The 128,112-nt window shown below is 43.6% G+C and overlaps 3 protein-coding genes across 5 annotated transcripts; all 3 read left to right on the plus strand.

Moving 5' to 3' along the window:
* Positions 1–5,732: 5,732 nt before the first annotated feature.
* Positions 5,733–81,960, plus strand: LOC137437373 (uncharacterized). 3 transcript variants are annotated; one of them, XM_078769111.1, is made up of 9 exons: positions 5,733–5,802; positions 7,229–7,293; positions 34,412–34,523; positions 34,725–34,779; positions 40,479–40,548; positions 69,026–69,137; positions 75,147–75,216; positions 76,643–76,707; positions 81,915–81,960. In XM_078769111.1, exons 2-9 carry the CDS (start codon positions 7,268–7,270, stop codon positions 81,930–81,932), a joined length of 528 nt encoding a protein of 175 aa, XP_078625237.1. In that variant the 5' UTR covers positions 5,733–5,802; positions 7,229–7,267; the 3' UTR covers positions 81,933–81,960. The 3 variants fall into 3 exon arrangements, with proteins under 3 accessions (XP_078625237.1, XP_078625235.1, XP_078625236.1); XM_078769109.1 differs by lacking the exons at positions 34,725–34,779; positions 69,026–69,137; positions 75,147–75,216; positions 76,643–76,707; positions 81,915–81,960 and adding exons at positions 41,887–41,951; positions 47,339–47,599; positions 51,382–53,493; XM_078769110.1 differs by lacking the exons at positions 7,229–7,293; positions 34,725–34,779; positions 69,026–69,137; ... (1 more) ...; positions 76,643–76,707; positions 81,915–81,960 and adding exons at positions 41,887–41,951; positions 47,339–47,599; positions 51,382–53,493 and having other exon boundaries at positions 5,739–5,802.
* On the plus strand, positions 12,777–18,778 carry LOC144889158 (uncharacterized). The gene is made up of 2 exons (XM_078769112.1): positions 12,777–13,050; positions 16,832–18,778. The coding sequence occupies exons 1-2, from the start codon at positions 12,901–12,903 to the stop codon at positions 17,708–17,710; spliced, it is 1,029 nt and encodes a 342-aa protein (XP_078625238.1). The 5' UTR covers positions 12,777–12,900; the 3' UTR covers positions 17,711–18,778.
* A 65-nt stretch (positions 81,961–82,025) lies between the features above and the next one.
* Positions 82,026–86,834, plus strand: LOC144889157 (uncharacterized). Its single transcript, XM_078769108.1, has 2 exons — positions 82,026–82,175; positions 85,956–86,834. Exons 1-2 carry the CDS (start codon positions 82,026–82,028, stop codon positions 86,832–86,834), a joined length of 1,029 nt encoding a protein of 342 aa, XP_078625234.1.
* The last annotated feature ends 41,278 nt before the right edge of the window (positions 86,835–128,112 follow it).

Genomic DNA, 128,112 nt, shown 5'->3' on the forward strand with positions numbered 1-128,112 from the left:
GAGGCTCGTGAAAGAGCGAACATTAATCACACAGAAAGACAAACCGACACATAAAACATATAACATAGGGAGCGGTAGACAAGATGGGGAGAGAGGGGGAAGGACACAAACACAACATTTGAGAGCAGGGACCGAGAGACATGGAGACATCGAGAGATCTGAGAGAGGGCGAGGGCTTTGGGGGGGGGGGGGCGTGGGAAGGGGGCAGTGGGAGAGGTATAAAACATATGGACACTGCCAGGACTTCCAGGAAAGAAGTTGGAATTTCAAACAAGGTGGATCTGGGGTGAATTAGCGGGGGTAGAAAAGATCAAGGTTTTGGATGGGGGAAGATAAGAGATGGTGGTGAACAGCTGTTTTAAAGACCTGGAGGGAGGAGTGGGATTGAAGGGAGTGAGGGAGTTTGTTCCAGAGGCGGGAGAAAAGAGGAATGAAAGAGTGAAGGTGAGCGGAGAGCCGAGATTTCGGCAGTTTAACCATCAGAGGGTTGCTGGCAGATCTTGTGCGACCTGTAGGAATATTTGGGGGACAGAGCACAGAGAGAGCTGGGGGTGCAAGGCCGGAGAGGAGTCGGTAGAAGACAGAAAGACCACCTACCTGCCTGCGGTGAGTGAGTGAAAGGCCCTCAGAGATAGCTTCATCGCGGGAGATTCCAATAATTCTGAAAGCTTTGGTTTCAACAGCGTGAAGCCGAGCTAGGTGTGAGGCAGGAGCACCGGCCCATAGGGGAGAACAGTATTCCATTGAGCTGCGGATGAAAGCCTTGTATGTGGTGAGGAGCTCAGGTGTGCCGAGGAAGGACTTCGCACGACGGAGGATGCCCAGTCGGCGACTGGCTTTGGAGGCCAGCTTGGAAATGTGGTTTTCCCAAGAAAGATCATGGCAGATAGTGAGACCCAAAATCTTGAGCGACAGAACTTCTTGGAGAGGATTGTTGAGAAAGTAGATGGGAGGGTTGTCCAGTCGATCTTTTCGGAGAGACATAGTAAGAGTGTGAGATTTGTCAGGATTGAAAGACATGTTCCACTTGTTTGACCAGTCTGTGATTTTGTCCAGGTCTTCAGAGAGTGAGGAGGCAGCAGACTGCCGATCTGAGGGAAGAGGAATGGAGCGGCAGAGAGTGGAGTCATCAGCAAAGAGATAGAGAGGATTTTCGAGAGAGTCAGAGAGATCATTGATGAAGACCAGAAAAAGCACGGGGCCCAGAACACTGCCTTGGGGAACTCCAGCCTGAACAGGAAGAGGAGATGAGAGAAACCCATTCAGGGCCACACGTTGACGACGACTAGAGAGGAAGTCCGCCAGCCATGCGTGGAGATTTCCATGGATACCAAAGGAGGAGAGTTTGGTGAGCAGAGCGGGGTGCCAGACCGTGTCGAAGGCACGTGATATGTCGAGGGAGACAGCTCTAATTTCCTGTTTGGCATTGAGGACCTCCATCCATTGTTGAGACAGCAGAAGCAGCATGTCCAGAGTAGAGTGACCTGGTCTGAAACCAAATTGATGATCAGAGATCAAGCCATTGGAGAAGAGGAAAGATTTCATATCAGAAGCAATGATGGATTCCATGACTTTGCTGATAATTGGGAGAAGGCTGATTGGTCTGTAGTTGCTAGGATCTGTTTTTGCACCTTTTTTGTGCAAAGCGGTGATGTTGGCTGATTTCCAAGCAGATGGCAGTTGACCTTGAGCAAAAGAGAGGGTGAAGAGAACAGAGAGAGGGTGAGATAGAGCAGCAGAGCAGGATTTTAGGACCCGTGGGCTGATGCCGTCGGGTCCAGTTGCAGAATCAGAGTCGAGGGTTGACAGAAACTTTTCCACCTTGTCAGGAGGAAAGGACACGGAGTCCAGGAGCAGCAGGGTACGACTGGGTATGGTGGGTACAGAGAGGGATGGGTTTGGGACACAAGATTTAGAGGCAAACACAGAGTTGAGGCATTCAGCTTTTTCACGTGCGGAGTCAGCTGTGTAGCCGTTTGAGGTAAGGGAGGGGATGGAGGGGGAACAAACACCAGAAACGGATTTGACCAGACGCCACCAGGATTTGGAAGAGGGAGACAGATAAGAGAGTTCGGTCTTGAGAACGGAGAGATATTGTTTCCTGGCTCTCCTGAGGGTGGACACACACTTGTTTCGGGCTTTGTGAAAGGAAATGAGATTTCCTTCCGTTGGATTTGCTTTCCAGGAAACGAAGGCAAGTTGTTTCTGGGCAACAGCCTCACCACAAGATTCCGTGTACCATGGACGGGAGGAAGGGTATGACAACTGAAGACGAGATGGGATAAATCTGTGCATGAGAGAGAGCAATTTACTTTGGAAGAATTCCCAGGATGAGTTGATGTCAGAGGTGGTAGAGATGGGAGACCAGTCCAGATGATTGATGGCTGCTTGAAGACCGTGCCAGTTGGCCTGAGTGAAATGCCAGACTCGTCGACGCTGAGCAGGCTCCCTGAGGATGGTCAGAGAGATGTCCACTTTAACAAGGACATGATCAGATGTTCCGATCGGAGCAGAAGAAGAGCAGCAGACATTTTCAGGGAAGTTAGTCATAACCAAGTCCAGAAGAGAAGATGTTCCGTTGACTGAGATCCGGGTCGGGAAATTGACAGATTGTGTCAGTCCCAGTGAGTCGCAGAAGTCCTTTGCTGAGGAGCCATGGCTGGTGAGAGAGGTACCCACACCCAGCCAACTGGCATGATGACAGTTGAAATCACCACATATGAGGAAGAGAGAGTTGGGATGAGTAGATAGAAGTTGGTCCATATCATCAGACAGCGAGATGTAGATGGAGTCATCACTGTTTGGTGGACGGTACAACACACATATGAACAAGAGGTGGGAGCGAAGGGGAAGCCGTAGCCAGAGGTATTCCTGGGGGTGAGGTGGAGAGAGTGCAGTGCAGGGCGAGTGAGGAAGAGAGTTTTTGATAAAGATAGCAACCCCGCCTCCAGGACGAGGCTCAGGTCTATCATACCGGAGGAGGGAGTAGCCCGGGAGAGATACTATGGAATCAGAGACATCATAAAGGAGGAAAGTTTCTGTTAAGCAGATCACGTCTGGTTTGACAGAAGCAACCTGTATGGAGAGATCGGTTAAGTTTGAACGAAGGCCCCGGATGTTTGAGGTCCATACCGTTAATGAAGAGGAAGGGGGAGCATCAGATACAGAACAGGGGGGAGGAGGGGTAGGGTAAGATGTGGAAGAGGTGGAAGAGGTAGGGAGAGCTGTTGAAGGTGTGTCAGAGATTTCAGAATAGCTCGGAGAAAGGGAAGGATGGGGCGGACAAAAGGTTTGATGGTGATTGGGTGAGCCACAATGAGGTGTTATTTGAGGAGGGGGAAGAGCGAGGCAGAAGGTTGGGGGAGATGGAGGTGAGAGTTTGAAGGGGGAAGAAGCGGGGAGGACGCTTTGAGGAGGGGGAGTGAGCGGGGGGAAATTGAGAAGCAATGAGGGTGGGGAGATTTGAAGGGGAGGGGTGAGGGGGGAGTTTGGGAGGGAAGGGACAAGGGGAGGGATTTGAAAGGGATGGGATATGGGGGAGATTTGGAGGGGAGGGGTGAGGCAGGAGTCTAGGAGGGGAGGGGCGAGGGGGCGTCTTGGCGGGGAGGGGTGAGGGGGTAGTTTAGGAGGGAGGGGGCAAGGGGGGAGATTTGAAAGGGATGGGTGATGGGGAAGATTTGGAGGGGAGGGGAGATGGGGAAGATTTGGAGGGGAGGGGTTATGGGGAAGATTTGGAGGGGAGGGGTGAGATTGGATTTTTGAAAGTGTACGATTTATGGGAAACGAACATTTATTGCAAAATGAGTTTCTTGTGACCTTCGAGTTAAAAATACGTTTAAGGACGCTGGATGGAGGATGGAGTGCAGGAGAGTTTAGGGAATGTAGAACAAAGGCACTATAGGAGATGGATATTTTTTTTGGGATGAATTGATTTGGTGAGCAAGTCGAAAGCAGCCTTTTAAAGAAGAAGAAGAAAAAGGTGTTATAAAATATGACGGAATACATAACTTGAGGGGAAAGTGTAAACATTGAAGGTTAATGAGTGAAAACTATCTGGGGAAATGGGGGAGAAACACGTGGTCGAAGAACGAACGAACGAATAAGAATGAATAAACGAATGAGAACAGAGAAGGAAATGTTTTTTTTTTTTTTTTTTTTTGAGTTGAGATATACACAAGGAAGTAGGCTATGGGTGAAAAGACTGGGAATACAGAGAACGAAAGTTATTGGATCACAAACGACGGACCACTGAGAGAAAAACAAAGCCTCAAGGTTATACAGTGCACACTGTACAAGGCCTTGCTCGCGACACGGCAAACAGACGATCAATTTATGAAAGATAAACACCGAGAAACAACCAAAGTTGCACACAATAACTTCACACACCGAAAGATAAATACAGTTTCGACAAAATACAATTGTGAACAGACTTAACTTCGAAAAACGTGGAGACCGTGTGGAGCTTCGAAAATCCCTGCCGCCGTCTCCAAGATCTCGCGAGATAACCCAAACGTGCATCGTGCATCCACCTTTTAAAACGTGCATCCACCTTTTGGTATAATCCTGGGTTAAATGTGCATCCACCTTTTGGTATAATCCTGGGTTAAATGTGCATCCACCTTTTGGTATAATCCTGGGTTAAATGTGCATCCACCTTTTGGTGTAATCCTGGGTTAAATGTGCATCCACCTTTTGGTATAATCCTGCGGTAAATGTGCTTCCACCTTTTGGTGGAAACCTGGGTTAAATGTGCATCCATCTTTTGGTATAAGCCTGGGTTAAACGTGCATCCACCTTTTGGTGGAAACCTGGGTTAGACGTGCATCCACATTTTTGTCCAAATCTGGGTTAAATGTGCATCCACCTTTTGGTATAATCCTGGGTTAAATTTGCATCCACCTTTTGGTATAAACCTGGGTTTAAACGTGCATCCACCTTATGGTGGAAACCTGGGTTAAATGTGCATCCACCTTTTGGTATAAACCTGGGTTTAAACGTGCATCCACCTTATGGTGGAAACCTGGGTTAGACGTGCATCTACCTTTTGGTGGAAACCTGGGTTAGACGTGCATCTACCTTTTGGTGGAAACCTGGGTTAAACATGCATCCACCTTTTGGTATAATCCTGGTTTAAATGTGCATCCACCTTTTGGTATAATCCTGGATTAAACGTGCATCCACCTTTTGGTATAATACTGGTTTAAATGTGCATCCACCTGTTGGTATAATCCTGGGTGAAACGTGCATCCACCTTTTGGTATAATCCTGGGTTAAACGTGCATCCACCTTTTGGTATAAACCTGGGTTAAACGTACATCTACCTTTTGGTGGAAACCTGGGTTAGACGTGCATCCACTTTTTGGTCCAAACTACCCAATGGGAAAAGGCAGGACTGGCAAGCAGGCCACCCAACAGGTCTATGGCAATAATTGCAGATGGAGACACCAAACTTTCACAGGGCTTTGTAGAAAACCAGTTGGTATTTCCACTTGTAAAACAAACTTCCTGTCCTTTGATCCCACCTTGGTCATGCCCTGCCAGCTCATCAATATCTGACTCCTTCCCATTTATGGGTCCACTTAAGGCAGATCCCACACTCCGTAGCCCTATTTATATGGACTACATAATGTAGAAGAAAGAATACTTCAAAACAAATCATTACATTGGAATCGTATAGCACTTTGTCTGCTTAAGAAACCACATTCATTTGTGTTCTTGCATCATGTTTGCAGAAATATCGACAATACTTGGCAGGAATCCTGGCTCCTCCATATGGAGCGATGGAGATGATACCGAACAGGAGTAAGGAGACCCTTTTTAATCTTTCACGTTCAATTCCTACAGCTCTACATGATAATTTGTTGTAATATATTTCGGAACTTATAAAAGACGTTTGTCGTGATGCTTCTCTTCTATGAGCTAATGATTATGTACACTCTAGAATTTTTTTTCTTCAAGTATTCCCACAACACAACAACAACAACATGCATTTTAAGGCCATGTTCCCTGCTAGAGCGGAAGTATTCCCACAAGGCGATGTAATATACACAACATGTCGTCGCACACCACTCCTGTCCTAACACTTCCTTTTTTGAGTTTTTAGCTGCGACGAGCATCTCTATGAGAGGACCGCGTTGTTGTTCTTGTTGTTGGGGTGCCTTTTTGAAAAGCGCATGCGCATACACTCGGACTTCCCCTACCGACCAAGCCCGTTTCAAATTATCCCTCTGCCACCCAGAATTAACATTAATAAATAACATTAATGAATTAAGATTAACATTAACAGAAATAACATTCACGTCCATACATTATATGTAATCAGTTGATGAAGCATGATGCGTCGCAAAACAAAGGACAAGACCAGAACTGAAAGACAAAAAGACGCTGGTGCATGCGTATAATTTAATGACTGGTCGAATTTGGTAGCGCATATTGCAACGGATATCCTCATGATTCTACACGTCGCAGCTGGTGATCACACTGTGGTCATTTTTCTCTTGTTTTTTAAAAGTATTTCCGCAAGGTGATGTAATGCACACACAGTGTCACTGCACACCACACCACTCATGCACTAACACTTTCTTTTTTGAGATTTTTTTTTTTGGTATTCCCGCAAGGTGATGTAATATATACACCATGTTGTCGCACACCATTCATGCACTAACACTTCGTTTTTGAGTTTTTTTTTTAGTATTCTCTCAAGGTGATGTAATATATACACCATGTCGTCGCACACCACTCATGCACTAAAACATCCTTTTTTGAGTTTGTTTTTTTCATATTCCTGCAAAGTGATGTAATATACACACCATGTCGTCACACACCACTCATGCACTAACACCTCCTTTTTTTCATAGCAACATAGCACAAGCAATATGTTATCAAGTGATTTCTCCATTCAAATTCCCTTGTTTGTGATTATCTCATGGCAACGTCCTTTGTAAAAACAAACTTAAATCCGTTTCTTTCACAATTTGCTAGCTACATTTTAATTTGCATTCATTATTATTACATTAAGGAGTCCCTCTTTCTTGACCTTCTGACAATAAGAATCATCCTTTGTGCCAGTGACTGTTGTACACACCTGTCTTGTTGCACCATTCAGGGAGCTGCTGGTCTTCAAACAAAACTTTGAGCTCGTTGTAACGTTTGCTCGAGCTCAAAAAAGGAAAAAGGCTGATTGAATGTTCCAATATTAATTGATCGTTCATGTTTAATTCCTTTGTAGGACTTGTTGATAAAGACCAAATGAAAAGCAACGATCTACATGCATTACCCACACACTCTGGCAAGGTATGTTAGGTGTAAAGGCTGATTTATGCTTCTGCAAACATGCACGGGTGTCGCCCGCAGACGTCCGCATGGGTGTTTGCCAACTTACTTGCATGTAACGTTAACGCGTGCAGTACGGGGCAGTGTCACATTTACTAAAACTAAAGAATGTACAGAAAATGGAGAAGCACCCAGAAATGGAAACCCGTTTCCACCTCCAGTAAAAGTGTAAACATTCTGTTTGAATGTTTTGGTTCTTTGTTTTAGTTCCGGATTTGGGTCTGGGCCCAACCCTCAATGCTACCAGATATACTTCCCTGCTCAACCAATCAGCGTTTGTTTGACGCACATGACCACAGCTACGTGCGACGCATTGTTGAGATTTTGGAGGGGTGCGCATCGACCCCTCGGCGAGCCTATGCGGGCTACGGTTACCCATAAACCCCTTCTCTGCATAGCTATGCAGAGACGCTTACGTGCATCTTCGTAGAAGCATAACTCCGGCTTATGTGATCATTGTCTCAATAAACCAACAAAAAAAAGATAATTCATTCAGAAATACGGATTGATTAATTCCTTCGGAATTAAAGATCGATTAATTTTCTCAGAAATACAGATTGATCAATTCGCTCAGAAATAGAGAGAGATTCATTACCCCAGAATTAGAGATAGATTAATTACCCCAGAATTAGAGATAGATTAATTACCCCAGAATTAGAGATAGATTCATTACCCCAGAATTAGAGATAGATTAAATCCCACATAATTGGAGAAAGATTAATTACTGTACCCCAGAATTGGAGATAGATTAAATCCCCCATAATTAGAGATGGATTAATTCCCCCACAATTAGAGATAGATTAAATCCCCCATAATTAGAGATAGATTAAATCCCCCAGAATTAGAGATAGATTAAATCCCCCAGAATTAGAGATAGATTAAATCCCCCAGAATTAGAGATAGATTAAATCCCCCAGAATTAGAGAAAGATTAAATCCCACATAATTAGAGAAAGATTAATTACCCCAGAATTAGAGATAGATTAAATCCCCCAGAATTAGAGATAGATTAAATCCCCCAGAATTAGAGATAGATTTAATCTCCCAGAATTAGAGATAGATTAAATCCCCCAGAATTAGAAATTGATTCATTCCCCTGTAATTAGAGATAGATTAAATCCCCCAGAATTAGAGATCGATTAAATCCCCCAGAATTAGAGATAGATTAAATCTCCCAGAATTAGAGATAGATTAAATCCCCCAGAATTAGAGAAAGATTAAATCCCACATAATTAGAGAAAGATGAATTACCCCAGAATTAGAGATAGATGAAATCCCCCAGAATTAGAGATAGATTAAATCCCCCAGAATTAGAGAGATTAAATCCCACATAATTAGAGAAAGATGAATTTCCCCAGAATTAGAGATAGATTAAATCTCCCAGAATTAGAGATAGATTAAATCCCACATAATTAGAGAAAGATTAAATCTCCCAGAATTAGAGATAGATTAAATCCCTCATAATTAGAGAAAGATGAATTACCCCAGAATTAGAGAAAGATTAATTACCCCAGAATTAGAGATAGATTAAATCTCCCAGAATTAGAGATAGATTAAATCCCCCAGAATTAAATCCCCCAGATTAAATCCCCCAGAATTAGAGATAGATTAAGTGCCCCAGAATAAATCCCCCAGAATTAATTCCCCCACAATTAGAGATAGATTAAATCCCCCAGAATTAAAGAAAGATTAAATACCCCAGAATTAGAGAAAGACTAAATCCCCCAGAATTAGAGAAAGATTCAATCCCCCCAGAATTAGAGAAAGATTAAATTCCCCAGAAGGAGAGATAGATTAAATCACCCAGAATTAGAGAAAGATTAAATCCCCCAGAATTAGAGATAGATTAAATCCCCCAGAATTAAATCCCCCAGATTAAATCCCCCAGAATTAGACAGAGATTAAATCTCCCAGAATTAGAGTTAGATTAAATCCCCCAGAATTAGAGAAAGATTAAATCCCACATAATTAGAGAAAGATTAATTACCCCAGAATTAGAGATAGATTAAATCTCCCAGAATTAGAGATATATTAAATCCCCCAGAATTAAATCCCCCAGATTAAATCCCCCAGAATTAGAGATAGATTAAATCCCCCAGAATTAAATCCCCCAGAATTAAAGAAAGATTAAATCCCCCAGAATTAGAGAAAGACTAAAGCCCCCAGAATTAGAGAAAGATTCAATCCCCCCAGAATTAGAGAAAGATTAAATTCCCCAGAAGTAGAGATAGATTAAATCCCCTAGAATTACAGATAGATGAATTCCCCCACAATTAGAGATAGATTAAATCCCCCAGAATTAGAGATAGATTCATTCCCCCGCAACTAGAGATAGATTAAATCCCCCAGAATTACAGATAGATTAAATCCCCCAGAATTAGAGACAGATTAAATCTCCCAGAATTAGAGATAGATTAAATCCCCCAGAATTAGAGAAAGATTAAATCCCACATAATTAGAGAAAGATTAATTACCCCATAATTAGAGATAGATTAAATCCCCCAGAATTAGAGATAGATTAAATCCCCCAGAATTAGAGATAGATTAAATCCCCCAGAATTAGAGATAGATTAAATCCCCCAGAATTAGAGAAAGATTAAATCCCACATAATTAGAGAAAGATTAATTACCCCAGAATTAGAGATAGATTAAATCCCCCAGAATTAGAGATAGATTAAATCCCCCAGAATTAGAGATAGATTTAATCTCCCAGAATTAGAGATAGATTAAATCGCCCAGAATTAGAAATTGATTCATTCCCCTGTAATTAGAGATAGATTAAATCCCCCAGAATTAGAGATCGATTAAATCCCCCAGAATTAGAGATAGATTAAATCTCCCAGAATTAGAGATAGATTAAATCCCCCAGAATTAGAGAAAGATTAAATCCCACATAATTAGAGAAAGATGAATTACCCCAGAATTAGAGATAGATGAAATCCCCCAGAATTAGAGATAGATTAAATCCCCCAGAATTAGAGAGATTAAATCCCACATAATTAGAGAAAGATGAATTACCCCAGAATTAGAGATAGATTAATTACCCCAGAATTAGAGATAGATTAAATCCCACATAATTGGAGAAAGATGAATTTCCCCAGAATTAGAGATAGATTAAATCTCCCAGAATTAGAGATAGATTAAATCCCACATAATTAGAGAAAGATTAAATCTCCCAGAATTAGAGATAGATTAAATCCCTCATAATTAGAGAAAGATGAATTACCCCAGAATTAGAGAAAGATTAATTACCCCAGAATTAGAGATAGATTAAATCTCCCAGAATTAGAGATAGATTAAATCCCCCAGAATTAAATCCCCCAGATTAAATCCCCCAGAATTAGAGATAGATTAAGTGCCCCAGAATTAGAGATAGATTAAATCTCCCAGAATTAGAGATAGATTAAATCCCCCAGAATTAAATCCCCCAGATTAAATCCCCCAGAATTAGAGATAGATTAAGTGCCCCAGAATAAATCCCCCAGAATTAATTCCCCCACAATTAGAGATAGATTAAATCCCCCAGAATTAAAGAAAGATTAAATACCCCAGAATTAGAGAAAGACTAAATCCCCCAGAATTAGAGAAAGATTCAATCCCCCCAGAATTAGAGAAAGATTAAATTCCCCAGAAGGAGAGATAGATTAAATCACCCAGAATTAGAGAAAGATTAAATCCCCCAGAATTAGAGATAGATTAAATCCCCCAGAATTAAATCCCCCAGATTAAATCCCCCAGAATTAGACATAGATTAAATCTCCCAGAATTAGAGTTAGATTAAATCCCCCAGAATTAGAGAAAGATTAAATCCCACATAATTAGAGAAAGATTAATTACCCCAGAATTAGAGATAGATTAAATCTCCCAGAATTAGAGATATATTAAATCCCCCAGAATTAAATCCCCCAGATTAAATCCCCCAGAATTAGAGATAGATTAAATCCCCCAGAATTAATTCCCCCACAATTATAGATATATTAAATCCCCCAGAATTAAAGAAAGATTAAATCCCCCAGAATTAGAGAAAGACTAAAGCCCCCAGAATTAGAGAAAGATTCAATCCCCCCAGAATTAGAGAAAGATTAAATTCCCCAGAAGTAGAGATAGATGAAATCCCCCAGAATTAGAGAGACGAAATCCCCCAGAATTAGAGAAATATTAAATCCTCCAGAATTAGAGACAGATTAAATCCCCAGAATTAGTGAAAGATTAATTCCCCCACAATTAGACATAGATTAAATGCCCCCGAATTAGAGATAGATTCATTCCCCCACAATTAGAGATAGATTAAATCCCCCAAAATTAGAGATAGATTAAATCCCCCAAAATTAGAGATAGATTAAATCCTCCAGAATTAAATCCCCCAGATTAAATCCCCCAGAATTAGAGATAGATTAAATCCCCCAGAATTAATTCCCCCAAAATTAGAGATAGATTAATTCCCTCAGAATTAGAGACAGATTAAATCCCCTAGAATTAGAGAAAGATGAATTCCCCCACAATTAGAGATAGATTACATCCCCCAGAATTAGAGATAGATTCATTCCCCCGCAACTAGAGATAGATTAAATCCCCCAGAATTACAGATAGATTAAATCCCCCAGAATTAGAGACAGATTAAATCCCCCAGAATTAGAGATAGATTAAATCCCCCAGAATTAGAGAAAGATTAAATCCCACATAATTAGAGAAAGATTAAATCCCCCAGAATTAGAGATCGATTAAATCCCCCAGAATTAGAGATAGATTAAATTCCCCAGAATTAGAGATAGATTAAATCCCCCAGAATTAGAGATAGATTAAATCCCTCAGAATTAGAGATAGATTAAATCTCCCAGAATTAGAGATAGATTAAATCCCCCAGAATTAGAAATAGATTCATTCCCCTGCAATTAGAGAAAGATTAATTACCCCAGAATTAGAGATAGATTAAATCCTCCAGAATTAGAGATAGATTAAATCCCCCAGAATTGCAGATAGATTAAATCCCCCAGAATTAGAGAAAGATTAAATCCCACATAATTAGAGGTAGATTAAATACCCCAGAATTAGAGATCGATTAAATCCCCCAGAATTAGAGATAGATTAAATCTCCCAGAATTAGAGATATTTAGATCGGACGAACCGATCGAACCCATCTATGAGACTATGGACTCTCCCGACGCTCCCATCGCCGAAAGTCTACCGACCCTCCCCTCACCGAGTCTACCAGGGCCCGACGACTTGGCGTTACACCCTTCGTCACCCGACCCTGGTTGACACCGCTAGGGGCGCGACTATAAGACCCGCTGCTGCGGACGGTGCTCCGAGACTTCTCCTGTGACACGTTACATCTGGTAGACTCGCTAACGGTACGCCAGCATAGAATATTCAGCTTGCTTACATTGCTTACATTGAATGTTATGAATGGTCCCATGTGATGCCATATCTTATGCTTATTGCATTTCCTGCATTACAGGATGATGTCATGATCTAAATGGAATTAAACCAGAAGTTGGACTAAAGTTGTGTGGACCTGATTGGTTTTCCACAACACTCAGGTGGATCGACGACAACCGTTGACTACCTGATGGTGCGTAGGCGAGATATGGGGCACCTCCGGGACACAAAGGTGATCCCGGGGGAGGAGGCTGTTTCACAGCACCACTTGGTTGTCTGCGACATGAGGGTGAAAGGTGCGAGGAGAGCTCGGCGGGTGAAGTACCAACCGAGAATGAAGGTGTGGAGGTTGAAAGAGGTGCCAGTAAGGGAGGCATTAAAAGAGAGGCTGAGTAGGGTAGAGGCTGATGTGGTTGAGCTTGAAAGTGATTGGATGTCAATGAAAGATAGTCTGTTGGGAGCCGGTGGTGAGGTATGTGGATGGACAAAAGGACCACCGAGGCACTTGGGAACATGGTGGTGGGATGATGAAGTTGGAAAGAGGATTGACGAGAAGAGGAAGAAGTTCAAGGAGTGGCAGAAGGCGAAGGGTACGGGAGCAGAAAAAGCAGAGCATGAAAGTTATAAGGCAGTCAAGAAGGCTGCAAAGAAAGAGGTAGCAAAGGCTATAAGGCAGCCAAGAAGGCTGCAAAGAAAGAGGTAGCAAAGGCACAGGAGGCATGCAGGAAAATGTTCGGAGAACGCTTGGATTCGGAAGAGGGTCAGAGAGCGGTATTCAGGATTGCAAAGCAGATAGCGAAAGAGAGGTGTGATGTGATGGGGGTGAGTTGCTTGGGACAAATCGTTGTGGACCCAGATGGAATTAAAGGAAGACGGAAGAGATGTATGGAAATGCTGTTGAATGCAGAGAATGAATGGCATGGCAACATAGAGAGTAACCCAGTTTTAGGACCGGCAGAGAAGATAACTGAGAAGGAAGTTGAGGAAGCGATAAAAGCAATGAAGAGTAGAAAAGCAGGAGGGCTGACGGGAGTTGTGGGAGATGTGTTGAAGGCAGCAGGAAGTTGGGGTGTGAAGAGAATGACAGAGATCTGTAATCTGGTGGTGAAAGAAGGCCGCATTCCAGTGGATTGGGAACTGAGTACCCTCGTCCCTCTATACAAGGGGAAAGGTGACCCTCTGGAGTGTGGCTCGTACCGAGCGATAAAGTTATTGGAGCATGGAATGAAGGTATTGGAAAGGGTGTTGGAGAGGAGGATAAGGAAGAAAGTGCAGATCGACGAAATGCAGTTTTGGATTTATGCCAGGAAGAGGAACGACAGACGCGCTTTTTATTGTGAGGCAGTTGCAGGAGAAGTACATGGAGAAGAGGAAGAAGCTGTTTCTTGGGTTTGTTGATCTGGAGGAAGCATTCGATAGGGTTCCACACGAAGTATTGACACGGGCATTGAGGAAGTTAGGAGTGGAGGAATGGTTGATCAGAGTAGTGATGGCAATGTACAAAAGAGCGCGTACAGCTGTAAGGATGAAGGATGGGAACAGTGGTGAGTTTGAGGTGAAGGTGGGAGCGCATCAGGGGTCGGTACTAAGGTCACTACTATTTGTAGCTGTGATGGAGGTGCTGGCTCAGAACGTAAAGGAGGGTTTTTTTTGGGGGGGGTGGGGGTTTGTTTTTTTGTTTACAGAATCGAGGCTTGTGAAAGAGCTAACATTTATTTCACAAACAAATCTAACAAACAAAATATATAAAAAGAGGGAGCAGTAGACAAGATGGGGAGAGAAGGGGAAGCACACAAACACAACATTTGAGAGCAGGGACATCGGGAGATGTGTGGGAGGGAGAGGGCTTGGGGGGAGGAGGCGTGGGAAGGGGGGGGGGGGTGGGAGAAGTATAAAACACAAGTACACCAAGGACTTCCAGCACAGAAGTTGGTATTTCAAAAAAGTGGATTTGGGGTGAAATTAGCAGGGGTAGAAAAGATCAAGGTTTTGGATGGGGGAAGATAAGAGATGGTGGTGAACAGCTGTTTTAAAGACCTGGAGGGAGGAGTGGGATTGAAGAGAGTGAGGGAGTTTGTTCCAGAGGCAGGAGAAAAGAGGAATGAAGGAGTGAAGGTGAGCAGAGTCTTGATTTTGGCAGTTTAACCATAAGAGGGTTGCAGGCAGATCTTGTGCGACCTGCAGGAATATTTGGGGGACAGAGCCCAGAGACAGCTGGGAGGGCAAGGCCGGAGAGGAGTCGGTAGAAGACGGAAAGACCACCAACCTGCCGGCGGTGAGTGAGTGAATGGCCCTTGGAGTTAGCTTCATCGCGGGAGATTCCAATGATTCTGAACGCTTTGGTTTCAACCGCGTGAAGACGAGCTAGGTGTGAGGCAGGAGCACCAGCCCAGAGGGGAGTGTAGTATTCCATTGAGCTGCAGATGAAAGCCTTGTATGTGGTGAGGAGCTCAGGTGTGCCAAGGAAGGACTTCGCACGACGGAGGATGCCCAGTCGGCGGCTGGCTTTGGAGGCCAGATTTGAAATGTGGTTTTCCCAGGAAAGATCATGGCAGATAGTGAGACCCAAAAGCTTGAGTGACATAACGTCGTGGAGAAGTTTGTTGACAAAGTACATGGGAGGGTTGTCCGGACGGTCTTTTCGAAGAGACATAGTGATAGTGTGAGATTTTTCAGGATTGAAATGTTCCACTTGTTTGCCCAGTCTGTGATTTTGTCGAGGTCTGCAGAGAGTGAGGAGGCTGCTGCCTGCCTATCTGAAGGAATAGGTATGGAGTGGCAGAGAGTAGAGTCATCAGCAAAGAGATAGAGAGGATTTTCCAAGAGAGTCAGAGAGATCATTGATGAAGACCAGAAAACGCACAGGGCCCAGAACACTGCCTTGGGGAACTCCAGCCTGAACAGGAAGAGGAGATGAGATAAACCCATTCAGGGCCACACGTTGACTACGACTAGAGAGGAAGTCCGCCAGCCATGCGTGGAGATTTCCATGGATACCAAAGGAGGAGAGTTTGGTGAGCAGAGGGTGGTGCCAGACCGTGAGTCCCAGTGAGTCGCAGAAGTCCTTTGCTGAGGAGCCATGGCTTGTGATAGAGGTACCCACACCCAGCCAACTGGCATGGTGACAATTGAAATCACCACATATGAGGAAGAGAGAGTTGGGATGGGTAGATAGAAGTTGGTCCATATTATCAGACAGCGAGATGTATATGGAGTCATCACTGTTTGGTGGACGGCACAACACACATATGAACAAAAGGTGGGAGCGAAGGGGAAGCCGTAGCCAAAGGTATTCCTGGGGGTGAGGTGGAGAGAGGGCAGTGCAGGGCGAGTGAGGAAGAGTTTTTTTTATAAAGATAGCAACCCCACCTCCAGGACATGGCTCAGGTCTAACCTTCCTGGAGGTGCGAATAACCTGGGATAGATACCAAGGAATCAGAGACACCATGAGGTAGGAAAGTTTCTGTTAAGCAGATCACGTCTGGTTTGTCAGAAGCAACCTGTATGGAGAGATCAGTCAAGTTTGAGCGAAGGCCCCGGATGTTTGAGGTCCATACCGTTAATGAAGAGGAAGGGGGAGTGAAAACATTTTGCTACCTCGGAGACATGTTGAATGTAGAAGGTGGATCAGACTCAGCAACGGTTGCTAGAGTGAGATGTGCATGGAAGAAGTTTCGGGAACTGAGTGGCGTGCTGATGAGGAGGGTAGTGTCGTTGAAGCTGAAGGGAAAGGTGTATGCTGCATGTGTGATAAGTGTTATGATTTATGGGAGCGAGACATAGGTAATGAACGTAGAGCAGCAACGAAGGCTGGAAAGGGTGTAAATGGGAATGGTTCGGTGGATGTGCAGAGTATCGTTGAGAGAGAGGAAGACAAATGATGAATTGCGAAAGATGATGGGAATAGAGCCTGTGATTGATGCTGTGAAGAGAAACAGGTTGAGATGGTTTGGTCATGTGTTGAGGAAGGATGAAAGTGACTGGTTGAGAAGAGTGATGGAAATAAATGTAGAAGGAAGTAGAGGACTATTAATGGTCAGTGCCATGAAACTTTCCAAAGTGCATGTGTGAGACGCTTGGTCTCCTTCAAAATGATGGAGAATGGCATTTTGCATTGACAGATGCAGATTGCAGAAGCAATACAAATGTGCCCACAAATCAGGGAGCTCTTTGTGACCCTCCTACTCTACTCTTTTGAAACCCTGCTGACCCAGTTATGGTCTTCGACCATCACCATATGCACTGGTGGGATGACTTTCTTCCTCGGGTTCCTCAATAAGCAAGCTGATCATCAACTCCTGCGTGCAATGGTATCGCTGGACGTTGAGCATCGCCTTCAACACCACGACAGACAACTTTCTGAGTTTCATCTGCCAAATGTCACAAATGATTTGCGTGCAACAGTGCAAGCAATCAATGGAAATATTGCACAACCACAACTGCCAATGATTATTCAGGAGGAATTTGAACTTGCTTATGATTTTAAAACTTTGAGAAACATTGTAAACCAACGCTTGCATGGCCCAAATGCACTTCTACCCTCTCAACGTGAGGTATATGTATATGACACTGTTATAGTTGCTTTACAGAAAAAGGAACCATTGGCTATCTTCCTGGATGCAAGAGGTGGGACAGGTAAAACCTATACACTGAACACTCTGCTAGCTGCTGCACACACCCTGCACAGTGACAAAATGAATGTTTCTCTAGCTGTTGCCTCAAGTGGTATTGCGGCTACACTTCTGCTGGGTGGACGTACATTTCATTCCAGGTTCAAAGCCCCCATCATGGTCACTGACTCAACAACATTATCAATATCGATATCTCACCAAAGTGTTCTTGCTGACCTAATTCGTAGAGCAAACCTTATTGTATGGGACGAGGCTCCAATGAGTCACAGGCACCTACTTGAGGCACTTGACCACCGTACATTACGAGACATCACCAACCAAGACATACCTTTTGGGGGAAAAGTAATAGTTCTCTGCTGGACACTTTAGACAGGTGCTTCCTGTTATTAAACATGGATCACGTGCCCAGATTGTCAATGCCTCTCTGAAATATTCTCTGTGTTGTGGCAACATTTCAAGATATTCCACCTTACCGAGAATATGCGTGTGCTTATGAATGGACATTGGACATTATAAAAAATCGAGGGAGTTTGATCGTTGGCTACTACAACTTGGCAACGGACAGCTACCCTACAACAATGAGGCATGCATTGAAATACCAGAGGAAATGTGCATGCAAATTGACAGCACCTCACGTGAAACAATCAAGTAGATCCATGAGTGAAGTCATTGACTGGGTCTTTCCTGACTTTCACCGACACCACACAGATCATAAGTGGATGGCAGATCGTGCAATATTAGCACCAAATAACACATTGGTGGATACCATCAACGAGGTCATGTCAGATACATTTCCTGGAACACCAACACTTTGTCAAAGTGCAGACAAGACGGTAAATGATGATGATGATGACGATGCCACACGTTTGCCAACTGAATATCTCAATTCCCTTAACATTGCCGGAATGCCACCTCATCAACTCTCACTCAAGGATGGCATGCCGTTAATCTTGCTCCGCAACCTCAACGCGAAGCCAGGACTCTGCAATTAAATGGGACACGGTTAATCGTGAAAGAAGTTATCTGTGGCCGCCTCCTAAAGGCTATTATTGCTAATGGTGACAATGCAGGTCGCAGTGTGTTTATCCCTCGCATCACTCTTCAACCTACAGATGGGATTTTCCCATTCCATTGGCAACGACGTCAGTTCCCAGTGAGAATTGCCTTTGCCATGACCATAAACAAGAGTCAGGGGCAGAGTTTGTCTAGGGTGTGCTTGTGGCTAGAACAACCGGTCTTCACATATGGTCAACTGTATGTAGGATCATGACGCGTTGGCCACCCTGACAATATTCGTTTCGCTATCAAGCAGTTGCCTCACCTTCCAAGAACTGCGACATGTTGTTGTATTGTTTACAGTGAAGTGTTATCACTATCCTGAACTTAAATTGCTTATAAAGATGTAACATCACTGATATTACAAATAAATTTGAGCAGAAGAAATGTTTGCATTATCATTGGCTTAAATCATGACGACACAACAACTCATAGTCATTATCCTAAGTTCAAACAAACTTGTGCCTCTGCAGCGATGTATAGTGAGGCAAGCACAGCATCCCGATCCACGCTATTCGATTTATGTCAACATATTTTATCTATCTTTTATATATATATATATATATATATATATATATATTGTTGTGGATATGAGAATGTTTTTTTTTATTTATTGTTGTGGTAAAATGTTGTTGTAAAAGGTTGTTGTAAAATATCACCCCTCCTCCCTCCGTTTGTGGTTGTATAAAGGTCAAAGGGCGTTCCCGTAGTTAGTCCATAAAACATACATGCAGGACACGATATATCTTTTTTGACAGTTATATCCTTATTATGTGTATTAGTGTAAGGCTGTGTCTTCCATTAATTGAAATACTCCATTGCACCAGTGAAAGAGAATAGATCCCCTTTCCTTCCCATCCCCAAAATCTCCCTTTCCTTGCCATCCCCAAAACCTCCATTTCCATATTACATCCCCTCTCGTCACTGCTGAGCCCTCGATTCCCAATCACCTCCCCTCCAATAACCGCCATTGACCATGTGCTTTGAGTCGGAGAAGAAAGGCGTGTCTCCACCTCGTCAGAGGGGAGGAGGGGCGCGCCCGCCCGTCGTCATCCAGGGCGGAGCCCGAGGGTCGCGCGACCAACCAGGGCCGAGGTGAGCACCCCGATGGGCGTGTCCAAAACGCCGGCGGCGTAATCGCTGGAGGCGCTATAAAAGGCGCAAACGGAAGTGGTCACAGTGAGTTGGTCGGAGATGCACTTTGAGTTGGTCACAAGGAGTTGGTCTGAGTCGGTTGCCAGAGGAGGGTCAGTGGTTGCGTTGGTTGCGGTGGTAAGGAGTCGGTGGTCAGTTGGTTGCGGTGAGGAGTCGGTGGTGAGGAGTGAGAGAAACAAGAAAGAGTTGAGGGTTTGGACCAGACGAGTGGGACAAGGCCTGGCAAAGCACGCGACGTAAACAGCAGCCAAAACAGCAGCGTGGGGCCTGGCCTGAACGGCGGCTGCTAAACGCGCCGGTTGTGCTGCGGGACCCCCTTGGACCTCCCTCTCCCTCCAGCCATCCACATCCTGCCATTACTGCAATTCCCCGCTTGAGTCAGTGTCTTTTGTTTGTTCTGTCCTGGGTTAATTAAGCTGTATAAGTTAATAATTGCACTGTGTCTCTAATCCTTCTGTATATTATTTTATTATCTTTCCTTCTCCTTGGTTACTTTGAGCATGTAAATAGTAGGAATAAATTTAGTGGTATTTCCAACCTTTTTGTCTTCTGCTCTTCTTCACATCCGTGTCGCCTTTGTCTTTTCCCTATTGACTAGCTGTGGTGCCATCCGGCCAAAGTCCTGGGTGAATCGGGTGAGTCAGGGATCCTGTTAGGTCGCGGCAATACCAAACTGCTCGGTAACTAACATCTTAAACCGCGATCAGTAACAATATATATATATATATATATATATATATATATATATATATACATACATACAGGGGGCTGCAAAAGTAGGTATACAGTTATGAAGAAAAAAAACGTGCGCACAAAACGTATTTTATTGATTATACAAGCATATCAATAATAACATATCAATAATAAACATATCAATAATAAACATATTAATCCCTCAAATGTCCCTCAAAACTATTTCCCTCAAAATCCCTCAAAACTATTATAATACTGGTAATACTGGTATAATCCTTACTGTATACCTACTTTTGCAGCCCCCTGTATATATATATATATATATATATATATATATATATATATATATATATATATATACACACACAGCATATCTATAAATATATCTGTGCAGTGTCTTGTCACTTGTCTTGTCTTGTCACTGAATTACTACCTCAAACTTTTGTAAAATCGTACGAAACTTCGGGTATGAACCTATCTCTCCTGTGTGTGTCTTCAAGGGTCTTTGTTTTGAAATTTTTTGAAAAAACAACTTTTGTTGAAAAACAAAAATTGAAAAAGATGTATTTTTTCAACTTAAGTATTCAACTTCAATTGTTTATGAAATGTAATATCACGTATATGACAAAAACATTTATGCAAAATAATTGTTTGTTATGATTGGTGTCCACCATGACAAAACAGCAACTCAGGCACACTTGGTCATCGATTTATATATCTACATATCTGGGCAGTATCTGTGTTGTCACTGAACTACTCCCTGAAACTTTTGTTTCCGTGGTTGTGAAGTGTTTTTAATAACGTGGTGGTGGTTTTGAATCATGTGGTGGTGAGGTGTTTTGAATTACGTGGTGGTGAGGTGTTTTGAATTATGTGGTGGTGAGGTGTTTTGAATTACGTGGTGGTGACTGGTGAGGTGTTTTTAATTACTTGGTGGTGAGGTGTTTTGAATTAAGTGGTGGTGACTGGTGAGGTGTTTTTAATTACTTGGTGGTGAGGTGTGTTTAATTACGTGGTGGTGAGGTGTTTTGAATTAGTTGGTGGTGAGGTGTTTTAAATTAGGTGGTGGTGGTGAGGTGTTTTGAATGACTTGGTATTGAGGTGTTTTTAATTATGTGGTGGTGAGGTCTTTTGAATTACGTGGTCGTGAGAGGTTTTGAATTACGTGGTGGTGAGGTGTTTTGAATTAGTTGGTGGTGAGGTGTTTTAAATTAGGTGGTGGTGAGGTGTTTTGAATGACTTGGTATTGAGGTGTTTTTAATTATGTGGTGGTGAGGTCTTTTGAATTACGTGGTCGTGAGGGGTTTTGAATTACGTGGTGGTGAGGTGTTTTGAATTAGTTGGTGGTGAGGTGTTTTGAATTAGTTGGTGGTGAGGTGTTTTAAATTAGGTGGTGGTGAGGTGTTTTGAATGACTTGCTATTGAGGTGTTTTTAATTATGTGATGGTGAGGTCTTCTAAATTACGTGGTCGTGAGGGGTTTTGAATAACGTGGTGGTGAGGTGTTTTGAATTAGGTGGGGGTGAGGTGTTTTGAATTAGGTGGGGGTGAGGTGTTTTGAATTAGGTGGGGGTGAGGTGTTTTGAATTAGGTGGGGGTGAGATGTTTTAAATTACGTGGGGGTGAGGTGTTTTGAATTACGTGGTGATGAGGTGTTTTGAATTACATGTGGATGAGGTGTTTTTAATGATGTGGTGGTGAGGTGTTTTGAATTACGTGGTCGTGAGGGGTTTTGAATTACGTGATGTGTTTTGAATTACATGTGGATGAGGTGTTTTTAATTATGTGGTGGTGAGGTGTTTTGAATTACGTGGTCGTGAGGGCTTTTGAATTACGTGGTGGTGAGGTGTTTTGAATGACGTGGGGGTGAGGTGTTTTGAATTACATGGTGGTGAGGTGTTTTGAATGATGTGGTGGTGAGGTTTTTTGAATTACGTGGTGGTGACGTGTTTTAAATTACTTGGTGATGAGGTGTTTAAATTAGGTGGGAGTGAGGTGTTTCAAATTATGTGGTGGTGAGGTGTTTTAAATTATGTGGTGGTGAGGTGTTTTAAATGACGTGGTGGTGAGGTGTAATCGTCCCAAACTTCCAGTCTGCAACTACCCCTCCCCGATGTATGTGCTGAGGGGTTATTTCTTGAAAAAAAACATTCAACCGAAATTGCCTATAAAAATGTAATATCACAAACACAACAAATACATTTGTGCAAAATAATTGTTTGTATTATGATTGGTGTAAATCATGACAACACAGCAACTCAGGTGCAGTCATTATCCTCAGCTAAAATAAGAGCCTGTTCCTCAGTAACGACACTCGGCGAGCCGAGCCAAGCTAGTATATATATACTAGTGGGGTCACCCGTGGGAATCCCACGGGCATGGACGTGTGTGACATTTCGACATATTGAGTTGGATGCTGCACCTGTTTCACAATAACACACACACACACACACACACACACACACACACCTCGTTTTTTCATTTCTGTATCTCACAATTCGGTCTCTCTCTTATTAACACACACACACACACACACACACACACACACACACACACACACACACACACACACACACACACACACACCGACACACATATACACATACACATACACACACATATATATACACACATACACATACACACACACACACACATGCACGCACACGTACACACACATGTACACCGACACATGCATATACACATACACACATATACACATACACATATGGATACACACACATACACATATACACACACAGACACATACACATATACACATACACACACACAGACACACACACACACACATGCATACACATACACACACACATGCATACACATATACATACATACACACACACGTACACACACATGTACACCCACACACATATATATATATATATATATATATATATATATATATATATATATATATATATATATATATACACACACATACAGACACACACATATATACACATAGACACATATATACACACACATACACATGTGTACACACACATGTACACCGACACACATGCACACACATACACATATACACATACACACATGTACACCCCCACACACACATACACACACACACACACACACACACACACACGCGCGCACACGCACACACACACACGTCCCACATGTATATATCCCACATCCCACATGTATATACATGTTTAAAGTGTACGTGCCCTTCCCCCTTCCCCCGGCCGGCAACGCTGAGTACTTCTGCTAGTAACTAATGAAATAAAAACGAAGAAATATCTCTGGGTAATTTCCTGAAACTCGGTGAAATTCGCTGAAATTCGCTGAAATTCGCTCGGTGTATCGGTGAAATATTTTATTTGGGCGGTGTAGAATTGCTTCGAACGAAATATCTCTTAGCAATTTCCCGTCTGTGTTTCATGTCCATGCACACGTGAAATGGAGTTTGTTTTTGCACACGTGAAATGAACATGTGAACCTTTACTTCCGGATAATAATGTTGAATGAAATAAAAACGAAGAAATATAGTGGGGTCACCCGTGGGACATTTCGACATATTGAGTTAGATGCTGCACATTCAAAATGGTTACTGGCAATTCATCAGATCCAGAAATGGTGCAATGAACACAATTTATTTCTTTCACATAATATGTGGCCCCTCACTCCTCTCCACCTGACACTCTCCTCTCTCCACCTGACACTCTCCTCTCTCCACCTGACACTCTCCTCTCTCCACCTGACACTCTCCTCTCTCCACCTAGCACTCCTCTCCTCTCCAATCCCTCACATTCCTCTCCTCTCCAATCCCTCACCTCTCCAATCCCTCACACACCTCTCCTCTCCAAACCCTCACTCTCCTCTCCAATCGCTCCTCACTCGCCTCTCCAATCGCTCCTCACTCGCCTCTCCAATCGCTCCTCACTCGCCTCTCCAATCGCTCCTCACTCGCCTCTCCAATCGCTCCTCACTCGCCTCTCCCATCGCTCCTCACTCGCCTCTCCCATCGCTCCTCACTCGCCTCTCCAATCGGCTTTCCCCGTCTCGTTTCTCTCGTTTTTCTCCCGTCTCGTTCTTTTTCTTGCTCCAAATCGGCCCGTCTCGCCCGTCGGCCCGTCTCGCCCGTCGGAATCGGAAATCGGGCCGTCTTGCTTTCTTGCTTGCGCGTAAATAAATTGTGTTCATTACACCATTTCTGGATCTGATGACTTGCCAGTAACCATTTTGTAAAAATGAATGTGCAGCATCTAACTCAATATGTCGAAATGTCACACACATCCATGCCCGTGGGATTCCCACGGGTGACCCCGCAAGTTTGCATTGACGTTCGTCGACGCACTCGTTCGCCCGTCTCATTCGCTTTCTTGCTACATCCTGTTCAAGTGTGCATTCTTCATCGATCGTCTCATTCATTTTGGAAATAGAAGTTTCCACGCAGCGCATGAATTGTCACTATCCTCAAGAGGAAGTGTCTCGTAATCATCAAATGATAAATGGCAAGTAAATTATATTGTGGAAAATTAAAGATTTCAAATAAACCTATTTAAAGTGTATGCGCACATAACTAATAAAAAAAACGAAGAAATATCTCTCGGTAATTTCCTGAAACATATTTTACTTCCGGCTAATGTTGAATGAAATAAAAACGAAGAAATATATGTCGGCATCATTGTTGACGTTTTTGTGACGACTGTCATCAAACGAAAAAGTAATATATCTTATAGTGTAGCAGCATAGCAAACCTGTTGTGCATTTTGTGATACAAGCACCAAATTTGGTACACTAGTAGACTATCATATTGTTGCAGATATGGGACTTGGCCTCAATATCCGCTTGTAAATACTCCCCTATTTCCCCAATACTCCCCAACTATCCCCAATCCCCCATTCCCTAGTCCCATTGCCTGTAAATAACACTCTGTAGAACCGACCTTCCCCTTTTTCCCCCATTAAATGTCGTGCCCAGGTTCACCGCATCTCACGTAGACAACTATAGGACATCTTGCTAGTTATTCTTAGTCTATGTCAGTTAAGGACTCGTTTCCATTAATTCTGACTCTTCGTTGCACGAAATTGTGATCGTATGGCACCAGTAGTGAGTTTAGGACCTCCCCTTACCTCCTCCCATCTTCCCCATGAAACAACAACAACAACTACAACAACTACAACAACAACTACAACAACAACAACTACAACTACAACTACAACAACAGTGGAGATGGGGGCGGCGCGGCGCGGGGGAGTGTGCGTCCTCACACCGGCTCGGTTAGCCGCCATGACCATGCGCTCCGACGGGGTTACCACGAAGGGGCTCCCTGTCAGCCCCTCGTCAAGGGCGGAGCCGGTAACCCCCCCGCACGCACCCAATGAGAAGCAACGGGCCGATTCCATCTGGGGCGGAGCTAACGAGCCGAGGGCGTGTCACTCCCCGCCGGATATACGCAGCCACTTACCGGACGTGACGTGAGATGCGCCCCCGACTGAAGAAGACAAGTCACGACCTTCGAGCGCTGAGTGAGGCCTCCCGCATCTCTGGACCGGAGCGGGTCGATTCTGTCCTTGAGCCAAGAGTGCACCTTGAGCCATCGACTACCCGCTTTCCTTGCCATCAATCCCCGTGTGAGTCAGTTTTGTCCCGTTTATCTGTCGTCTGTCGGGGCTAATATAAGAGTGTGTCTAAGTGCCTGTCTTTCTATGCTGTCCCTCTCATTCCTGTAATCTGACCTTCCGCAATATTATAACCTCTTCCGGAGGTCTTGAGAACTGAACCCTTGGTGTCGTGTCATTTTAATCCCAGCCGTTGTGTCCTTTTCCATCATTGATTTAGCATAGCGCGACTTAGTCAACGTTCGAGTATAATCGGGTAAACGTGCAGGCGCGGTCATACCAAACCGCTCGGTAGACCAACATCCACAACCGCGTCTGTAACAATTGGTGTCAGGAGTGTCGGATTCGAACCTGGGACTAAATTTATTAGGCCCAAATTTTGGAACACCAATTGTACCACTAGGGTAACAATTGGTGTTGGGAGGTAGAATTCGATCCGGAGCGCGTTTCCCGCGCTCGAAATTATAACGACGAAATTTGATTTGTTTTACGGAAATAAAAACCCGAATTTTGAAAGTCGCGCTATGGCGGATCAAGACAGCTGGGGTCCGGTAGGGGAGAGTGAGGCAGGGTCGGTCCAGGACCAAATTGAGGGACGCGAGGAGTGCGAAGCAGCGAGGGTAGCAGACGCACAAAATAGCGTCGTTGCGCCCGACGTTGCGGGGGCGCAAAATGGCGCCTCGCTGGTCACCGCGCCCGCGACCGTGGCAGCGCCCCTGGTGGATTCGAACCTTTTCCTCCTGCAAATGAGGGCCCTTATGGAACAAATGGGTGAGCAATTGGGAGACCAAATTAGAGGTTTGAAAAGCAGTATGGGACAAATGGGGAACCGGATGGAGGCTCAGAATGAGCAATTGGGGGTAATGGGGAACCGGATGGATGCTCAGGGTGAGCGATTGGAGGGCAAAATAGGGGTAATGAGGGACGAAGCGAGGGGTACCGGAGAGGGGTTAGACAATAATTTTAAGGAGTTAGACAAGAAATTTGGGAAGTTAGACAATAATTTTGAGGGGTTAGACAACGGGATAAAAGAGGTGAGAAATGGGTTAATAGGGTTAGAAAACAGTATGGAAGGCAAATTGAGGGACATGAGGGACCAAGCGGAAAGGGAAGAAATGGAGCAGCAGATAGAGGGGGTCAGAATGGGGGTAGAAACTAAACTGGATGCTCACAGGGAGGAAATGGAGCAGATGAGGGTGGCATCTGGGCAGGAGATGCAAGTGATGGGAGAGGAGATCAGAAGAGGAGTGAGTGAGGAGGTCGGAGGAGTGCGCGAGGAGGTGAGGCACTGTAAGGAGCACATGGAGAAGGAGGTGAGAAAGGGGACTGTAAAGTTACAAGGGGGCATAGAGGACCTGACGCAGGAGGTGGAACAGCTGACGGAGGGACAAAAAGGACTAACGGAGCAGGTTCAAAGGAACACTGCGGTATTAGGAGGTTTAAAAGCGACACAAAACGACATAAAAAACGACTTAATAGCGACAAAGAGGGAATGTCAGATGGTACGTGAGGGACTGACAGCGAGGTTGGACGAGGTGGTAGAGGTAATGGAGACGAAGGACCGGCAGGTGAGGACGCACCTGGAAACGGTCAAGGTAGCCTTAGAGGACGAGCTTGAGGAGACGTACCGGGGAATAAAAGAGGTGAAGCAGAAATTAGAAGAAGTGGAAGAAGGGGTGAGCGAAATTAAGAAGCGACGGAGAGAGGATAAGAAGGAGATAAAAGAGGAGATAAAAGAATTGGTCCAAAGTCTGTGTTTGGATCGTGATGATGTGCTCATTAACCGGATGAGGGATTCGCAGGTGATGGAGGAGAAGCGAAAAGGAAGAGGACCCGGTGTAAGTGGTGACCAATATGGTCGTGCGTATGATGCGCCAGGGGATTTAAGAAGCTTGGGGGTCGAGATAGACCCGGGTGTTCGTGAGAGGCCGTTGGTGAAGTGTGCGACAGGTCTGGTGTGCGAAAAAGGAGGTGTGCGAGAAAGTCCGACTCTGGGGTGTGTGAGGAAAAAGTGCGTGCCAAGGAGTGAGTGTGCTGGCGAGAATGAGTCGGTCGTAGCGCGTGTGCGAGGGAGCACATGGAAGCGCGGTGTGGTGAGTGTTACAGAGGGTGTAACGGGAGAGTGTGCGCGAGAAAGGTGTGTGACGGACAGGTGCATGAGGAAAGAGTGCGCTGTCAAGAGTAAGGGTGAGTGCGCTGTCAAGAATGGAGGTGAGAGTAGTGAGAGTGACAAGGAGAGTGAGTTGGTTGTGACAGGTGAGCGAGGATGTACACCTGGGATGGAAGGATGCACATCTGGAATGGTAGAGCGTGAGTGGGAATGCACGCTGGAATTGGTAGTGAGGCACGTGGTTGGGTGTGCGAATGAGAGCACACCTGTGATTGTCACAGAGGAGGGGGCGCGAAGAGGTGTGTTGGTGAGGTGTGCGACCAACGAATGTGTGCCAAAGTGTTCGGTGGTCAGGTGTGTGACCAAGGCTGTGAGTGGAATGGGTGTACCGAGGTGTGTAAGGAAAGGTACGAGGAGCATGGAAACGGCTGGATGTGTGAGCAAGGAACGGGCCGCGGGGTGTAAGCGTCCAGGTGAAGCATCGACGTTAGACGGGGTAGAGTTTAGGTCGACTTTTAGCCGAATCGGGCCCTCGGTGCGTGCTGGGCCTCGCTTTGAACGGCCGCGTCCGTGCTCCACTAGGCGGAGCGGGCAGCCCGATAGAAAGGGTCGTCATGGCGACCACTTTTTGTTGAGGCATTCCGGCAGATCGAGATCGGGACATTGGATGGCTCCACGCCGAGATGGTGCGTGGGATCTCGGCCCGGGTAAGCCCCCGTCCCTGCCCCGAATGCCGGACGCATCCAGCCGCTGGCGCAGAACAACCCGCATTCATGGCTTGGCTTTACGAAGCCGGGCTTTGGACAGGAATTGGCGCATCGAGAGGCATTAGTGAGTAGACTGGGTGATGAGGTTAGTGTTTTGGACCCAAAATTAGAGAAAAACAAAATTTGATGATTGGCAAGGGATTGGCAGTAGTGATTGGCAGATGATGGGTAGTGATTGGCAAATTTTTAATTTGTTGAAATTTGATGTGCGAAATTGGTAGTGAGCGATGGGCCCGGTGGGTAAGGCTGGCATCCCTGCCACCCTTCCCATAGGTGGGGGCAAATGCGCAATAGCTTATGGGGTTGATGGCAGTGAAAACTAGCCCGGGTGGGTTAGGTTATATTGTAGGGATCTAGCGAAGATGACATTAGGTGACGTTAAGTTTAGTTAGTGACTGATACCTGTAGTGGGGACGCAGGTAGATTAGTGTGGATGATAATGACGTGGGAGCGCAATAGTTTAAAGGGACGACTGGGAAGCGCAAGTTTCAGAGGGGAGTAGTTAGGTGAGATGATGCTGTGTGAGAATTGAACAGGTGTGATTGCACAGGTGTGCAACTGGACAGGTGTGTGGAGCAGTGTGTGAGTAGTGAGTGTTGTGGATCAGCGCGAATGCGCTTGGGGAGAGAAGGGTGCAGGTGGCACCAGGTGTGAGAGCACAGGTGTGCAAGTAAAGGTGTGTGGAGAGAGTTGGAGTAATTGGTACGGAGTGGTGTGCATGGTGCGAAGGTGTGGATGGGGGAAGAGTGGACCCCTTTCACGAGTACCCGGGGCGGGTAGTGTAAGTGTTAGGTAGAGGGTATAGGTAAATTGTGGTTGGATATTGGCATCTGTGGTGCGGGTGACAGAATGGTATTTGGATGGGTGCATTAGTGTTGTGGAAATGGCTGGGCGTGTAGCCTGTTAGTGTGTGTAGTTGGTTGGGCACTCCACCACTGTGAGGATGTCGGCCAGGTGAGGCCGCAGGTGGGCTCTGGGAGCCGATAGTTGTGAGTGGGTGCCTGAGGATCCCGGGTGTGGATCGGGCAGCCCAGTGCCAGAGAGGGCACCGAGTGGGGAGAGCGCCAGAGGGCCTTCCCCAGGTAGTTAGGTTAGGGTAAGGAGCAGGTAAGCTCGGAGGCAACTGCAGTGGTGGAGGTGTGCAGGTGGGTAGACCCACTGGGAGAGGTACACGCCACAGCCCAGAAATTGTGCGAGGGCACCGGGAGATGAATCGGGGGAGTGAGACCCCAAATTGAAAAGCACCACAGTTTGGCCAATGGGAATTGGTTTTTAGAACCCATAGTGTAAGAGGGCCAATGGTTTGGCCGGAGAAAGACCCCGGGTAGTGTAAAGTTGTTAAAGTCATTTAGGAAATAGTTAGGATTGATGAACCTGTCGCACCATACGCAGCCACTTACCTGTGGTGATGATGATGACTCCACACCTGTGTTTTCTTTGTTCTGTGTGCAGGAAATGAGAATTGCTGTGTGGATTGGTGAGACGCATCACGACGTGGATGAGACATTGGGGTGATTCCATCTCTCCCTCCCTAGGAGGGACTGATGATGAATTGGTAATGGCAAATTTTGATGAGTTGAAAATGGCAAATTTGATTGGTTAAGAGGGAGAGAAGACGAATTTGGTATATGGGAGGAACGGGGAAGACAGTAGGGACGTTTGTTGATTTGTAAAGTAGATGTTTATGGGTAGTGTTGTGTTTTGTGGATACAGTAAGGGGTAAGGGAGGGGCCATGTAGGTTACCTGGTGGGGGGGGGGGGGCGTACGGTAGGAACGTACCTGTCTCACCTGGTTCCCATGTGCCCCCAGTGTGCATTACCTTACATTGCGTGCACTTTTGCGCCCTTACCACCTTACTCACTTGTCTGCTTCTTTTGTCTCCCACCTCTGAGGATCTGGCTTTGGGGTAGAGAGAGAGGAGAGAGAGGTGCTGGCTACGCAGTTGTGGGCCTGCACTTTCGCTGCTTGCTGCCTGGATCGATACACCATATGGACCGCAATGTTGGTGGCCACCCACAATGGACCGCAGTTCTTTTGCGGCCAAGCACCACCCGTGGATGGACCTATGGGTCAACGTGGCACCTATGCCATACAAGGTGAACCACTTATAGTTGGCCCCCTGACGGCCACAATACAGAAATGGACGCGGTTGGCGCCTTTCTTTATTTTTTTGAAAGAGGCAAGAACACCAAGTGCACCACACGAAGGCAAGACCAGCGGCAGAACATCGGCCGGCTGCGACACCACCGGTGATTTATAAACACTTTATTGGTGCACCGGATGGTGCTGACTGTGTTATGGGGTGGTGCTTTTGATGCTTGGAAGGGGTGCTCTGCACATTATTAAAGGCCATAAGGCCACAGAGCACTCGTGGGTTGGTGTATCGATGCTGGCATGCGTGCTCTCTCTATGCATAACATCTGCATGTGTTCCTCCAAAAACAGGTCCTGGATCGTAGTGTAAATATCAGCGTAGTCTTGTGTAAATAATGCTCCCTACCGGCTGTATGTTTAGTTTGCGAATTCTTTCCGGATTCGGTTATCCTGTGGGTGTGTTTCTGTGAGGAGAAGGGTGCAACGTCGCAGGGGGACATATTTACTCATTTGTGAATATCTGTAAAACTGTCGCACTCAGGGTAGAGTTAATAGTAGAGGGAACTACATCTGAGTGCCACACTAAAATAGGTAAAAATTTATCGGGTCGGGACGCCCCGAGGGTAGAGAAGGGTGCAATGTTGCGGATATGGGACTTGGCCTCAATATCCGCTTGTAAATACTCCCCTATTTCCCCAATACTCCCCAACTATCCCCAATCCCCCATTCCCTAGTCCCATTGCCTGTAAATAACACTCTGTAGAACCGACCTTCCCCTTTTTCCCCCATTAAATGTCGTGCCCAGGTTCACCGCATCTCACGTAGACAACTATGGGACATCTTGCTAGTTATTCTTAGTCTATGTCAGTTAAGGACTCGTTTCCATTAATTCTGACTCTTCGTTGCACCAGAATGTGATCGTATGGCACCAGTAGTGAGTTTAGGACCTCCCCTTACCTCCTCCCATCTTCCCCATGAAACAACAACAACAACTACAACAACTACAACAACAACAACAACAACAACTACAACAACAACAACAACAACTACAACAACAACTACAACTACAACAACAGAGGAGATGGGGGCGGCGCGGCGCGGGGGAGTGTGCGTCCTCACACCGGCTCGGTTAGCCGCCATGACCATGCGCTCCGACGGGGTTACCACGAAGGGGCTCCCTGTCAGCCCCTCGTCAAGGGCAGAGCCGGTAACCCCCCCGCACGCACCCAATGAGAAGCAACGGGCCGATTCCATCTGGGGCGGAGCTAACGAGCCGAGGGCGTGTCACTCCCCGCCGGATATACGCAGCCACTTACCGGACGTGACGTGAGATGCGCCCCCGACTGAAGAAGACAAGTCACGACCTTCGAGCGCTGAGTGAGGCCTCCCGCATCTCTGGACCGGAGCGGGTCGATTCTGTCCTTGAGCCAAGAGTGCACCTTGAGCCATCGACTACCCGCTTTCCTTGCCATCAATCCCCGTGTGAGTCAGTTTTGTCCCGTTTATCTGTCGTCTGTCGGGGCTAATATAAGAGTGTGTCTAAGTGCCTGTCTTTCTATGCTGTCCCTCTCATTCCTGTAATCTGACCTTCCGCAATATTATAACCTCCTCCGGAGGTCTTGAGAACTGAACCCTTGGTGTCGTGTCATTTTAATCCCAGCCGTTGTGTCCTTTTCCATCATTGATTTAGCATAGCGCGACTTAGTCAACGTTCGAGTATAATCGGGTAAACGTGCAGGCGCGGTCATACCAAACCGCTCGGTAGACCAACATCCACAACCGCGTCTGTAACAATATTATGAAAAGATCTGGATATTGGGCCATCTCAGATTCAGAGATTTGATTTTTGCAAGATTTCAATTCGATTGGGATCGAAGAGAACACCTTCTTCGTCTTCTGTACAGTGAAGTTGCCAGCCCTGAATTCTCTGGCTACATCTGGGTGCTTCATTGGGAGTGCAACCGTGTCCCTCAGGTGAACAGGGACACACCTGGCATAGTGTGTGTGGTCTAAGGCATGGAACCATGGGACCAGTTCCGTCAGGGCATCAAGGTACGTCGTGAATGAAGCCTGCCGCAGAGAACGCACGTAGACCAGTACCAACATCTCTAGTTCCAGCACAGTTGCCCAGTACTGAAAGTTGGGAATGTCTTCTCCTCTCTGGTGACACCAGTCTTCGAACTCAGGCAGGTCTTCTGCATCATCAGCATATGTCATACAGTGGCGTTCATACGCACGGTGTTGCAGGATGTGCAGTGCCGCTGCAGTGATTTGATGAGCTCTTCTTGTGCGGGTGACGTGGGCAGCTCGTAGGAAGGAGTCGGCCGTCCCTGGCGTTGCAATCTCAGCTTGCAAAATCTGCAAATCTTGCAAAAATCAAATCTCTGAATCTGAGATGGCCCAATATCCAGATCTTTTCATAATATGATAGTCTACTAGTGTGCCAAATTTGGTGCTTGTATCACAAAATGCACAATTCTTTTGAATATTTGGGCTAAGCCGCCCCACTAAAACGATATCTATAGGTGTGCAAAGTGTCAAGTTAATCCATCCTTCGATGCCTGAGCCTTAGGCGAACAAACTTTTCAAGTCCTTGCATTATAGTATGATTTTCCTTGGTGGCCATATTGGATTTTGGACGTCATCTCGAAAATAAGTGACATATGAAATGTACCTTTCCCTGAATCAGTTTCACTGACCTCAAAAACCCCTGATTTGATACCTCATTTGTCTATCTGTGACTTCTACAGCCAGAGATATATGATATTTCAGTTTTGCTGGTGGCATTTTGAATTTTGGCCAACATCTTGGAAAATCTGAAACGGTCAGGATGGCTCCTAGGCTAAAATCAATTGATAGGTCCAAACGAAGCTCCATACCAAATTTGGGACTTTTGTCCGGCTTGTAACATTACGCCTAAAAATTGTTGCTAAGCCACCTGACTATCACATGCAGTGTTATTTGTAAAAGTTTGGTCCATAAGCACGAAAATAAAAATGGTAGTTTTGTAAAGTCGTTCCCCCAGAAATTATTGCTAAGCTGCCTAACTAGATCAATCACATGGGGGTTAAATGCATGTTCCAAGTGAACTCCAATCGGTGGAGGCGTCGTGGTGCACCGGGCTAAGGCGGGCCACGATGACGTATCAACGATGCGTACTCGAGAGCTGTAAACGGCAAAGGTTCGAATCCTCGACCCTGGGCCCCCGCAGGTGTTGCGCCGCGGAAAATGAGCCTCACGCTAAAGACGTCCGGGCGGACGCCCCGGGCACCCGGGCCTCCACCCTTTTGAATCCAAACCAATTAATCAATAATTAATCACTGAAAAGCGAATTTATGCATTTGAAATCGTCCACCGTTCCTTGTCGTGACGTCACATTCAACGGCCATAAAATGAAATGTTGTTTTTTTGAAGGATATTTAAATAATCTCGTTGACCCTTAAGGACTTATATATATATATATATATATATATATATATATATATATATATATATATATAAAACCCTTCGGTTTATAATTATATATAAAATCGATGGACCATCCACAGGGTAAAGGAAAGAATAAAAGAAAAAAATATCACTTCCCGTTCCAGATCCAGGAAGTTGACCCCAAGAGGAAGAAGAAGAAGAAGAACCACCCTTCGGCTAGTCACTCGTCACTCGTCACGTCAGTCGTCAGTCGTAGTCCTCGGGCACACTGAAACTGTAAGTGTCATGTGCGGCTGTCATACGGGTTGAAGGCACGAACAGTGCACCAAAATCGAGCGTCATTATATATCATAAATTAATAATGCACTATATCCTGCCTCCAAAGGTGCGGGCGACAGTCCCTGACCGAGCTTTGTTGGTTTATTGGTTTATTCCCAAAGATGGATGTTCCATTCACCGTCAGGAGCATTCCCAAAGATGGATGTTCAATTCATGGTGAGGAGCATTCCCAAAGATGGATGTTCCATTCACGGTGAGGAGCATTCCCAAAATTAGTCACGTGAAAAAGTAAGTACCCGTGTACAAGTAAGTACACGTGAAAAAGCTCCGTCTCCCTGTGCCGCCCCGTCTCCCTGTCCCGCTCCGTCTCCCTGTCCCGCTCCGGCTCCCTGTCCCGCTCCGTCTCCCTGTCCCGCTCAGTCTCCCTGTCCCGCTCAGTCTCCCTGTCCCGCTCAGTCTCTCTGTCCCGCTCAGTCTCCCTGTCCCGCTCAGTCTCCCTGTCCCGCTCAGTCTCCCTGTCCCGCTCAGTCTCCCTGTCCCGCTCAGTCTCCCTGTCTGCGGGCGACAGCTCAGTCTCTCTGTATGGAGTGGGAGGGAGAGAGCAGTGGGATTGGTAGAATATGGAGTGGGAGGGAGAGAGCAGTGGGATTGGTAGAATATGGAGTGGGAGGGAGAGAGCAGTGGGATTGGTCGAGTGAAGTATGGAGTGGAAGGGAGAGAGCAGTGGGATTGGTAGAATATGGAGTGGGAGGGAGAGAGCAGTGGGATTGGTCGAATATGGAGCGGGAGGGAGAGAGCAGTGGGATTGGTCGAATATGGAGCGGGAGGGAGAGAGCAGTGGGATTGGTCGAGTGTGGAGTGGAATGGAGAGAGCAGTGGGATTGGTCGAATATGGAGTGGGAGGGAGAGAGCAGTGGGATTGGTCGAGTGACGTATGGAGTGGAAGGGAGAGAGCAGTGGGATTGATCGAATATGGAGTGGGAGGGAGAGAGCAGTGGGATTGGTCGAGTAAAGTATGGAGTGGAAGGGAGAGAGCAGTGGGATTGGTAGAATATGGAGTGGGAGGGAGAGAGCAGTGGGATTGGTCGAGTGAAGTATGGAGTGGAAGGGAGAGAGCAGTGGGATTGGTCGAATATGGAGTGGGAGGGAGAGAGCAGTGGGATTGGTCGAGTGAAATATGGAGTGGAAGGGAGAGAGCAGTGGGATTGGTAGAATATGGAGTGGGAGGGAGAGAGCAGTTGGATTGGTAGAATATGGAGTGGGAGGGAGAGAGCAGTGGGATTGGTCGAGTGAAGTATGGAGTGGGAGGGAGAGAGCAGTGGGATTGGTAGAATATGGAGTGGGAGGGAGAGAGCAGTGGGATTGGTAGAATATGGAGTGGGAGGGAGAGAGCAGTGGGATTGGTAGAATATGGAGTGGGAGGGAGAGAGCAGTGGGATTGGTAGAATATGGAGTGGGAGGGAGAGAGCAGTGGGATTGGTAGAATATGGAGTGGGAGGGAGAGAGCAGTGGGATTGGTAGAATATGGAGTGGGAGGGAGAGAGCAGTGGGATTGGTCGAGTGAAGTATGGAGTGGAAGGGAGAGAGCAGTGGGATTGGTAGAATATGGAGTGGGAGGGAGAGAGCAGTTGGATTGGTAGAATATGGAGTGGTCTTTTGGTATAATCCTGGGTTAAATGTGCATCCACCTTTTGGTATAATCCTGGGGTAAATGTGCATCCACCTTTTGGTATAATCCTGGGTTAAACGTGCATCCACCTTTTGGTATAATCCTGGGTTAAATGTGCATCCACCTTTTGGTATAATCCTGGGGTAAATGTGCATCCATCTTTTGGTATAATCCTGGGTTAAATGTGCATCCATCTTTTGGTATAATCCTGGGTTAAATGTGTATCCACATTTTGGTATAATCCTGGGTTAAATGTGCACCACCTTTTGGTATAATCCTGGGGTAAATGTGCATCCATCTTTTGGTATAATCCTGGGTTAAATGTGTATCCACATTTTGGTATAATCCTGGGATAAATGTGCATCCACCTATTGGTATAATCCTGGGGTAAATGTGCATCCACCTTTTGGTATAATCCTGGGGTAAATGTGCATCCACCTTTTGGTATAATCCTGGTTTAAATGCGCATCCTCCTTTTGGTATAATCCTGGGTTAAATGTGCATCCACCTTTTGGTATAATCCTGGGTTAAATGTGCATCCACCTTTTGGTATAATCCTGGGGTAAATGTGCATCCATCTTTTGGTATAATCCTGGGTTAAATGTGCATCCACATTTTGGTCCAAACCTGGGTTAAATGTGCATCCACATTTTGGTATAATCCTGGGTTAAATGTGCATCCACCTTTTGGTATAATCCTGGGGTAAATGTGCATCCACCTTTTGGTATAATCCTGGTTTAAATGCGCATCCTCCTTTTGGTATAATCCTGGGTTAAATGCGCATCCTCCTTTTGGTGGAAACCTGGGTTAAATGTGCATCCACCTTATGGTATAATCCTGGGTTAAATGTGCATCCTCCTTTTGGTATAATCCTGGGTTAAATGCGCATCCTCCTTTTGGTGGAAACCTTGGTTAAATGTGCATCCACCTTATTGTATCATCCTGGGTTAAATGTGCATCCATCTTTTGGTATAATCCTGGGATAAATGTTCATCCACCTTTTGGTATAATCCTGGGTTAAATGTGCATCTACCTTTTGGTAAAATCCTGGGTTAAATGTGCATCCACCTTTTGGTATAATCCTGGGTTAAATGTGCATCCACCTTTTGGTATAATCCTGGGTTAAATGTGCATCCACCTTTTGGTATAATCCTGGGTTAAATGTGCATCCACCTTTTGGTATAATCCTGGGGTAAATGTGCATCCATCTTTTGGTATAATCCTGGGTTAAATGTGCATCCACATTTTGGTCCAAACCTGGGTTAAATGTGCATCCACATTTTGGTATAATCCTGGGTTAAATGTGCATCCACCTATTGGTATAATCCTGGGGTAAATGTGCATCCACCTTTTGGTATAATCCTGGGGGTAAATGTGCATCCACATTTTGGTATAATCCTGGGTTAAATGTGCATCCACCTTTTGGTATAATCCTGGGTTAAATGTGCATCCACCTTTTGGTATAATCCTGGGTTAAACGTGCATCCACCTTTTGGTATAATCCTGGGTTAAATGTGCATCCACCTTTTGGTATAATCCTGGGTTAAATGTGCATCCACCTTTTGGTATAATCCTGGGTTAAATGTGCATCCACCTTTTGGTATAATCCTGGGTTAAATGTGCATCCACCTTTTGGTATAATCCTGGGTTAAATGTGCATCCACCTTTTGGTATAATCCTGGGGTAAATGTGCATCCACTTTTTGGTATAATCCTGGGTTAAACGTGCATCCACCTTTTGGTATAATCCTGGGTTAAATGCGCATCCTCCTTTTTGTGGAAACCTGGGTTAAATGTGCATCCACGTTTTGGTATAATCCTGGGTTAAATGTGCATCCACCTTTTGGTATAATCCTGGGTTAAATGTGCATCCACCTTATGGTATAATCCTGGGTTAAATGCGCATCCTCCTTTTGGTGGAAACCTGGGTTAAATGTGCATCCACCTTTTGGTATAATCCTGGGTTAAATGTTCATCCACCTTTTGGTATAATCCTGGGTTAAACGTGCATCCACCTTTTGGTATAATCCTGGGTTAAACGTGCATCCACCTTTTGGTATAATCCTGGGTTAAATGTGCATCCACCTTTTGGTATAATCCTGGGTTAAATGTGCATCCACCTTTTGGTATAATCCTGGGTTAAATGTGCATCCACCTTTTGGTGTAATCCTGGGTTAAATGTGCATCCACCTTTTGGTATAATCCTGGGTTAAATGCGCATCCTCCTTTTGTTGGAAACCTTGGTTAAATGTGCATCCACCTTTTGGTATAATCCTGGGTTAAATGTTCATCCACCTTTTGGTATAATCCTGGGTTAAACGTGCATCCACCTTTTGGTATAATCCTGGGTTAAACGTGCATCCACCTTTTGGTATAATCCTGGGTTAAATGTGCATCCACCTTTTGGTATAATCCTGGGTTAAATGTGCATCCACCTTTTGGTATAATCCTGGGTTAAATGTGCATCCACCTTTTGGTGTAATCCTGGGTTAAATGTGCATCCACCTTTTGGTATAATCCTGCGGTAAATGTGCTTCCACCTTTTGGTGGAAACCTGGGTTAAATGTGCATCCATCTTTTGGTATAAGCCTGGGTTAAACGTGCATCCACCTTTTGGTGGAAACCTGGGTTAGACGTGCATCCACATTTTTGTCCAAATCTGGGTTAAATGTGCATCCACCTTTTGGTATAATCCTGGGGGTAAATGTGCATCCACTTTTTGGTATAATCCTGGGTTAAACGTGCATCCACCTTTTGGTATAATCCTGGGTTAAATGCGCATCCTCCTTTTTGTGGAAACCTGGGTTAAATGTGCATCCACGTTTTGGTATAATCCTGGGTTAAATGTGCATCCACCTTTTGGTATAATCCTGGGTTAAATGTGCATCCACCTTATGGTATAATCCTGGGTTAAATGCGCATCCTCCTTTTGGTGGAAACCTGGGTTAAATGTGCATCCACCTTTTGGTATAATCCTGGGTTAAATGTGCATCCACCTTTTGGTATAATCCTGGGTTAAATGTTCATCCACCTTTTGGTATAATCCTGGGTTAAACGTGCATCCACCTTTTGGTATAATCCTGGGTTAAACGTGCATCCACCTTTTGGTATAATCCTGGGTTAAATGTGCATCCACCTTTTGGTATAATCCTGGGTTAAATGTGCATCCACCTTTTGGTATAATCCTGGGTTAAATGTGCATCCACCTTTTGGTGTAATCCTGGGTTAAATGTGCATCCACCTTTTGGTATAATCCTGCGGTAAATGTGCTTCCACCTTTTGGTGGAAACCTGGGTTAAATGTGCATCCATCTTTTGGTATAAGCCTGGGTTAAACGTGCATCCACCTTTTGGTGGAAACCTGGGTTAGACGTGCATCCACATTTTTGTCCAAATCTGGGTTAAATGTGCATCCACCTTTTGGTATAATCCTGGGTTAAATTTGCATCCACCTTTTGGTATAAACCTGGGTTTAAACGTGCATCCACCTTATGGTGGAAACCTGGGTTAAATGTGCATCCACCTTTTGGTATAAACCTGGGTTTAAACGTGCATCCACCTTATGGTGGAAACCTGGGTTAGACGTGCATCTACCTTTTGGTGGAAACCTGGGTTAGACGTGCATCTACCTTTTGGTGGAAACCTGGGTTAAACGTGCATCCACCTTTTGGTATAATCCTGGTTTAAATGTGCATCCACCTTTTGGTATAATCCTGGATTAAACGTGCATCCACCTTTTGGTATAATACTGGTTTAAATGTGCATCCACCTGTTGGTATAATCCTGGGTGAAACGTGCATCCACCTTTTGGTATAATCCTGGGTTAAACGTGCATCCACCTTTTGGTATAAACCTGGGTTAAACGTACATCTACCTTTTGGTGGAAACCTGGGTTAGACGTGCATCCACTTTTTGGTCCAAACTACCCAATGGGAAAAGGCAGGACTGGCAAGCAGGCCACCCAACAGGTCTATGGCAATAATTGCAGATGGAGACACCAAACTTTCACAGGGCTTTGTAGAAAACCAGTTGGTATTTCCACTTGTAAAACAAACTTCCTGTCCTTTGATCCCACCTTGGTCATGCCCTGCCAGCTCATCAATATCTGACTCCTTCCCATTTATGGGTCCACTTAAGGCAGATCCCACACTCCGTAGCCCTATTTATATGGACTACATAATGTAGAAGAAAGAATACTTCAAAACAAATCATTACATTGGAATCGTATAGCACTTTGTCTGCTTAAGAAACCACATTCATTTGTGTTCTTGCATCATGTTTGCAGAAATATCGACAATACTTGGCAGGAATCCTGGCTCCTCCATATGGAGCGATGGAGATGATACCGAACAGGAGTAAGGAGACCCTTTTTAATCTTTCACGTTCAATTCCTACAGCTCTACATGATAATTTGTTGTAATATATTTCGGAACTTATAAAAGACGTTTGTCGTGATGCTTCTCTTCTATGAGCTAATGATTATGTACACTCTAGAATTTTTTTTCTTCAAGTATTCCCACAACACAACAACAACAACATGCATTTTAAGGCCATGTTCCCTGCTAGAGCGGAAGTATTCCCACAAGGCGATGTAATATACACAACATGTCGTCGCACACCACTCCTGTCCTAACACTTCCTTTTTTGAGTTTTTAGCTGCGACGAGCATCTCTATGAGAGGACCGCGTTGTTGTTCTTGTTGTTGGGGTGCCTTTTTGAAAAGCGCATGCGCATACACTCGGACTTCCCCTACCGACCAAGCCCGTTTCAAATTATCCCTCTGCCACCCAGAATTAACATTAATAAATAACATTAATGAATTAAGATTAACATTAACAGAAATAACATTCACGTCCATACATTATATGTAATCAGTTGATGAAGCATGATGCGTCGCAAAACAAAGGACAAGACCAGAACTGAAAGACAAAAAGACGCTGGTGCATGCGTATAATTTAATGACTGGTCGAATTTGGTAGCGCATATTGCAACGGATATCCTCATGATTCTACACGTCGCAGCTGGTGATCACACTGTGGTCATTTTTCTCTTGTTTTTTAAAAGTATTTCCGCAAGGTGATGTAATGCACACACAGTGTCACTGCACACCACACCACTCATGCACTAACACTTTCTTTTTTGAGATTTTTTTTTTTGGTATTCCCGCAAGGTGATGTAATATATACACCATGTTGTCGCACACCATTCATGCACTAACACTTCGTTTTTGAGTTTTTTTTTTAGTATTCTCTCAAGGTGATGTAATATATACACCATGTCGTCGCACACCACTCATGCACTAACACCTCCTTTTTTTCATAGCAACATAGCACAAGCAATATGTTATCAAGTGATTTCTCCATTCAAATTCCCTTGTTTGTGATTATCTCATGGCAACGTCCTTTGTAAAAACAAACTTAAATCCGTTTCTTTCACAATTTGCTAGCTACATTTTAATTTGCATTCATTATTATTACATTAAGGAGTCCCTCTTTCTTGACCTTCTGACAATAAGAATCATCCTTTGTGCCAGTGACTGTTGTACACACCTGTCTTGTTGCACCATTCAGGGAGCTGCTGGTCTTCAAACAAAACTTTGAGCTCGTTGTAACGTTTGCTCGAGCTCAAAAAAGGAAAAAGGCTGATTGAATGTTCCAATATTAATTGATCGTTCATGTTTAATTCCTTTGTAGGACTTGTTGATAAAGACCAAATGAAAAGCAACGATCTACATGCATTACCCACACACTCTGGCAAGGTATGTTAGGTGTAAAGGCTGATTTATGCTTCTGCAAACATGCACGGGTGTCGCCCGCAGACGTCCGCATGGGTGTTTGCCAACTTACTTGCATGTAACGTTAACGCGTGCAGTACGGGGCAGTGTCACATTTACTAAAACTAAAGAATGTACAGAAAATGGAGAAGCACCCAGAAATGGAAACCCGTTTCCACCTCCAGTAAAAGTGTAAACATTCTGTTTGAATGTTTTGGTTCTTTGTTTTAGTTCCGGATTTGGGTCTGGGCCCAACCCTCAATGCTACCAGATATACTTCCCTGCTCAACCAATCAGCGTTTGTTTGACGCACATGACCACAGCTACGTGCGACGCATTGTTGAGATTTTGGAGGGGTGCGCATCGACCCCTCGGCGAGCCTATGCGGGCTACGGTTACCCATAAACCCCTTCTCTGCATAGCTATGCAGAGACGCTTACGTGCATCTTCGTAGAAGCATAACTCCGGCTTATGTGATCATTGTCTCAATAAACCAACAAAAAAAAGATAATTCATTCAGAAATACGGATTGATTAATTCCTTCGGAATTAAAGATCGATTAATTTTCTCAGAAATACAGATTGATCAATTCGCTCAGAAATAGAGAGAGATTCATTACCCCAGAATTAGAGATAGATTAATTACCCCAGAATTAGAGATAGATTAATTACCCCAGAATTAGAGATAGATTCATTACCCCAGAATTAGAGATAGATTAAATCCCACATAATTGGAGAAAGATTAATTACTGTACCCCAGAATTGGAGATAGATTAAATCCCCCATAATTAGAGATGGATTAATTCCCCCACAATTAGAGATAGATTAAATCCCCCATAATTAGAGATAGATTAAATCCCCCAGAATTAGAGATAGATTAAATCCCCCAGAATTAGAGATAGATTAAATCCCCCAGAATTAGAGATAGATTAAATCCCCCAGAATTAGAGAAAGATTAAATCCCACATAATTAGAGAAAGATTAATTACCCCAGAATTAGAGATAGATTAAATCCCCCAGAATTAGAGATAGATTAAATCCCCCAGAATTAGAGATAGATTTAATCTCCCAGAATTAGAGATAGATTAAATCCCCCAGAATTAGAAATTGATTCATTCCCCTGTAATTAGAGATAGATTAAATCCCCCAGAATTAGAGATCGATTAAATCCCCCAGAATTAGAGATAGATTAAATCTCCCAGAATTAGAGATAGATTAAATCCCCCAGAATTAGAGAAAGATTAAATCCCACATAATTAGAGAAAGATGAATTACCCCAGAATTAGAGATAGATGAAATCCCCCAGAATTAGAGATAGATTAAATCCCCCAGAATTAGAGAGATTAAATCCCACATAATTAGAGAAAGATGAATTACCCCAGAATTAGAGATAGATTAATTACCCCAGAATTAGAGATAGATTAAATCCCACATAATTGGAGAAAGATGAATTTCCCCAGAATTAGAGATAGATTAAATCTCCCAGAATTAGAGATAGATTAAATCCCACATAATTAGAGAAAGATTAAATCTCCCAGAATTAGAGATAGATTAAATCCCTCATAATTAGAGAAAGATGAATTACCCCAGAATTAGAGAAAGATTAATTACCCCAGAATTAGAGATAGATTAAATCTCCCAGAATTAGAGATAGATTAAATCCCCCAGAATTAAATCCCCCAGATTAAATCCCCCAGAATTAGAGATAGATTAAGTGCCCCAGAATAAATCCCCCAGAATTAATTCCCCCACAATTAGAGATAGATTAAATCCCCCAGAATTAAAGAAAGATTAAATACCCCAGAATTAGAGAAAGACTAAATCCCCCAGAATTAGAGAAAGATTCAATCCCCCCAGAATTAGAGAAAGATTAAATTCCCCAGAAGGAGAGATAGATTAAATCACCCAGAATTAGAGAAAGATTAAATCCCCCAGAATTAGAGATAGATTAAATCCCCCAGAATTAAATCCCCCAGATTAAATCCCCCAGAATTAGACATAGATTAAATCTCCCAGAATTAGAGTTAGATTAAATCCCCCAGAATTAGAGAAAGATTAAATCCCACATAATTAGAGAAAGATTAATTACCCCAGAATTAGAGATAGATTAAATCTCCCAGAATTAGAGATATATTAAATCCCCCAGAATTAAATCCCCCAGAATTAGAGATAGATTAAATCCCCCAGAATTAAATCCCCCAGAATTAAAGAAAGATTAAATCCCCCAGAATTAGAGAAAGACTAAAGCCCCCAGAATTAGAGAAAGATTCAATCCCCCCAGAATTAGAGAAAGATTAAATTCCCCAGAAGTAGAGATAGATTAAATCCCCTAGAATTACAGATAGATGAATTCCCCCACAATTAGAGATAGATTAAATCCCCCAGAATTAGAGATAGATTCATTCCCCCGCAACTAGAGATAGATTAAATCCCCCAGAATTACAGATAGATTAAATCCCCCAGAATTAGAGACAGATTAAATCTCCCAGAATTAGAGATAGATTAAATCCCCCAGAATTAGAGAAAGATTAAATCCCACATAATTAGAGAAAGATTAATTACCCCAGAATTAGAGATAGATTAAATCCCCCAGAATTAGAGATAGATTAAATCCCCCAGAATTAGAGATAGATTAAATCCCCCAGAATTAGAGATAGATTAAATCCCCCAGAATTAGAGAAAGATTAAATCCCACATAATTAGAGAAAGATTAATTACCCCAGAATTAGAGATAGATTAAATCCCCCAGAATTAGAGATAGATTAAATCCCCCAGAATTAGAGATAGATTTAATCTCCCAGAATTAGAGATAGATTAAATCGCCCAGAATTAGAAATTGATTCATTCCCCTGTAATTAGAGATAGATTAAATCCCCCAGAATTAGAGATCGATTAAATCCCCCAGAATTAGAGATAGATTAAATCTCCCAGAATTAGAGATAGATTAAATCCCCCAGAATTAGAGAAAGATTAAATCCCACATAATTAGAGAAAGATGAATTACCCCAGAATTAGAGATAGATGAAATCCCCCAGAATTAGAGATAGATTAAATCCCCCAGAATTAGAGAGATTAAATCCCACATAATTAGAGAAAGATGAATTACCCCAGAATTAGAGATAGATTAATTACCCCAGAATTAGAGATAGATTAAATCCCACATAATTGGAGAAAGATGAATTTCCCCAGAATTAGAGATAGATTAAATCTCCCAGAATTAGAGATAGATTAAATCCCACATAATTAGAGAAAGATTAAATCTCCCAGAATTAGAGATAGATTAAATCCCTCATAATTAGAGAAAGATGAATTACCCCAGAATTAGAGAAAGATTAATTACCCCAGAATTAGAGATAGATTAAATCTCCCAGAATTAGAGATAGATTAAATCCCCCAGAATTAAATCCCCCAGATTAAATCCCCCAGAATTAGAGATAGATTAAGTGCCCCAGAATAAATCCCCCAGAATTAATTCCCCCACAATTAGAGATAGATTAAATCCCCCAGAATTAAAGAAAGATTAAATACCCCAGAATTAGAGAAAGACTAAATCCCCCAGAATTAGAGAAAGATTCAATCCCCCCAGAATTAGAGAAAGATTAAATTCCCCAGAAGGAGAGATAGATTAAATCACCCAGAATTAGAGAAAGATTAAATCCCCCAGAATTAGAGATAGATTAAATCCCCCAGAATTAAATCCCCCAGAATTAGACATAGATTAAATCTCCCAGAATTAGAGTTAGATTAAATCCCCCAGAATTAGAGAAAGATTAAATCCCACATAATTAGAGAAAGATTAATTACCCCAGAATTAGAGATAGATTAAATCTCCCAGAATTAGAGATATATTAAATCCCCCAGAATTAAATCCCCCAGATTAAATCCCCCAGAATTAGAGATAGATTAAATCCCCCAGAATTAATTCCCCCACAATTATAGATATATTAAATCCCCCAGAATTAAAGAAAGATTAAATCCCCCAGAATTAGAGAAAGACTAAAGCCCCCAGAATTAGAGAAAGATTCAATCCCCCCAGAATTAGAGAAAGATTAAATTCCCCAGAAGTAGAGATAGATGAAATCCCCCAGAATTAGAGAGACGAAATCCCCCAGAATTAGAGAAATATTAAATCCTCCAGAATTAGAGACAGATTAAATCCCCAGAATTAGTGAAAGATTAATTCCCCCACAATTAGACATAGATTAAATGCCCCCGAATTAGAGATAGATTCATTCCCCCACAATTAGAGATAGATTAAATCCCCCAAAATTAGAGATAGATTAAATCCCCCAAAATTAGAGATAGATTAAATCCTCCAGAATTAAATCCCCCAGATTAAATCCCCCAGAATTAGAGATAGATTAAATCCCCCAGAATTAATTCCCCCAAAATTAGAGATAGATTAATTCCCTCAGAATTAGAGACAGATTAAATCCCCTAGAATTAGAGAAAGATGAATTCCCCCACAATTAGAGATAGATTACATCCCCCAGAATTAGAGATAGATTCATTCCCCCGCAACTAGAGATAGATTAAATCCCCCAGAATTACAGATAGATTAAATCCCCCAGAATTAGAGACAGATTAAATCCCCCAGAATTAGAGATAGATTAAATCCCCCAGAATTAGAGAAAGATTAAATCCCACATAATTAGAGAAAGATTAAATCCCCCAGAATTAGAGATCGATTAAATCCCCCAGAATTAGAGATAGATTAAATTCCCCAGAATTAGAGATAGATTAAATCCCCCAGAATTAGAGATAGATTAAATCCCTCAGAATTAGAGATAGATTAAATCTCCCAGAATTAGAGATAGATTAAATCCCCCAGAATTAGAAATAGATTCATTCCCCTGCAATTAGAGAAAGATTAATTACCCCAGAATTAGAGATAGATTAAATCCTCCAGAATTAGAGATAGATTAAATCCCCCAGAATTGCAGATAGATTAAATCCCCCAGAATTAGAGAAAGATTAAATCCCCCAGAATTAGAGATAGATTAAATCTCCCAGAATTAGAGATATTTAGATCGGACGAACCGATCGAACCCATCTATGAGACTATGGACTCTCCCGACGCTCCCATCGCCGAAAGTCTACCGACCCTCCCCTCACCGAGTCTACCAGGGCCCGACGACTTGGCGTTACACCCTTCGTCACCCGACCCTGGTTGACACCGCTAGGGGCGCGACTATAAGACCCGCTGCTGCGGACGGTGCTCCGAGACTTCTCCTGTGACACGTTACATCTGGTAGACTCGCTAACGGTACGCCAGCATAGAATATTCAGCTTGCTTACATTGCTTACATTGAATGTTATGAATGGTCCCATGTGATGCCATATCTTATGCTTATTGCATTTCCTGCATTACAGGATGATGTCATGATCTAAATGGAATTAAACCAGAAGTTGGACTAAAGTTGTGTGGACCTGATTGGTTTTCCACAACACTCAGGTGGATCGACGACAACCGTTGACTACCTGATGGTGCGTAGGCGAGATATGGGGCACCTCCGGGACACAAAGGTGATCCCGGGGGAGGAGGCTGTTTCACAGCACCACTTGGTTGTCTGCGACATGAGGGTGAAAGGTGCGAGGAGAGCTCGGCGGGTGAAGTACCAACCGAGAATGAAGGTGTGGAGGTTGAAAGAGGTGCCAGTAAGGGAGGCATTAAAAGAGAGGCTGAGTAGGGTAGAGGCTGATGTGGTTGAGCTTGAAAGTGATTGGATGTCAATGAAAGATAGTCTGTTGGGAGCCGGTGGTGAGGTATGTGGATGGACAAAAGGACCACCGAGGCACTTGGGAACATGGTGGTGGGATGATGAAGTTGGAAAGAGGATTGACGAGAAGAGGAAGAAGTTCAAGGAGTGGCAGAAGGCGAAGGGTACGGGAGCAGAAAAAGCAGAGCATGAAAGTTATAAGGCAGTCAAGAAGGCTGCAAAGAAAGAGGTAGCAAAGGCTATAAGGCAGCCAAGAAGGCTGCAAAGAAAGAGGTAGCAAAGGCACAGGAGGCATGCAGGAAAATGTTCGGAGAACGCTTGGATTCGGAAGAGGGTCAGAGAGCGGTATTCAGGATTGCAAAGCAGATAGCGAAAGAGAGGTGTGATGTGATGGGGGTGAGTTGCTTGGGACAAATCGTTGTGGACCCAGATGGAATTAAAGGAAGACGGAAGAGATGTATGGAAATGCTGTTGAATGCAGAGAATGAATGGCATGGCAACATAGAGAGTAACCCAGTTTTAGGACCGGCAGAGAAGATAACTGAGAAGGAAGTTGAGGAAGCGATAAAAGCAATGAAGAGTAGAAAAGCAGGAGGGCTGACGGGAGTTGTGGGAGATGTGTTGAAGGCAGCAGGAAGTTGGGGTGTGAAGAGAATGACAGAGATCTGTAATCTGGTGGTGAAAGAAGGCCGCATTCCAGTGGATTGGGAACTGAGTACCCTCGTCCCTCTATACAAGGGGAAAGGTGACCCTCTGGAGTGTGGCTCGTACCGAGCGATAAAGTTATTGGAGCATGGAATGAAGGTATTGGAAAGGGTGTTGGAGAGGAGGATAAGGAAGAAAGTGCAGATCGACGAAATGCAGTTTTGGATTTATGCCAGGAAGAGGAACGACAGACGCGCTTTTTATTGTGAGGCAGTTGCAGGAGAAGTACATGGAGAAGAGGAAGAAGCTGTTTCTTGGGTTTGTTGATCTGGAGGAAGCATTCGATAGGGTTCCACACGAAGTATTGACACGGGCATTGAGGAAGTTAGGAGTGGAGGAATGGTTGATCAGAGTAGTGATGGCAATGTACAAAAGAGCGCGTACAGCTGTAAGGATGAAGGATGGGAACAGTGGTGAGTTTGAGGTGAAGGTGGGAGCGCATCAGGGGTCGGTACTAAGGTCACTACTATTTGTAGCTGTGATGGAGGTGCTGGCTCAGAACGTAAAGGAGGGTTTTTTTTGGGGGGGGTGGGGGTTTGTTTTTTTGTTTACAGAATCGAGGCTTGTGAAAGAGCTAACATTTATTTCACAAACAAATCTAACAAACAAAATATATAAAAAGAGGGAGCAGTAGACAAGATGGGGAGAGAAGGGGAAGCACACAAACACAACATTTGAGAGCAGGGACATCGGGAGATGTGTGGGAGGGAGAGGGCTTGGGGGGAGGAGGCGTGGGAAGGGGGGGGGGGGGTGGGAGAAGTATAAAACACAAGTACACCAAGGACTTCCAGCACAGAAGTTGGTATTTCAAAAAAGTGGATTTGGGGTGAAATTAGCAGGGGTAGAAAAGATCAAGGTTTTGGATGGGGGAAGATAAGAGATGGTGGTGAACAGCTGTTTTAAAGACCTGGAGGGAGGAGTGGGATTGAAGAGAGTGAGGGAGTTTGTTCCAGAGGCAGGAGAAAAGAGGAATGAAGGAGTGAAGGTGAGCAGAGTCTTGATTTTGGCAGTTTAACCATAAGAGGGTTGCAGGCAGATCTTGTGCGACCTGCAGGAATATTTGGGGGACAGAGCCCAGAGACAGCTGGGAGGGCAAGGCCGGAGAGGAGTCGGTAGAAGACGGAAAGACCACCAACCTGCCGGCGGTGAGTGAGTGAATGGCCCTTGGAGTTAGCTTCATCGCGGGAGATTCCAATGATTCTGAACGCTTTGGTTTCAACCGCGTGAAGACGAGCTAGGTGTGAGGCAGGAGCACCAGCCCAGAGGGGAGTGTAGTATTCCATTGAGCTGCAGATGAAAGCCTTGTATGTGGTGAGGAGCTCAGGTGTGCCAAGGAAGGACTTCGCACGACGGAGGATGCCCAGTCGGCGGCTGGCTTTGGAGGCCAGATTTGAAATGTGGTTTTCCCAGGAAAGATCATGGCAGATAGTGAGACCCAAAAGCTTGAGTGACATAACGTCGTGGAGAAGTTTGTTGACAAAGTACATGGGAGGGTTGTCCGGACGGTCTTTTCGAAGAGACATAGTGATAGTGTGAGATTTTTCAGGATTGAAATGTTCCACTTGTTTGCCCAGTCTGTGATTTTGTCGAGGTCTGCAGAGAGTGAGGAGGCTGCTGCCTGCCTATCTGAAGGAATAGGTATGGAGTGGCAGAGAGTAGAGTCATCAGCAAAGAGATAGAGAGGATTTTCCAAGAGAGTCAGAGAGATCATTGATGAAGACCAGAAAACGCACAGGGTCCAGAACACTGCCTTGGGGAACTCCAGCCTGAACAGGAAGAGGAGATGAGATAAACCCATTCAGGGCCACACGTTGACTACGACTAGAGAGGAAGTCCGCCAGCCATGCGTGGAGATTTCCATGGATACCAAAGGAGGAGAGTTTGGTGAGCAGAGGGTGGTGCCAGACCGTGAGTCCCAGTGAGTCGCAGAAGTCCTTTGCTGAGGAGCCATGGCTTGTGATAGAGGTACCCACACCCAGCCAACTGGCATGGTGACAATTGAAATCACCACATATGAGGAAGAGAGAGTTGGGATGGGTAGATAGAAGTTGGTCCATATTATCAGACAGCGAGATGTATATGGAGTCATCACTGTTTGGTGGACGGCACAACACACATATGAACAAAAGGTGGGAGCGAAGGGGAAGCCGTAGCCAAAGGTATTCCTGGGGGTGAGGTGGAGAGAGGGCAGTGCAGGGCGAGTGAGGAAGAGTTTTTTTTATAAAGATAGCAACCCCACCTCCAGGACATGGCTCAGGTCTAACCTTCCTGGAGGTGCGAATAACCTGGGATAGATACCAAGGAATCAGAGACACCATGAGGTAGGAAAGTTTCTGTTAAGCAGATCACGTCTGGTTTGTCAGAAGCAACCTGTATGGAGAGATCAGTCAAGTTTGAGCGAAGGCCCCGGATGTTTGAGGTCCATACCGTTAATGAAGAGGAAGGGGGAGTGAAAACATTTTGCTACCTCGGAGACATGTTGAATGTAGAAGGTGGATCAGACTCAGCAACGGTTGCTAGAGTGAGATGTGCATGGAAGAAGTTTCGGGAACTGAGTGGCGTGCTGATGAGGAGGGTAGTGTCGTTGAAGCTGAAGGGAAAGGTGTATGCTGCATGTGTGATAAGTGTTATGATTTATGGGAGCGAGACATAGGTAATGAACGTAGAGCAGCAACGAAGGCTGGAAAGGGTGTAAATGGGAATGGTTCGGTGGATGTGCAGAGTATCGTTGAGAGAGAGGAAGACAAATGATGAATTGCGAAAGATGATGGGAATAGAGCCTGTGATTGATGCTGTGAAGAGAAACAGGTTGAGATGGTTTGGTCATGTGTTGAGGAAGGATGAAAGTGACTGGTTGAGAAGAGTGATGGAAATAAATGTAGAAGGAAGTAGAGGACTATTAATGGTCAGTGCCATGAAACTTTCCAAAGTGCATGTGTGAGACGCTTGGTCTCCTTCAAAATGATGGAGAATGGCATTTTGCATTGACAGATGCAGATTGCAGAAGCAATACAAATGTGCCCACAAATCAGGGAGCTCTTTGTGACCCTCCTACTCTACTCTTTTGAAACCCTGCTGACCCAGTTATGGTCTTCGACCATCACCATATGCACTGGTGGGATGACTTTCTTCCTCGGGTTCCTCAATAAGCAAGCTGATCATCAACTCCTGCGTGCAATGGTATCGCTGGACGTTGAGCATCGCCTTCAACACCACGACAGACAACTTTCTGAGTTTCATCTGCCAAATGTCACAAATGATTTGCGTGCAACAGTGCAAGCAATCAATGGAAATATTGCACAACCACAACTGCCAATGATTATTCAGGAGGAATTTGAACTTGCTTATGATTTTAAAACTTTGAGAAACATTGTAAACCAACGCTTGCATGGCCCAAATGCACTTCTACCCTCTCAACGTGAGGTATATGTATATGACACTGTTATAGTTGCTTTACAGAAAAAGGAACCATTGGCTATCTTCCTGGATGCAAGAGGTGGGACAGGTAAAACCTATACACTGAACACTCTGCTAGCTGCTGCACACACCCTGCACAGTGACAAAATGAATGTTTCTCTAGCTGTTGCCTCAAGTGGTATTGCGGCTACACTTCTGCTGGGTGGACGTACATTTCATTCCAGGTTCAAAGCCCCCATCATGGTCACTGACTCAACAACATTATCAATATCGATATCTCACCAAAGTGTTCTTGCTGACCTAATTCGTAGAGCAAACCTTATTGTATGGGACGAGGCTCCAATGAGTCACAGGCACCTACTTGAGGCACTTGACCACCGTACATTACGAGACATCACCAACCAAGACATACCTTTTGGGGGAAAAGTAATAGTTCTCTGCTGGACACTTTAGACAGGTGCTTCCTGTTATTAAACATGGATCACGTGCCCAGATTGTCAATGCCTCTCTGAAATATTCTCTGTGTTGTGGCAACATTTCAAGATATTCCACCTTACCGAGAATATGCGTGTGCTTATGAATGGACATTGGACATTATAAAAAATCGAGGGAGTTTGATCGTTGGCTACTACAACTTGGCAACGGACAGCTACCCTACAACAATGAGGCATGCATTGAAATACCAGAGGAAATGTGCATGCAAATTGACAGCACCTCACGTGAAACAATCAAGTAGATCCATGAGTGAAGTCATTGACTGGGTCTTTCCTGACTTTCACCGACACCACACAGATCATAAGTGGATGGCAGATCGTGCAATATTAGCACCAAATAACACATTGGTGGATACCATCAACGAGGTCATGTCAGATACATTTCCTGGAACACCAACACTTTGTCAAAGTGCAGACAAGACGGTAAATGATGATGATGATGACGATGCCACACGTTTGCCAACTGAATATCTCAATTCCCTTAACATTGCCGGAATGCCACCTCATCAACTCTCACTCAAGGATGGCATGCCGTTAATCTTGCTCCGCAACCTCAACGCGAAGCCAGGACTCTGCAATTAAATGGGACACGGTTAATCGTGAAAGAAGTTATCTGTGGCCGCCTCCTAAAGGCTATTATTGCTAATGGTGACAATGCAGGTCGCAGTGTGTTTATCCCTCGCATCACTCTTCAACCTACAGATGGGATTTTCCCATTCCATTGGCAACGACGTCAGTTCCCAGTGAGAATTGCCTTTGCCATGACCATAAACAAGAGTCAGGGGCAGAGTTTGTCTAGGGTGTGCTTGTGGCTAGAACAACCGGTCTTCACATATGGTCAACTGTATGTAGGATCATGACGCGTTGGCCACCCTGACAATATTCGTTTCGCTATCAAGCAGTTGCCTCACCTTCCAAGAACTGCGACATGTTGTTGTATTGTTTACAGTGAAGTGTTATCACTATCCTGAACTTAAATTGCTTATAAAGATGTAACATCACTGATATTACAAATAAATTTGAGCAGAAGAAATGTTTGCATTATCATTGGCTTAAATCATGACGACACAACAACTCATATAGTCATTATCCTAAGTTCAAACAAACTTGTGCCTCTGCAGCGATGTATAGTGAGGCAAGCACAGCATCCCGATCCACGCTATTCGATTTATGTCAACATATTTTATCTATCTTTTATATATATATATATATATATATATATATATATATATATATATATATATATATATATATATATATATTGTTGTGGATATGAGAATTTTTTTTTTTATTTATTGTTGTGGTAAAATGTTGTTGTAAAAGGTTGTTGTAAAATATCACCCCTCCTCCCTCCGTTTGTGGTTGTATAAAGGTCAAAGGGCGTTCCCGTAGTTAGTCCATAAAACATACATGCAGGACACGATATATCTTTTTTGACAGTTATATCCTTATTATGTGTATTAGTGTAAGGCTGTGTCTTCCATTAATTGAAATACTCCATTGCACCAGTGAAAGAGAATAGATCCCCTTTCCTTCCCATCCCCAAAATCTCCCTTTCCTTCCCATCCCCAAAACCTCCATTTCCATATTACATCCCCTCTCGTCACTGCTGAGCCCTCGATTCCCAATCACCTCCCCTCCAATAACCGCCATTGACCATGTGCTTTGAGTCGGAGAAGAAAGGCGTGTCTCCACCTCGTCAGAGGGGAGGAGGGGCGCGCCCGCCCGTCGTCATCCAGGGCGGAGCCCGAGGGTCGCGCGACCAACCAGGGCCGAGGTGAGCACCCCGATGGGCGTGTCCAAAACGCCGGCGGCGTAATCGCTGGAGGCGCTATAAAAGGCGCAAACGGAAGTGGTCACAGTGAGTTGGTCGGAGATGCACTTTGAGTTGGTCACAAGGAGTTGGTCTGAGTCGGTTGCCAGAGGAGGGTCAGTGGTTGCGTTGGTTGCGGTGGTAAGGAGTCGGTGGTCAGTTGGTTGCGGTGAGGAGTCGGTGGTGAGGAGTGAGAGAAACAAGAAAGAGTTGAGGGTTTGGACCAGACGAGTGGGACAAGGCCTGGCAAAGCACGCGACGTAAACAGCAGCCAAAACAGCAGCGTGGGGCCTGGCCTGAACGGCGGCTGCTAAACGCGCCGGTTGTGCTGCGGGACCCCCTTGGACCTCCCTCTCCCTCCAGCCATCCACATCCTGCCATTACTGCAATTCCCCGCTTGAGTCAGTGTCTTTTGTTTGTTCTGTCCTGGGTTAATTAAGCTGTATAAGTTAATAATTGCACTGTGTCTCTAATCCTTCTGTATATTATTTTATTATCTTTCCTTCTCCTTGGTTACTTTGAGCATGTAAATAGTAGGAATAAATTTAGTGGTATTTCCAACCTTTTTGTCTTCTGCTTCTTCTTCTTCACATCCGTGTCGCCTTTGTCTTTTCCCTATTGACTAGCTGTGGTGCCATCCGGCCAAAGTCCTGGGTGAATCGGGTGAGTCAGGGATCCTGTTAGGTCGCGGCAATACCAAACTGCTCGGTAACTAACATCTTAAACCGCGATCAGTAACAATATATATATATATATATATATATATATATATATATATATATATATATATATATATATATATATACATACATACAGGGGGCTGCAAAAGTAGGTATACAGTTATGAAGAAAAAAAACGTGCGCACAAAACGTATTTTATTGATTATACAAGCATATCAATAATAACATATCAATAATAAACATATCAATAATAAACATATTAATCCCTCAAATGTCCCTCAAAACTATTTCCCTCAAAATCCCTCAAAACTATTATAATACTGGTAATACTGGTATAATCCTTACTGTATACCTACTTTTGCAGCCCCCTGTATATATATATATATATATATATATATATATATATATATATATATATATATATATACACACACAGCATATCTATAAATATATCTGTGCAGTGTCTTGTCACTTGTCTTGTCTTGTCACTGAATTACTACCTCAAACTTTTGTAAAATCGTACGAAACTTCGGGTATGAACCTATCTCTCCTGTGTGTGTCTTCAAGGGTCTTTGTTTTGAAATTTTTTGAAAAAACAACTTTTGTTGAAAAACAAAAATTGAAAAAGATGTATTTTTTCAACTTAAGTATTCAACTTCAATTGTTTATGAAATGTAATATCACGTATATGACAAAAACATTTATGCAAAATAATTGTTTGTTATGATTGGTGTCCACCATGACAAAACAGCAACTCAGGCACACTTGGTCATCGATTTATATATCTACATATCTGGGCAGTATCTGTGTTGTCACTGAACTACTCCCTGAAACTTTTGTTTCCGTGGTTGTGAAGTGTTTTTAATAACGTGGTGGTGGTTTTGAATCATGTGGTGGTGAGGTGTTTTGAATTACGTGGTGGTGAGGTGTTTTGAATTATGTGGTGGTGAGGTGTTTTGAATTACGTGGTGGTGACTGGTGAGGTGTTTTTAATTACTTGGTGGTGAGGTGTTTTGAATTAAGTGGTGGTGACTGGTGAGGTGTTTTTAATTACTTGGTGGTGAGGTGTGTTTAATTACGTGGTGGTGAGGTGTTTTGAATTAGTTGGTGGTGAGGTGTTTTAAATTAGGTGGTGGTGGTGAGGTGTTTTGAATGACTTGGTATTGAGGTGTTTTTAATTATGTGGTGGTGAGGTCTTTTGAATTACGTGGTCGTGAGAGGTTTTGAATTACGTGGTGGTGAGGTGTTTTGAATTAGTTGGTGGTGAGGTGTTTTAAATTAGGTGGTGGTGAGGTGTTTTGAATGACTTGGTATTGAGGTGTTTTTAATTATGTGGTGGTGAGGTCTTTTGAATTACGTGGTCGTGAGGGGTTTTGAATTACGTGGTGGTGAGGTGTTTTGAATTAGTTGGTGGTGAGGTGTTTTGAATTAGTTGGTGGTGAGGTGTTTTAAATTAGGTGGTGGTGAGGTGTTTTGAATGACTTGGTATTGAGGTGTTTTTAATTATGTGATGGTGAGGTCTTCTAAATTACGTGGTCGTGAGGGGTTTTGAATAACGTGGTGGTGAGGTGTTTTGAATTAGGTGGGGGTGAGGTGTTTTGAATTAGGTGGGGGTGAGGTGTTTTGAATTAGGTGGGGGTGAGGTGTTTTGAATTAGGTGGGGGTGAGGTGTTTTGAATTAGGTGGGGGTGAGATGTTTTAAATTACGTGGGGGTGAGGTGTTTTGAATTACGTGGTGATGAGGTGTTTTGAATTACATGTGGATGAGGTGTTTTTAATGATGTGGTGGTGAGGTGTTTTGAATTACGTGGTCGTGAGGGGTTTTGAATTACGTGATGTGTTTTGAATTACATGTGGATGAGGTGTTTTTAATTATGTGGTGGTGAGGTGTTTTGAATTACGTGGTCGTGAGGGCTTTTGAATTACGTGGTGGTGAGGTGTTTTGAATGACGTGGGGGTGAGGTGTTTTGAATTACATGGTGGTGAGGTGTTTTGAATGATGTGGTGGTGAGGTTTTTTGAATTACGTGGTGGTGACGTGTTTTAAATTACTTGGTGATGAGGTGTTTAAATTAGGTGGGAGTGAGGTGTTTCAAATTATGTGGTGGTGAGGTGTTTTAAATTATGTGGTGGTGAGGTGTTTTAAATGACGTGGTGGTGAGGTGTAATCGTCCCAAACTTCCAGTCTGCAACTACCCCTCCCCGATGTATGTGCTGAGGGGTTATTTCTTGAAAAAAAACATTCAACCGAAATTGCCTATAAAAATGTAATATCACAAACACAACAAATACATTTGTGCAAAATAATTGTTTGTATTATGATTGGTGTAAATCATGACAACACAGCAACTCAGGTGCAGTCATTATCCTCAGCTAAAATAAGAGCCTGTTCCTCAGTAACGACACTCGGCGAGCCGAGCCAAGCTAGTATATATATACTAGTGGGGTCACCCGTGGGAATCCCACGGGCATGGACGTGTGTGACATTTCGACATATTGAGTTGGATGCTGCACCTGTTTCACAATAACACACACACACACACACACACACCTCGTTTTTTCATTTCTGTATCTCACAATTCGGTCTCTCTCTTATTAACACACACACACACACACACACACACACACACACACACACACACACACACACACACACACACACACACACACACACACACACGTACACCGACACACATATACACATACACATACACACACATATATATACACACATACACATACACACACACACACACATGCACGCACACGTACACACACATGTACACCGACACATGCATATACACATACACACATATACACATACACATATGGATACACACACATACACATATACACACACAGACACATACACATATACACATACACACACACAGACACACACACACACATGCATACACATACACACACACATGCATACACATATACATACATACACACACACGTACACACACATGTACACCCACACACATATATATATATATATATATATATATATATATATATATATATATATATATATACACACATACAGACACACACATATATACACATAGACACATATATACACACACATACACATGTGTACACACACATGTACACCGACACACATGCACACACATACACATATACACATACACACATGTACACCCCCACACACACATACACACACACACACACACACACACACACACACACACACACACACGCGCACACGCACACACACACACGTCCCACATGTATATATCCCACATCCCACATGTATATACATGTTTAAAGTGTACGTGCCCTTCCCCCTTCCCCCGGCCGGCAACGCTGAGTACTTCTGCTAGTAACTAATGAAATAAAAACGAAGAAATATCTCTGGGTAATTTCCTGAAACTCGGTGAAATTCGCTGAAATTCGCTGAAATTCGCTCGGTGTATCGGTGAAATATTTTATTTGGGCGGTGTAGAATTGCTTCGAACGAAATATCTCTTAGCAATTTCCCGTCTGTGTTTCATGTCCATGCACACGTGAAATGGAGTTTGTTTTTGCACACGTGAAATGAACATGTGAACCTTTACTTCCGGATAATAATGTTGAATGAAATAAAAACGAAGAAATATAGTGGGGTCACCCGTGGGACATTTCGACATATTGAGTTAGATGCTGCACATTCAAAATGGTTACTGGCAATTCATCAGATCCAGAAATGGTGCAATGAACACAATTTATTTCTTTCACATAATATGTGGCCCCTCACTCCTCTCCACCTGACACTCTCCTCTCTCCACCTGACACTCTCCTCTCTCCACCTGACACTCTCCTCTCTCCACCTGACACTCTCCTCTCTCCACCTAGCACTCCTCTCCTCTCCAATCCCTCACATTCCTCTCCTCTCCAATCCCTCACCTCTCCAATCCCTCACACACCTCTCCTCTCCAAACCCTCACTCTCCTCTCCAATCGCTCCTCACTCGCCTCTCCAATCGCTCCTCACTCGCCTCTCCAATCGCTCCTCACTCGCCTCTCCAATCGCTCCTCACTCGCCTCTCCAATCGCTCCTCACTCGCCTCTCCCATCGCTCCTCACTCGCCTCTCCCATCGCTCCTCACTCGCCTCTCCAATCGGCTTTCCCCGTCTCGTTTCTCTCGTTTTTCTCCCGTCTCGTTCTTTTTCTTGCTCCAAATCGGCCCGTCTCGCCCGTCGGAATCGGAAATCGGGCCGTCTTGCTTTCTTGCTTGCGCGTAAATAAATTGTGTTCATTACACCATTTCTGGATCTGATGACTTGCCAGTAACCATTTTGTAAAAATGAATGTGCAGCATCTAACTCAATATGTCGAAATGTCACACACATCCATGCCCGTGGGATTCCCACGGGTGACCCCGCAAGTTTGCATTGACGTTCGTCGACGCACTCGTTCGCCCGTCTCATTCGCTTTCTTGCTACATCCTGTTCAAGTGTGCATTCTTCATCGATCGTCTCATTCATTTTGGAAATAGAAGTTTCCACGCAGCGCATGAATTGTCACTATCCTCAAGAGGAAGTGTCTCGTAATCATCAAATGATAAATGGCAAGTAAATTATATTGTGGAAAATTAAAGATTTCAAATAAACCTATTTAAAGTGTATGCGCACATAACTAATAAAAAAAACGAAGAAATATCTCTCGGTAATTTCCTGAAACATATTTTACTTCCGGCTAATGTTGAATGAAATAAAAACGAAGAAATATATGTCGGCATCATTGTTGACGTTTTTGTGACGACTGTCATCAAACGAAAAAGTAATATATCTTATAGTGTAGCAGCATAGCAAACCTGTTGTGCATTTTGTGATACAAGCACCAAATTTGGTACACTAGTAGACTATCATATTGTTGCAGATATGGGACTTGGCCTCAATATCCGCTTGTAAATACTCCCCTATTTCCCCAATACTCCCCAACTATCCCCAATCCCCCATTCCCTAGTCCCATTGCCTGTAAATAACACTCTGTAGAACCGACCTTCCCCTTTTTCCCCCATTAAATGTCGTGCCCAGGTTCACCGCATCTCACGTAGACAACTATAGGACATCTTGCTAGTTATTCTTAGTCTATGTCAGTTAAGGACTCGTTTCCATTAATTCTGACTCTTCGTTGCACGAAATTGTGATCGTATGGCACCAGTAGTGAGTTTAGGACCTCCCCTTACCTCCTCCCATCTTCCCCATGAAACAACAACAACAACTACAACAACTACAACAACAACTACAACAACAACAACTACAACTACAACTACAACAACAGTGGAGATGGGGGCGGCGCGGCGCGGGGGAGTGTGCGTCCTCACACCGGCTCGGTTAGCCGCCATGACCATGCGCTCCGACGGGGTTACCACGAAGGGGCTCCCTGTCAGCCCCTCGTCAAGGGCGGAGCCGGTAACCCCCCCGCACGCACCCAATGAGAAGCAACGGGCCGATTCCATCTGGGGCGGAGCTAACGAGCTGAGGGCGTGTCACTCCCCGCCGGATATACGCAGCCACTTACCGGACGTGACGTGAGATGCGCCCCCGACTGAAGAAGACAAGTCACGACCTTCGAGCGCTGAGTGAGGCCTCCCGCATCTCTGGACCGGAGCGGGTCGATTCTGTCCTTGAGCCAAGAGTGCACCTTGAGCCATCGACTACCCGCTTTCCTTGCCATCAATCCCCGTGTGAGTCAGTTTTGTCCCGTTTATCTGTCGTCTGTCGGGGCTAATATAAGAGTGTGTCTAAGTGCCTGTCTTTCTATGCTGTCCCTCTCATTCCTGTAATCTGACCTTCCGCAATATTATAACCTCTTCCGGAGGTCTTGAGAACTGAACCCTTGGTGTCGTGTCATTTTAATCCCAGCCGTTGTGTCCTTTTCCATCATTGATTTAGCATAGCGCGACTTAGTCAACGTTCGAGTATAATCGGGTAAACGTGCAGGCGCGGTCATACCAAACCGCTCGGTAGACCAACATCCACAACCGCGTCTGTAACAATTGGTGTCAGGAGTGTCGGATTCGAACCTGGGACTAAATTTATTAGGCCCAAATTTTGGAACACCAATTGTACCACTAGGGTAACAATTGGTGTTGGGAGGTAGAATTCGATCCGGAGCGCGTTTCCCGCGCTCGAAATTATAACGACGAAATTTGATTTGTTTTACGGAAATAAAAACCCGAATTTTGAAAGTCGCGCTATGGCGGATCAAGACAGCTGGGGTCCGGTAGGGGAGAGTGAGGCAGGGTCGGTCCAGGACCAAATTGAGGGACGCGAGGAGTGCGAAGCAGCGAGGGTAGCAGACGCACAAAATAGCGTCGTTGCGCCCGACGTTGCGGGGGCGCAAAATGGCGCCTCGCTGGTCACCGCGCCCGCGACCGTGGCAGCGCCCCTGGTGGATTCGAACCTTTTCCTCCTGCAAATGAGGGCCCTTATGGAACAAATGGGTGAGCAATTGGGAGACCAAATTAGAGGTTTGAAAAGCAGTATGGGACAAATGGGGAACCGGATGGAGGCTCAGAATGAGCAATTGGGGGTAATGGGGAACCGGATGGATGCTCAGGGTGAGAGATTGGAGGGCAAAATAGGGGTAATGAGGGACGAAGCGAGGGGTACCGGAGAGGGGTTAGACAATAATTTTAAGGAGTTAGACAAGAAATTTGGGAAGTTAGACAATAATTTTGAGGGGTTAGACAACGGGATAAAAGAGGTGAGAAATGGGTTAATAGGGTTAGAAAACAGTATGGAAGGCAAATTGAGGGACATGAGGGACCAAGCGGAAAGGGAAGTTAAACAAATGGAGCAGCAGATAGAGGGGGTCAGAATGGGGGTAGAAACTAAACTGGATGCTCACAGGGAGGAAATGGAGCAGATGAGGGTGGCATCTGGGCAGGAGATGCAAGTGATGGGAGAGGAGATCAGAAGAGGAGTGAGTGAGGAGGTCGGAGGAGTGCGCGAGGAGGTGAGGCACTGTAAGGAGCACATGGAGAAGGAGGTGAGAAAGGGGACTGTAAAGTTACAAGGGGGCATAGAGGACCTGACGCAGGAGGTGGAACAGCTGACGGAGGGACAAAAAGGACTAACGGAGCAGGTTCAAAGGAACACTGCGGTATTAGGAGGTTTAAAAGCGACACAAAACGACATAAAAAACGACTTAATAGCGACAAAGAGGGAATGTCAGATGGTACGTGAGGGACTGACAGCGAGGTTGGACGAGGTGGTAGAGGTAATGGAGACGAAGGACCGGCAGGTGAGGACGCACCTGGAAACGGTCAAGGTAGCCTTAGAGGACGAGCTTGAGGAGACGTACCGGGGAATAAAAGAGGTGAAGCAGAAATTAGAAGAAGTGGAAGAAGGGGTGAGCGAAATTAAGAAGCGACGGAGAGAGGATAAGAAGGAGATAAAAGAGGAGATAAAAGAATTGGTCCAAAGTCTGTGTTTGGATCGTGATGATGTGCTCATTAACCGGATGAGGGATTCGCAGGTGATGGAGGAGAAGCGAAAAGGAAGAGGACCCGGTGTAAGTGGTGACCAATATGGTCGTGCGTATGATGCGCCAGGGGATTTAAGAAGCTTGGGGGTCGAGATAGACCCGGGTGTTCGTGAGAGGCCGTTGGTGAAGTGTGCGACAGGTCTGGTGTGCGAAAAAGGAGGTGTGCGAGAAAGTCCGACTCTGGGGTGTGTGAGGAAAAAGTGCGTGCCAAGGAGTGAGTGTGCTGGCGAGAATGAGTCGGTCGTAGCGCGTGTGCGAGGGAGCACATGGAAGCGCGGTGTGGTGAGTGTTACAGAGGGTGTAACGGGAGAGTGTGCGCGAGAAAGGTGTGTGACGGACAGGTGCATGAGGAAAGAGTGCGCTGTCAAGAGTAAGGGTGAGTGCGCTGTCAAGAATGGAGGTGAGAGTAGTGAGAGTGACAAGGAGAGTGAGTTGGTTGTGACAGGTGAGCGAGGATGTACACCTGGGATGGTAGAGCGTGAGTGGGAATGCACGCTGGAATTGGTAGTGAGGCACGTGGTTGGGTGTGCGAATGAGAGCACACCTGTGATTGTCACAGAGGAGGGGGCGCGAAGAGGTGTGTTGGTGAGGTGTGCGACCAACGAATGTGTGCCAAAGTGTTCGGTGGTCAGGTGTGTGACCAAGGCTGTGAGTGGAATGGGTGTACCGAGGTGTGTAAGGAAAGGTACGAGGAGCATGGAAACGGCTGGATGTGTGAGCAAGGAACGGGCCGCGGGGTGTAAGCGTCCAGGTGAAGCATCGACGTTAGACGGGGTAGAGTTTAGGTCGACTTTTAGCCGAATCGGGCCCTCGGTGCGTGCTGGGCCTCGCTTTGAACGGCCGCGTCCGTGCTCCACTAGGCGGAGCGGGCAGCCCGATAGAAAGGGTCGTCATGGCGACCACTTTTTGTTGAGGCATTCCGGCAGGTCGAGATCGGGACATTGGATGGCTCCACGCCGAGATGGTGCGTGGGATCTCGGCCCGGGTAAGCCCCCGTCCCTGCCCCGAATGCCGGACGCATCCAGCCGCTGGCGCAGAACAACCCGCATTCATGGCTTGGCTTTACGAAGCCGGGCTTTGGACAGGAATTGGCGCATCGAGAGGCATTAGTGAGTAGACTGGGTGATGAGGTTAGTGTTTTGGACCCAAAATTAGAGAAAAACAAAATTTGATGATTGGCAAGGGATTGGCAGTAGTGATTGGCAGATGATGGGTAGTGATTGGCAAATTTTTAATTTGTTGAAATTTGATGTGCGAAATTGGTAGTGAGCGATGGGCCCGGTGGGTAAGGCTGGCATCCCTGCCACCCTTCCCATAGGTGGGGGCAAATGCGCAATAGCTTATGGGGTTGATGGCAGTGAAAACTAGCCCGGGTGGGTTAGGTTATATTGTAGGGATCTAGCGAAGATGACATTAGGTGACGTTAAGTTTAGTTAGTGACTGATACCTGTAGTGGGGACGCAGGTAGATTAGTGTGGATGATAATGACGTGGGAGCGCAATAGTTTAAAGGGACGACTGGGAAGCGCAAGTTTCAGAGGGGAGTAGTTAGGTGAGATGATGCTGTGTGAGAATTGAACAGGTGTGATTGCACAGGTGTGCAACTGGACAGGTGTGTGGAGCAGTGTGTGAGTAGTGAGTGTTGTGGATCAGCGCGAATGCGCTTGGGGAGAGAAGGGTGCAGGTGGCACCAGGTGTGAGAGCACAGGTGTGCAAGTAAAGGTGTGTGGAGAGAGTTGGAGTAATTGGTACGGAGTGGTGTGCATGGTGCGAAGGTGTGGATGGGGGAAGAGTGGACCCCTTTCACGAGTACCCGGGGCGGGTAGTGTAAGTGTTAGGTAGAGGGTATAGGTAAATTGTGGTTGGATATTGGCATCTGTGGTGCGGGTGACAGAATGGTATTTGGATGGGTGCATTAGTGTTGTGGAAATGGCTGGGCGTGTAGCCTGTTAGTGTGTGTAGTTGGTTGGGCACTCCACCACTGTGAGGATGTCGGCCAGGTGAGGCCGCAGGTGGGCTCTGGGAGCCGATAGTTGTGAGTGGGTGCCTGAGGATCCCGGGTGTGGATCGGGCAGCCCAGTGCCAGAGAGGGCACCGAGTGGGGAGAGCGCCAGAGGGCCTTCCCCAGGTAGTTAGGTTAGGGTAAGGAGCAGGTAAGCTCGGAGGCAACTGCAGTGGTGGAGGTGTGCAGGTGGGTAGACCCACTGGGAGAGGTACACGCCACAGCCCAGAAATTGTGCGAGGGCACCGGGAGATGAATCGGGGGAGTGAGACCCCAAATTGAAAAGCACCACAGTTTGGCCAATGGGAATTGGTTTTTAGAACCCATAGTGTAAGAGGGCCAATGGTTTGGCCGGAGAAAGACCCCGGGTAGTGTAAAGTTGTTAAAGTCATTTAGGAAATAGTTAGGATTGATGAACCTGTCGCACCATACGCAGCCACTTACCTGTGGTGATGATGATGACTCCACACCTGTGTTTTCTTTGTTCTGTGTGCAGGAAATGAGAATTGCTGTGTGGATTGGTGAGACGCATCACGACGTGGATGAGACATTGGGGTGATTCCATCTCTCCCTCCCTAGGAGGGACTGATGATGAATTGGTAATGGCAAATTTTGATGAGTTGAAAATGGCAAATTTGATTGGTTAAGAGGGAGAGAAGACGAATTTGGTATATGGGAGGAACGGGGAAGACAGTAGGGACGTTTGTTGATTTGTAAAGTAGATGTTTATGGGTAGTGTTGTGTTTTGTGGATACAGTAAGGGGTAAGGGAGGGGCCATGTAGGTTACCTGGTGGGGGGGGGGGGGCGTACGGTAGGAACGTACCTGTCTCACCTGGTTCCCATGTGCCCCCAGTGTGCATTACCTTACATTGCGTGCACTTTTGCGCCCTTACCACCTTACTCACTTGTCTGCTTCTTTTGTCTCCCACCTCTGAGGATCTGGCTTTGGGGTAGAGAGAGAGGAGAGAGAGGTGCTGGCTACGCAGTTGTGGGCCTGCACTTTCGCTGCTTGCTGCCTGGATCGATACACCATATGGACCGCAATGTTGGTGGCCACCCACAATGGACCGCAGTTCTTTTGCGGCCAAGCACCACCCGTGGATGGACCTATGGGTCAACGTGGCACCTATGCCATACAAGGTGAACCACTTATAGTTGGCCCCCTGACGGCCACAATACAGAAATGGACGCGGTTGGCGCCTTTCTTTATTTTTTTGAAAGAGGCAAGAACACCAAGTGCACCACACGAAGGCAAGACCAGCGGCAGAACATCGGCCGGCTGCGACACCACCGGTGATTTATAAACACTTTATTGGTGCACCGGATGGTGCTGACTGTGTTATGGGGTGGTGCTTTTGATGCTTGGAAGGGGTGCTCTGCACATTATTAAAGGCCATAAGGCCACAGAGCACTCGTGGGTTGGTGTATCGATGCTGGCATGCGTGCTCTCTCTATGCATAACATCTGCATGTGTTCCTCCAAAAACAGGTCCTGGATCGTAGTGTAAATATCAGCGTAGTCTTGTGTAAATAATGCTCCCTACCGGCTGTATGTTTAGTTTGCGAATTCTTTCCGGATTCGGTTATCCTGTGGGTGTGTTTCTGTGAGGAGAAGGGTGCAACGTCGCAGGGGGACATATTTACTCATTTGTGAATATCTGTAAAACTGTCGCACTCAGGGTAGAGTTAATAGTAGAGGGAACTACATCTGAGTGCCACACTAAAATAGGTAAAAATTTATCGGGTCGGGACGCCCCGAGGGTAGAGAAGGGTGCAATGTTGCGGATATGGGACTTGGCCTCAATATCCGCTTGTAAATACTCCCCTATTTCCCCAATACTCCCCAACTATCCCCAATCCCCCATTCCCTAGTCCCATTGCCTGTAAATAACACTCTGTAGAACCGACCTTCCCCTTTTTCCCCCATTAAATGTCGTGCCCAGGTTCACCGCATCTCACGTAGACAACTATGGGACATCTTGCTAGTTATTCTTAGTCTATGTCAGTTAAGGACTCGTTTCCATTAATTCTGACTCTTCGTTGCACCAGAATGTGATCGTATGGCACCAGTAGTGAGTTTAGGACCTCCCCTTACCTCCTCCCATCTTCCCCATGAAACAACAACAACAACTACAACAACTACAACAACAACAACAACAACAACTACAACAACAACAACAACAACTACAACAACAACTACAACTACAACAACAGAGGAGATGGGGGCGGCGCGGCGCGGGGGAGTGTGCGTCCTCACACCGGCTCGGTTAGCCGCCATGACCATGCGCTCCGACGGGGTTACCACGAAGGGGCTCCCTGTCAGCCCCTCGTCAAGGGCAGAGCCGGTAACCCCCCCGCACGCACCCAATGAGAAGCAACGGGCCGATTCCATCTGGGGCGGAGCTAACGAGCCGAGGGCGTGTCACTCCCCGCCGGATATACGCAGCCACTTACCGGACGTGACGTGAGATGCGCCCCCGACTGAAGAAGACAAGTCACGACCTTCGAGCGCTGAGTGAGGCCTCCCGCATCTCTGGACCGGAGCGGGTCGATTCTGTCCTTGAGCCAAGAGTGCACCTTGAGCCATCGACTACCCGCTTTCCTTGCCATCAATCCCCGTGTGAGTCAGTTTTGTCCCGTTTATCTGTCGTCTGTCGGGGCTAATATAAGAGTGTGTCTAAGTGCCTGTCTTTCTATGCTGTCCCTCTCATTCCTGTAATCTGACCTTCCGCAATATTATAACCTCCTCCGGAGGTCTTGAGAACTGAACCCTTGGTGTCGTGTCATTTTAATCCCAGCCGTTGTGTCCTTTTCCATCATTGATTTAGCATAGCGCGACTTAGTCAACGTTCGAGTATAATCGGGTAAACGTGCAGGCGCGGTCATACCAAACCGCTCGGTAGACCAACATCCACAACCGCGTCTGTAACAATATTATGAAAAGATCTGGATATTGGGCCATCTCAGATTCAGAGATTTGATTTTTGCAAGATTTCGATTCGATTGGGATCGAAGAGAACACCTTCTTCGTCTTCTGTACAGTGAAGTTGCCAGCCCTGAATTCTCTGGCTACATCTGGGTGCTTCATTGGGAGTGCAACCGTGTCCCTCAGGTGAACAGGGACACACCTGGCATAGTGTGTGTGGTCTAAGGCATGGAACCATGGGACCAGTTCCGTCAGGGCATCAAGGTACGTCGTGAATGAAGCCTGCCGCAGAGAACGCACGTAGACCAGTACCAACATCTCTAGTTCCAGCACAGTTGCCCAGTACTGAAAGTTGGGAATGTCTTCTCCTCTCTGGTGACACCAGTCTTCGAACTCAGGCAGGTCTTCTGCATCATCAGCATATGTCATACAGTGGCGTTCATACGCACGGTGTTGCAGGATGTGCAGTGCCGCTGCAGTGATTTGATGAGCTCTTCTTGTGCGGGTGACGTGGGCAGCTCGTAGGAAGGAGTCGGCCGTCCCTGGCGTTGCAATCTCAGCTTGCAAAATCTGCAAATCTTGCAAAAATCAAATCTCTGAATCTGAGATGGCCCAATATCCAGATCTTTTCATAATATGATAGTCTACTAGTGTGCCAAATTTGGTGCTTGTATCACAAAATGCACAATTCTTTTGAATATTTGGGCTAAGCCGCCCCACTAAAACGATATCTATAGGTGTGCAAAGTGTCAAGTTAATCCATCCTTCGATGCCTGAGCCTTAGGCGAACAAACTTTTCAAGTCCTTGCATTATAGTATGATTTTCCTTGGTGGCCATATTGGATTTTGGACGTCATCTCGAAAATAAGTGACATATGAAATGTACCTTTCCCTGAATCAGTTTCACTGACCTCAAAAACCCCTGATTTGATACCTCATTTGTCTATCTGTGACTTCTACAGCCAGAGATATATGATATTTCAGTTTTGCTGGTGGCATTTTGAATTTTGGCCAACATCTTGGAAAATCTGAAACGGTCAGGATGGCTCCTCGGCTAAAATCAATTGATAGGTCCAAACGAAGCTCCATACCAAATTTGGGACTTTTGTCCGGCTTGTAACATTACGCCTAAAAATTGTTGCTAAGCCACCTGACTATCACATGCAGTGTTATTTGTAAAAGTTTGGTCCATAAGCACGAAAATAAAAATGGTAGTTTTGTAAAGTCGTTCCCCCAGAAATTATTGCTAAGCTGCCTAACTAGATCAATCACATGGGGGTTAAATGCATGTTCCAAGTGAACTCCAATCGGTGGAGGCGTCGTGGTGCACCGGGCTAAGGCGGGCCACGATGACGTATCAACGATGCGTACTCGAGAGCTGTAAACGGCAAAGGTTCGAATCCTCGACCCTGGGCCCCCGCAGGTGTTGCGCCGCGGAAAATGAGCCTCACGCTAAAGACGTCCGGGCGGACGCCCCGGGCACCCGGGCCTCCACCCTTTTGAATCCAAACCAATTAATCAATAATTAATCACTGAAAAGCGAATTTATGCATTTGAAATCGTCCACCGTTCCTTGTCGTGACGTCACATTCAACGGCCATAAAATGAAATGTTGTTGTTTTTTTGAAGGATATTTAAATAATCTCGTTGACCCTTAAGGACTTATATATATATATATATATATATATATATATATATATATAAAACCCTTCGGTTTATAATTATATATAAAATCGATGGACCATCCACAGGGTAAAGGAAAGAATAAAAGAAAAAAATATCACTTCCCGTTCCCGTTCCAGATCCAGGAAGTTGACCCCAAGAGGAAGAAGAAGAAGAAGAACCACCCTTCGGCTAGTCACTCGTCACTCGTCACGTCAGTCGTCAGTCGTAGTCCTCGGGCACACTGAAACTGTAAGTGTCATGTGCGGCTGTCATACGGGTTGAAGGCACGAACAGTGCACCAAAATCGAGCGTCATTATATATCATAAATTAATAATGCACTATATCCTGCCTCCAAAGGTGCGGGCGACAGTCCCTGACCGAGCTTTGTTGGTTTATTGGTTTATTCCCAAAGATGGATGTTCCATTCACCGTCAGGAGCATTCCCAAAGATGGATGTTCAATTCATGGTGAGGAGCATTCCCAAAGATGGATGTTCCATTCACGGTGAGGAGCATTCCCAAAATTAGTCACGTGAAAAAGTAAGTACCCGTGTACAAGTAAGTACACGTGAAAAAGCTCCGTCTCCCTGTGCCGCCCCGTCTCCCTGTCCCGCTCCGTCTCCCTGTCCCGCTCCGGCTCCCTGTCCCGCTCCGTCTCCCTGTCCCGCTCAGTCTCCCTGTCCCGCTCAGTCTCCCTGTCCCGCTCAGTCTCTCTGTCCCGCTCAGTCTCCCTGTCCCGCTCAGTCTCCCTGTCCCGCTCAGTCTCCCTGTCCCGCTCAGTCTCCCTGTCCCGCTCAGTCTCCCTGTCCCGCTCAGTCTCCCTGTCCCGCTCAGTCTCCCTGTCCCGCTCAGTCTCCCTGTCTGCGGGCGACAGCTCAGTCTCTCTGTATGGAGTGGGAGGGAGAGAGCAGTGGGATTGGTAGAATATGGAGTGGGAGGGAGAGAGCAGTGGGATTGGTAGAATATGGAGTGGGAGGGAGAGAGCAGTGGGATTGGTCGAGTGAAGTATGGAGTGGAAGGGAGAGAGCAGTGGGATTGGTAGAATATGGAGTGGGAGGGAGAGAGCAGTGGGATTGGTCGAATATGGAGCGGGAGGGAGAGAGCAGTGGGATTGGTCGAATATGGAGCGGGAGGGAGAGAGCAGTGGGATTGGTCGAGTGTGGAGTGGAATGGAGAGAGCAGTGGGATTGGTCGAATATGGAGTGGGAGGGAGAGAGCAGTGGGATTGGTCGAGTGACGTATGGAGTGGAAGGGAGAGAGCAGTGGGATTGATCGAATATGGAGTGGGAGGGAGAGAGCAGTGGGATTGGTCGAGTAAAGTATGGAGTGGAAGGGAGAGAGCAGTGGGATTGGTAGAATATGGAGTGGGAGGGAGAGAGCAGTGGGATTGGTCGAGTGAAGTATGGAGTGGAAGGGAGAGAGCAGTGGGATTGGTCGAATATGGAGTGGGAGGGAGAGAGCAGTGGGATTGGTCGAGTGAAATATGGAGTGGAAGGGAGAGAGCAGTGGGATTGGTAGAATATGGAGTGGGAGGGAGAGAGCAGTTGGATTGGTAGAATATGGAGTGGGAGGGAGAGAGCAGTGGGATTGGTCGAGTGAAGTATGGAGTGGGAGGGAGAGAGCAGTGGGATTGGTAGAATATGGAGTGGGAGGGAGAGAGCAGTGGGATTGGTAGAATATGGAGTGGGAGGGAGAGAGCAGTGGGATTGGTAGAATATGGAGTGGGAGGGAGAGAGCAGTGGGATTGGTAGAATATGGAGTGGGAGGGAGAGAGCAGTGGGATTGGTAGAATATGGAGTGGGAGGGAGAGAGCAGTGGGATTGGTAGAATATGGAGTGGGAGGGAGAGAGCAGTGGGATTGGTCGAGTGAAGTATGGAGTGGAAGGGAGAGAGCAGTGGGATTGGTAGAATATGGAGTGGGAGGGAGAGAGCAGTTGGATTGGTAGAATATGGAGTGGTCTTTTGGTATAATCCTGGGTTAAATGTGCATCCACCTTTTGGTATAATCCTGGGGTAAATGTGCATCCACCTTTTGGTATAATCCTGGGTTAAACGTGCATCCACCTTTTGGTATAATCCTGGGTTAAATGTGCATCCACCTTTTGGTATAATCCTGGGGTAAATGTGCATCCATCTTTTGGTATAATCCTGGGTTAAATGTGCATCCATCTTTTGGTATAATCCTGGGTTAAATGTGTATCCACATTTTGGTATAATCCTGGGTTAAATGTGCACCACCTTTTGGTATAATCCTGGGGTAAATGTGCATCCATCTTTTGGTATAATCCTGGGTTAAATGTGTATCCACATTTTGGTATAATCCTGGGATAAATGTGCATCCACCTATTGGTATAATCCTGGGGTAAATGTGCATCCACCTTTTGGTATAATCCTGGGGTAAATGTGCATCCACCTTTTGGTATAATCCTGGTTTAAATGCGCATCCTCCTTTTGGTATAATCCTGGGTTAAATGTGCATCCACCTTTTGGTATAATCCTGGGTTAAATGTGCATCCACCTTTTGGTATAATCCTGGGGTAAATGTGCATCCATCTTTTGGTATAATCCTGGGTTAAATGTGCATCCACATTTTGGTCCAAACCTGGGTTAAATGTGCATCCACATTTTGGTATAATCCTGGGTTAAATGTGCATCCACCTTTTGGTATAATCCTGGGGTAAATGTGCATCCACCTTTTGGTATAATCCTGGTTTAAATGCGCATCCTCCTTTTGGTATAATCCTGGGTTAAATGCGCATCCTCCTTTTGGTGGAAACCTGGGTTAAATGTGCATCCACCTTATGGTATAATCCTGGGTTAAATGTGCATCCTCCTTTTGGTATAATCCTGGGTTAAATGCGCATCCTCCTTTTGGTGGAAACCTTGGTTAAATGTGCATCCACCTTATTGTATCATCCTGGGTTAAATGTGCATCCATCTTTTGGTATAATCCTGGGATAAATGTTCATCCACCTTTTGGTATAATCCTGGGTTAAATGTGCATCTACCTTTTGGTAAAATCCTGGGTTAAATGTGCATCCACCTTTTGGTATAATCCTGGGTTAAATGTGCATCCACCTTTTGGTATAATCCTGGGTTAAATGTGCATCCACCTTTTGGTATAATCCTGGGTTAAATGTGCATCCACCTTTTGGTATAATCCTGGGGTAAATGTGCATCCATCTTTTGGTATAATCCTGGGTTAAATGTGCATCCACATTTTGGTCCAAACCTGGGTTAAATGTGCATCCACATTTTGGTATAATCCTGGGTTAAATGTGCATCCACCTATTGGTATAATCCTGGGGTAAATGTGCATCCACCTTTTGGTATAATCCTGGGGGTAAATGTGCATCCACATTTTGGTATAATCCTGGGTTAAATGTGCATCCACCTTTTGGTATAATCCTGGGTTAAATGTGCATCCACCTTTTGGTATAATCCTGGGTTAAACGTGCATCCACCTTTTGGTATAATCCTGGGTTAAATGTGCATCCACCTTTTGGTATAATCCTGGGTTAAATGTGCATCCACCTTTTGGTATAATCCTGGGTTAAATGTGCATCCACCTTTTGGTATAATCCTGGGTTAAATGTGCATCCACCTTTTGGTATAATCCTGGGTTAAATGTGCATCCACCTTTTGGTATAATCCTGGGGTAAATGTGCATCCACTTTTTGGTATAATCCTGGGTTAAACGTGCATCCACCTTTTGGTATAATCCTGGGTTAAATGCGCATCCTCCTTTTTGTGGAAACCTGGGTTAAATGTGCATCCACGTTTTGGTATAATCCTGGGTTAAATGTGCATCCACCTTTTGGTATAATCCTGGGTTAAATGTGCATCCACCTTATGGTATAATCCTGGGTTAAATGCGCATCCTCCTTTTGGTGGAAACCTGGGTTAAATGTGCATCCACCTTTTGGTATAATCCTGGGTTAAATGTTCATCCACCTTTTGGTATAATCCTGGGTTAAACGTGCATCCACCTTTTGGTATAATCCTGGGTTAAACGTGCATCCACCTTTTGGTATAATCCTGGGTTAAATGTGCATCCACCTTTTGGTATAATCCTGGGTTAAATGTGCATCCACCTTTTGGTATAATCCTGGGTTAAATGTGCATCCACCTTTTGGTGTAATCCTGGGTTAAATGTGCATCCACCTTTTGGTATAATCCTGGGTTAAATGCGCATCCTCCTTTTGTTGGAAACCTTGGTTAAATGTGCATCCACCTTTTGGTATAATCCTGGGTTAAATGTTCATCCACCTTTTGGTATAATCCTGGGTTAAACGTGCATCCACCTTTTGGTATAATCCTGGGTTAAACGTGCATCCACCTTTTGGTATAATCCTGGGTTAAATGTGCATCCACCTTTTGGTATAATCCTGGGTTAAATGTGCATCCACCTTTTGGTATAATCCTGGGTTAAATGTGCATCCACCTTTTGGTGTAATCCTGGGTTAAATGTGCATCCACCTTTTGGTATAATCCTGCGGTAAATGTGCTTCCACCTTTTGGTGGAAACCTGGGTTAAATGTGCATCCATCTTTTGGTATAAGCCTGGGTTAAACGTGCATCCACCTTTTGGTGGAAACCTGGGTTAGACGTGCATCCACATTTTTGTCCAAATCTGGGTTAAATGTGCATCCACCTTTTGGTATAATCCTGGGGGTAAATGTGCATCCACTTTTTGGTATAATCCTGGGTTAAACGTGCATCCACCTTTTGGTATAATCCTGGGTTAAATGCGCATCCTCCTTTTTGTGGAAACCTGGGTTAAATGTGCATCCACGTTTTGGTATAATCCTGGGTTAAATGTGCATCCACCTTTTGGTATAATCCTGGGTTAAATGTGCATCCACCTTATGGTATAATCCTGGGTTAAATGCGCATCCTCCTTTTGGTGGAAACCTGGGTTAAATGTGCATCCACCTTTTGGTATAATCCTGGGTTAAATGTGCATCCACCTTTTGGTATAATCCTGGGTTAAATGTTCATCCACCTTTTGGTATAATCCTGGGTTAAACGTGCATCCACCTTTTGGTATAATCCTGGGTTAAACGTGCATCCACCTTTTGGTATAATCCTGGGTTAAATGTGCATCCACCTTTTGGTATAATCCTGGGTTAAATGTGCATCCACCTTTTGGTATAATCCTGGGTTAAATGTGCATCCACCTTTTGGTGTAATCCTGGGTTAAATGTGCATCCACCTTTTGGTATAATCCTGCGGTAAATGTGCTTCCACCTTTTGGTGGAAACCTGGGTTAAATGTGCATCCATCTTTTGGTATAAGCCTGGGTTAAACGTGCATCCACCTTTTGGTGGAAACCTGGGTTAGACGTGCATCCACATTTTTGTCCAAATCTGGGTTAAATGTGCATCCACCTTTTGGTATAATCCTGGGTTAAATTTGCATCCACCTTTTGGTATAAACCTGGGTTTAAACGTGCATCCACCTTATGGTGGAAACCTGGGTTAAATGTGCATCCACCTTTTGGTATAAACCTGGGTTTAAACGTGCATCCACCTTATGGTGGAAACCTGGGTTAGACGTGCATCTACCTTTTGGTGGAAACCTGGGTTAGACGTGCATCTACCTTTTGGTGGAAACCTGGGTTAAACATGCATCCACCTTTTGGTATAATCCTGGTTTAAATGTGCATCCACCTTTTGGTATAATCCTGGATTAAACGTGCATCCACCTTTTGGTATAATACTGGTTTAAATGTGCATCCACCTGTTGGTATAATCCTGGGTGAAACGTGCATCCACCTTTTGGTATAATCCTGGGTTAAACGTGCATCCACCTTTTGGTATAAACCTGGGTTAAACGTACATCTACCTTTTGGTGGAAACCTGGGTTAGACGTGCATCCACTTTTTGGTCCAAACTACCCAATGGGAAAAGGCAGGACTGGCAAGCAGGCCACCCAACAGGTCTATGGCAATAATTGCAGATGGAGACACCAAACTTTCACAGGGCTTTGTAGAAAACCAGTTGGTATTTCCACTTGTAAAACAAACTTCCTGTCCTTTGATCCCACCTTGGTCATGCCCTGCCAGCTCATCAATATCTGACTCCTTCCCATTTATGGGTCCACTTAAGGCAGATCCCACACTCCGTAGCCCTATTTATATGGACTACATAATGTAGAAGAAAGAATACTTCAAAACAAATCATTACATTGGAATCGTATAGCACTTTGTCTGCTTAAGAAACCACATTCATTTGTGTTCTTGCATCATGTTTGCAGAAATATCGACAATACTTGGCAGGAATCCTGGCTCCTCCATATGGAGCGATGGAGATGATACCGAACAGGAGTAAGGAGACCCTTTTTAATCTTTCACGTTCAATTCCTACAGCTCTACATGATAATTTGTTGTAATATATTTCGGAACTTATAAAAGACGTTTGTCGTGATGCTTCTCTTCTATGAGCTAATGATTATGTACACTCTAGAATTTTTTTTCTTCAAGTATTCCCACAACACAACAACAACAACATGCATTTTAAGGCCATGTTCCCTGCTAGAGCGGAAGTATTCCCACAAGGCGATGTAATATACACAACATGTCGTCGCACACCACTCCTGTCCTAACACTTCCTTTTTTGAGTTTTTAGCTGCGACGAGCATCTCTATGAGAGGACCGCGTTGTTGTTCTTGTTGTTGGGGTGCCTTTTTGAAAAGCGCATGCGCATACACTCGGACTTCCCCTACCGACCAAGCCCGTTTCAAATTATCCCTCTGCCACCCAGAATTAACATTAATAAATAACATTAATGAATTAAGATTAACATTAACAGAAATAACATTCACGTCCATACATTATATGTAATCAGTTGATGAAGCATGATGCGTCGCAAAACAAAGGACAAGACCAGAACTGAAAGACAAAAAGACGCTGGTGCATGCGTATAATTTAATGACTGGTCGAATTTGGTAGCGCATATTGCAACGGATATCCTCATGATTCTACACGTCGCAGCTGGTGATCACACTGTGGTCATTTTTCTCTTGTTTTTTAAAAGTATTTCCGCAAGGTGATGTAATGCACACACAGTGTCACTGCACACCACACCACTCATGCACTAACACTTTCTTTTTTGAGATTTTTTTTTTTGGTATTCCCGCAAGGTGATGTAATATATACACCATGTTGTCGCACACCATTCATGCACTAACACTTCGTTTTTGAGTTTTTTTTTTAGTATTCTCTCAAGGTGATGTAATATATACACCATGTCGTCGCACACCACTCATGCACTAAAACATCCTTTTTTGAGTTTGTTTTTTTCATATTCCTGCAAAGTGATGTAATATACACACCATGTCGTCACACACCACTCATGCACTAACACCTCCTTTTTTTCATAGCAACATAGCACAAGCAATATGTTATCAAGTGATTTCTCCATTCAAATTCCCTTGTTTGTGATTATCTCATGGCAACGTCCTTTGTAAAAACAAACTTAAATCCGTTTCTTTCACAATTTGCTAGCTACATTTTAATTTGCATTCATTATTATTACATTAAGGAGTCCCTCTTTCTTGACCTTCTGACAATAAGAATCATCCTTTGTGCCAGTGACTGTTGTACACACCTGTCTTGTTGCACCATTCAGGGAGCTGCTGGTCTTCAAACAAAACTTTGAGCTCGTTGTAACGTTTGCTCGAGCTCAAAAAAGGAAAAAGGCTGATTGAATGTTCCAATATTAATTGATCGTTCATGTTTAATTCCTTTGTAGGACTTGTTGATAAAGACCAAATGAAAAGCAACGATCTACATGCATTACCCACACACTCTGGCAAGGTACGTTAGGTGTAAAGGCTGATTTATGCTTCTGCAAACATGCACGGGTGTCGCCCGCAGACGTCCGCATGGGTGTTTGCCAACTTACTTGCATGTAACGTTAACGCGTGCAGTACGGGGCAGTGTCACATTTACTAAAACTAAAGAATGTACAGAAAATGGAGAAGCACCCAGAAATGGAAACCCGTTTCCACCTCCAGTAAAAGTGTAAACATTCTGTTTGAATGTTTTGGTTCTTTGTTTTAGTTCCGGATTTGGGTCTGGGCCCAACCCTCAATGCTACCAGATATACTTCCCTGCTCAACCAATCAGCGTTTGTTTGACGCACATGACCACAGCTACGTGCGACGCATTGTTGAGATTTTGGAGGGGTGCGCATCGACCCCTCGGCGAGCCTATGCGGGCTACGGTTACCCATAAACCCCTTCTCTGCATAGCTATGCAGAGACGCTTACGTGCATCTTCGTAGAAGCATAACTCCGGCTTATGTGATCATTGTCTCAATAAACCAACAAAAAAAAGATAATTCATTCAGAAATACGGATTGATTAATTCCTTCGGAATTAAAGATCGATTAATTTTCTCAGAAATACAGATTGATCAATTCGCTCAGAAATAGAGAGAGATTCATTACCCCAGAATTAGAGATAGATTAATTACCCCAGAATTAGAGATAGATTAATTACCCCAGAATTAGAGATAGATTCATTACCCCAGAATTAGAGATAGATTAAATCCCACATAATTGGAGAAAGATTAATTACTGTACCCCAGAATTGGAGATAGATTAAATCCCCCATAATTAGAGATGGATTAATTCCCCCACAATTAGAGATAGATTAAATCCCCCATAATTAGAGATAGATTAAATCCCCCAGAATTAGAGATAGATTAAATCCCCCAGAATTAGAGATAGATTAAATCCCCCAGAATTAGAGATAGATTAAATCCCCCAGAATTAGAGAAAGATTAAATCCCACATAATTAGAGAAAGATTAATTACCCCAGAATTAGAGATAGATTAAATCCCCCAGAATTAGAGATAGATTAAATCCCCCAGAATTAGAGATAGATTTAATCTCCCAGAATTAGAGATAGATTAAATCCCCCAGAATTAGAAATTGATTCATTCCCCTGTAATTAGAGATAGATTAAATCCCCCAGAATTAGAGATCGATTAAATCCCCCAGAATTAGAGATAGATTAAATCTCCCAGAATTAGAGATAGATTAAATCCCCCAGAATTAGAGAAAGATTAAATCCCACATAATTAGAGAAAGATGAATTACCCCAGAATTAGAGATAGATGAAATCCCCCAGAATTAGAGAGATTAAATCCCACATAATTAGAGAAAGATGAATTACCCCAGAATTAGAGATAGATTAATTACCCCAGAATTAGAGATAGATTAAATCCCACATAATTGGAGAAAGATGAATTTCCCCAGAATTAGAGATAGATTAAATCTCCCAGAATTAGAGATAGATTAAATCCCACATAATTAGAGAAAGATTAAATCTCCCAGAATTAGAGATAGATTAAATCCCTCATAATTAGAGAAAGATGAATTACCCCAGAATTAGAGAAAGATTAATTACCCCAGAATTAGAGATAGATTAAATCTCCCAGAATTAGAGATAGATTAAATCCCCCAGAATTAAATCCCCCAGATTAAATCCCCCAGAATTAGAGATAGATTAAGTGCCCCAGAATAAATCCCCCAGAATTAATTCCCCCACAATTAGAGATAGATTAAATCCCCCAGAATTAAAGAAAGATTAAATACCCCAGAATTAGAGAAAGACTAAATCCCCCAGAATTAGAGAAAGATTCAATCCCCCCAGAATTAGAGAAAGATTAAATTCCCCAGAAGGAGAGATAGATTAAATCACCCAGAATTAGAGAAAGATTAAATCCCCCAGAATTAGAGATAGATTAAATCCCCCAGAATTAAATCCCCCAGATTAAATCCCCCAGAATTAGACATAGATTAAATCTCCCAGAATTAGAGTTAGATTAAATCCCCCAGAATTAGAGAAAGATTAAATCCCACATAATTAGAGAAAGATTAATTACCCCAGAATTAGAGATAGATTAAATCTCCCAGAATTAGAGATATATTAAATCCCCCAGAATTAAATCCCCCAGATTAAATCCCCCAGAATTAGAGATAGATTAAATCCCCCAGAATTAAATCCCCCAGAATTAAAGAAAGATTAAATCCCCCAGAATTAGAGAAAGACTAAAGCCCCCAGAATTAGAGAAAGATTCAATCCCCCCAGAATTAGAGAAAGATTAAATTCCCCAGAAGTAGAGATAGATTAAATCCCCTAGAATTACAGATAGATGAATTCCCCCACAATTAGAGATAGATTAAATCCCCCAGAATTAGAGATAGATTCATTCCCCCGCAACTAGAGATAGATTAAATCCCCCAGAATTACAGATAGATTAAATCCCCCAGAATTAGAGACAGATTAAATCTCCCAGAATTAGAGATAGATTAAATCCCCCAGAATTAGAGAAAGATTAAATCCCACATAATTAGAGAAAGATTAATTACCCCAGAATTAGAGATAGATTAAATCCCCCAGAATTAGAGATAGATTAAATCCCCCAGAATTAGAGATAGATTAAATCCCCCAGAATTAGAGATAGATTAAATCCCCCAGAATTAGAGAAAGATTAAATCCCACATAATTAGAGAAAGATTAATTACCCCAGAATTAGAGATAGATTAAATCCCCCAGAATTAGAGAAAGATTAAATCCCCCAGAATTAGAGATAGATTTAATCTCCCAGAATTAGAGATAGATTAAATCGCCCAGAATTAGAAATTGATTCATTCCCCTGTAATTAGAGATAGATTAAATCCCCCAGAATTAGAGATCGATTAAATCCCCCAGAATTAGAGATAGATTAAATCTCCCAGAATTAGAGATAGATTAAATCCCCCAGAATTAGAGAAAGATTAAATCCCACATAATTAGAGAAAGATGAATTACCCCAGAATTAGAGATAGATGAAATCCCCCAGAATTAGAGATAGATTAAATCCCCCAGAATTAGAGAGATTAAATCCCACATAATTAGAGAAAGATGAATTACCCCAGAATTAGAGATAGATTAATTACCCCAGAATTAGAGATAGATTAAATCTCCCAGAATTAGAGATAGATTAAATCCCCCAGAATTAAATCCCCCAGATTAAATCCCCCAGAATTAGAGATAGATTAAGTGCCCCAGAATAAATCCCCCAGAATTAATTCCCCCACAATTAGAGATAGATTAAATCCCCCAGAATTAAAGAAAGATTAAATACCCCAGAATTAGAGAAAGACTAAATCCCCCAGAATTAGAGAAAGATTCAATCCCCCCAGAATTAGAGAAAGATTAAATTCCCCAGAAGGAGAGATAGATTAAATCACCCAGAATTAGAGAAAGATTAAATCCCCCAGAATTAGAGATAGATTAAATCCCCCAGAATTAAATCCCCCAGATTAAATCCCCCAGAATTAGACATAGATTAAATCTCCCAGAATTAGAGTTAGATTAAATCCCCCAGAATTAGAGAAAGATTAAATCCCACATAATTAGAGAAAGATTAATTACCCCAGAATTAGAGATAGATTAAATCTCCCAGAATTAGAGATATATTAAATCCCCCAGAATTAAATCCCCCAGATTAAATCCCCCAGAATTAGAGATAGATTAAATCCCCCAGAATTAATTCCCCCACAATTATAGATATATTAAATCCCCCAGAATTAAAGAAAGATTAAATCCCCCAGAATTAGAGAAAGACTAAAGCCCCCAGAATTAGAGAAAGATTCAATCCCCCCAGAATTAGAGAAAGATTAAATTCCCCAGAAGTAGAGATAGATGAAATCCCCCAGAATTAGAGAGACGAAATCCCCCAGAATTAGAGAAATATTAAATCCTCCAGAATTAGAGACAGATTAAATCCCCAGAATTAGTGAAAGATTAATTCCCCCACAATTAGACATAGATTAAATGCCCCCGAATTAGAGATAGATTCATTCCCCCACAATTAGAGATAGATTAAATCCCCCAAAATTAGAGATAGATTAAATCCCCCAAAATTAGAGATAGATTAAATCCTCCAGAATTAAATCCCCCAGATTAAATCCCCCAGAATTAGAGATAGATTAAATCCCCCAGAATTAATTCCCCCAAAATTAGAGATAGATTAATTCCCTCAGAATTAGAGACAGATTAAATCCCCTAGAATTAGAGAAAGATGAATTCCCCCACAATTAGAGATAGATTACATCCCCCAGAATTAGAGATAGATTCATTCCCCCGCAACTAGAGATAGATTAAATCCCCCAGAATTACAGATAGATTAAATCCCCCAGAATTAGAGACAGATTAAATCCCCCAGAATTAGAGATAGATTAAATCCCCCAGAATTAGAGAAAGATTAAATCCCCCAGAATTAGAGATCGATTAAATCCCCCAGAATTAGAGATAGATTAAATTCCCCAGAATTAGAGATAGATTAAATCCCCCAGAATTAGAGATAGATTAAATCCCTCAGAATTAGAGATAGATTAAATCTCCCAGAATTAGAGATAGATTAAATCCCCCAGAATTAGAAATAGATTCATTCCCCTGCAATTAGAGAAAGATTAATTACCCCAGAATTAGAGATAGATTAAATCCTCCAGAATTAGAGATAGATTAAATCCCCCAGAATTGCAGATAGATTAAATCCCCCAGAATTAGAGAAAGATTAAATCCCACATAATTAGAGGTAGATTAAATACCCCAGAATTAGAGATCGATTAAATCCCCCAGAATTAGAGATAGATTAAATCTCCCAGAATTAGAGATATTTAGATCGGACGAACCGATCGAACCCATCTATGAGACTATGGACTCTCCCGACGCTCCCATCGCCGAAAGTCTACCGACCCTCCCCTCACCGAGTCTACCAGGGCCCGACGACTTGGCGTTACACCCTTCGTCACCCGACCCTGGTTGACACCGCTAGGGGCGCGACTATAAGACCCGCTGCTGCGGACGGTGCTCCGAGACTTCTCCTGTGACACGTTACATCTGGTAGACTCGCTAACGGTACGCCAGCATAGAATATTCAGCTTGCTTACATTGCTTACATTGAATGTTATGAATGGTCCCATGTGATGCCATATCTTATGCTTATTGCATTTCCTGCATTACAGGATGATGTCATGATCTAAATGGAATTAAACCAGAAGTTGGACTAAAGTTGTGTGGACCTGATTGGTTTTCCACAACACTCAGGTGGATCGACGACAACCGTTGACTACCTGATGGTGCGTAGGCGAGATATGGGGCACCTCCGGGACACAAAGGTGATCCCGGGGGAGGAGGCTGTTTCACAGCACCACTTGGTTGTCTGCGACATGAGGGTGAAAGGTGCGAGGAGAGCTCGGCGGGTGAAGTACCAACCGAGAATGAAGGTGTGGAGGTTGAAAGAGGTGCCAGTAAGGGAGGCATTAAAAGAGAGGCTGAGTAGGGTAGAGGCTGATGTGGTTGAGCTTGAAAGTGATTGGATGTCAATGAAAGATAGTCTGTTGGGAGCCGGTGGTGAGGTATGTGGATGGACAAAAGGACCACCGAGGCACTTGGGAACATGGTGGTGGGATGATGAAGTTGGAAAGAGGATTGACGAGAAGAGGAAGAAGTTCAAGGAGTGGCAGAAGGCGAAGGGTACGGGAGCAGAAAAAGCAGAGCATGAAAGTTATAAGGCAGTCAAGAAGGCTGCAAAGAAAGAGGTAGCAAAGGCTATAAGGCAGCCAAGAAGGCTGCAAAGAAAGAGGTAGCAAAGGCACAGGAGGCATGCAGGAAAATGTTCGGAGAACGCTTGGATTCGGAAGAGGGTCAGAGAGCGGTATTCAGGATTGCAAAGCAGATAGCGAAAGAGAGGTGTGATGTGATGGGGGTGAGTTGCTTGGGACAAATCGTTGTGGACCCAGATGGAATTAAAGGAAGACGGAAGAGATGTATGGAAATGCTGTTGAATGCAGAGAATGAATGGCATGGCAACATAGAGAGTAACCCAGTTTTAGGACCGGCAGAGAAGATAACTGAGAAGGAAGTTGAGGAAGCGATAAAAGCAATGAAGAGTAGAAAAGCAGGAGGGCTGACGGGAGTTGTGGGAGATGTGTTGAAGGCAGCAGGAAGTTGGGGTGTGAAGAGAATGACAGAGATCTGTAATCTGGTGGTGAAAGAAGGCCGCATTCCAGTGGATTGGGAACTGAGTACCCTCGTCCCTCTATACAAGGGGAAAGGTGACCCTCTGGAGTGTGGCTCGTACCGAGCGATAAAGTTATTGGAGCATGGAATGAAGGTATTGGAAAGGGTGTTGGAGAGGAGGATAAGGAAGAAAGTGCAGATCGACGAAATGCAGTTTTGGATTTATGCCAGGAAGAGGAACGACAGACGCGCTTTTTATTGTGAGGCAGTTGCAGGAGAAGTACATGGAGAAGAGGAAGAAGCTGTTTCTTGGGTTTGTTGATCTGGAGGAAGCATTCGATAGGGTTCCACACGAAGTATTGACACGGGCATTGAGGAAGTTAGGAGTGGAGGAATGGTTGATCAGAGTAGTGATGGCAATGTACAAAAGAGCGCGTACAGCTGTAAGGATGAAGGATGGGAACAGTGGTGAGTTTGAGGTGAAGGTGGGAGCGCATCAGGGGTCGGTACTAAGGTCACTACTATTTGTAGCTGTGATGGAGGTGCTGGCTCAGAACGTAAAGGAGGGTTTTTTTTGGGGGGGGTGGGGGTTTGTTTTTTTGTTTACAGAATCGAGGCTTGTGAAAGAGCTAACATTTATTTCACAAACAAATCTAACAAACAAAATATATAAAAAGAGGGAGCAGTAGACAAGATGGGGAGAGAAGGGGAAGCACACAAACACAACATTTGAGAGCAGGGACATCGGGAGATGTGTGGGAGGGAGAGGGCTTGGGGGGAGGAGGCGTGGGAAGGGGGGGGGGGTGGGAGAAGTATAAAACACAAGTACACCAAGGACTTCCAGCACAGAAGTTGGTATTTCAAAAAAGTGGATTTGGGGTGAAATTAGCAGGGGTAGAAAAGATCAAGGTTTTGGATGGGGGAAGATAAGAGATGGTGGTGAACAGCTGTTTTAAAGACCTGGAGGGAGGAGTGGGATTGAAGAGAGTGAGGGAGTTTGTTCCAGAGGCAGGAGAAAAGAGGAATGAAGGAGTGAAGGTGAGCAGAGTCTTGATTTTGGCAGTTTAACCATAAGAGGGTTGCAGGCAGATCTTGTGCGACCTGCAGGAATATTTGGGGGACAGAGCCCAGAGACAGCTGGGAGGGCAAGGCCGGAGAGGAGTCGGTAGAAGACGGAAAGACCACCAACCTGCCGGCGGTGAGTGAGTGAATGGCCCTTGGAGTTAGCTTCATCGCGGGAGATTCCAATGATTCTGAACGCTTTGGTTTCAACCGCGTGAAGACGAGCTAGGTGTGAGGCAGGAGCACCAGCCCAGAGGGGAGTGTAGTATTCCATTGAGCTGCAGATGAAAGCCTTGTATGTGGTGAGGAGCTCAGGTGTGCCAAGGAAGGACTTCGCACGACGGAGGATGCCCAGTCGGCGGCTGGCTTTGGAGGCCAGATTTGAAATGTGGTTTTCCCAGGAAAGATCATGGCAGATAGTGAGACCCAAAAGCTTGAGTGACATAACGTCGTGGAGAAGTTTGTTGACAAAGTACATGGGAGGGTTGTCCGGACGGTCTTTTCGAAGAGACATAGTGATAGTGTGAGATTTTTCAGGATTGAAATGTTCCACTTGTTTGCCCAGTCTGTGATTTTGTCGAGGTCTGCAGAGAGTGAGGAGGCTGCTGCCTGCCTATCTGAAGGAATAGGTATGGAGTGGCAGAGAGTAGAGTCATCAGCAAAGAGATAGAGAGGATTTTCCAAGAGAGTCAGAGAGATCATTGATGAAGACCAGAAAACGCACAGGGCCCAGAACACTGCCTTGGGGAACTCCAGCCTGAACAGGAAGAGGAGATGAGATAAACCCATTCAGGGCCACACGTTGACTACGACTAGAGAGGAAGTCCGCCAGCCATGCGTGGAGATTTCCATGGATACCAAAGGAGGAGAGTTTGGTGAGCAGAGGGTGGTGCCAGACCGTGAGTCCCAGTGAGTCGCAGAAGTCCTTTGCTGAGGAGCCATGGCTTGTGATAGAGGTACCCACACCCAGCCAACTGGCATGGTGACAATTGAAATCACCACATATGAGGAAGAGAGAGTTGGGATGGGTAGATAGAAGTTGGTCCATATTATCAGACAGCGAGATGTATATGGAGTCATCACTGTTTGGTGGACGGCACAACACACATATGAACAAAAGGTGGGAGCGAAGGGTAAGCCGTAGCCAAAGGTATTCCTGGGGGTGAGGTGGAGAGAGGGCAGTGCAGGGCGAGTGAGGAAGAGTTTTTTTTATAAAGATAGCAACCCCACCTCCAGGACATGGCTCAGGTCTAACCTTCCTGGAGGTGCGAATAACCTGGGATAGATACCAAGGAATCAGAGACACCATGAGGTAGGAAAGTTTCTGTTAAGCAGATCACGTCTGGTTTGTCAGAAGCAACCTGTATGGAGAGATCAGTCAAGTTTGAGCGAAGGCCCCGGATGTTTGAGGTCCATACCGTTAATGAAGAGGAAGGGGGAGTGAAAACATTTTGCTACCTCGGAGACATGTTGAATGTAGAAGGTGGATCAGACTCAGCAACGGTTGCTAGAGTGAGATGTGCATGGAAGAAGTTTCGGGAACTGAGTGGCGTGCTGATGAGGAGGGTAGTGTCGTTGAAGCTGAAGGGAAAGGTGTATGCTGCATGTGTGATAAGTGTTATGATTTATGGGAGCGAGACATAGGTAATGAACGTAGAGCAGCAACGAAGGCTGGAAAGGGTGTAAATGGGAATGGTTCGGTGGATGTGCAGAGTATCGTTGAGAGAGAGGAAGACAAATGATGAATTGCGAAAGATGATGGGAATAGAGCCTGTGATTGATGCTGTGAAGAGAAACAGGTTGAGATGGTTTGGTCATGTGTTGAGGAAGGATGAAAGTGACTGGTTGAGAAGAGTGATGGAAATAAATGTAGAAGGAAGTAGAGGACTATTAATGGTCAGTGCCATGAAACTTTCCAAAGTGCATGTGTGAGACGCTTGGTCTCCTTCAAAATGATGGAGAATGGCATTTTGCATTGACAGATGCAGATTGCAGAAGCAATACAAATGTGCCCACAAATCAGGGAGCTCTTTGTGACCCTCCTACTCTACTCTTTTGAAACCCTGCTGACCCAGTTATGGTCTTCGACCATCACCATATGCACTGGTGGGATGACTTTCTTCCTCGGGTTCCTCAATAAGCAAGCTGATCATCAACTCCTGCGTGCAATGGTATCGCTGGACGTTGAGCATCGCCTTCAACACCACGACAGACAACTTTCTGAGTTTCATCTGCCAAATGTCACAAATGATTTGCGTGCAACAGTGCAAGCAATCAATGGAAATATTGCACAACCACAACTGCCAATGATTATTCAGGAGGAATTTGAACTTGCTTATGATTTTAAAACTTTGAGAAACATTGTAAACCAACGCTTGCATGGCCCAAATGCACTTCTACCCTCTCAACGTGAGGTATATGTATATGACACTGTTATAGTTGCTTTACAGAAAAAGGAACCATTGGCTATCTTCCTGGATGCAAGAGGTGGGACAGGTAAAACCTATACACTGAACACTCTGCTAGCTGCTGCACACACCCTGCACAGTGACAAAATGAATGTTTCTCTAGCTGTTGCCTCAAGTGGTATTGCGGCTACACTTCTGCTGGGTGGACGTACATTTCATTCCAGGTTCAAAGCCCCCATCATGGTCACTGACTCAACAACATTATCAATATCGATATCTCACCAAAGTGTTCTTGCTGACCTAATTCGTAGAGCAAACCTTATTGTATGGGACGAGGCTCCAATGAGTCACAGGCACCTACTTGAGGCACTTGACCACCGTACATTACGAGACATCACCAACCAAGACATACCTTTTGGGGGAAAAGTAATAGTTCTCTGCTGGACACTTTAGACAGGTGCTTCCTGTTATTAAACATGGATCACGTGCCCAGATTGTCAATGCCTCTCTGAAATATTCTCTATGTTGTGGCAACATTTCAAGATATTCCACCTTACCGAGAATATGCGTGTGCTTATGAATGGACATTGGACATTATAAAAAATCGAGGGAGTTTGATCGTTGGCTACTACAACTTGGCAACGGACAGCTACCCTACAACAATGAGGCATGCATTGAAATACCAGAGGAAATGTGCATGCAAATTGACAGCACCTCACGTGAAACAATCAAGTAGATCCATGAGTGAAGTCATTGACTGGGTCTTTCCTGACTTTCACCGACACCACACAGATCATAAGTGGATGGCAGATCGTGCAATATTAGCACCAAATAACACATTGGTGGATACCATCAACGAGGTCATGTCAGATACATTTCCTGGAACACCAACACTTTGTCAAAGTGCAGACAAGACGGTAAATGATGATGATGATGACGATGCCACACGTTTGCCAACTGAATATCTCAATTCCCTTAACATTGCCGGAATGCCACCTCATCAACTCTCACTCAAGGATGGCATGCCGTTAATCTTGCTCCGCAACCTCAACGCGAAGCCAGGACTCTGCAATTAAATGGGACACGGTTAATCGTGAAAGAAGTTATCTGTGGCCGCCTCCTAAAGGCTATTATTGCTAATGGTGACAATGCAGGTCGCAGTGTGTTTATCCCTCGCATCACTCTTCAACCTACAGATGGGATTTTCCCATTCCATTGGCAACGACGTCAGTTCCCAGTGAGAATTGCCTTTGCCATGACCATAAACAAGAGTCAGGGGCAGAGTTTGTCTAGGGTGTGCTTGTGGCTAGAACAACCGGTCTTCACATATGGTCAACTGTATGTAGGATCATGACGCGTTGGCCACCCTGACAATATTCGTTTCGCTATCAAGCAGTTGCCTCACCTTCCAAGAACTGCGACATGTTGTTGTATTGTTTACAGTGAAGTGTTATCACTATCCTGAACTTAAATTGCTTATAAAGATGTAACATCACTGATATTACAAATAAATTTGAGCAGAATAAATGTTTGCATTATCATTGGCTTAAATCATGACGACACAACAACTCATATAGTCATTATCCTAAGTTCAAACAAACTTGTGCCTCTGCAGCGATGTATAGTGAGGCAAGCACAGCATCCCGATCCACGCTATTCGATTTATGTCAACATATTTTATCTATCTTTTATATATATATATATATATATATATATATATATATATATATATATATATATATATATATATATATATATATATTGTAACGATTTTGAGAAGTGTAACGGGTTTTGAGAAGTGTAACGGGTTTTGAGAAGTGTAACGGGTTTTGAGGAGTGTAACAATTTTGGAGGAAGGGTAACGGATGTGAAGAGTATGGTTTTGGTATGGTAACATCCTGGTAATGTAAATAATGGTCGCAGCCGTCCTCCTAATTAATTTCATAGAACATACACGCAGGTCACGATATATCTTTTAAATAGTGTATTTCCTTATTCCATGTAGGCTAAGTATGTGTTTTCCACTAGATTGACTTTGCATTGTATCAAACAAAATAAGCGTAGGCCCTTCCAATTTCCCCAAAACCTCCCTTCCATTTGCCTTCCGCATTTTGGCTGGTTTTCTTCAAACCACCATTGGCCACGAGGTAAGGTTGGAGAAGAAAGGCGTGGCTCCACCTCGTCAGAAGAGGGCAGGAGTGAACCGGCCCTAACAGCCAATCAACACCGCGGTGAGTGACCCGGTAGGCGTGCCCTCGGAGCCGGCGGCTTAATTCCGCCGGAGGTGATAAAAGCGACTGCAGGGGACTGCTTTACGAGTCCAGATGAGAGATGACTGGAGAGAGGCCTTGAGAGATACGCTGGGGGATGACCTGGAAGAGGAGTGCAATCCACCGCAAGCCCTACCTACCTACCTACCTGCCTGCCTGCAATACCCCCCTGTCGTTGGAGAGACGCGCTGAACGGAGGGAGACGGCTCCACCCCAGGAAGAGGAGCAGGTGTGCCGAGCCAGCGCGTGACGGCCGCGGATACGCGACGGAGGTTTTCCCGCCAAAACCGCGAGGGGTGCTGCGGCCTCCGACCTTGCCTTCCTCCACGCGTCCACCTCAGCTATTCCTTCCTGCAATATCCACCGTGTGAGTGTGAACGTCCTGTCCTACTCGTTTGTCTTGGGGATTAAGTAAATGAAATAGAATAAGTTAACAATGCACTGTGTGACTGCTCTTTTCCATCTATTGCTGTAAATAATATTGGTCGCTCTAAAATATTGCTTGTGTGTGTATAATAAATCTGTTCTTCCTCCGTATTCTTCTTCTTCTTTTTCATTCTCTTGCGATCGCTTTAGAGATTTCCCGATTGAATATCCGTGGGGCGATCTGGTCAACGTCGGGTGAAATCGGGTTTTAATCGGGGAGTAACTGTTCGGACGCGGTTAAATACACCACCGCTCGGTCCATATAACATCTAAAAGCCGCGTCTGTAACAATTGGTGTCTGGGAGTGGAATTCGGGTCCCGAACCAAATTTTTAAAAACATCTAGAAAAAAAAAATTTTTGGTCAAAATTACGAGCTGCCGAAATTTATTTTGTTTTATAAAGCAAAACCCGAATTTTGAGATCGCGCCATGGACAATCAAGGCGATCGGATGTCGGTGGGAGAGATAGACAGGGTGGAATCGACCCAGGACCTCGGGGAAATGTATGTGGAGGAAAGGGAGGAGGAGAAAAATGGCAATGTGGTTGCGGAGGTTTCAGACGCACAAAATGGCGCCCTCGCGCACGTGGTTGAGGAGGCCACGGTCGCGGAACCAATGAGCGCGACCCAAATGCAAGCCTTCATGACCCAATTCATGGTGGAAATGCAGAAAAAAAACGACAGTATGGAACAAATGGAAAGCAGAATTATGGGGCAAATGGGGGTAATGAGGGACGAAGCGAGGGGTACCGGTGGGAAGTTAGACAATAATTTTGAGGGATTAGACAAGAAATTTGAGGGATTAGACAAGAAATTTGAGGGGTTAGACAATGGGATAGAAGGGGTGAAAAATGGGTTAATGGGGTTAGAAAATAGGATGGAGGACAAATTGCGGGAAATAGGGGAACAATCCGCCCGGGAAATCGAACAGATGGGGAACCAGATGGAGGAAATACGACGAGGGGTGAGTGAGGAGGTCTCGGGGCTACGCGAGGAGGTAAAGCGAGGCGAAAAGCGTATCGAGAAAGAGGTGAGAAATAATACGGTAAAGTTACAGGGGGGAATAGAAGACCTGACGAAAGGAGTAGAACAGCTGACGGTGGGACAAAAAGAACTAGCGGACCAAGTGGAAAAGAACACTGCAATCATCGGGGGTTTAAAAGCAACACAAAAGGACATTAAAAATGAATTAATAGCGACACAAAAGGAATGTCAAATGGTACATGAGGGATTGACGAAGAGGTTGGAAGAGGTGACAGAAGTAATGGAGACGAAGGACCGGGAGGTAAGGACGCACATAGAAACGGTTAAAGTAGCAATGGAGGAAGAAATCGAGGGGGCGCACCGGGAGCTGAAAGAGGTAAAGGAAAAATTAGAGGAGGTGGAAGAAGGGGTGAGTGAAATTAAGAAGAGACGGAGGGAAGCTAAGAGGGAGATAAAGGAGGAAGTCATGGAATATGTACAAGGTCTGTGTTCAAATCATGATGCGGTGCTCACTAACCAAATAAAAAGTTTGCAGGTGGCGGAGGAGGTGCGACGAGGTACGGAGGTGAGTGGCAATGTACATGATGTGAGGGGAGATTCAGTCGGCTTGGGGATTGGTTTGGATCCGGGTGTTCGTGAAAGGCCGTTGGTGAGGTGTGTGACAGGACAGGTGTGCGAAAAAAGGGGTGTGCGAGAATGTCCGACCATGGGGTGTGTGAGGAAAAAGTGCACGCCGAGGAGTGAGTGTGCCGTCAAGAGTGAATTGGTCAAAGCGCGTGTGCGAGGGAGCACAGGGAAGCGCGGTGTGGTGAGTGTTACGGAGGAAGTAACGAAAAAGTGTGCGCGGGAGGACGCGCGAGAAAGGTGTGTAACGGACGGGTGCATGGGGAAAGCGCATGCTGTCAAGAGTAAGGGAGAATGCATGCCTGTGGTGAGTGTTACGGAGGAAGTAACGAAGAAGTGTGCGCGGGAGGATGCGCGAGAAAGGTGTGTAACGGACGGGTGCATGGGGAAAGCGCATGCTGTCAAGAGTAAGGGTGAGTGCGCGACTGAGAGTGGAGGTGAGAGTAGTGAGAGTGAAACGGAGCGTGAGCTGGTTGTGATAGGTGAGCGAGGATGTACACCTGGGATGGAAGGATGCACACCTGGAATGGTAGAGCGTGAGTGGGAATGCACGCTGGAATTGGTAGTGAGACACGTGGTTGGGTGTGCGGGTGAGAGCACACCTGTGATTGTCACAAAGGAGGTGACCGAGGAGGGGGCGCGAAGCGGTGTATTGGTGAGGTGTGCGAGCAACGAATGTGTGCCAAAGTGTTCGGTGGTCAGGTGTGTGACCAAGTCGGTGAGCGGAGTGAGTGTACCGAGGTGTGAAAGAAAAGGTACGAGGAGAATGGGAACGGCTGCATGTATGAGCAAGAAAGAGGTAGCGTATGCATGTAAGCCTGCAGGTGAAGCGTCGACGGTAACCGGGTTAAAGGTTAGGTCGACTTTTAGCCGGATCGGGCCCTCGGTGCGTGCCGGGCTTCGCGTGCCGCGAGAACCAGCGGAGATCCGAGCCACGGCGGGTTCGAAAGGACCGCCGTGCGCGATCCACGCTGGGCCTCGCGTGGAGCGGCCGCGTCCGGGCTCCACAAGGCGGAGCGGGCAGCTCGATAGGAAGGGTCGTCATGGCGACCACTTTCTATTGAGACGTGCCGGCAGGTCGAGATCGGGACATTGGATGGCTCCACGCCGAAGTGGTGCATGGGATCTCGGCCCGGGTAAGCCTCCGTCCCTGCCCCGAATGCGGGACGTATCCAGCCGCTGGCAAAAAAAAAAACGACCCGCGTTCATTGCTCGGCTGTACGAAGCCGGGCTGTAGATGTGAATTGGCGCACCGAGAGGATGTAATAAGTAGACGGGTGATGTGAATTGGCGCACCGAGAGGATGTAATAAGTAGACGGGTGATGGTGATAGTGATAGTAGTGATTTGAAACGAAATTTAGAAAAGTGAATAGAATTGGCAGTAAATGGAAAATTTTTGAATGGTTGGATTTGGACGAGCGAAATTGATAGTGAGAGACCCCCGATGTGGTGGGATGGCAAATCCACCATCCCTCACAGAGTGGGGGGCAAAGGAGCACTAGCTTATGGGGTTTATGGCAGTGAAAACGAGCCAGGGAGGGCTTGGATAATGATAGGGATCTAGCGAAGATGACCTTAGGTAACGATAAGGTTAGTTAGTGACTGATACCTGTAGTGGGGACGCAGGTAGGTTAGTGTGGTTGATAATGACGTGGGAGCGCAATAGTTTAAAGGGACGACTGGGAAGCGCAAGTTTCAGAGGGGAGGAGTTAGCTGAGATGATGCCGTGTGTGGGAGTGATTGAACAGGTGTGATTGCACAGGTGTGCAACTGAACAGGTGTGTGGAGCAGTGTATGAGTGAGTGATGGTGATGTGTATTGTGATGACCAAGTGGTCCAGGAAGAAAGGAGGGTGCAGGTGGCACCAGGTGAGATTGCACAGGTGTGCAACGACAGGTGAATGGAGGGCAGGTGTATGGAATAAATGGTATGGAGTATTGGAATGGATGGTCGTGGAGTGAGTATGGTGGAAATTGTGGAGTGGAGTGGATGGTGCGAAGGTGTGAATGGGGGAAGAGTGGACCCCCATCACGGATACCCGGGGCGGGTAGTGTAAGTGGTAGGTAGAGGGTATAGGTACATTGTAGTTGGATATTGGCATCTGTGGTGCGGGTGACAGAATGGTATGTGGATGGGTGCGTTGGTGTTGTGGAAATGGCTGGGCGTGTAGCCTGTTAGTGTGTGTAGTTGGGTTGGGCACTCCACCACTGTAAGGATGTCGGCCAGGGGAGGCCGCAGGTGGGCTCTGGGAGCCGGTAGTAGTTGTTGTGGATGGGGCCCGAGGATCCGGAGGACGGACCCGGGTAGCCCAGTGCCAGAGGGCACCGAGTGGGGTGACAGAGCCAGGAGGGGCCTGCCCCAGTTAGATAGGTTAGGGTGAGGAGCTAGGTAAGCTCGGGTGGCAACTACAGTGGTGGAGGTGTGCAGGTGGGTAGACCTGTTGGGAGAGGTACACGTCGCAGCCCAGAAATTGTGCTAGAGCACCGGGAGATGAATCGGGGGAGTGAGACCCCAAAAATTGAGGAGCACCACAGTTTGGCCAATGGGAATTGGTTATTAGAACCCATAGTGTAAGTTGGCCAATGAATTGGCAGGGAAAGACCCCGGGTAGTGTAAAGTGTGTTAAAATCATTTAGAGGATAGTTAGGATGAAGGATCTCCTCACACCATCTGCATCCACTCACCTGAGGTGACAGGTACTCCACACCATGCCATGTTTTGATTATTTTTTATGATGCAAATGTTTGGATTGTGAGACGCATCATGACGTGGGTGTGACATTGTGCGTAATTCCATCTCTCCCTCCTTATGAGGATTGATGATGAATTGGTGATGGCAAATTTTGAAGTAACGGGATTGTGGAGACGAATTTGGTATAAGGGAAATATGGGGAAGACGTGACAGTAGTGACGAATTTGTAAATGTGTAGATTTTTGTACATATGGGGTGGGAACAAGGGTAGGGTAGGTGACAGGGGGGTGACGTACGGTAAGGACGAGCTTTCTCACTTCGGCCTCCGTACGCATTTCACCTTGCATTGCCTTATTGACGTGTACCCTTGTGACCTTACCCCTCGCTCAATTGTCTTTCTTTTGTCTCCCACATGACCTGTGCGCCATTGGGTGCCGATGGGAGCGTGCGTGAGGTGGCCATTGTGCGCCCGAGATTCCCAGAACCAGCATGCATTGCGTTGATGTACCACTTTATGGACCGCTGTTCTGCGGCCAAGTACCACTTGATGGACCCCAGGTTCTGGGGCAGGGCACCTCTGTTGGAAACCGGCCATAGTGGCCAGGGAATCTTGCTTGCGGACCTCGGTAAGGTGGCACCTATGCCAAGGAGGTGGACCACCCTTAGTTGGCCCCTGAGGCCCTAAATAAAAATGGACACAAGTTGTGCTTTTTATTATGTCCAAATAGGCCGCATGAAGCCTGAAGACGTCGGGAAGAACATCGGCCCAGCAGAGAAAGAGAAGACCACCACCAGTTGTTTTGTTGTGTTTATTATGAACCATGGTAACCGCACCGGATGGTGTTTTTGGGTGCTTTGTGGTGTTTGGGTGCTTTGGTGGTATTGGTACTGGTGCATCGATGCAATGCGTGCTGTCTCCTCCCTCCCAACAGGAATTTCTTTTTCTTGTTCCCTAAAAAGGAAAAAAAAAAAAAAAAAGAGAAAAACACAGGTCCTGGGTTGCGTTGTAAATAAGAAATCACGTCATTGTAAATAATGCTCCCCACCGTAAATGTATAGTTTGAGAATAATCCCGTAATTCGGTTAGCTGTGGGCTTGAGTCTGTTAGACAGGATGCAATGCAATAGGGGGACATACTTATTTGTGTTTTAAAATTGTCACACTCAGGGTCAGGTTAATTGTAGAGGGAATTACACCTACATGTCACACTCAGTTAAGTCTAGTAGGCCCGAGGACGTGCCTGAAGAAAGGAGGGTGCAGTGTAACGATTTTGAGAAGTGTAACGGGTTTTGAGAAGTGTAACGGGTTTTGAGAAGTGTAACGGGTTTTGAGGAGTGTAACAATTTTGGAGGAAGGGTAACGGATGTGAAGAGTATGGTTTTGGTATGGTAACATCCTGGTAATGTAAATAATGGTCGCAGCCGTCCTCCTAATTAATTTCATAGAACACACACGCAGGTCACGATATATCTTTTAAATAGTGTATTTCCTTATTCCATGTAGGCTAAGTATGTGTTTTCCACTAGATTGACTTTGCATTGTATCAAACAAAATAAGCGTAGGCCCTTCCAATTTCCCCAAAACCTCCCTTCCATTTGCCTTCCGCATTTTGGCTGGTTTTCTTCAAACCACCATTGGCCACGAGGTAAGGTTGGAGAAGAAAGGCGTGGCTCCACCTCGTCAGAAGAGGGCAGGAGTGAACCGGCCCTAACAGCCAATCAACACCGCGGTGAGTGACCCGGTAGGCGTGCCCTCGGAGCCGGCGGCTTAATTCCGCCGGAGGTGATAAAAGCGACTGCAGGGGACTGCTTTACGAGTCCAGATGAGAGATGACTGGAGAGAGGCCTTGAGAGATACGCTGGGGGATGACCTGGAAGAGGAGTGCAATCCACCGCAAGCCCTACCTACCTACCTACCTGCCTGCCTGCAATACCCCCCTGTCGTTGGAGAGACGCGCTGAACGGAGGGAGACGGCTCCACCCCAGGAAGAGGAGCAGGTGTGCCGAGCCAGCGCGTGACGGCCGCGGATACGCGACGGAGGTTTTCCCGCCAAAACCGCGAGGGGTGCTGCGGCCTCCGACCTTGCCTTCCTCCACGCGTCCACCTCAGCTATTCCTTCCTGCAATATCCACCGTGTGAGTGTGAACGTCCTGTCCTACTCGTTTGTCTTGGGGATTAAGTAAATGAAATAGAATAAGTTAACAATGCACTGTGTGACTGCTCTTTTCCATCTATTGCTGTAAATAATATTGGTCGCTCTAAAATATTGCTTGTGTGTGTATAATAAATCTGTTCTTCCTCCGTATTCTTCTTCTTCTTTTTCATTCTCTTGCGATCGCTTTAGAGATTTCCCGATTGAATATCCGTGGGGCGATCTGGTCAACGTCGGGTGAAATCGGGTTTTAATCGGGGAGTAACTGTTCGGACGCGGTTAAATACACCACCGCTCGGTCCATATAACATCTAAAAGCCGCGTCTGTAACAATATATATTGTTGTGGATATGAGAATGTTTTTATTTATTTATTGTTGTGGTAAAATGTTGTTGTAAAAGGTTGTTGTAAAATATCACCCCTCCTCCCTCCGTTTGTGGTTGTATAAAGGTCAAAGGGCGTTCCCGTAGTTAGTCCATAAAACATACATGCAGGACACGATATATCTTTTTTGACAGTTATATCCTTATTATGTGTATTAGTGTAAGGCTGTGTCTTCCATTAATTGAAATACTCCATTGCACCAGTGAAAGAGAATAGATCCCCTTTCCTTCCCATCCCCAAAATCTCCCTTTCCTTCCCATCCCCAAAACCTCCATTTCCATATTACATCCCCTCTCGTCACTGCTGAGCCCTCGATTCCCAATCACCTCCCCTCCAATAACCGCCATTGACCATGTGCTTTGAGTCGGAGAAGAAAGGCGTGTCTCCACCTCGTCAGAGGGGAGGAGGGGCGCGCCCGCCCGTCGTCATCCAGGGCGGAGCCCGAGGGTCGCGCGACCAACCAGGGCCGAGGTGAGCACCCCGATGGGCGTGTCCAAAACGCCGGCGGCGTAATCGCTGGAGGCGCTATAAAAGGCGCAAACGGAAGTGGTCACAGTGAGTTGGTCGGAGATGCACTTTGAGTTGGTCACAAGGAGTTGGTCTGAGTCGGTTGCCAGAGGAGGGTCAGTGGTTGCGTTGGTTGCGGTGGTAAGGAGTCGGTGGTCAGTTGGTTGCGGTGAGGAGTCGGTGGTGAGGAGTGAGAGAAACAAGAAAGAGTTGAGGGTTTGGACCAGACGAGTGGGACAAGGCCTGGCAAAGCACGCGACGTAAACAGCAGCCAAAACAGCAGCGTGGGGCCTGGCCTGAACGGCGGCTGCTAAACGCGCCGGTTGTGCTGCGGGACCCCCTTGGACCTCCCTCTCCCTCCAGCCATCCACATCCTGCCATTACTGCAATTCCCCGCTTGAGTCAGTGTCTTTTGTTTGTTCTGTCCTGGGTTAATTAAGCTGTATAAGTTAATAATTGCACTGTGTCTCTAATCCTTCTGTATATTATTTTATTATCTTTCCTTCTCCTTGGTTACTTTGAGCATGTAAATAGTAGGAATAAATTTAGTGGTATTTCCAACCTTTTTGTCTTCTGCTTCTTCTTCTTCACATCCGTGTCGCCTTTGTCTTTTCCCTATTGACTAGCTGTGGTGCCATCCGGCCAAAGTCCTGGGTGAATCGGGTGAGTCAGGGATCCTGTTAGGTCGCGGCAATACCAAACTGCTCGGTAACTAACATCTTAAACCGCGATCAGTAACAATATATATATATATATATATATATATATATATATATATATATATATATATATATATATATACATACATACAGGGGGCTGCAAAAGTAGGTATACAGTTATGAAGAAAAAAAACGTGCGCACAAAACGTATTTTATTGATTATACAAGCATATCAATAATAACATATCAATAATAAACATATCAATAATAAACATATTAATCCCTCAAATGTCCCTCAAAACTATTTCCCTCAAAATCCCTCAAAACTATTATAATACTGGTAATACTGGTATAATCCTTACTGTATACCTACTTTTGCAGCCCCCTGTATATATATATATATATATATATATATATATATATATATATATATATATATATATACACACACAGCATATCTATAAATATATCTGTGCAGTGTCTTGTCACTTGTCTTGTCTTGTCACTGAATTACTACCTCAAACTTTTGTAAAATCGTACGAAACTTCGGGTATGAACCTATCTCTCCTGTGTGTGTCTTCAAGGGTCTTTGTTTTGAAATTTTTTGAAAAAACAACTTTTGTTGAAAAACAAAAATTGAAAAAGATGTATTTTTTCAACTTAAGTATTCAACTTCAATTGTTTATGAAATGTAATATCACGTATATGACAAAAACATTTATGCAAAATAATTGTTTGTTATGATTGGTGTCCACCATGACAAAACAGCAACTCAGGCACACTTGGTCATCGATTTATATATCTACATATCTGGGCAGTATCTGTGTTGTCACTGAACTACTCCCTGAAACTTTTGTTTCCGTGGTTGTGAAGTGTTTTTAATAACGTGGTGGTGGTTTTGAATCATGTGGTGGTGAGGTGTTTTGAATTACGTGGTGGTGAGGTGTTTTGAATTATGTGGTGGTGAGGTGTTTTGAATTACGTGGTGGTGACTGGTGAGGTGTTTTTAATTACTTGGTGGTGAGGTGTTTTGAATTAAGTGGTGGTGACTGGTGAGGTGTTTTTAATTACTTGGTGGTGAGGTGTGTTTAATTACGTGGTGGTGAGGTGTTTTGAATTAGTTGGTGGTGAGGTGTTTTAAATTAGGTGGTGGTGGTGAGGTGTTTTGAATGACTTGGTATTGAGGTGTTTTTAATTATGTGGTGGTGAGGTCTTTTGAATTACGTGGTCGTGAGAGGTTTTGAATTACGTGGTGGTGAGGTGTTTTGAATTAGTTGGTGGTGAGGTGTTTTAAATTAGGTGGTGGTGAGGTGTTTTGAATGACTTGGTATTGAGGTGTTTTTAATTATGTGGTGGTGAGGTCTTTTGAATTACGTGGTCGTGAGGGGTTTTGAATTACGTGGTGGTGAGGTGTTTTGAATTAGTTGGTGGTGAGGTGTTTTGAATTAGTTGGTGGTGAGGTGTTTTAAATGACTTGGTATTGAGGTGTTTTTAATTATGTGATGGTGAGGTCTTCTAAATTACGTGGTCGTGAGGGGTTTTGAATAACGTGGTGGTGAGGTGTTTTGAATTAGGTGGGGGTGAGGTGTTTTGAATTAGGTGGGGGTGAGGTGTTTTGAATTAGGTGGGGGTGAGGTGTTTTGAATTAGGTGGGGGTGAGATGTTTTAAATTACGTGGGGGTGAGGTGTTTTGAATTACGTGGTGATGAGGTGTTTTGAATTACATGTGGATGAGGTGTTTTTAATGATGTGGTGGTGAGGTGTTTTGAATTACGTGGTCGTGAGGGGTTTTGAATTACGTGATGTGTTTTGAATTACATGTGGATGAGGTGTTTTTAATTATGTGGTGGTGAGGTGTTTTGAATTACGTGGTCGTGAGGGCTTTTGAATTACGTGGTGGTGAGGTGTTTTGAATGACGTGGGGGTGAGGTGTTTTGAATTACATGGTGGTGAGGTGTTTTGAATGATGTGGTGGTGAGGTTTTTTGAATTACGTGGTGGTGACGTGTTTTAAATTACTTGGTGATGAGGTGTTTAAATTAGGTGGGAGTGAGGTGTTTCAAATTATGTGGTGGTGAGGTGTTTTAAATTATGTGGTGGTGAGGTGTTTTAAATGACGTGGTGGTGAGGTGTAATCGTCCCAAACTTCCAGTCTGCAACTACCCCTCCCCGATGTATGTGCTGAGGGGTTATTTCTTGAAAAAAAACATTCAACCGAAATTGCCTATAAAAATGTAATATCACAAACACAACAAATACATTTGTGCAAAATAATTGTTTGTATTATGATTGGTGTAAATCATGACAACACAGCAACTCAGGTGCAGTCATTATCCTCAGCTAAAATAAGAGCCTGTTCCTCAGTAACGACACTCGGCGAGCCGAGCCAAGCTAGTATATATATACTAGTGGGGTCACCCGTGGGAATCCCACGGGCATGGACGTGTGTGACATTTCGACATATTGAGTTGGATGCTGCACCTGTTTCACAATAACACACACACACACACACACACACACACACACCTCGTTTTTTCATTTCTGTATCTCACAATTCGGTCTCTCTCTTATTAACACACACACACACACACACACACACACACACACACACACACACACACACACACACACACACACACACACACACACACACACACACACGTACACCGACACACATATACACATACACATACACACACATATATATACACACATACACATACACACACACACACACATGCACGCACACGTACACCGACACATGCATATACACATACACACATATACACATACACATATGGATACACACACATACACATATACACACACAGACACATACACATATACACATACACACACACAGACACACACACACACATGCATACACATACACACACACATGCATACACATATACATACATACACACACACGTACACACACATGTACACCCACACACATATATATATATATATATATATATATATATATATATATATATATATATATACACACATACAGACACACACATATATACACATAGACACATATATACACACACATACACATGTGTACACACACATGTACACCGACACACATGCACACACATACACATATACACATACACACATGTACACCCCCACACACACATACACACACACACACACACACACACACACGCGCACACGCACACACACACACGTCCCACATGTATATATCCCACATCCCACATGTATATACATGTTTAAAGTGTACGTGCCCTTCCCCCTTCCCCCGGCCGGCAACGCTGAGTACTTCTGCTAGTAACTAATGAAATAAAAACGAAGAAATATCTCTGGGTAATTTCCTGAAACTCGGTGAAATTCGCTGAAATTCGCTGAAATTCGCTCGGTGTATCGGTGAAATATTTTATTTGGGCGGTGTAGAATTGCTTCGAACGAAATATCTCTTAGCAATTTCCCGTCTGTGTTTCATGTCCATGCACACGTGAAATGGAGTTTGTTTTTGCACACGTGAAATGAACATGTGAACCTTTACTTCCGGATAATAATGTTGAATGAAATAAAAACGAAGAAATATAGTGGGGTCACCCGTGGGACATTTCGACATATTGAGTTAGATGCTGCACATTCAAAATGGTTACTGGCAATTCATCAGATCCAGAAATGGTGCAATGAACACAATTTATTTCTTTCACATAATATGTGGCCCCTCACTCCTCTCCACCTGACACTCTCCTCTCTCCACCTGACACTCTCCTCTCTCCACCTGACACTCTCCTCTCTCCACCTGACACTCTCCTCTCTCCACCTAGCACTCCTCTCCTCTCCAATCCCTCACATTCCTCTCCTCTCCAATCCCTCACCTCTCCAATCCCTCACACACCTCTCCTCTCCAAACCCTCACTCTCCTCTCCAATCGCTCCTCACTCGCCTCTCCAATCGCTCCTCACTCGCCTCTCCAATCGCTCCTCACTCGCCTCTCCAATCGCTCCTCACTCGCCTCTCCAATCGCTCCTCACTCGCCTCTCCCATCGCTCCTCACTCGCCTCTCCCATCGCTCCTCACTCGCCTCTCCAATCGGCTTTCCCCGTCTCGTTTCTCTCGTTTTTCTCCCGTCTCGTTCTTTTTCTTGCTCCAAATCGGCCCGTCTCGCCCGTCGGCCCGTCTCGCCCGTCGGAATCGGAAATCGGGCCGTCTTGCTTTCTTGCTTGCGCGTAAATAAATTGTGTTCATTACACCATTTCTGGATCTGATGACTTGCCAGTAACCATTTTGTAAAAATGAATGTGCAGCATCTAACTCAATATGTCGAAATGTCACACACATCCATGCCCGTGGGATTCCCACGGGTGACCCCGCAAGTTTGCATTGACGTTCGTCGACGCACTCGTTCGCCCGTCTCATTCGCTTTCTTGCTACATCCTGTTCAAGTGTGCATTCTTCATCGATCGTCTCATTCATTTTGGAAATAGAAGTTTCCACGCAGCGCATGAATTGTCACTATCCTCAAGAGGAAGTGTCTCGTAATCATCAAATGATAAATGGCAAGTAAATTATATTGTGGAAAATTAAAGATTTCAAATAAACCTATTTAAAGTGTATGCGCACATAACTAATAAAAAAAACGAAGAAATATCTCTCGGTAATTTCCTGAAACATATTTTACTTCCGGCTAATGTTGAATGAAATAAAAACGAAGAAATATATGTCGGCATCATTGTTGACGTTTTTGTGACGACTGTCATCAAACGAAAAAGTAATATATCTTATAGTGTAGCAGCATAGCAAACCTGTTGTGCATTTTGTGATACAAGCACCAAATTTGGTACACTAGTAGACTATCATATTGTTGCAGATATGGGACTTGGCCTCAATATCCGCTTGTAAATACTCCCCTATTTCCCCAATACTCCCCAACTATCCCCAATCCCCCATTCCCTAGTCCCATTGCCTGTAAATAACACTCTGTAGAACCGACCTACCCCTTTTTCCCCCATTAAATGTCGTGCCCAGGTTCACCGCATCTCACGTAGACAACTATAGGACATCTTGCTAGTTATTCTTAGTCTATGTCAGTTAAGGACTCGTTTCCATTAATTCTGACTCTTCGTTGCACGAAATTGTGATCGTATGGCACCAGTAGTGAGTTTAGGACCTCCCCTTACCTCCTCCCATCTTCCCCATGAAACAACAACAACAACTACAACAACTACAACAACAACTACAACAACAACAACTACAACTACAACTACAACAACAGTGGAGATGGGGGCGGCGCGGCGCGGGGGAGTGTGCGTCCTCACACCGGCTCGGTTAGCCGCCATGACCATGCGCTCCGACGGGGTTACCACGAAGGGGCTCCCTGGCAGCCCCTCGTCAAGGGCGGAGCCGGTAACCCCCCCGCACGCACCCAATGAGAAGCAACGGGCCGATTCCATCTGGGGCGGAGCTAACGAGCTGAGGGCGTGTCACTCCCCGCCGGATATACGCAGCCACTTACCGGACGTGACATGAGATGCGCCCCCGACTGAAGAAGACAAGTCACGACCTTCGAGCGCTGAGTGAGGCCTCCCGCATCTCTGGACCGGAGCGGGTCGATTCTGTCCTTGAGCCAAGAGTGCACCTTGAGCCATCGACTACCCGCTTTCCTTGCCATCAATCCCCGTGTGAGTCAGTTTTGTCCCGTTTATCTGTCGTCTGTCGGGGCTAATATAAGAGTGTGTCTAAGTGCCTGTCTTTCTATGCTGTCCCTCTCATTCCTGTAATCTGACCTTCCGCAATATTATAACCTCTTCCGGAGGTCTTGAGAACTGAACCCTTGGTGTCGTGTCATTTTAATCCCAGCCGTTGTGTCCTTTTCCATCATTGATTTAGCATAGCGCGACTTAGTCAACGTTCGAGTATAATCGGGTAAACGTGCAGGCGCGGTCATACCAAACCGCTCGGTAGACCAACATCCACAACCGCGTCTGTAACAATTGGTGTCAGGAGTGTCGGATTCGAACCTGGGACTAAATTTATTAGGCCCAAATTTTGGAACACCAATTGTACCACTAGGGTAACAATTGGTGTTGGGAGGTAGAATTCGATCCGGAGCGCGTTTCCCGCGCTCGAAATTATAACGACGAAATTTGATTTGTTTTACGGAAATAAAAACCCGAATTTTGAAAGTCGCGCTATGGCGGATCAAGACAGCTGGGGTCCGGTAGGGGAGAGTGAGGCAGGGTCGGTCCAGGACCAAATTGAGGGACGCGAGGAGTGCGAAGCAGCGAGGGTAGCAGACGCACAAAATAGCGTCGTTGCGCCCGACGTTGCGGGGGCGCAAAATGGCGCCTCGCTGGTCACCGCGCCCGCGACCGTGGCAGCGCCCCTGGTGGATTCGAACCTTTTCCTCCTGCAAATGAGGGCCCTTATGGAACAAATGGGTGAGCAATTGGGAGACCAAATTAGAGGTTTGAAAAGCAGTATGGGACAAATGGGGAACCGGATGGAGGCTCAGAATGAGCAATTGGGGGTAATGGGGAACCGGATGGATGCTCAGGGTGAGCGATTGGAGGGCAAAATAGGGGTAATGAGGGACGAAGCGAGGGGTACCGGAGAGGGGTTAGACAATAATTTTAAGGAGTTAGACAAGAAATTTGGGAAGTTAGACAATAATTTTGAGGGGTTAGACAACGGGATAAAAGAGGTGAGAAATGGGTTAATAGGGTTAGAAAACAGTATGGAAGGCAAATTGAGGGACATGAGGGACCAAGCGGAAAGGGAAGTTAAACAAATGGAGCAGCAGATAGAGGGGGTCAGAATGGGGGTAGAAACTAAACTGGATGCTCACAGGGAGGAAATGGAGCAGATGAGGGTGGCATCTGGGCAGGAGATGCAAGTGATGGGAGAGGAGATCAGAAGAGGAGTGAGTGAGGAGGTCGGAGGAGTGCGCGAGGAGGTGAGGCACTGTAAGGAGCACATGGAGAAGGAGGTGAGAAAGGGGACTGTAAAGTTACAAGGGGGCATAGAGGACCTGACGCAGGAGGTGGAACAGCTGACGGAGGGACAAAAAGGACTAACGGAGCAGGTTCAAAGGAACACTGCGGTATTAGGAGGTTTAAAAGCGACACAAAACGACATAAAAAACGACTTAATAGCGACAAAGAGGGAATGTCAGATGGTACGTGAGGGACTGACAGCGAGGTTGGACGAGGTGGTAGAGGTAATGGAGACGAAGGACCGGCAGGTGAGGACGCACCTGGAAACGGTCAAGGTAGCCTTAGAGGACGAGCTTGAGGAGACGTACCGGGGAATAAAAGAGGTGAAGCAGAAATTAGAAGAAGTGGAAGAAGGGGTGAGCGAAATTAAGAAGCGACGGAGAGAGGATAAGAAGGAGATAAAAGAGGAGATAAAAGAATTGGTCCAAAGTCTGTGTTTGGATCGTGATGATGTGCTCATTAACCGGATGAGGGATTCGCAGGTGATGGAGGAGAAGCGAAAAGGAAGAGGACCCGGTGTAAGTGGTGACCAATATGGTCGTGCGTATGATGCGCCAGGGGATTTAAGAAGCTTGGGGGTCGAGATAGACCCGGGTGTTCGTGAGAGGCCGTTGGTGAAGTGTGCGACAGGTCTGGTGTGCGAAAAAGGAGGTGTGCGAGAAAGTCCGACTCTGGGGTGTGTGAGGAAAAAGTGCGTGCCAAGGAGTGAGTGTGCTGGCGAGAATGAGTCGGTCGTAGCGCGTGTGCGAGGGAGCACATGGAAGCGCGGTGTGGTGAGTGTTACAGAGGGTGTAACGGGAGAGTGTGCGCGAGAAAGGTGTGTGACGGACAGGTGCATGAGGAAAGAGTGCGCTGTCAAGAGTAAGGGTGAGTGCGCTGTCAAGAATGGAGGTGAGAGTAGTGAGAGTGACAAGGAGAGTGAGTTGGTTGTGACAGGTGAGCGAGGATGTACACCTGGGATGGAAGGATGCACATCTGGAATGGTAGAGCGTGAGTGGGAATGCACGCTGGAATTGGTAGTGAGGCACGTGGTTGGGTGTGCGAATGAGAGCACACCTGTGATTGTCACAGAGGAGGGGGCGCGAAGAGGTGTGTTGGTGAGGTGTGCGACCAACGAATGTGTGCCAAAGTGTTCGGTGGTCAGGTGTGTGACCAAGGCTGTGAGTGGAATGGGTGTACCGAGGTGTGTAAGGAAAGGTACGAGGAGCATGGAAACGGCTGGATGTGTGAGCAAGGAACGGGCCGCGGGGTGTAAGCGTCCAGGTGAAGCATCGACGTTAGACGGGGTAGAGTTTAGGTCGACTTTTAGCCGAATCGGGCCCTCGGTGCGTGCTGGGCCTCGCTTTGAACGGCCGCGTCCGTGCTCCACTAGGCGGAGCGGGCAGCCCGATAGAAAGGGTAGTAGTGTATATATGTTGCTTCTGGGACACTCTCATTTTCCCATTGACTTACATGTTAATTTTTCCCCTCCCTCATTGCCCCTAAACACCTCTATTTCTCTCACCCTGTTCTTTACGAACCTTCTAACCTTTTGACATGTTATCCTTATTCATTAGACCACTTAAACAATGGTCCTTCTGTGTGAACCTGTGATCCTTCTGACCTTATGGACCTTTTCACCTTTTACTCTTAATATCATCTGGTGAATCATCTTTGACCCACTCAAACAACGACCCTACAAATATTTGTTTATGTGTGGGAAATAATTTAATTCTCCTACAACTCTCCTCACCGTCTAATACATTAACAAAAAATATGTTTGAGTTTGGTTCTTTATTAAGATATTTTAACTGAGCTAAGATAAAATGGTAAACCTCCCTCAATGTTCTTGTTTGAGCGCCTCCAGTGCCACATACCATTTTTAAATTAAAGTATATATTTTCCTGGCAACCATCAAAGTTTTCCGTCCACTCAAAAATATTTCCATCTTTTTTACCCAATTCACCGGTATTTAAATTAATTCTCTTATTTGTTTTGTAAATTTTTTTACCAGTTGTCTTTTCAATTATACCTATTTGATATTTTTCACATTCGTTATGTTTACCATTTATATACCAAGGTTGATTACACCTCCACTCTTTAGTCTGGTTGGTACTTGGTTCTATCATTTATATAATAGTAAAAAGGCGGCGGTAGCCCGTTAAAATCCCTAACCCCCCTTTTTAACTTATCACTTATATACTTATATAACCATAAGGGAGACTATCAATTCCATTTTCTAAAATAAACCTCTTATCATCAAAAGCCCCCAATGCTTTCTTATTCACCTCTTCTGAATATAATCTATGTTTATAACTTCTTATTCCATTAATCTTTCTAAACTCTTCTTTCTTTGTTGTTAAACAGTTATAATAATCCTTAAAGTTTATTGTTTCTTTAATGACATTTTTCTTTATGCCTTTTAACTTCTTATCAGTTTTTTCAACGTTATTCACAATGTATTTATAAGCATAAGCCTTAGACCTCAATCCCACAAATTCACTCATGACATTTCCTCCTAATTCATCCTTAAACTTTCCAATCACCTTTTTATTTTTAGAAGAGAACAACTCACTCTCTGGATTGTAATTACTAGTGTCATAGATATTAATGTCCTTTTTCATGTCTGAATAAACATCATCAGTATTAATTTGCAAAATAAAACTATCTGTATCCATATAAAGTAGATTAACATCATTTTGATATTTCTTCCTCAAGTTATTATAAAAGTAATCATACATTAATGACTTTGATAAATCAAGAATTGATGTTCCAATATAAATAGGTTTGTTCATTTCAATACTCTCTTTAATCAAATGGATCGCACAAAAGTTCTCAGTAAAGACCTCAGCTCTAGTAAAACTCGGTCTATTAATTAATTTTGATGCTTGTTCCCAAGATGTTGATAGTCTGATATTTTGTCTTTTCCTCACATTCTCCATGGTCTTACCAAAGACCGCATTATTCATCAATTTATAAAAGTCTTTCTCAAAATCTGTTTTTGACTCTGTTCTTCTTTGTGTATTAAAATCAATGTACCCCTTCAACCAATGACTTTGATTGAACTTTAGAACCCTATGGATCTTCTCTACTCTTAGACCTTTTGATAAATATTGTCGCAAATTTCTTTGGTGTAGAACATAATTTTTCTTGTTATATAATGTAGTAAGTAATTTTTCTGTTGATTCATCTATATTAAATGATTGTTGATAATCACTTAACCACTCCTTCTTTGGACTTTCCTTTTCACAAGCAAATGGGAGATCTTTGTGTAGGTTATGAAGTTCCTCTGGATATTTCAAATCGACCTCAAAATAATAACCAACCTTTGAATCATCCAATTCTTTTTGTGTAGAGATACATACATCTTGTAAAACCTTTTTGTAATCTTTTTCCTTTACCCATCTAAGTTTTCCATAAGGAAGAGCCTGAGACATTGCCCAGCCATACAGGTTGTTCGCATCATAATACATCAAGTAGGAGCTCTCTACCGATGGATCATAATTTGGAATGTACTTGTTATTTGCTTTAGCATATCTCTTTGAACAGACTTGTGAAATTCCTCCTCTCTTTGCCTTTTCAATCATCAAAAGCATATCAACATCGGTTATCAAATCCAAAGCTTGTTTTGTCATTTTTAACATCGCGCTCCAAGCCAATCCAGGAGCAGTGTAATAGTGAGCAGGATCCAATCCATATCCAGAATGACAGATTGTTCTGAAAGCCTCAAACACATCAGCCAACAAAAGCACATCAGTTTTGAGGTACAAATCGTGATACTCACCAAGATTCTTAATGTTATATTTTTTCCAAACATTTTGTGCGTGTACATAATCTTTATCAGATATATGACTATTATTTAATTTGTTATAGAAATTTTCTTTTAAAGGAAGTTGTGTTTCATTGAATCTCTCAAATGAGTCCATATAGTCATAGGGGTAAATTCCCTTTTGTGTTAGAAAATCTTTATCTAAAAAATACTCTGAAAGACATGGAAACTCTTTTAGATTTTGAACCAAGTTAGCCAATGGACTTGCCATGAATTTAAATGTATCAAGAAATCTGATATGAGTAATAGGAGATGTGTGAATTGTTTTTGTGAATGAAATGTATTTCTGATCCGTGTTTGGAATTGCTGAGATACTTCCAGAAGTCTTTGAGAGTTCCTTGATAAATAGATGTGTATCATAATGAGCGTTGTTATGAAGAAAGACAGGAATGAAAGAGGGGAGTTGATAATTAATATTACAACTTTGATGAGCCGGACCTCTATATTTACCAGTGAGATGACAATGGTCTCTAACCTTTAGACCTTTACCAATTTTCTCCTCACAAATATGACAGACATTGTTTTTTATAAATTCCCTTTTTTCTTTACTTGTTAAGGACATTGGTTTATTGGTTTCTCTCATTATCTTGGTTAATCGAACACAGTCTTTTTCTAGTCGTTTCACAAACTCCTCTGGGGTATTTGAGCCTCTATACATCTCTAACTTGTTATATTTATCACCAACGGATGATTTGATATAATAACAAAAACCACAAGGAGTATGTTTTTGATATTTATTTGTGTATGATTCTTTTGGATCTGGAGAAGCAGTATCAATTTTTTCTAAAATACTTTCAAAATCAGCATATATAACAAATGGATGTTTTATTGTTTTCTTTTCATCTTTGAATGTGATCTTTGAGTCTTTTTTAGGCATGTTGATTACCGTTGATTTATGTTCACCACAATAATTTGAATGTTTATCTAATCTTTCTTGTGTATGGAAGAAGTTAAGACAACGCATACAAATATATATTTTATTTGTTCTTTTACATACTTGTGGTTTTATTAATTTAGCAATATCTTTGATGTATGTATAATGTGAATTTTCCTCTGAATTAAAATATAGAAGATTAATATGAGTTTGTTTACAATTGTCAGAAAGCTTTAAAACCTGAATGTTGTTTGTTTCTGTTAGACCATAAACATTAACTGATAAATTATTCATCTTTTCAAATTTAGGAATATCATTTAAAGTCATCGGAAACTTTAGATCTTTCGTATTTAATGTATTCTCATATTTTTTATAATGAGATACTCTTTCATCATGAAAATGTGGAGGATGTAAGTGTGCTAAAATAGACCAGAGAAAACATTTATTGTCTTTATTTTTGATATTGATAACTGCTTTTCTATTTTTGATAACACTGGGTAAATCAATGTAAGAAGAAGCTTTTAGAGGATCTGATTTAAGAATATGAATGTCTATGTAAATAATTTTTCCTATATTGAATCCACTTCCTACGATTGAATTATCCACATCTTGCTCTTGTTTAATAAGTTCATCATAGACTCCTGATGTTTTAAAATCTTGATATGAAGATATAAAGTGTGGCTCAGTTCTCATGTATGGTGTATCTATAACTCCTTTATCCTTTGTCATTTCTAATTTTACCCCCATATAAAATTTAAGTGGTTTCATTTCTTTCAGTGTTTTTTCAATCAATGTTTGAACAGCAGGTTTGACTATTTCAACAGCATCAACTATAGACTTTGGTTCGGGAGGTTTGAAGTTAAAGATTCGAATCCTGATATGTCTTTTGAAAGCACCATCAGTATTTTTAATAGTAAACAATTTTGACAAGTGTTTGTTAGTTTTAAGATGGGCTTTAAACCCCTTCTTGAGGATGGTTGTTTTACAGACCTTACAATGTTTTGTTTTAGGTGGAAGAGGGGAAAGTTTGTTAAGAATGTTGTATGTATGTTTTGCGGTGAGAATATGTTGTTTATAATATTTTACTTCCTTCTCGCAAGTATCACAATAAACCATATTTATAGCGTGAGAAAACGTGGTGTTTTATATATATCGCTGTGCTTAAAATAAAACACTTTTGAGCTTTACAGCTCCGTTTTATATATATCGCTGTGCTTAAACTAAAACACTTTTTCACTCAGAATCATCTAAGTCATAACTATCACATGAATACTCAGAATCATACTCAGAGTCATCAATAAAGCTACTCTCATAACTATCATTTGAGCACAAACTATTAGTATCATAACTATCATCTGTGTTCAATGAAATACGATCATCACCATCGTCCGAGTTCAATGAAATACTATCATCACCATCGTCCAAGTTCAATGAAATAGTAAAATCTTCACTGCTGTATTGACTCATATTTAATTAGCAAGAAAAATATTCCCATCAATATCTATATACTTTCTTTCATTAACAGATTCAATCTCTACAATTTTTATATCAAAAGTTATCTTTAAATAATCTCTAACTATCATAGAACGAAATGACATTTCACCAGAAATATTAACATCATTCATTTTACTTAGATCTACACCCTTTGGATTATTAAAGAAAATACAAATGTCTCCTCTAGAATTATTAATGGTCTTATCATTCTTTTTCAAAGTATCGTGGTCAATCACTTTTTCAAGCTTTGAATAAATTGCCAGGAGTAGAGGAGAAACTTTTGTTAGATTTACTTTAATGGATGTCTTTCCAGGTATAGTTAGAGCTCTTCCTTTAAATGAAATAGAGGGGCTCATGTTATTTTCCATAACTGGTTTTACCCAAAAATTTCCATATTTATCTTTGTTCAATTTAACATCTTTGACATATTTTTCTATATCTTTCACTGAAGTAGAGATTGATTGAAATTTGTCTTTTGTGCTTTGAAACATTGTATTTATTAATGAATAAACTTGCGTTTAGTTTAAGTAAAAATTTACCATATAAATATGATAAGTTCTGAAGGATATTTAGAATTTCCAGACTCTCCATATGATAAATTAGAGAATTGTCCGGCTTGTGATAGAATAGGGCTTAATAATGAGGGTTCATATAAACAATGTATTTTCTGTGATTTAATTTTAATTAATGATAATAAAAAATATAAAAATATATATAACTCTTTTAAATTAGAACCAAAAATGAATTACTTTACAAGATTAATAAGAGAGATGAATGTTAAGTATTGTGATGATAATACACCATTTCTTTCAAGGGAAGAGACTATTTGTATTGAGGAAATGTATAAGGGTTTAATGATATTTATTATTCAAAATAATTTTAATGGAAATGTTAATACAAGATACTATATAAATAAAATAATGAATTATTTTGAAATTAAACCCGAACTCAGGATAAAATATAGAGTTTCTAAAATAGCTCAAAAAAAGTTAGATGACTTGTTTTCCAAATATATAAATGAATGATTTTTTACCCGTTTGGGAAAATAAGATAAAATTTAATAACCATAAAAACATTCCAAATTCATTGAGATGTCTAATAGTTGGTTCAAGCGGATGTGGGAAAACCTGTTTACTTTTAAAGATGCTCCTTGGTCCTAATTTTTTAGATTATGATAATTTAATAATTTTTACAAAGTCAAGTTTTCAACCCGAGTATCAACTACTCTCACAGGGTTTTAATGCAGGTCTTAAAAAGGAAGACATTATCGGTTTATTTAAACTTCAAAACAAACTGAATGATTATAATATTGAAGATATAATACAATTATTTTGTGATACACAGAAATCAAAATCGAAACCCATAACTTGTATTCTCAGTGATAATACGGATGATATACCTTCACCTCAAGATTTAGATAAATCAAAAAAGAACCTCGTCATCTTTGATGATTGTGTTAATGAGAGAAACCAAACAGTAATGGATAGCTACTATACAAGAGGGAGACATTCTTCTTGTAATTGTATATATCTTAGTCAATCATATTTTCAACTCCCTCGACGCTCAATAAGAAACAATGCCAATACTTTTATTTTATTTAAGTTAAATTCAATAGATGTAAATAATTTTTGGAGAGATAATTGCTCTACGTTATTAGTCTAGTAGGAAGACTAGGTCCCCCTGCACCCCCCGGAGATATACTTCTAATCAGTGTTTCTAGATTGGAAAAAATGTGTAGAAAATGACTAGCTATGGCCCCAAGCTGAAATAATGTCCCACATACCATTTTTATGCAAATTACTGCTGCCATTATCAAAAAAAGACTAGGTCCCCCTGCACCCCCCGGAGATATACTTCTAATCAGTGTTTCTAGATTGGAAAGAATGTGTAGAAAATGACTAGCTATGGCCCCAAGCTGACAAAATGTCCCACATACCATTTTTATGCAAATTACTGCTGCCATTATCAAAAAAAGACTAGGTCCCCCTGCACCCCCCGGAGATATACTTCTAATCAGTGTTTATAGATTGGAAAAAATGTGTAGAAAATGACTAGCTATGGCCCCAAGCTGAAAAAATGTCCCACATACCATTTTTATGCAAATTACTGCTGCCATTATCAAAAAAAGACTAGGTCCCCCTGCACCCCCCGGAGATATACTGAAACTGGCAGTGACTGGTGATTGAAATGCGGTGCCTTTTTGTGTTTCAGGTCGAGGTACGTGAACTCCCCACGATCTACAGCAACCAGGAAGAGACTGATACCAGGGTGGTTCTGTACCTCCATCATGCTGCTACCATCGGATACAAGAACGCTGTAGTCAGAACACCGGACACAGACATCCTCCTGATCCTGCTCCACCATGCCCACAACATCAAGCTGACGGTGTACCTGGATACAGGGTCAGGGAAGCATCGCCAACTTGTCAACGTCTCTGAGCTGGCAGAATCCCTGGGAGAGGACTACTGTGCCACTCTCCTGGGGTACTATGTGTTCAGCGGAGAAGACTGCACCAGTGCCTTCAAAGGGAAGGGAAAAGTCGGGCCCTTGAAAAAGCTGGAGAAGAATCCCAGGTTTCACAGGGCATTCGGTGAATTTCACAGGGTATTTAGAAAAATAAAACTTTGTGTTAACGTCTGTGTAGACGGACCTTAATATGAGTCTATTATTTCGTAAAACTGTGATTATTTTGTAAATAAAGCACTAATTAGCATACTAGTATACCATAGACACATGTAATCATGTTATGAATAGTTCTATCATGATCTATGCCCTTCAAAACATGGGTCTAGACACCTTCATTTTTCAATTATCTGCAATATTGGCTGAGATATGTCAAAAATCGTTTTTTTGATAATGGCAGCAGTAATTTGCATAAAAATGGTATGTGGGACATTGTTTCAGCTTGGGGCCATAGCTAGTCATTTTCTACACATTTTTTCCAATCTAGAAACACTGATTAGAAGTATATCTCCGGGGGGGTGCAGGGGGACCTAGTCTTTTTTTGATAATGGCAGCAGTAATTTGCATAAAAATGGTATGTGGGACATTTTTTCAGCTTGGGGCCATAGCTAGTCATTTTCTACACATTGTTTCCAATCTAGAAACACTGATTAGAAGTATATCTCCGGGGGGTGCAGGGGGACCTAGTCTTCCTACTAGACTATGTAGTAAAAAAGAATTTGAAAATTATATGAAACACACGATTGGAAAATATAAATATATTGTTGTGAAACAAGATGAGATACTAAATGATATTTTTCAATAAATAAATACAGAAAATGAATACCGAAGAAAGAGAAAGAAAGTTTAAGGAACATCAACAATTAGTTTCAAAAGTTGTTAAACAACAGGAAGAGATAAAGAAGAAACGGAGACAGAAACTAACTGGTGAAGAAGCCTTTGAAAGAAAACAAGAGAAATTCTTTAAACCACTTTTGAAAACTCAACACTCATCTGCAGCCCCCACGGTAGAATTTACTCCGAAAAAACTTCAAATGCTCAAAGATTTTAGTCAGATAACAAAACAAGAACTTGGAAAATTAGAATATAATGATGAAGAATTATTTCAGAAACTTGAGGAGGTAAATCAACCCCCTAATTATGTAGTGGAAGCTCTTCAAAACAATGAATATTTGGCAGATTCAAAAACCAGAGCAGGTCTCATTCCAACAGAAGAACCAGCAGTGTTTCATCTTGTGAAAGAAAAGGTATTGATATTTAATGATGAATTGATGTTCTTGAGTTCTACTCAACCAAATGTTAAATTAACTCCAAGATTAATGTTTCTTCTAACAAACCCCGGATTCAGCGGTTCAAAATATTTTGAGGAACCACTTGATATGGAAAGAGAGGAAGATAGGGTATATATTGAGTTGTTAAATGCACTTGATTATGGAGTTTCTGTTGCTGGTAAAAGTAAGAAGAATGAGAAGGAGAAACATATTATTGATGCTTTAAGTAAGCTTGGTTCGGGTGTTAGTTTTCTTCCAAATGACCCATCACAATTAGTTAATAGGCTATTATTGTTGTTAGGTAGTAAGAAGGCTGGAAACAACAATTGTTTTAATGAATCCTCAGCCATTTTAGATCAGTTGATGAATATGAAAATAATTAATAAATGTCAATACAAAGATATTTTATTAGATATTAAATAAGATGAGAAGCACAATTCTTGGTTTTAATTTCACAACGAGCGATTACACAGCTTCATTCCCTTACCCACTACAACTTGACCCCCTTACCTCATATGAGGCATCTTTATTGTCGATGGAAACTTATAATACCTTGTTTAATATCACAGAGAAAAATAACAAGTTTAGTTATAATCCAGGAAGTGGATATAAAACTATAACCGTTTCACCTGGAGCTTACGAGATTTCTCAAATATCTTCAGAAGTCTCTCGCCTTATGAAAGAAAAAGGTGATGAACCAAAAAATATTGTAATAGATATTCAAAAACACACTTCAAAATCAACTATTAAACTTAAAAATAATTATAAAGTTGATTTCACGATTGAAAATTCGTTTAGAGAGCTATTGGGTTTCTCTTCAAAAAAGATTGAAAATAACGGGACGTTTTACAGTGATAATGTTATCCAAATATCCTCCGGTATAAATTCAGTATTAATTCATTGTGATTTGATTGATGGTGCTTATAACGATGGAATAAGAACAAATACAATATTTTCATTCAGTGCATACTCAACCCCGATTGGTTATAAATTTAATATGGAACCAAAAAATCTTGTCTATTTACCTGTGTCAGGAAAAACCATATACAGAGTAAATTTTAGGATAACCGACCAAGATAATCGTATGATATCCTTTAATGATGAAATTATATCCATCAGAATTCACCTACGTGAAGTTTTTCAATAAATAAATAATGGTTATTGTGAGAAAACACGAGTTGGGAAAATATAAAATAATTACAGGGGAGGGCATGTTCCTTTCACCAGACTATACAAGGTATGTGGGTAGAGGATACTATAAACCTAAGAGACAACGAGGTGTAGGTCATCAATTTCGAAATAAAGGAGATGGGATAATTGATACTCTAATGGGTATTGGTTCAACCATCCTTAAACATAAAGACCTAATTGGTTCAACTGCTTCTGCCGTGGGCTCCGTTGCGGGTGCTATAAAGAGTATAAAAGATGCTCAAAAGGAGTCTCATAAATTACAAGCAATCAAAGAAATAAAAAAAGGTAAAACTCAACTATCTTCACAAGAACGACAAAAAATCATTAAAATACTTGGGTCAGGGTTTCAACAATTTTAATGCTATATAAATACAAGTATGGAAGCGATTGATAGTATCTATGATTTGGATGATACGATTATCATTTCAAACTCCACTAAAAAGGAAGACTATTTTAAGGTAAATGCTATAACAGGAACAGACTGGAATTCAAACGGAACAAAAAGTTTTGAAATAAATAATCAACAAACTTACTTGAATATAGCTGATAGTTTCTTGCTGTGTAAATTTAAATTCACTAAGGCTGCGAATAATACTAATGCTACACTCGTAAATGATTTCTTCTGGAAAATGTTTGACAGTGTCCGCCTGTATATTGGAACACAAGAGGTTGAAGCGGTTGATTATGTCTCTGCTACATCTGAAATGATGAAATTTACACTATATTCGTTTAGTGATAGAATGGGTAAGGGAGCTGTTGAGGGTTTTATTCCTGATATGTCAACGGGTACAAACGCAGACCCTGGTTATAGTCAAAGGAAGTCAATGTATAATGATGACGCAAAAGCTGAGAATAGTTTTACCGTAGCAGTACCTCTGAAAGGTATATTTGGATTTTGTGATTATGATAAAGTTTTGTATGGGCTTAAAATTAGATTTCAACTACAAAGGAATGATAATGTAAATAGATTGCTTTTTGGGGATGAAAATGCTTTTGGAGAAAATAATAAATTTGTTATTAATGATTTGTGTTGGTATATCAGTGAATATACTCCTAATCTTAAAACGGAAGAGATGTTAAATAGAAGACTTAACTCAAAGAAACCGCTAAATGTATCATACCTTAAAAGAAGATGTCAACACGTTAAACTGGAACACACTACCTACACTTGGAATTTAGGTGTTCTTCAAGGAAAGCCACGATACCTCTGGCTCATTTTTAAAAAACCAGATGGAGAGGACGGTACTAATAAGAATAATGCCCTGAGTGATAATGCAAAGGTGAAACAACTTCGGGTTTCTCTTGATGGCACATTTTATCCGCGAGATAGATTGGAAATTGATTGGGAAAAAAATGATTATGCGGAAGCCTACAAGTCCTACCAAAAGGTGTGTGAAAGTAATGGTAATAATGATCCTATTTTGGATATGGTTGCGTTTCAAAAACTTTATACAATCTACGCAATTGACCTGAGTTCTCAAAAGGAAACTATAAAGTCTAATCGAGTGGATACTTCTCTATACATTGAAAGAGGGGAGAGTGAAGAGGTTAATGCATATTGTTTGCTTTTGGAGGAAACAGAATTACAGATTAATACAGATAATGGTGTTATGATTAATATCACATAGGTTTTTTCTCATAAATAAATGGTTGGGGTATATGTTAATCAAATCAATCTTAATAAATTAACATCTTGTATTCAAAATCAAAAGCCTTGTATTATTAATGTTAATACAATTCAAAGAAAAGGAGCTGTAAGAATTGATGTTTTACTCACACACACACAAGTAAAAACACTAAATGATGTTGGATCACTTAAAATTAAAATGACGAAACCTATGTTAAAGAAATATTCAATAGACGAGTCAAGAGGAGGATTTCTCCCGTTTCTAATTCCTTTATTTGCTGGTTTAAGTGCGGCGGGAGCATTGACTGGTGGTATTTCAGCAGCGGTAAAAACTGCTAACGAAAGGAAGGCACAACTAAAAGCTCAAAAAGAATTGGAAAGACATAACAAGGAGTTGGAGAAACAAATTAGTGGAAGTGGTGTAATTGTAGATTTTGCTCAAAAACTTGAAAGTCTACCTGATAAAGCTAGATTGTTGGTTGGAGATATGCTTTCCTCTATCGCTCAAGCGGGTGTTAAACTAACTAAACGGGGTAATGGATTGTATCTTTCTCATAAATAAATGGATAAATGGTTTAAACAATTTGGAAAGAATACAACGTCAAATATAGAACTAGCTAAGTATTGTAAAACACTAAAAATTGATAATGTGGTTATTTGTATGAGAGATGAATTAACACATATAAATAAGAATACAAAGAATATTATTATGAATTTAGACACACAGAATGGTTCTCATTGGGTTTGTATTCATAATAGTCAGGATAAATATTATTTTGATAGTTATGGTATGCCACCACCTGTTGAAGTAATACAATTCTTACAGAATGGTGTTTATCAAACATTCCAAGTTCAAGAAATTAATTCTAAATGTTGTGGCCAATTATGTTTATATGTATTATTTCAACTCAACAATAATGAAAATTTTTATGATATCATTTTTTATCTAATATAAATGACCTATGTTGGAAAAGATGGTTCTATCTTTGGAAAATCCTCTCAGGATATTGATTTATCAAATTATTATACAAAGGCACAGGCTGAACGACAAAAATATAGTGTAAGTAAAAATATTAATATGAAGAATACTTATAAATTAATCAATTATCCAAACCCTACAGATGCGAATGACTTGATTAGATTCAGTGATTTATCACAATATATATCTTTAAAGAAAACAGCACGTTTTGTGAAACAAGTAAAATTTACAACCACAACACCTGGTTATACTGACCATACACCTTTCCTCATTGAATTTAACTACCTGCTTACAATTAAATTTTATAAAGAAGGACATTTAGTTAATATGCGAATTAATAAATGGGGGTATGATATGCCTGATTTAGGGTATAATTGGTCTTTTTCAATAAACATAGAAGACCTACATGATTTAAATCAGTCTCGTAAAGAAGAATATTATCCACTTGGTGAAGATAAGGATTTATGTGGAAGTACAATTAGTAAACAACAAATACGTGATTTTAAGAAAATAAAAATATATGATAGTATAGCGATGGTTCGCATGACAAAGAAGGAAGGTAATGAGATAAGGATAGAAAGCCGAGGAATACAAACCGATTTGGTAGTGGGAAGATGGGGTGGTATTACCTGTCATAATATTAATCTCACATATATTTCTGATACATAAATGGCAGGAAGAAGACTACAAGAGAATTATAATTTTTGTATTCAAGGATACCTACAAGAAAAGGGTGCTCGGTATTACATACCTTATGATTTGGAGCATATACATGGGAATTTTGTCATAAAAAACTGGCCTTATACTGATATTGTTAAACCCACAAATAGAGACTTGTTTAAAATATTAAATAAAAATGAACTTCTCAAAGTTATGAAATATAAAACTCTTTTAGAAATCGTCAACAAATCTTATTGGTATCCTATTATGAGAAAAATAATTATAGATACAAGAATATCTCAAAATCCAGATGAGTATATGTATAATATTCTTTGGGGTTCAAACTCAAGGGTAGCAAGGGATGAGGAAGGAGTTGAAGAAGAGAAGGAGGAAAGAGAGAAAAAGGAGAAGGAGGAAAGGGAGAGGGAGGAGAAGGAGGAGAGGGAGAAAAAGGAGGAGAAGGAGGAGAGGGAGAAAAAGGAGAAGGAGGAAAGGGAGAAAAGGGAGAAGGAGGAAAGGGAGAAAAGGGAGAAAAAGGAGAAGGAGGAGAGGGAGAAAATGGAGGAGGAGGAGAGGGAGCAAAGAGAGAGGGAGGAAAAATATAAAAAGATGGAAATCACTGAGATTCATAAAAGATTGAGTGTATTAAAGCAAATAAATCAATCTCAACGCACCGAAGAGGAAATTAAAGAATTAACAACTCTTATGAAGATAATGGTTTCAAAAATAAGAACGTCAATGTCTTCAATTTCAGAGATTTAAACGAGAAAGTGGTGAAGAAGAAGAAGAAGAAGAAGAAGGAAAAGATTATGTGATTGATGATGTTGGTGTCATTGACTTTAGTTAGTTTTTATTTGTAAATAAATGGAGGAGAGAGTGAAGGCATTCCTTAGGATTCTTTATGTTTTAAAAATAAAGATTGAAATGTATATGTTGAAAACCAAAAAGGTTTTGATACTCTGTCGGAATTTTTCTGATAAATAAATATGAGTTATTGTCTCAAATGTAAAAAGAAAACTAAATCTAAAAATATCTCTTATGTTAAAGCTAAAAATAATAGAGTTTATCAAAAAGGAATATGTCAAGTATGTGGCTCTAAAAAGTGCCAATTCATCTCTCCTAAAAGAGGAGGAGACATACAAAAGTTTCTGTCAGGAAGTAAATTTACAACAACTGGAATTCCAGGGGAATTACACCTTCCAGGGTATTCTTTCTGTGGTCCAGGAACAAACTTGGATAAAAGATTAGATGAGGCTGACAATCCTAAACCTTGGTCTAAACCTACAAATAGGGTTGACGAAGTGTGTATGAAGCATGATATTGCTTATGGGAAAACCACTACGTTGACTGAAAAACATAAAGCCGACAGCGAAATGTTGTATAATTTGTCTTTGATACAAAATCCAACGTTGAGAGAGAAAGTTGATAGGTTTATTGTGAGAAATTTGATAAATGCTAAATTGAAACTTGGTCTTGGTTATTCCTCAAAAAACTATTAGGCTCTAATGATGTCATCAAGACTGAGGAGCTTTTGGCTGAAGAATTACACAAACCTATAATCACAAAGTTTAAAAGAAGGAAGGTTTATTCTAAATACACCGACCACATATGGTCCGCTGATTTAATTGAATTGAATAATGACAGGGGATACAGGTATGCTTTAACCGTTATTGATTTGAGGAGTAGATTTGCCTGGGTTGTCCCTTTAAAAAATAAAAGGGGTGATACTTTAATGTTAGCCTTTAAGCTAATATTTGATCGGGATAAAAGGAAACCAAAGAAGTTATGGACTGATGAGGGAACAGAGTTCTATAACAAAATATTCATGAAATTTCTTAAGGGGAAGGGTATTAAATTATACAGCACCTTTAATGAAGGAAAGGCAGTTGTTATTGAGCGTTTTAATCGTACTTTGAAAGAGAAATTATATAAAAAATTCACAGAACTCGGTTCTCAAAAATGGGTGTATTTAATTCAGGATATTGTAGATGATTACAACAATACAGTTCATTCATCAACAAAATCAAAACCATCAGAAACATTTACAAAATTAGAATATGAAAAGGAGATTAATTTGAGAAAGCCCAAGTTCAAAGTTGGTGATATTGTAAGGATATACAAATGGAAAAGTCATTTTGAGAAAGGTTATACACAAAAATGGACTCGTGAATTATTTAAAATCATTGATGTAATGGATACAGCTCCTTGGACCTACAAATTATATGATTTAAATGGAGAAGAAATCTTGGGTTCATTTTACTCGCAAGAATTACAAAAAACACAAGTAAGCAGATAATACCCTTGAAAATAATAAATAAATAAATAAAATGTAATGGGGATACGTTTTTAAATCTGTGAACCACAAACACAGAATCCCTCAACTTTTCAGTTGGGGCTTAACTTTTGTTTGTGTGTACAATGGGGATACGTTTTTAAACCTGTGAACCCCAAACACAGAATCCCTCAACTTTTCAGTTGGGGCTTAACTTTTGTGTGTGTATAATGGGGATACGTTTTTAAACCTGTGAACCCCAAACACAGAATCCCTCAACTTTTCAGTTGGGGCTTAACTTTTGTGTGTGTATAATGGGGATACGTTTTTAAACCTGTGAACCCCAAACACAGAATCCCTCAACTTTTCAGTTGGGGCTTAACTTTTGTATGTGTATAATGGGGATACGTTTTTAAATCTGTGAACCCCAAACACAGAATCCCTCAACTTTTCAGTTGGGGCTTAACTTTTGTGTGTGTGTATGTGTGAGTGAGTCATAATAATATACAAACCCTAACCCAACCCCATCCCTAACCCAACCCCATCCCTAACCCAAACCCATCCCTAACCCAACCCATCCCTAACCCAACCCCATCCCTAACCCAACCCCATCCCCAACCCAACCCCATCCCTAACCCAACCCAACCCCATCCCTAACCCAACCCCATCCCCAACCCAACCCCATCCCTAACCCAACCCCATCCCTAACCCAACCCCATCCCTAACCCAACCCCATCCCTAACCCAACCCCATCCCTAACCCAACCCCATCCCTAACCCAACCCCATCCCTAACCCAACCCCAACCCTAACCCTCACATTCAAAATCCCAACCCTAACCCAACCCCATCCCTAACCCAATCCCAACCCTAACCCTCACATTCAAAATCCCAACCCTAACCCAACCCCATCCCTAACCCAACTCCATCCCTAACCCAACCTAATCCCTAACCCTCACATTCAAAATCCCACCCTAACCCTAACATAATCTTTTTTTTTCTTCTTTTTTAAAAATACGTATTTCTTTTTTTTTCTTCTTTTTTTAAATACGTATTTCATTTTTATTTTTTTTCCTCTTCCTCCAATTCTGTCTTTCAAGGCTTTCAAGTTTGAAGAAGTAGAAATGGGAAGAAAGAATTTTCCAGCATTTTCTTCCTCGAACTTTCTTGATATTGCTTAAATCAAGCGTCATTAAACAAAGAACATTGTTCATTGCTTTAGAATGCAAAGAGTCTCCAAGATGTACCCCACAGGTAGAGTCTCCAAAATAAAACCAACTTTCCAAGTTCCCAAGGTATAACCACAATCCTGTTGAGTCTCCAAGATAGGTATCACATTCCGAGTTATCAAAACAAAACCCCCATTCAGAGTCTCCAAAACGAAACCAGTTTTCAAAGTCTCCAAGGTAAAACTCTTTTCCTAATTTTATGAAATTTAGTGAGTCTCCCAGGTAGGCTCCACAGTTAGAACCATCTAGGCAGACCTCATAATTTGTTTTTCCCAAATTTAGTGAGTCTCCAAGGTAGGCTCCACAGTTAGAACCATCTAGGCAGACCTCATAATTAGTTTTTCCCAAATTTAGTGAGTCTCCAAGGTAGGCTCCACAGTTAGAACCATCTAGGCAAACCTCATAATTTGTTTTTCCCAAATTTAGTGAGTCTCCAAGGTAGGCTCCACAGTTAGAACCATCTAGGCAGACCTCATAATTTGTTTTTCCCAAATTTAGTGAGTCTCCAAGGTAGGCTCCACAGTTAGAACCATCTAGGCAGACCTCATAATTAGTTTTTCCCAAATTTAGTGAGTCTCCAAGGTAGGCTCCACAGTTAGAACCATCTAGGCAAACCTCATAATTTGTTTTTCCCAAATTTAGTGAGTCTCCAAGGTAGGCTCCACAGTTAGAACCATCTAGGCAGACCTCATAATTAGTTTTTCCCAAATTTAGTGAGTCTCCAAGGTAGGCTCCACAGTTAGAACCATCTAGGCAAACCTCATAATTTGTTTTTCCCAAATTTAGTGAGTCTCCAAGGTAGGCTCCACAGTTAGAACCATCTAGGCAGACCTCATAATTAGTTTTTCCCAAATTTAGTGAGTCTCCAAGGTAGGCTCCACAGTTAGAACCATCTAGGCAAACCTCATAATTAGTTTTTCCCAAATTTAGTGAGTCTCCAAGGTATAACTCTTTGGCTGGGTCATCAAGGTAGAACTCGTTCAGTGGGTTTTGTTTTGATAACTCACAATAAGTATCATCATGGTAGAACTCTTTTTCAGGATTTTGTGGATCTCCAAGGTATAACTCTTTGGCTGGGTCATCAAGGTAGAACTCGTTCTGTGGGTCTTGGTTGTTCAAAAGATCTTCAAACAAAAAAATAACTTTATCCCAAGTTGTGTTAAAAGTAGAATTTTCATTTCGTAGCTCAGATACAATTTCCTCCATCGACAAGAGGTTCGAGTCCAGTTCATCAATCTGAAGGTTGAGCGCTACACAGGTAGTAGGACTCCAAGGAATAGCAAAGTTATCCCATTCCATTTCGGCATAGGAGTCCATTCTCAAGTGAAGCAGAAAGCGTGTTTGAAAAAGCCTGTGTGGTCGGTGCCTTTTATAAGAAGGGCTGGGTGTGTGTCATTTCCTGTGGAAATTCCCTGGGCGTGTCTTAACTGGAAATGATGTGATGGAAATTCCCTGAAAATGATGTTATGTATTACCTGGAAATGATACAATGCTGAAGAGTTTATAAAGTGGGTGGGACTTAGCAAAAGTGGGCGGAGCTTAGCAAAAGTGGGCGGGGCATAGCAAAAAGTGGGCGTGGCTTAACAAAAAGTGGGCGGGGCTTAGTAAAAGGTGGGCGTGGCTTACCAAAAAGTGGGCGGGGTTTTTCCAAAAAGTGGACGGAGCTTAACAAAAGGTGGGCAGAGCCTACCAAAAAGTGTGTGGCACTGGAGGCGCTCAAATAAGAACATTGAGGGAGGTTTACCATTTTATCTTAGCTCAGTTAAAATATCTTAATAAAGAACCAAACTCAAACATATTTTTTGTTAATGTATTAGACGGTGAGGAGAGTTGTAGGAGAATTAAATTATTTCCCACACATAAACAAATATTTGTAGGGTCGTTGTTTGAGTGGGTCAAAGATGATTCACCAGATGATATTAAGAGTAAAAGGTGAAAAGGTCCATAAGGTCAGAAGGATCACAGGTTCACACAGAAGGACCATTGTTTAAGTGGTCTAATGAATAAGGATAACATGTCAAAAGGTTAGAAGGTTCGTAAAGAACAGGGTGAGAGAAATAGAGGTGTTTAGGGGCAATGAGGGAGGGGAAAAATTAACATGTAAGTCAATGGGAAAATGAGAGTGTCCCAGAAGCAACATATATACACTACTAAGGGTCGTCATGGCGACCACTTTTTGTTGAGGCATTCCGGCAGGTCGAGATCGGGACATTGGATGGCTCCACGCCGAGATGGTGCGTGGGATCTCGGCCCGGGTAAGCCCCCGTCCCTGCCCCGAATGCCGGACGCATCCAGCCGCTGGCGCAGAACAACCCGCATTCATGGCTTGGCTTTACGAAGCCGGGCTTTGGACAGGAATTGGCGCATCGAGAGGCATTAGTGAGTAGACTGGGTGATGAGGTTAGTGTTTTGGACCCAAAATTAGAGAAAAACAAAATTTGATGATTGGCAAGGGATTGGCAGTAGTGATTGGCAGTAGTGATTGGCAGATGATGGGTAGTGATTGGCAAATTTTTAATTTGTTGAAATTTGATGTGCGAAATTGGTAGTGAGCGATGGGCCCGGTGGGTAAGGCTGGCATCCCTGCCACCCTTCCCATAGGTGGGGGCAAATGCGCAATAGCTTATGGGGTTGATGGCAGTGAAAACTAGCCCGGGTGGGTTAGGTTATATTGTAGGGATCTAGCGAAGATGACATTAGGTGACGTTAAGTTTAGTTAGTGACTGATACCTGTAGTGGGGACGCAGGTAGATTAGTGTGGATGATAATGACGTGGGAGCGCAATAGTTTAAAGGGACGACTGGGAAGCGCAAGTTTCAGAGGGGAGTAGTTAGGTGAGATGATGCTGTGTGAGAATTGAACAGGTGTGATTGCACAGGTGTGCAACTGGACAGGTGTGTGGAGCAGTGTGTGAGTAGTGAGTGTTGTGGATCAGCGCGAATGCGCTTGGGGAGAGAAGGGTGCAGGTGGCACCAGGTGTGAGAGCACAGGTGTGCAAGTAAAGGTGTGTGGAGAGAGTTGGAGTAATTGGTACGGAGTGGTGTGCATGGTGCGAAGGTGTGGATGGGGGAAGAGTGGACCCCTTTCACGAGTACCCGGGGCGGGTAGTGTAAGTGTTAGGTAGAGGGTATAGGTAAATTGTGGTTGGATATTGGCATCTGTGGTGCGGGTGACAGAATGGTATTTGGATGGGTGCATTAGTGTTGTGGAAATGGCTGGGCGTGTAGCCTGTTAGTGTGTGTAGTTGGTTGGGCACTCCACCACTGTGAGGATGTCGGCCAGGTGAGGCCGCAGGTGGGCTCTGGGAGCCGATAGTTGTGAGTGGGTGCCTGAGGATCCCGGGTGTGGATCGGGCAGCCCAGTGCCAGAGAGGGCACCGAGTGGGGAGAGCGCCAGAGGGCCTTCCCCAGGTAGTTAGGTTAGGGTAAGGAGCAGGTAAGCTCGGAGGCAACTGCAGTGGTGGAGGTGTGCAGGTGGGTAGACCCACTGGGAGAGGTACACGCCACAGCCCAGAAATTGTGCGAGGGCACCGGGAGATGAATCGGGGGAGTGAGACCCCAAATTGAAAAGCACCACAGTTTGGCCAATGGGAATTGGTTTTTAGAACCCATAGTGTAAGAGGGCCAATGGTTTGGCCGGAGAAAGACCCCGGGTAGTGTAAAGTTGTTAAAGTCATTTAGGAAATAGTTAGGATTGATGAACCTGTCGCACCATACGCAGCCACTTACCTGTGGTGATGATGATGACTCCACACCTGTGTTTTCTTTGTTCTGTGTGCAGGAAATGAGAATTGCTGTGTGGATTGGTGAGACGCATCACGACGTGGATGAGACATTGGGGTGATTCCATCTCTCCCTCCCTAGGAGGGACTGATGATGAATTGGTAATGGCAAATTTTGATGAGTTGAAAATGGCAAATTTGATTGGTTAAGAGGGAGAGAAGACGAATTTGGTATATGGGAGGAACGGGGAAGACAGTAGGGACGTTTGTTGATTTGTAAAGTAGATGTTTATGGGTAGTGTTGTGTTTTGTGGATACAGTAAGGGGTAAGGGAGGGGCCATGTAGGTTACCTGGTGGGGGGGGGGGGGCGTACGGTAGGAACGTACCTGTCTCACCTGGTTCCCATGTGCCCCCAGTGTGCATTACCTTACATTGCGTGCACTTTTGCGCCCTTACCACCTTACTCACTTGTCTGCTTCTTTTGTCTCCCACCTCTGAGGATCTGGCTTTGGGGTAGAGAGAGAGGAGAGAGAGGTGCTGGCTACGCAGTTGTGGGCCTGCACTTTCGCTGCTTGCTGCCTGGATCGATACACCATATGGACCGCAATGTTGGTGGCCACCCACAATGGACCGCAGTTCTTTTGCGGCCAAGCACCACCCGTGGATGGACCTATGGGTCAACGTGGCACCTATGCCATACAAGGTGAACCACTTATAGTTGGCCCCCTGACGGCCACAATACAGAAATGGACGCGGTTGGCGCCTTTCTTTATTTTTTTGAAAGAGGCAAGAACACCAAGTGCACCACACGAAGGCAAGACCAGCGGCAGAACATCGGCCGGCTGCGACACCACCGGTGATTTATAAACACTTTATTGGTGCACCGGATGGTGCTGACTGTGTTATGGGGTGGTGCTTTTGATGCTTGGAAGGGGTGCTCTGCACATTATTAAAGGCCATAAGGCCACAGAGCACTCGTGGGTTGGTGTATCGATGCTGGCATGCGTGCTCTCTCTATGCATAACATCTGCATGTGTTCCTCCAAAAACAGGTCCTGGATCGTAGTGTAAATATCAGCGTAGTCTTGTGTAAATAATGCTCCCTACCGGCTGTATGTTTAGTTTGCGAATTCTTTCCGGATTCGGTTATCCTGTGGGTGTGTTTCTGTGAGGAGAAGGGTGCAACGTCGCAGGGGGACATATTTACTCATTTGTGAATATCTGTAAAACTGTCGCACTCAGGGTAGAGTTAATAGTAGAGGGAACTACATCTGAGTGCCACACTAAAATAGGTAAAAATTTATCGGGTCGGGACGCCCCGAGGGTAGAGAAGGGTGCAATGTTGCGGATATGGGACTTGGCCTCAATATCCGCTTGTAAATACTCCCCTATTTCCCCAATACTCCCCAACTATCCCCAATCCCCCATTCCCTAGTCCCATTGCCTGTAAATAACACTCTGTAGAACCGACCTTCCCCTTTTTCCCCCATTAAATGTCGTGCCCAGGTTCACCGCATCTCACGTAGACAACTATGGGACATCTTGCTAGTTATTCTTAGTCTATGTCAGTTAAGGACTCGTTTCCATTAATTCTGACTCTTCGTTGCACCAGAATGTGATCGTATGGCACCAGTAGTGAGTTTAGGACCTCCCCTTACCTCCTCCCATCTTCCCCATGAAACAACAACAACAACTACAACAACTACAACAACAACAACAACAACAACTACAACAACAACAACAACAACTACAACAACAACTACAACTACAACAACAGAGGAGATGGGGGCGGCGCGGCGCGGGGGAGTGTGCGTCCTCACACCGGCTCGGTTAGCCGCCATGACCATGCGCTCCGACGGGGTTACCACGAAGGGGCTCCCTGTCAGCCCCTCGTCAAGGGCAGAGCCGGTAACCCCCCCGCACGCACCCAATGAGAAGCAACGGGCCGATTCCATCTGGGGCGGAGCTAACGAGCCGAGGGCGTGTCACTCCCCGCCGGATATACGCAGCCACTTACCGGACGTGACGTGAGATGCGCCCCCGACTGAAGAAGACAAGTCACGACCTTCGAGCGCTGAGTGAGGCCTCCCGCATCTCTGGACCGGAGCGGGTCGATTCTGTCCTTGAGCCAAGAGTGCACCTTGAGCCATCGACTACCCGCTTTCCTTGCCATCAATCCCCGTGTGAGTCAGTTTTGTCCCGTTTATCTGTCGTCTGTCGGGGCTAATATAAGAGTGTGTCTAAGTGCCTGTCTTTCTATGCTGTCCCTCTCATTCCTGTAATCTGACCTTCCGCAATATTATAACCTCCTCCGGAGGTCTTGAGAACTGAACCCTTGGTGTCGTGTCATTTTAATCCCAGCCGTTGTGTCCTTTTCCATCATTGATTTAGCATAGCGCGACTTAGTCAACGTTCGAGTATAATCGGGTAAACGTGCAGGCGCGGTCATACCAAACCGCTCGGTAGACC

This window comes from Myxine glutinosa, unplaced genomic scaffold (assembly GCF_964187855.1).
Source record: "Myxine glutinosa unplaced genomic scaffold, kmMyxGlut1.1 SCAFFOLD_1202, whole genome shotgun sequence".
NCBI classification, from domain to species: Eukaryota; Metazoa; Chordata; class Myxini; order Myxiniformes; family Myxinidae; genus Myxine; species Myxine glutinosa.

Excerpts from the sequence above, each read along its gene's own strand:
- LOC144889158 (XM_078769112.1), top strand. The coding sequence starts at position 12,901 with ATGGTGCGTAGGCGAGATATGGGGCACCTCCGGGACACAAAGGTGATC. Across the intron at positions 13,051-16,831 it reads AGTACCAACCGAGAATGAAG|ATGCAGATTGCAGAAGCAAT; the intron begins GTGTGGAGGTTG and ends TTGCATTGACAG.
- LOC137437373 (XM_078769109.1), top strand. The coding sequence starts at position 47,450 with ATGGTGCGTAGGCGAGATATGGGGCACCTCCGGGACACAAAGGTGATC. Across the intron at positions 47,600-51,381 it reads AGTACCAACCGAGAATGAAG|ATGCAGATTGCAGAAGCAAT; the intron begins GTGTGGAGGTTG and ends TTGCATTGACAG.
- LOC144889157 (XM_078769108.1), top strand. The coding sequence starts at position 82,026 with ATGGTGCGTAGGCGAGATATGGGGCACCTCCGGGACACAAAGGTGATC. Across the intron at positions 82,176-85,955 it reads AGTACCAACCGAGAATGAAG|ATGCAGATTGCAGAAGCAAT; the intron begins GTGTGGAGGTTG and ends TTGCATTGACAG.